Below are 129,885 nucleotides of genomic sequence, written 5' to 3' on the forward strand. Positions count from 1 at the left end.
AATGAACAAGAGTTAACATTGAAATACATCGCCAGCTCAGTCATTTCCAGCCGAGGACTGCAGTTTCGTGCTTATTAGCACTCATCAGCCCCGGCATAGGAAAGTGACTGAGCTGAAGATGGAAACCCTCTTAACGAAACCAAAAGTACCAAACAAACTGGTAGCTAATGCAGAATTAGCAGTGACCAGACGAGTGACCGAAGCAATGGTTTGATTCAACTCAAACCGAACCATTGCTTCGGTCACTGCTAATTCTGCATTTGCTCCCAGTTTGTTTGGCACTCTGGGTTTCGTTAAGAGGGTTTCCATCTCCAGCTCAGTCACTTCCTATTCGGGGCTGATGAGTGCTAATAAGCACGAAACTGCAGTCCTCGGCTAGAAATGACTGAGCTGGCGATGTATTTCACGTATTTCTGCCTTAGCCCTGGCTACAGGGCGGTAACTTACTGAAGAGTTAACATTTTCCTATATCGCTGGCCGGGCCCCGTGAGAAAAACGCGTAAAACAGAGGTCGCGTATAATCGAGAGATCACTGTACTTAAATGTCTATATATATATTTTTTAAATAAACGGGCAGAATGATAATGAATGGGACAAAGGTTGAATGAGTTATTACTAAATTTCAATAAATTTGCTTCAACCTTCAAAGGCTTTTAGTGTCAACAGTGCATTTAATCATCTGAATAACTTGACAGTACTTTGGCTCTTCAAAGTGAAGAAACATTCTTTACTAAATTCATGTTTCTAAACCAAATATTTATTTAAAAAACACATTCAGTAGTGAATAAATCTTCCGATTCAAATCCACTTGTTTACTTATTTGCAAATTTTCAAATGCATAAAAAAAGGTTCAGAAATTACGGAACAGTGTTTGATTCTCAACATTAAACATGGCAGTGGATCGCATGGATCAGTTTTGCTGCCCGTATGTTGGGCACTATTGTTTTATGGTATTAGAATTCCCCTATATCTGAATTAGATCTCTATTAGAATTCCCCGCTATCACCTGACTCATATCTTTATTTTTTTTAAACCTTCAACAAATTAAGATAATTTTATACAAGTGATGTAAATGAACTCTGATGCAATTGAATTGTTTTTTGAGTAGGTGTGGCAAAATCAAGAATGTGAAAGTTCACTACTACAGAATATAAATTATAAGAAGTGTTGAAAATAATGGTAAATTCAAAATGAGTGATGTCCAAGCAGTAAAATCGCATTGCAAAAAAAGTGGCTGCTACAGAAGTGGATGCAATGAGATTTCAAAATTCAGATTTCGTTTTGAGATTGTTAACTTTCCAGTTTTATTCGTTTTCATATGCAAAATCCCTTTAATATCACTAACCATTTTTCAAAAGTTGGGGGGTTTCGCAGACCACAGCTTGAGAAGCTCTGGATTAGACTATACCAGACTGCACTGCAAGCTTACTTGACAATGCAGATATTCGGGTGAAAATTAGCTTTTCACTTAAGCAATCGGATTAAACCCACTGATACAAAAACTTGGTCACAATTTCTGTCAATCGTTATGTCTGAGAAAAAATAAGAACAAATTTTTAAAAATATTTTATTAACAATGGCTCGGAAAAGTTACCATGTTGATAGAATAACTCTTCTTTCTACAAATGACTGGTTACATTAATGTAACGTCCAAATGACTGTTTATGTAAATGCAATATATAAAAAGACACTTTCACAAAATTTTGAAAAAAATTAGGAAATAACATCAAAGCTTGATGATGTTTTGGAAAATGTTCCTTTGTTTCAAATGAAAAACAAAAAACTTAACACAATGGTAAATGAACTTCCAGCACTGCAATGCACCAGAACCTTTTACAAATAGTACAAGGTGTCTGAGAGTTCTTCTCTGGGTGCTTGATGAAGAGACTGACCAGCAAGGAAAGCCAGCTTATGAGCATACTGGCATGGAGCTGGTACTTTGATGGTGCCCTGTAAAAAAAAAGAGAAATGTTCAGAACTTTTGAGTTTGGAAAATGCTCTCAATCAAAAAAAGGTGTGGGGCTAAAAAAGAAAAGGATAAACATTACAGTTTCAGAATTAAATTATAAGTTTTTATACACAGAACAAAATTCAATTCTGTTGCCCCTTGAGGAGTGTCAACATAGCCAGGAGCCCACGCATTAGGTAAAAATTCTGAAAAAATAACAAAGAAATAAAAAAAGTCCCAACTGCTACGGGAAAATTGTACAAGGTTCTCACTCCAAAACAGTAATCAAAACAAAGCACTTTAAAACACAGTATTATTTAAAAATTTAATACAAGGGAAGGCAGCAGAAAGAGAAATAGTACATGTGTCAGCAAAAAAAAAAAAAAAAACAGAAAAGACTGGTATTTATGAGATCGCTTGAAAATGCTCGTTTAATGAATTTTTGGGAGAAATGAGAAGCAAACACTTCTTTGCAGAGTTGAAGTTTTGGCAAAAGAAAACAAATAAGCAGAAAATAGGCACAGGGAAAACTTTTTGTAGTCCCAAGAAAAAACTGAATGCAAAAAACCCATAAACTGCATGTGAACTAAACTGGTTAGTTCAGAAAATCCAACTTCTACACATGCCGAGACCATAGCATGAAACTTAAGGCCAGCCAACAAATGCGGGAAAAGCAAGCTATAGGTTTTAGCCTATAACAGGCAGCACACACCTCTCAATTTACCTCACGGTGTAACTGTAACACACATTGCTCTATCAAAGTTGCATGGACCTCATTTGCTGAGCCTGTCATTGAATCTTAGCAAAAAAGAGGAAAAACTGCCAACAATTACATAAATATAAAAGCACTTGACCATTCCTAGTTTCACCTTCAAAGACTGGTTATGAAAGATGTACAATTTGCAGGTAACTTCAGAAAGACAAGCCGATTGGGTGAAAAGTACACTTTTGGAATTTGTTAAGTATCATTGTTTAATACTGTTGAAAGCTCATCACTGTTTAAAATATTCAATTCGTGAAGCACATGTTAGGTCCTGGCATATTTCCAGAAAAATAAGTTAACTACTAACTTTTGAATACCAAGCCCCTAGAACAGAGTTTCTCAACCTTTATTGACCAGTGGACCAGCAAGATCTTAATTTGAAAAAATTGCGGATTTTTTTTTCTTAGCTTGAACGGAAAGATACTTCCTATTAATGAGCATTTCCTATAAATGGATACTGGTGAAGATAGAAATGTGCACTTATTAGTTCTTACCTGACAGTTGTAATACAAATGGGTCATTTTGTAAGACAATCTTTGAATATACTCTGGTTTCAAATTACTAGTATCTTCAATAACGTTGTACATAGTTGGACCAACAGTACCTTGGCGAACACTTTGTGATACTAGGAAAAAGTCATACCTAAAAGAAAAACGTCAAAGCTATGTGTAAAAAAGTGAACACATATTAAGGGCAAAACATGTGTTTAAAACAAAATATTAAAGGAAAAATGACACAAATGTTAATAGAAAATTATGTCTTAAAAATCAGTAAAAAATAATGTGGCACAATACATTTCTGAAAAGTACAGTAGCTGAACTTCAGAGCTTTTCTAACCAAGTGGATATTAAAAATATTTCTGAAGGATGATACTTTAGGTTTGATCGATTTACATCAGCCCAATTTAAAGCTCAATTGGAAACATTTGTAATTACTAATTAAGATGACAAACTGTCTTTAATAGCAATTATTTATAAAAGTATTGAAAAAAGGAACGATGAGGGGCAGCGAGGGAAATGAAAATAAACCACCGGAACTACCTCCCGAATCAAACAAAATTTTAAAAAATGCCTTTAATTAATCATTAATCAATGATGAAGAGGAAGAAAGTGTTTTAGAAGGACTCTTATTCTGCTGTGATAAGAGCATAAGTCTTACCTACAGTGGAGTTCAAAATGATAAATTGTTGCTTTAAGTTTTGCACCTCCATGTGTTTGATTCAGATGCAACTTCAGAATATTTTTTTAAATATTTCCCATTGACAATTGAGCTTAAAACTTTGTACTAAGGTGAAATATGTGGCAAAGAACCAACTGGTGACTGTAACTCAATTTTGATAAAAAATGCAGATACGACTGTTGCGCTTAAGCACAGCAGTACTGCTTTCTCTATCAACCTGACCTCCTTAATTTTAACTGGCAACAAATTTGATGCCAGTTAAACCGTTGCCACTTTTAGTTTCACTAACAATTAAAGAGTCAAAATCAGGTTGCACAATCAGACCCTGAAAATTACCCCTAATTCTGTGATTGAAGGGGGGGGGGGAGTGAAAATTAACTTGAGGCATTCCTTCTTTAAATTATGAGATAGATAATTTAAACAAGAAAAACCCTATATTGTTAATTAATTTCTTATTACTGATTTATTAATTATTACCTTACATACATATTTCATTACATATATTTTCAATTATTTATAAAGAAAGAATTAATTCAGACATCATTTCAAAACAGATTTCAGAACTTGAACAATTTAATTTCTTAGTAACAAGTGTGGTTGCAGTTACGTTATCAATATCTTACAAGTTGTTTTTGAAAAGTTGTACATAATCAACCAAGATTTTTTAAAATTATTTAATATTTTAATGTGAAACACTACGTAAATATGAGTAACTTTATTTTGAAACTCAATATTTGCAGCCTTAATTAAAAAGTCCCATTTCTTAATCATTTGATTTTTTTCCAATCAATGGCCAAGACTTTAAACAGTTGAGAAATTTTTTCAATACAAATATAGCAGATTGAGAAAGAAAAGCTTGATAAAAAAAAAACCATTCAATTATAAGCAAACGCTTGCATTCTGTTTAATTATTCCCCCAGAAATTTTCTAAAATTATATTATACCACTTTTGGAGAGTGATAAGCAAATAAAGCATTTTCATGTAAAAAAGTATCCCTTCGAATATGTTAAATAAAACCATGACATACAATTTTTCAATACAGTAGACTCTTGTTTTACGCGGGGGGGGGGGGGGGGGGGGGGGCTACGTTCTGTGGAAATCGAAACCGCGTAAATTGAGACCTAATAGTAGTGTTAAAATAGGGGTTAAGTTTCGTAGCTAAAAATACTTCATTCTGGTGATTACTAATTGTATAATAAGTTTAATGTGTACTTTTTTAAGCACAACATGCATAAAAAAAACAAACTAATTTCATGTTGTTTATAAAGAGCAGGCTATGAGTCTTTTGGCAGTCATTAAGAATTTTTCTCCGTAATTTTTTTGCAGAGCATTACGCATCCATGATCACTTGCGTCATTTCCATGATAAAATCTTCCTTCACTAAAAAATCAGAAAGACTATTTCAATTGTCTAGGAATAGCTCAAAATTTTCAATGTGAACGTTTTTGGTTGCTCTTCCAGTGAGTTCTGAACTGTGTGAGTTTAATAACTACTTCCGGAAAGAGCTCTGTGGAACCAATTGCATAAAATGTCTCCAGCGGTCCAAGCTCGATTATTACAACGCCAAAATGCAGTTGATTACGCGTAATCTGCAATCTTTATGAGTTTGAAAGAGGGGAAATTTTTTATCTGTTTCCATTGCTGCATTCGCGTAAAACCGTACCTCATCTGTGTGAAATAAAATAAAGGTGGCAAATGTTAAACCGCATATAATCAAATCCGTTTAAAACGAGGATCTACTGTATATCCAGTTCCATCATATGGCAAATCATTCTCAGAACTTTCCCTAAAACTTTTAAACTCACCGATCGGGTCGTGTAACAGTATTATCAATTACTGTTCCTGGAGGGGGGTTGGAATAAGAATTTCCAGCTTGAGCAAAGAATTTTGCATTCACTCTCTTATTAACCACAATAAAAGCATACCTTGTTCTAAAAAAGAAAACATGTAAGAAGTGGGTAAATATTAAGATGTTATTCAATCAGAACTTTTGAAAACAATTTACAGAAGAAAATTATGTGTTCAAAAAACAAGCAAGAAAGTTGTTTGTGCTATAGCTAAGCAGGAGAAAAATGCCTAGCAATTTTTCTCCTGTTCTACTTTTACAGTTATATGATTTATAAATAAAAAATATGCAATTAGTCTGTGCACATTCATAAGACATTTTTTTTTTGACCTAAGATTAATACATTCAATTAGGCACTTAATATGAATTAAAATTATTTCATTAATATTAATTTTATGAACATAAAATACAAGTAAAAACTGATTATATTATTTTGTTACATTAATACATCATAAAAATATACTACATAACTTTAGGTTATATTACTATGATTAATCTAATTTTTATATTGAAAATACCATAATTGAAAAAATATGTTTTCAAAATATTGGATATATATCTGCAAACTGAGGCATCCCAAAAATCAAATTTTTTTTTTAAATTTGTAGCATGAAAACGATTTTAAATTAGTCTTCATGAAAGTACAATTCAGTTGAAATATTAGCACATTTGCGTCCAAGGCAATAAGGATAAGTTTAAGTTAAGAAAAAAAACTTTTCATTTCAAGAAAATCATGTTTAAAACAAAAGCAAAAATTTAAAAAAAAAATAAAAAAATTGACATCTTGAATTCAAATTATGTTTTTCAAGTGTGTGTATGCAGGAGTGCGTGTGTGCAAGCATGTGTGTATGTCTGTGTGTGTGTATTCATGTAGGACAGAGATGCAACCTGGAGGTGCTGCAAAGGAAGGCGGGAAAAATAAAATCATAGGACAGCCCAAAACAGTTAAGTGAGAACAATAAGCAATGCGATTGCTCAAAAAAAAAAACAAAAAAAAACAGCACATTGTGAGTTATTTGAATTAGTTTGCAGTTAAAAGAAATTTCTAATTCTGCTTTGTTTTTGGATACTTAGGCATTTAAGCATAGTCACTTCATTCTTGTGAATGACCAAAAAATGGTGACTACATTTCACGTGGCTGAAAAGGCTTCCTATTAAAAGAAAAAACTATTTTCCCCGATCAATCGTCCCATCCCCATGCTTCGGAAGCAGTAAATTGTCTCCTCCCCTGTTGAGTTTGTGCATAATTCCCTATCACCTGAGGAATTTTTTTTCTTAAGAACCATTGTGGGGCAAAAATGGGGACTGCGGAAGTTATTTTAGGATCAACACTTTTATTGTCAGCCTCATTTACAACATTTTTGAGGAACCATCGATAAAAACGAAGATTAGATCTCATGGTACAAAATTCCCTGGAAAAAATTTTTTGGGGGGCAAAATTTGAAAATTTCGACTTTCCCCTCAACAATGTCATTTTCCCTGAAAATTCCAGGGTTTCTGAGCGTACGAGCCTCATGGAAAACCTCGAATTTCATGGCATGCAGGGTTAATGCATGTTAATCGAGTACATATATTTCAGCATTAATCCACAAAATTCATTCTGCGCAAATGAGAAATATGAATACCCTCTTTGTTGTCCAATAGTCTCATTGATGACTCCAACAAATTGTTTGACTTCCCATTCTCGTACATATCGTATTTGACCATCACCAACACCATCTCTGTAGAATAAGATCAACTCTGGCACTGTTTTGTTTATTTCATAGAATTTCTTAAGAGCAGCTGAAAAGAGAACATGAACATTAATTTATGCAGTTAACTACTCCTTAACAATTACAAAGTCATTTACAAACAATGTTTCACAATGCACAAAACGGCAAACCCTGCTCTTAATTAAAAAATTAAATACTATTTCAGTGGTTTAATAGTTTAACTTAGTAAAAAAATCTTGTAAATTTTTTCATTATCATTAAAATGTAACAAGTATCTCCTCTTCAGATGAATAAATGTGCTTTTTAGAGGCTCAATATATAAGTTGATCTTTCAAACATAAAACCTGAATTTCTAATCTCATTAAAATTCATTGCTAGCAATGTTTTTTTATTTCTTAAATTACAATTCAATAATTGTTGAAAATCAACAATATTTAAATTTCAATTTCTGTAAAGGATGCAAAAGGATGATGCATTACAATATTGCATGCTCCAAAAGAAATTGGAGTGGAAAAAAACCCTCTGTCGCTTCAAGAATATCTTTCATTCGAAAATGAAACTACCCAGGAAAAAATGTCAGGATAAAACCTGCATTGAACTACAGGTTTTAGGAAGGTTAATGCAGGTTTTTCAAAGGGAAAACTTGGATACAGGTTTAATGCAGGAACAATGCAGGTAATAAACAGGTTTTAGGAGGGTAATTTACCTTTGCATAAAACAACACAGGTATTTGACAGGTAGATGCAGTCACTGGAGAATAATTTGAACTTAGAAAATTTCCTACTGACATCAGTACAGGTTTTTCGAAGGAGAATTAAAAGCAGGTTTTATGCAGGGAAAGTTCTAGTAATGTACAGCTTTTTACATGGGCGCCCATATGCAAAATTTGAAGAAGGGGGGGGGGGTCATATTTTCGTTGTGGTTTTGCAAGATATTTTCCACATGGGAACTGCGTTTTCAGTTGATTAGAGCAATTAAAATTTGACATTTTTAATAACTTATTCATTAACGGCTGGAGAAGAAATGATTTTACTTTTAGAGTACTAAAAGCAAAAAAGTTCTCATTTCTAAAGGAGAAGGGGGGGGGGGGGGGCTTGAGCCCCCTATTCCGCCTCATATGGGCACCCATGGTTTTTTAAATCTATGATGATTGCAATTCAACGTTCTAAAAAATATTACAGGTATTTGAGGAGTGAAATCAACCATTTTCGAAAGACTTTATAGTTTTCTACTGACAAACAAAACAGCAGGCCCGTCATTTAAGGGCATTAAGCCCCCCCCCCCCCCCCGGCTTTCAAAAACTAATGTGAGGGTGATTTTTGCTGTTTTTTTTCCTCCCAGTATAACTTACACTGTTCTCGTCAGCCTATAAAACTCGAAAGGGAGAGCTTGCAATGCAGGTGTTACGCATCAGTTTTTCAGACAATTTTCTTTAATATAGTTTTACTTTTAGATTGGGTTTCCATTTCAAATGAGCTATTTTTGAATTGTTATCATCTGATTTTTTTCCCTTTTGAATAAATATATTTATTCAAAACCGTAGTTTCAAAAATTGCTCCCCCCCCCCCCCCACCGCTTCTCTCCACGAAGAGCGAGCGGTACTCAGAACATTCAAGTGAAAAAAAAAAATCAGTTTTCTATCCTGCCGGTAAAGTAAAAAAAAATATTTTTTGTAAAAAATGCTTTTTTTAAGCAAGGGGGTCCTCCCCCCAGAGCACAAGAACACTCCCTTGTAAAACTACTGAACTTCCGAAGAAGCGAGATCCCCCAAGGAAGCGAAAAAATTGTCGAAAGAATCCCTTCTGAAAATTTTAATGGCGGAAAGGTCCCCCCCCCCCCCCGCCCCGGATACACCCAGCTCAAAAAAAAATCAATATTAAAAGAGACTTTAATGACTTTTTGCTGACAAACTTCTGTGGATCCTCACAGAATTTTTGAAAAACGAAAAACATTCATCATTTGAGCACAAAAGACATAATATTATAAGTTTTTCATGCTTTTTAAAAATAGATACTTTGTTCACCATGCAATCAGATATTGCGCGTGCGCACAATGTAAAAGGCGGGAGGTTTCTACGATGCTTGTTCACGAAAAAGTGGCAACAGCCAAAAGCCACGCCATCGCCATGTTGATTGTTTGTTTACGGAATTGTATTTTCAGCTCTTTGCTCTTGTTAGTTAAATAAGTATTATGTGTATTAATCTTTTATCTTCCCCGCGAATATTAGTTTATTATTTAGTTCCGGAAGTCAGTAGCACTTCACTAAACTAATATTCAAAAACAGTTGACCATTAAAAATTCTCTTTAGTACTAGATCTCTTAGCGATTCGTACAGTACTATGCGATTTTGATCTTACTCAGCAGGCTGGATCTCACAAGGGATTCGTACAAAATGCATTGCCAGAATGTATTCGATGCATCTTTTTTTTTTTGCGTTTATCTTTAATCATGATCTCAAAATTTTTTTATAATCTTTCTGTAGCTAAATTATAAAAGCTCCCATTTTGTCGTGACAAAATAGAAACTTATTGTCGTATTAAATTGACAAAAGGAATTGTTTGAATTCCTTTTAGTATTGATTATCATCCAAAAATTAGCTCAACATCAAGTTTAATAAAAGACCTGCTTAAAACTTTCAAGCCGAAGACTTTTTTGATAACTTTTTATTAAAATACGTGAGAAAAAGAATTAATCGAGGTAAAATTTAGTTAAATTTATTTACTTTTAATTAATGAATTGTTGATTGTATATTAATTATTAATTAATTTTGTTTTATTATGATTATTTCTTGTGTGTACAATATTGTTGATTGCCTATCAAATTTATCAATATACCTGTCTAATTATCAACAGAGCTGAAAAACCCACTTCCGTATACACACAATCAGTTATTTCTAATATTCCACGGTAGGAAAAAGTTGTATTCAGTTTTGGGTTTTTAGTGAGTCTTCCCTCTCGATTTATATATGTCTCAAACAAAAAAAAAGTGAATTAAATTTTATTATTTAAAAAAAAACCGAATAAAAGGGGATTAAAGGTTTAAGGGAGTGGCCGCTAGGGCTGGGCCATGTATCGTAAAAACCAGTGTACATCCTATATCGTTTAACCGGTTTAGAATTTTCCTCTAAACCTACGCATCAATACCTCACCAACCTACGAATCCAAGCACGAATGTACAGACACAGGGCTTCAATTGTTGCCATTTTAATCTTAATTGTTTCAAAACACTTGTTGAAGCTGTGGCATCCCAATGGGAGGTCCAGGTCACTAACAAAACTATACCAAAAACTGCACATTAAAATTATTATTATGATTTTTTTAAAATTAATAATTATGTTTAGATACATGTTTGTGCTCATGCTCGTATTTTATCATTTGATAAAATTCAGAACCTCATTCGACAAATTAAGATTTTTTTTTGATCAACTTAAGTTTCTTTTTTTTTTTTTTGAATGACACAAATAAGACTAGAGACGTACCGTGTAGCAGTTTCACCGAATATTCAGCCGAGTACCGAGTTCCAATTATGTTTTAAGAAGAACCATCGACACATACGTGACGAATTTTGAAATCATTGCAATAGTAGTATAGACTTCCATGTCTAAATAATTTTTTACAACTACTTGGTATTCGATGAGTGCCTGATCAAAATTTGGCCGAGTACCGAGTACTCGGTACGTCTCTAAATAAGACAAAACAAGCTTTAAAAGCAAAATTGAAGTCAGGCGGAAAAAAGTCTCTTTTTTTTTCAAAGAAGCAGCTAGTTGAAGTAAAAAACTATATATATATAGCACATCATCTAAAAATATAAAACAGTTCAGAAATTTTCTTCAGAGTCTGAAATCAAAATTTATAGAATGAAGGACCACTTGCTAAGGTAATTTTGTGTGTCAATAATTTCAGATATGTTTTGGACAAGAATTAAAGTTTGACAATTATGTCAAAAAGAGGTTTTTGACACGACAGTAAAACCCGCGGTCACACACACAAAACCGGATAAAAACCATCACCTGTCAAAAACTTGCCAACCCTGTGGATTGTGATAGAAAATTTTCATGAAAAATCATACGTTGTCTTGAAATCTTTGTTTCCCCACCTCTCTTAAGTGTGCAACAATAATAAAAATATTGTTTTCAATGTTTCAAATTGATTAAAAGGTAAGTGAAGTAGTTTTTTTATGTTTCATTTGCTTTTATTTCAGAAAGTATAAATTATATTATTTGCAATACTCTCAACCACTTTGATGTCAAAAACTGATTTAAACTTGAAAACTAAAAACTGCTAAGTTGATGCTGAGAAAATTGGGCAAACTTTATGTGTAAATTATTTTTTCAGCACGTTTTCATTTAATTATATTTAATATATAACATTAATTGCATTAAATATATATGCTTCAATAATAACTTCAATTATTGCTAATAACTTTAATAAAAGAAGTTCAAGTCATCATAGACCACATCAGCATTTTATGATTGCTTGATCCATCCTAAGTTGAAATGACATGACATCTTTAGTAATAATACATCTGAAAGTCGCTCTGTTATCATAACGAGGAACATGGGCCAGCCAATTGGAGAGAGATTCACCATACATTTTTTGTAAATATACAGGCGAGCCAAAAGACCTTTTAATTTTCTACTAAGGGCAAAGCCGTGTGGGTACCACTAATTTAAAATAAAGTAGGTAGCACTTGAAGGGTAATGAGGTGTCATATCAAATCATTACAGAAAAATAGAATATTTTGCCTCTCTCACATTTTATGAGGAGATAATTTTTCTTTCCTTCTTAACTTCAGTAAAAACTGATCATTACAAATAATGCAATCTTGATGGAAATATGCAACTTAGTTTTCTTACATCTTATGAGACATACAACATCAACCTTACTATAACAAAACATTTGATTATTGTAACAAAAAAAAACTTCTAATGCTAAGTGTTCATAAATATTTAAAGTCAATAAACAGCTATTTTTTAAAAAATTATCCTTATGATAAAAAAATAATATTCAGTCAACTCATAATAACTTGAAGTCCCAAAAGACCAGCTAAAATGTACGAGTTATTGGTAGTTTGAGCTATGGGGAAATTTCCACAAGAGTTTGGGAAACAATGAAAATTTCGAGATAAAGGAATATTCAAGTTATCAAAATTTGACTATACTTAATAAGTTAACGATGATTAATAATAATACAGTAGCCCCTCGTTATATCACTCTTGTCGAGAGAATATAAAAAAATGCCATATAACCGAGACCATTAAGAACAGTGATCTCTTTAACCTTCAAGTAACTCATATGTGCATCTAAAATTTTTCGGGCCTGTTCCTATATTAAGCTGATTTTCAGAATAAAAGATAGTTGTCTTACCAAATACTTAGAAAACAAATTAAAAACGTCTAAAGTTTTTTTTAATTGTTTTTTTTTCTGGTGAAATAAGAAATCAAATTAATATTTCAATTTAATCATAATTAAGAATTCCAATTCATATCTTGAATATTTTACATGCCCTGCCGGTCATGTTTGTCTGAAAAATAGATGCCCAAATAAAAATTTTACATGTTCGTTTTTTATTGAAAATAACAAAAATATTTAAATTTGTTATGTAGCATTAATCAGACAAAAAATTTAACTGATTTATTATATCTGAAACAAGAATTATTTCAATATTAAACAGAAATAGAAGTTTAAATAAATAGTACATAATAAGTTGCCAGTAAAATTACCAATAATCAATAAAAAAAATTATAATAATTATATGCCAAGCCGGGCATATAAGGGTTAATTGTCCAATCAGAATTTTTATAAGCCCCAGGTATGTTGGGCAATATAATTTTTGAGCCCTGCTAGATACATTTAAGGATTTTAAATTGAAATGAATTTACTTTACACCTAAGACACAAATACATGAACTTCTTTAAATTGACCTGAAATAAAGATACAAATAATATGGTTAAAAATTTTCACCACAGTTATTTGGTATTCAGCCAGATATTCAGTTAGAATTTTGACCAAATATTCAGTTTTTAGCAAAATTTGGTACTCAATGCATCTTAATTTAATTGCTATTATTTCTTAAATTGTATAAATCTTATTTACTGCTGTGAGTCATGTCACAGTTGTTAGGCAGGGACCTCAAGTTAGTAAAGCCCTGACCGCTTTGGGTTTATTCTGCCTTGGAGGTCGTAGCTAAATAATATAGATGCAAGCATGCTCTCCATATGCAGATCTATTATTCGAATAATAATCATTTAAGTTCTCGACAGGGATGCCAAAATATTGTGTTAACCGAATTTTGTGTTAACTGATTTCCACTTTTACCGGATTTTGCGTACGCACACATTTTTTTTTTTGTTCTTGTGTCTCAGAAAATATAAGAACCAAGTACCTTTGTACAAAAATGTACACCCAAACATTTATGTTTATAATTTTTAAGTAAGAAACAAGTAATTCGAAACAGAGGCAATGGCTATTGGAACCAGTTCTCTGCGATAGTGCATTTTCAAACATCTGATTTTTCCTTGATATCAAGACTGGAATTTCACTGCTGTGTTGATGGGTAAAAAAAACACTTGATCGCTTTTAGACCTTAAACCTCTACTTTGGCAGAACAAGTGTCCAGAATTAAACTTTTTTTTCACAATGAAATTTTAATTCTAGGTTTGTCAGCCATTTGTCGAAGATTTCACTGTTCATCCCAGCTTTTTTACTGTAAGCATCGTCTACAGCTAAATTTAGTACTTTCTTGAACAACGTGGTTTCCCCGATTTTCCTACACAAGGAAAGGAATTTTCTCGCTGCCAGCCATGTCGCTTGCATTCAAATGCTGATCTACCGACTTTCGAAAGTAATTTCATGTTAAAGTATGGGGATTTTCTTTTTTTCTTCAAGACCTTAAAATTTTTTTTGTCTTATGCGGGATTTCGTCTTAAATCCTCTTCATGTTAAAGGAATGGTTTAACACTAATTTGTAGCTTTGTCTGACAAGGAATGGCATTTAATTCGCGTTAAGCAAGTCTGTATTAACAGGGTTTGACTGTATAACAAGTTATAATTGTCGAAGCTTAAATAATTAAATATTTTCAGAATCACAGAGGTGTGAAGAAAATTAATTAAAATTATTAATAATGCGGTTATATTTTCATTTCGATTTTTAATTTTTCTTTTACCATATCCTATTTATACCAATAAATTTATTCAATGATTTTAACCTGCTTACGTATTAGAATTTGCCAGTTAACTAGTTTTTTGAATTTTGAAATATATTTATTTAGTTTGGACATTTTGACATTTTCTGTTTCGTAGTTTTTGCAGCAACTCCAAGATTTTGCGGATATTTTTAAAATTTTGTTTTTATTTTCTTATTCTTTTAAAATAGATATATTTTTGCAAACTTGAACAATTGTATCATAGAGACAGAAAAACGTGTTTTCTAAGAAAAATACTATTTCTTACCCTGTCTGGTGAACAATGCAGAGCAGACATTCAACAATGAAAGAAAAGTTGCTTTGTAGTTATTCAGTAAAGAAGCTATTACAACCTGTTTTCTAGGCTGCATCCAGCTTTAAAGGAACAAGCATTAGGAGTTCCAGTTCCAAGTTAGCATACTTTATTCTGAGCATAAATGTGGGTGGATGCGTCAAGACTGTTTCAAATCATTCTGTAGACTACCGAGCACTAATCATACATGAATGTTGTCGCAACCCATTGGTTCAGCCACTCTTCACTCCTTGTGTTTACAAATCTTGATGCATTTTTGCATGTGATCTATCTATAGGGTGTTTCAAACGAGGGGCTCTGTAATAAAGAAGCCGTGAATACCAGCGCTGACCCCTTTGTCTAGCGGTGTGAGAAGTCTGACTTTGAATGGGGAGATCCTAGGTTCGAATCCCGGCTTGGGCATAGATGTACTTTCTCTCTCCTGTCCTTGTGCAGGGGCGGACTGGCCCATCAGACCACGGGCCAGTGCTTCCACCTGCCTGTGCTCCCTCGAAACTGGAACTTCAGATTTTTTTGCGCTCTCAAACCTGTGGCCTTCACAGATTTTTTTTATGCCTCAAACAGCTTTTTTTTTCCTGCTTTTTCACACCTGTGCTCCTTATTTTTTATCCTTTTGCTCGCTCGGTTTTCATCCTGCGCCCTCAAACTGGTGCGCCTTTGGTTTTTTTTCTATTTCCAGCTTTCCGAACTTGTGCACCTTTTTTAATTTTTGCGCCCTTTGGGAATCAAGGTTCACACCCTCTTGGGGGATCCAGTCCGCCCCTGCCTTTGAATGCTCTGTGAAAAATAGCTCACCCGTTAAACGCGTCCTTATGGCATGTGTGTACAGCGGAAATCAGGCTTTACTCCAAATTACAGTACAGTTGGAAAAGTGAAGCAACCTACCCCAAAAGTTGCCAACCCAGCTGGCACAAGACAACAACAACTACATGTGTTTGACTTTTTCTAGACATAGAACCTGTACAGAGTCTGAACGTAAATCGAAATCTTTTCAACGCCAGTTATAATGAATTAAAAAGCCTGTACAGAGCCTTCAGGTAAATCAAAGGTGCAGGCTATTTACAGTTAATTCGGACAAAAAAACCTGAACAGAGCCTGCAGGAAAATCGAAGGCACAGGTTATTAGCAGTTATTTCGGACTAAAAAACCTGAATAGAACCTTCAGGTATCTCGAAGGCGCAGGTTATTAGCAGTTATTTCGGACTAAAAAACCTGAACGGAGCCTGCAGGTTTTGATCAGGTTTTACGTAGGGAAATCAGTCCGAAATAACTGCTAGTTTTACGAGGTTTTTTTTTGAAGGTTTTACGCTGACATTTTTTCCTGGGTATGTTTAAATAGCTAGAAGCTGTTATATTCTGAAAATCTTATTTGTTTGAAAACTCTGCAAGTGTGAGCATTAACGAAACAAACCGGGAGGTTGGCATTTCTGGGGAACTAATTCACGCTGTCTAACGTAGATAGCGGTAATAACATAAGCATTAAAAAAAGAATACTTTATGGAACGGTATAAAAGTTATGGGAAAAAGAAATTAAATGGAAAATGAGAAAAAAAAGGTAAGATTGTCCTGGACAGAATTTCATTAAAAAAACGCACAGCAATGATTCATTTCTTGAGTAGCGATTGGCTACGCAAAATGCTTATTAATTAAAAAGAATAAGCTGATAATATAAGGAGATATTTCTATCTCTTTTTTTTTTCACCAGTGACAATAACATACCAGTAAAGTTTACTTTCAAATGATCAGACAGTTCATGCCACCCTCCGGCAGAGTGGAAGGAAACTCTTGAATACCACTTAGTACAGTTCTGATTTAAACTAGCAACAAAGGCACCCGCAGAACGTCCTTTTTTTGAAGAGTCATGATAGGTGTCATAACCTATTATCATCAAAGGCACTTTGAACTGGAAAAAGAAAAATTTATAAAATCAGATAGTTGCGAGGTTTCTGAAACTTTTATTCCAAATTTCTAGAATGCAGGAGTTCCTAGTTTCTTTAATGAAAATATTTTTTAAACATAAAAGGTTTAATATCAATTAAAAGTGTGATAAAACAAGGTTGAAAAGTCAAAACCAAATGTGTGATTATTTCATTGATTTTTAAAAAGATCTTATACTCGTGAAAATCCGAACCATATGAAATTGTAAGCTCACTATGGACTTCAGTTTTTTTTTGTTCATTTCAAAACAAACATTTCAAAAATTCATCTTTGATAGCAAAGAAAGAAAAGTTTGAGTAACATACCTGCCAACATCTACTGGGAAAAAAATCCAGTAGATCATTAAAAAATCCAGTAGAGGTTAACGACAGATTTTTCATTCTTAGTTATTAAATAAAGAATTTCTTTATTATCCTTCTTAGTACAACCAAATGTTCCTTACATTTAAAACATAACCAAGAGAAATGATCAAAATTGAGGAAACTCCCGGAAAAACCAGTAGAGTTGGCAGGTATGGAGTACGGAGTAAAAATAGGCCATTTATGTGATCCACCAATAATCTATGAACATTGGTAGTCGCAAACCTACAGTTCAGGAGAAAGTATGGGGTTGGTATTCTTGCCGGGATAGTTGAAAAAACCTCGGCATAAGTTTTATTATAAATTAGTTTGTATATTGAATTAAAGTGTTAATCAAGAAACAGTGATGATACAATACACTGCTCATAATATACACAAGTCTACAGCATATTGCAACCAAGGGCACCTATATGAAAAATTTTAAGTGGGGGGGGGGGGGGGGGGGCTCAAAAATTTTCCCCATGATTTAGCAAAATATTTTATCCATGGAAAACCTATTTCCGTACAGATTAGGGATATTAAAATTTGACATTTTTAATAACTTATTCATTAATGACCGGAAAAGAAGTTTATATATATTTGCAAAGAAAAAAGCACTAAAAGCAAGGAAGTTCTCATTTGTAAGGGGGGGAGCTTGAGCACCCTCTTGCCCCACTATATGGGTGCCCTTGATTACATTTCTCAGATACGAAAAAATCTTAAATGTGTTGCAACTAAAACCGATCAAAAACTATCTGTATATCTTTTGTTCTATGAGAACAATCAATTCCTCCATACACAAGTTAACTATCAATTTCTATTAGCTGTAGTATTAGCTGTTTTACTCTCTTTCTCTTTACTTATACAGTTATATAATTCAGACCTAAAAAATATGCATTAGTCTGTGCACAGTTATCACTTTTTTTCTGAACAACATTTAATGTTTAACCAGGCACTTTTAATCTGTATAAAATTGTTACATTACTAATAATTTTATGAATATAAAATAAAAAAAGAATATTATGATACTTTGTTATATTAATGATGTATTTATACATCATAAAAATTTACTGCAATTAATACAATTTTTATATTGAAAATACCGTAGTTGAAAAAATAAATATCGAAAATATCAAAATCATATTTTTAAAATAAATCTGAATATAGTGATATATATCATGATATTTATCGACTTATATATCGGCAAACCCTGATAATCAACAATACTTTGTCTTAATGAGCATTGCGTCGTCTCAATAAACGTGTTATTAGCGCTTACAGGAATAGAAGTGATTCAATAAACAAAATAAAAGAAATTATAGGAATTTTTCGAAAAAAATATAGGAATTTTTCCAAAAATGTAGGAATTTCTCCAGAAAAATATAGGCATTTTTACACACACAGATAGAAACTTTCTGAACAAAATAGCACAGGAAGTACAGTACAGAGCCTGAAATGTAGAGTCCTCCGGACTTTGGTATGTTCAAACCATGGATTATTTTCAACTTTTGGAACATTTTATATTAAATGTTGTATTTAACATTTTTATATTACATTACCTTTACCCATCTACAAACTAAAATGAAACTGCCGAAACATACAAGTGTGAGCCATAGATCGAATGAACTTCTAATGTCGCTCAAAAAATAATCTGGTATAAAATGAAGAAAAAAGTTATGTCCTACTAAATCATTAAAAGAAACTGAAACTTGTACATGCAAGCTTTTTCTTAAACTGATGTTTTTCATGCCTAATAAGATATCCCCCCTTCTCCCACACAACTCAGAAGCATCTCAGTGAAAGATAAGTGCAAATTCGACAAGCTGCTTTAAATGAATGAGGTTTCAATACTGAAACATTAAAAAATAAAAATAAGCATTATTTTAGTCTGGAGTACTCTGCCGTTTCAAAAACTTGAACAGGTTGAAACAGGGGCATGCACGAGGGGGGAGAGGGATACCTGTTGGCCAGGGCATGAGCCTAAAGTAGGTCCAAGATGTTTCAAATGAGGGGTGAAATACGAGACACGTTTTTAAAGTAAGTACTGAAATAAAACAACTAAATGAGCCTACTTTCTTATACACCTATATTGACATACTAGCATCTGATTAATATTTTCAAAATTGTTTAAAATTGCAAATTCAAATGTAACATTTTAAGCTGATTTCTAGTAATAAAATATGCCTCGCTCATCTACAGAAATATATGCATAAAAAATGAAAAAATAAGGTAGTAGCACCTTTTAAACAAAACAGCTAAAAAATTGGTTTACATTATAAAGAAAATCATTGCTTGCTTGTTTTTCGTTTTTAAAGGGTGTTTAGTCACTTTAGATGAAGAAGGTGTTTACATCGGGAGGGAGCTTCGCTTATTCAGAGAACTGTTTTACCTTTATCATTTTTTAAAACAATATAATAGGGAAGTATTCGATTTTCTAATTTTATTTTTATATGATAGAGTAACATACATGGACATCATCTGCAAAAAAAATTTTACGATACGACTAATACTTTTTTTTAAAATAATTTTTTCAAGTTCACGCGCGAGTGACGTCATTTGCTTGTAAGTCCTTTGACTGACGTCACTGCCGCGCTGCGAGGCGGCGTTGTTGGCTAGGACAAAGAAGTGCTTGGCGATCTTTGGGGGAAGGCGCGGGAAAACAAGAGCCTTCTAACAGCAGCGCGCATAAAAGGCTAGTGAAAATCCTTTGCTGTCTGTAGGGTTTAATGCATTCTGCGATTGTTTTTAATTTGATTTTCTTTGTCATGGCTAGTAGAATCAATTACAAGTATTGCTTCGTTCCTGGATGCGTATCTACATCTAAAAAAACTCCTCACAAGCGATTTGTTAATGTTCCTTCCCAGCAGGATCTTCGAAAGAAGTGTTTTCAAGTGTGTTTATTAATTAAAATTTGAAAATGAAAATTTGCACTGCATTTTAATTAAAAACTATGTCAAGTGAGAAATACAGTTTGAAATATATGTTCCCAACTGTTCGTAAATAAATGTTTAATAAGCATATGAGATATTTTTTAAAAAATGCAAGTAAACAAAGGAATTTAAACCCTGCACAATCAACTTAAATAGAAAGTAATAGATGCATTACTATTTCCATTTTAATAACAGTGCAAAAACTATTAATACTTTCTTTTTAACATTCAAACTATCTTCAAATTTTAACTATTACAAATTGATAATTTAAAAATACATTTTCAGTTTATCACCAGAAGCGTTTCTATATATACAAGACCTTTCTCACATGCAAAAAGGTACTTATTTTATGAAATGAACACCATTTTCAAATTTATTATTTTTATCAAAAGAGCAAAAAAATATATTTTTCCTTTTTTTGCTAAGTTGCACAAAAACTCAAGGATAATTAACATGTATTAATGGATTTAAAACAATTTTCCACAAAAAAAAAAGCAGATCAACTTTTATTGCCAACAAAGCGAAAAATTTTCATGCAGAAACTGCTCTAAAACTTAGTACTGGAATCACTTGCAGTAGGGTTGTTACAAAATGCGCGCCTCATTAAAAGCCGCCAAGTAAGAACTGGAATAGCGCTCGTACATTGTAATTTATATATTCAGATAAAAAAAACCATCGACACACAAATGGAAATGATCAATCTTGATAAGGGAAACTAATGCGAATAATATGAACTGCAAACATAGACGGATATGTGCGTACAATTTTAAAGAATAACAATGGTGAAACTTTGTTGTTTCACTCCCCGTACTTCTAGGACATTAAATCTCTCGTCCTTTCGAAAAAAGTCAAACACCATGAATGACTTTACTTGAGGAAGGTTATTGGATTGACCTTTCGTGAATCCTAGCTCCATGATGGAAAAAATGCTGGTTAAAGGCTTTAAAAAGACTGAAAACGACAGTGCTATTCACCTCCTGGTAGGCGCAACACGGCATGGAAATGGAGCTCTGATCGGAACAGGGAAATGACGTCAGTTGCTGACGTTTTAGGCCACACCTCTTTTTTGCGCATCGCTCTTTAAAAAATTCATAAAAAATCAATCGTTGGTTTTAAAAATCCGGCCATGGTGAATTTTTGTGTTTTGTAAGCCTGTCAACAATGTGCAATAGTTAAAATTGGAATATTTGATAGGTTGATACTTCCCTATTGCGATTGTTTGTTCAGGGCTCATAGCAAGTGGGAAAAAATATATACGAGTTTAAAAGGAAAAATATAGGAGTTTGATAGCAAAATATATACGAGTTTAAAATGAAAAATATAGGAGTTTAAAAGGAAAAATATAAGAATTTTGAAGAAAAAATATAGAGGAATTTCGAAAAAGTGTAGCATCAAATATGTTTGGAGCACTGTATAAAAACAGAGCACCAGTATCAATATAATTCTATTTTGCATGAGTCACAGATGTGAGAGCAAATGAATTTTTGTACCCACCGTCGCTAAAATGAATCACGTTTAAGACAATTTTAATTCAATTATAAAAAAAACGCATGCACAATTTTACTTAACATTGAATTCTACATACAATTTCAGAGAACTTACGAGGTATCATCAAAAGTATACCTCACACCCAAAATATCCATTCTCTGATTATTTTAAGAATTTAATTACAAAACAGTATGAAAAAGCAAATACAAAATTTGGATTTTAACTTATGTGCTTCGAAAAATGCATCTCTTTTTGGTTGCTAAAACTAGGTAATAATTAATTTAAACATTCTTTTTTCAATGTCATCAATCTACCCGTAGTCTTCGGCATTGGTACCTCATTGTTTCAATGCTAACACTAATGATGAAAAGTCCCATCCACTCCATGTCTCGAGACAATCTTTACAAAAAGTGTGCAACACTCTGCCTTTCCTTTGTTTCACTATTTACAGAAAAAAAACTTATTTTACTAAACAAAGTCAAAGAAAAAAGACTGCTCTAATGCATCATGTTTGTCGGAGAGAGAGAGAGAAATGGTCAGTCTCATACACTTGTTTCATTTAAGCGGCCGATTCAAATATTCTGCAATTTTTGAATGTTAAAACTGGATTTCACTTCTTTTTTGAGTAATTGATTCATTAAAGTGGTTGATTCAATTACCCGTCGCTCACTCTAATGACATTATCCATAACTTACAGTTAATGTGTGTGTATATATATGTATACACATGTATCAAGTTTAAATTTGACCTAATCTGCCAAAACGAAACGGGTGTTAGAAGAGCCCAAGTGGAGTATAGAACTATCCATTATCCTCTGCAATTTGTAACCGTAACCGAGTAGATAGAAAAAAATGAGCCAAAAAAAAAATTGAGATGAGGACGGTTTTCTGAGATTTTGGAAAATCTACACACAAAATGGAAAAATATTGGAATGTTTTTCCATGGATATATATTTGAAAAAAAAAAAAAAAAAGACAAAATCCTATAAAATCACACTTATTTCATAGAGATAGTTACATTTTTTCAGCAAGCTACAAGCTTTGAAACATTTGAAGTACTCAAAGTTGAATTGGTACCAAAATCTGTATAGGGCATTTTCAAAAACAATCGTTTGAGCTATAATCGGTCATTTGAACTAAATGTAAGAATATATGTGACAAAATTAAAAGCTTTAAAAATCTTTACAGCAGTACACTTAAAGCTAACATGTTATACTATTAAAATTCCAAAGTAAACATAGGCGGATATAGGACTGAGTTCCTGGGGGGGCAGGATTTTTTTTTCAGCAACATTTTAAATTGCCTCCCCCCCCCCCCCGATTTTGGTCTGTTTTTCTGCAATGCATAAGGGCATGCTTTACTTTTTTCGTGCATAGTTTTCATTAATGTGTGTTTTCATATTGTCCTTTTTTGAACTGAACTTTTTTGAACAGAGAGGTGACTGGTATCAAGAGAGTGACGAAAGGCTCCCTTTTAAGTGGGATATAGAATATCTCTAATTTTAGGGGGTCTGGGGGTTTCTCCCCCGGAGGAAATTTTGTAAAATGGATATAAAATTCTGTATTTTGAAGCCTTTCAAGGGTTAATTGAATAGACAAAAATTTCAGGAAAAAAAAAACAAATAATTTTTAAAAAAAAGTTTTACGATTTAAATGTGCTTTGTGACGTAAGTTAATACTTAAAAAGAATTCAGTACAGATTTAGAAAATATGTAACATGAGAGTAACATACTACTTATTAGAACAATTCATAATTTATACATTTGAGTTTCAAAGAAGTGTCTAGTTATTTTCAGGGTTTGGTTGGTTAGATTGGGTGTTTTGGCACAAAAGCCCTAGTAGGCTAAACTGCGCCAATTCTTTTCAAGGATTTTTGAACATTTGATAATTCAAGGCACCTCATTTGCATTTTCCAGTCTCTGAAATTGAGTACTAGATTATACAGTTGCACAGTATTATTCAAACTTTGTAAAAAAAACAGCTATTTGAAGTTTAAAAGAAAAAATAAATTATAGAATTCTCTCATTACAACAACCTTTTTTTTAAATTATTAGCAGTGCAGAAAACGAAAAGGAATAGAGGTAGTGTATAATTTTTTTCTGGGCTAAACAGATTAACTTTATGCAGCAGAAGCAAGATAAAAGCAATCAATACAAAAGAATTTCCAAAATACTGCATTCAGGATTAAATAAATAGCAGGATATGAAACACGTGAGTCACAAAAAGTTATCTCAAGTAATATGTTACAAACGTAAGAACCATGATTGTTACACTTTTGATGCAGGATGTAGCAAGGAGCTAAATTTGATATATTTTGGCATTCTTCCCCCCACCATTTGTTAGAAATTTTAAAATTTAAGGTTTGTAGCCCCATGTTTCCAAACATTCAAGGTTTTCAAGCACCTGAAAATGAAATTAATTTTTTCAAGCACTTTCCATTTTTTTAAGGTACAAATAATGTAATTTTTTGCAAGTTACGGACCCACTTCAAAGCAGTGGCCCAAAGCTATAGCTTGTTTATCTTATAGGCAAATCCGGTCATGTAATTCACTCTTACCTGCAGATTTTTGTAATTTTTACGAAAATTCGTCAGTTTTTACGGTTAAAGGATTTTATAATTTTACCAAACTGAACGTGTGAATCCAGAAGGTTCTTCAAAATCTTTCGTCTGTAACAACACAAAATATCTAGTTTTTGAAATCAAGCAAATTGAAAATAAACATTCTGAAAAGAAAGAAAACAAATCATAACGAGTAGATTGTTTTGTTAGCGCAAATGGGGGAGGGGGGTTCCCTTTGTTTTAGGTTCTAATTTAAAAATAATCGTCAATTATTATAAGTGTTGCAGCTGAATGCATAGCTCGTTTAGCCTATATTTTCATTTACATACTTGCCCAAATGGTTTTCAGTCCAAAATAGTTAATTTAGGCATATTTTCAGCACCCCAGTGACAGCTGTACTATTATTATTTAATGTTCTTTTTGTTTTCTTTTCTCCCATCAGAAAAGGACATTCGCTATTCTCTTCATTTTCATTGAACTATTCAAAAAAGAAATAATAATTTTTTTGTTTCAAGATTTTGGAAGATGTGTTATTACCTTTTAAAGTCCTCTCAAAACTGGGGGGCCTTGCCTCCTATGCCCCCCCTTTCCTATAAACCTACCCATGTCCTTCTGGACTCCAGTCAAAAAGGAAAAATAATAATGACTTTTTAAAAAATTTTTGGAAAATGTGTTGTTACTACATAAAGTACTCCCAAAACTAGGGGGGCATTGCCCCCCTCTGCCCCCCCATAAATCCGCCCATGAAAGTAAACTCATAAAAAGAAAAAGAATTAATTGAAAACAAGTTAAAAGTTGCAAGTAAAGCCATCTATATTTTGTATGTTTCATAAAAATAATCAAACAGGAGTGTAAAACATGTGGCAACATGAAAGATGCAAGAGTGCAAAGTGCAGAGGAGAAATTAGAAAAAAAATGGATCAAAGATTTTTGCATTTTTGGGTAGCATTTAGCATCCGACAAAAAAAATATAGGAGTTAGTGAGAAAATATAGGAGAATATCTGACAAATTGTGAAAATATAGGAGGACAATGAGCCCTGTTTGTTCTGTTTCATATGGCGGACGTTACAGCGGGATTTCCCGTTTGTTCTAGATGGGTAGTTAGTTTTTTACACTTAATATCTGAGGACGCTGTTTATCCTTTGAGTATGGTTGAAGGAACAAGTCATCAGGTACGGGAGAAAAAATAATTAATGAACAATTGCTCAGTGAACATTAGATAAATCAAGTTTTTATAAATACTATATGCACTCTGACACCAAGCAGCTTAAGATTTTTTCACTTATTTTTTGCAACAAAACTTTCCAAACACTTAATAGTTGATATCATAGAATATTGTGCTTAAGCTTTTAGGACTTTAATTTTGAAAAAAAAATTCCAAGGGAGTGTTCAAGAACCCCTTACCGTAAAAATATTTAAAGTTTGTTGACAATTACATTTTTGAAACTGCAATTTCAAACGACGAGGAATCACTATTTTTCGAAAAAGAAAAAAAAAATTAAGATAGTGAGTCCTGGAGCTCCATCCCTTACCCTAAAATCACTAAATATGGCCCAAAACTGTGTTTTCAGGCTTCAACTTCTGCAATTTTCCGCAGAGTCCCCCTGTACCGTTCTTTCCACATACATCACCACTATCTAAAATTGCATTTTTTAAACTACAAGTTTCAAAATTGATCATCAATTTGAATGATTTGATGATGAGCAAATCAAAATCAAAAATTGATTAAGTTTTTTTCCTACTATGCCCCCCCCCCTCCCCACTTTAAAAATTATTTTCTATTTGCGCCACTGTTGTGTTATATGTACGTGTGTGCATGTATCGTCACAAGATTACTTTTTTATTCAAAAAATGTCTTCCCATTGTTCCACAGATATTATTATCCGTTTTAAATTACAGCTCATGTATTTTTAAATGAAAATGCGACAAGTTATCAATAACTTAGTTTTTTCTTTCTTTCTCTGCATAAAAATTCTGAATCTCGGCTATGTTTACCGGCAGTTTCATATGCTGAAAGGTACACCCGCATGTAAATCACTAAGGATTTTTTAAAACTTTGTTTTCTAAATTTATTTTTATCATTCTTTTTTTAAATTTAGCTTATCTATTTTTATTTTATTTATTTTAAAGTGAATACAGAGATATATTTTCATTTTTGTTAGAGTTAATTTATAATTTTTACATATTTCTCTGATCACAATATTTTTGCACTTTTGTAATTTGGTCTTGTTTAAAATAAAGTAAATTTTACTCATTCAAAATTATTTATTAAAAGAGTAAAAATAACATTACTAATAAAAATATTAGATTAATATTGCTTTAAAATTTATTTGGAAAAGCCAGGGGTGAAAAGGCCTCCCTTGCAGTCCCTTATCAGTGCTGCAAGGGAGACTTACTGCAGCGCCGGAAAGCGTACTGGACATAAACGTGAGATTAATAATTTGTGATATATTTTGTAGTTTTTCCTTATTTGATTAACTAAATTTTATGTTTGAGTCAGGAGGAAAAGTGCACCATCCCACCGGCAATCATGGACATAAAACATGAGCTTAATATCTTTCGTGATTTAGTTTTAATTTTATTAACTTATCACAAAAAAAATTTAAGAGAATTTTAAATTAAAATTTTTTTAAAAATCAAAAACAGAGGGGGGAGGGGGGCAGGTGTACCCATGATCTGGTCCCCTCACTTTTTCAAGGCACGAGCCACCACTGGCACCATGTTATAACAAATGCTGGAATATCACAGGAGCAATGTCGGGAGCGGTATATTTTTGTGCAATAAATTTCTTAGCTCTATCTGTACTAGTTCTTTTTTTGTTTCAAAACAGTACAGTAGTTCAAACAGCATGTAAGTACATAGGTGTAAACAATATGGAGGATGCCTGTAAAAGTCATTTTTGAGGAGCTCCAAAATTTCTGTACACACCTCTGGGTTGAAACACCTAAACCCTTTGAGATTCAAAAACTTTCTGCATGCTTTCTTAAACATATTAAGAGGAACAAACACACGAAGTTTCATCAAAACCCGAGACTGAGTGTTAATTCTATTTTCTTGGTTGATTATGCCTAATGAAAATCAACCTAAGAAATAAAAACTATTAAAATCTATGTAAATAAAGGTACAATATAGAATAGGCTGACTTAAGGTAGCTATGTTACTATACTAATCTACTTCAAAAATAATTGAAACCTTCACAGAAAGGGTTGAAATCTGGAAACAAAGCATGTAATTTTCAGTCTTTGGTGCTGGCATGTTTCTAAAAAATACGTTTTCCAGCGGAAATCATGGCGTTTGAAGATCAAGGCTGGAAAAATAGGAGCTTCAAGGAAGCAGGGACTAAAAAATATAGGAATGTTTTTCGGACTTATAGGAATATATACAAATATAGGAATACTTCTATGCCTGCGCTTAGTGCTACGTACAATTCTACATTTCTTATTTGAAGTTTAAAAAAATTAGCTACAGTATTATTTTCTTAAACGCTGTCATGGCTGAATTTTCAGCGACTTCTTAGCAATTTATAGCTGCAAAAATAACAGTATATATTTACTGGAATGGTCATGGCCCATGGTTCTCCACCCAATTTACAATTCATCTGAACTGCAACTTTTGTAGCAACTGACATCAACATTGGCTTCTTGCTTAAAGTTCTTGCAACAATGACTTGACTAGCAACTGAAACAAAAGTTTATTAGTACACTGCTGAACAACAAAATGAAAAAGAGATAGAAATAACAGTCAACAGTTAAGAAACAATTTTAATATTGTCATACTAAACAAGGAGCTTTGTTTCTATAAATTAGTTGGAGATAGCTTGATACAAAAGGAATTAACAATGTTTTGCCACAAAGAGAAAACACAGCCCTTAAGGAATATTCATTGGGGGCAGGGATACCAAGGGGTGCAAATCTTTGTATTTAAGCTCAGGCTTTGTACAGTCAAAAGTTGAGGAAATTATCAGAAAAAGTGGAATGTGCATAAACTGTCTATTTTCCACATGTATGATAAAAAATGATGCATCAGGTCAAGCTAGGAAAGTGCATCTATTGAGGCTCAGGGAAGAACAATCTTTTATAAAATGAAATCGATGAATTATGAAAGGGTAGCAAAAAAAAAATCTAGTGAAAAACGAGAGAAATTGATACTTAAAAGTAGAACCGGGAGAGAAATTTGTTAGGTGCGACAGTTGGTATGCCTGTAATGTACTAACAGAAAGGGTCTTAAATAGTGATGTGCCGGATCGTTAAAAATGTAGATCCGCGGATACGGATCTTAAAATGTTTTTACCCAATTCAACTATCCAAGTGTAAAATTTATTACGGAAGGTATTCCAGTCAGAATAATGGCACTGTTTCTTCAAAAAATGTCACCTACGGCGAAAATATAGTTAAGACTATGATTTACTCTCTAAAGAAATCTCCGTAAAAATTCAGGGAAAGCTGGAAGGAATGGATCAGCGCTACATTGATAAAATAGAATGAAAAATTATTTCTAGTTTGCTCGGTAGATGTAGGATACAGAAGCAAGAGTGGTAAAGTTGCTACTAGATAGGCTAGAAATAATTTTTCGCATTTGATTTCAGCATAAATGCAGTGCTGACCCATTCCACCCAACTTACTCCGACTGACGATGTAACCAAAGATATAACAGAGCCAGGAACACAAACAGTAAATAGAGTATTTCTTCTCACTTATTTTGAAGGATGCTGAGAAAAACCAAAATGAAGAATAACAGAAACTCCAAATCAATAACAAACTAATATTAAATTGAACATTATAAAAAAGAACCTCATATGCAGACGAATTTCCCGGGTCAGAGCACACATTGTTAATAAATATGAACTGACAGCAAATAGAAAGTTTAAATCATTGAGCTTTTTCTCCTTATCTTCCGACTATGAAATCACTACCAATCGCGCATATAAAGGCTTAGAATTGCATTTAAAATTTACTTTACAAGATTAGAGTAGGTCCTACTGTATAACTTGGAAGTTCCAAACTAATATCAAACGCAGAAAACTTCATTCTTTCAATTAGGGCCAATATTTAATGTACGGGTAGGTTTTTACTACCCTAATTTTGAAAAACATTAAGTCGGTTTTTAATTAATATCTCCGGTAATTAAAGTCTACAAAATCGAGGCCAAGCTAAGAACACTTTCGATAAAGTCGGTTTTTGAACAAAAAAAGAACTATCCAAATCGGTTCATCTGTTTAAAAGCTACGATGGCACAAATTGACACACAGATACACACTTTTAAAACTTATTACCCCTTCCTTTTCACGACGGAGTGTACTAATTGGCTTCTGAAATGATACCTTATAATTTATATAGGGAATAAAACCAATTTAAACGGAATTTAAGTCTTTTATTCAAATATTTAAAAATTTTTAGAATATCCGTTTAAGATCTAAGCGTTAAGATCTTTTTAGCCATCCGTTTAAGATCCGTCAAAAAGTAACGGATACAGATCTTTATTTTCCCTCGGATACGGATACCCGGAACATCAGTCTTAAAGCAATGTTGCTTTTAGACATAAATTCTATGAAATTCTATTTAGAATTATTAGTATTCAAATCCAGCAACAAATGAACAAGTACACCCTTGTGCAATTAATTAAAACAAACTTGAAAAATCGAGAAAACCGAAAAGAAATGATATTTTAAATTTATATAAAATCAGAAGTTTTTAATTCAAAATATGAGGTCCGACTTTTTACTAACATTCGGACACGATTAGGTGTGGAATCCACAATTTTTTACAATATTTTCTGTTTTTGTCCTTCTCCCAAACATGAATTAGAGCAGTTTTTGGCTTCTTTGTTGAACAGTTCTTGTTCAATAGACGATTCTTGCCTATATCCCAAAGATTTTCAATTGGCTTGATATCAGGAAAGTTTGCAAACTATTCAGATGTCTCAATTTGGTTTTCAGACATTTTCTTGATCGTTTTGGAAGGATGGAAACGATCTAAATCCTGATGTAAAATCCCTGTTTGGGTATCGTTTTTTCAACTCTGGTAAAGTCTTTTTTCCCAGAATGGTTATATATTGCTCAAAATGCATCATACCCTAAACATGCTGCAAAAAACCCAACCCCATCTTAACCTAATCAACCAAAATATATTCTTTTGAAGGTGTTTTACAAGTTGGATCATGTTCTTTTGCTTGGAGATCTCTGCACTTGTTAAGTTCTTTGGCCTAGGGCAATGAAATTGCTTTCGTCGCTAAATAGTACTTTCCTTCAATATTCAGCAGTTCAATTCTTATATTTTAACTTCCACAAGTAGCGCTTTTCCTTCATTCGTTAGGTCAGAAGCTGTTTCTTCATCGGCCGACAAGATGCAAAAAGGCACCTCCGAACAGTTGATGCGCTAACATTTATTCCATTATCCTTTGAATCTCTTATTAAATGCTGTGCTAGTCTTTCGAGGGTCTTTTTTGCTATGAATAAGTAGGGGGGAAAAAAAGATGGGTTTTGGTGTTAATTTCGATTTTCGGCCATATTTCCCTCTCTGCTTTCTCAACTGACGTATAGCTGCAGCTTTCATCTTCAGAAATTCCTGCACATGCGCTCCCAGAACTCCCCTGATTGGTGCAAATTGATTTCAGGTAAAGGATTTATTCATCCCATAAATATTTTTAAATTTTAATTTAATTGGTAAAAAATACTTGGAATGACTTTAAAATTAATGGAAAAAATATTGGTTCAATTAATTTGCACAAGGGTGTATACTGCATATATGCATACAATTCTTGCTATGAGAAAATTAAGTCCAGGGTTAGTGTTTACGCGCTATAGCGGGTTTTTTTTATGTAAATTTGCAGGAAAGGGAGCCAACTTCCAGGAAAAATCCCGTCCCCGAGACCCAGAAAACTCAAAAGAAAACAAGAAAAAAACATGTTTGTTTTAAATGTTAAAATATGTTGAATAATTACTTTTCTTAGCTTTATTAGTCATATTTTACAACATTGTATAAACTGAGAATGTAATCAAACACTTACGTGCGTTATCGAGGTAGGTATGTTTCTTCAAAGCATCATATCTTTCTTTCTTGTTATTTGGAACAATAAAACAAACTAATTGAGCTCCACTGCGCACATTTTCTCGATATGCTTGAAGGAAATTGTTTATTCTGTCCACTTGAATAACAACACTACAGTGAAAGATAAAGAAATTAGGCAAAATATGGTGTTACACATCATATTTCAGTATGAAAAAAGGTTATATATTTGGTCAGTGATGTTGATTTTTTTTTAAAATGCCAACTAAGCCATGATCTTATTTCAAATTAAAAATATCGCCTAGAGCAACATTAGCATATCGTATTCTCAGGTTTTATATTACATGCTCTTGGAAGCAATGTTTAGTTACTTATTACCTGAGACATACCAAGTACTTGGTTAACTACTCTGTATTCAACCAACTCTGCCAATTTACCGAGTACTCTTTACTCTGCCAATACAGAGTAGCTGTAAAAATTGAATATTGCTGAAGACAGATTTTAACAATTAATAAAAAGTGTAAGCATATAATATACTGCAATCATTTACAATTCAAATTTACAAGTCAAATTTAAATTTTGAGAACAATGAAAGTTTGTTATGCTTCAATGGAGTAAATCTTTTATTTTAATGTCCTACAAGTTAATAAAACTTATTTATTAAAGATGGAGGAAAAAAGGAGTATAGAAAAGATAAAATTTTTTAATTATTAAATGGATTTTCACAACAAACAAATATTACAAGAAATATAAAAAATACCTTCGCTTAAAAAATAAAAACATATATAACAATGTTAAAAGCAAAAATGTGCATTATGCATTGTATGAATACTGCAAATACCAATATTTATTAGGCTTTTTTCTCTTGTCTCGAGGATAATAGTGTCAAACATAAAAACCTTTTTATTAACATAAGAACCATTCAAAGGAAAGCATGAGATATTTATTCATGGATAATTACTCTCGGTAAGTGCTTCACATAGCTTCTCAATCGAAATTTCACCAACTGCCTTGCCCAAGAAGAAAGTTTTGAGATGCCTTATTGTGATGCAACATTGGCTTTCAGACCAATATTTTGTTGTTCGTTGCAGTTCTTTTTTGTCTTTGACATTGGTAGTTTCATCAAAGCTCAAAGCATAATAGGATAAACATGCTTCTTTTAACATACATTCCCGAAAATAAGGAGCAAGTTCATCTGTAGAAGGGATAGAAAGACTGGTTCTGCTCATAGGGTGCAATTGCAAGCGTTAAAAAAATTCCGATTTCCCGATATCATAGCTATTTTTCTTAAACAACAAGGTGGGGGGCATATTTAAGGCTATTTTTTAAATTAATTTCACTGTTAAATCTTTGAAAAGTATCTGAATGGTAGCTTTAATTATTTAAAAAAAAAAATTCCTAAGACGCATTTCAAAAAAGGTGAGAAAGGTGACAAAAGTTACAAAAGGTGACCGACTCCTCGGCCTGATACTACTATTGCAATGAATTAAAAATTCATGTGCGTGTCGGTGGTTCTTCTTAAAACATAATTGGTACTCTGCCCAAGTGCTATTCTGTATTTCTCTACTAATTACTCCTACTTAGTGATTTGGATCTGGTCAATATATTTTGGGTATTTAACCAAAGCCAGGGTATTTTGAAATATGCTTAAAGGGGGAATAGGCGATATGTATTTATCTGAATAAGAAATAACTGGCTAAGTTGACATTCATATATATAATGCATATTTTATTTTTAATTAAGGGACTTTTAAAGTGCAGTAATCGGGGAAATATGAGAAGAGGTTGATATACTGAAAAGAAGTTATTAAAGACCATGGTCCTGAAATTCTTTTTAATTCAAGTGATAATGTGGGAAGTATGAGAGCCTTAAACTCAATCCACTAAAAAAAATAAAGGTTTGCCTTTTGGAACCAATAACCAGCTGAATGATCTGCAAATTCATACCCAGAAGGCAGAAAAAGAAGTTTAAGAAACTTTTTTAAAATTGAGCATATTTATTACTCAGAAAGGATTGATTTTTGATTGTAGTATTTTATGAAAAATCCATAATCTTGTATGCCCAGTATGCTACTGTATATGCCATTCACTTTTCTTTTGAATATATCTGATCTGTATAATTAATAAATTTGTAAAAAAAGGATCAGTATGTATAATTCTGTGCAATAACTTTTTGGCATATACTCTGTATTTACCCTTAAAAATAAATACCTGGGCATTTTGACATCACTAGAACTCCTACTTAGTTGGAGGGAGGGTGAACAATTATATTGCTCAGAAAAATACCTTTGAAATATTGTGGAAGTTTTTTTATTCCTCAGTACAGAAGAAAACCTACCAACAATGACTCTATGATTTATTTTTCATCCAAATTAAAAACCCATATTAACATTAAAGTAAAGAAAAATGTGTATTAACTTTGGGAGGAAAACAAAAAAATATAAAAACTTAACATTCATAATGTATACTTACACTTGAGGTGGTGAAATTCTCATCCCCATTGGTGGACCTACTTTATATAAGTTGGACAAGAAATCATTTGCTTTAGGTTCATCAAATTTGGTACAAATAAGAACCCAATTCTCTAAGTTAACTGAAGAGTACATGGGTTTACCACGCATTTCTCTAGTGAAATCACCAGATTTTTGATCGTAAGATGCCTGTTGAATAGAAGAAATAGCATTATTCACAAAATAACTAAAAATTCTCAATCATGTTTGCTTTATGACTACTAAAACATATCATCGATCAAATTCCCTTATGATCAGGATTTTTACTAGTTAAAACTCTAATTAATCCACATTTCTAAGCATCATACAAGTTGACAAATTCACCAAAAGCACAATTGTTACATCTATAGAGTACATTCAGCTTTGAGTAACTTGAAATCTTTAAACATAAATGCAGGGGTGGCGACAGGAACAGGAAGAAAAAGTAGCCTGACTTTTCCCTGATTAAGTTCACCAAATTTCCCTGATTTACCTTACCAATGATGATGGTTTCCTTTCTTTGCCCTACCTGAAAAGCTTTGAATATTAAATAAAATGCAGTGTTTAAAACGGTTTAAGCTGTTTTGTTACTGCAAGAGTAACAAGTGATAGTTAAAGTATAGAAGTAATGTAGTTTTGGTTACTTAAAAAATACTGCACCGTATGCAGGTAAAAGGCAGTATCTGCAGATATTAGTTTGAGATATTTGAAGAAATGTGTGGTTTATTCCGTACTAACAACGGGAAAATGTCGCGTCTCTTTTTCGGCGAAAACCAAATAAGCGAGCCCTTACAATAAAGGCAACATACCATAGATGACAAAAATGCAAAAATAAAAAAGAAAACTGTGCAGTTTCTGCCCTTTACCTGCACACGGCAGAATAGACATATGTGAAACAAATTGAAATCTTCCAACAACCAGTCATATTGAGCTATTCTCTAATCAAAAACTTAGCTTTTAATGAATGAATACAGTATTTTAACTATTAAAAAATAATAAAAATATTTACTTATGTGCACAACTCTATTTCAAATGATTTCATTAGTTGTCGGAAAAAAAAAAACTTAGATTACTTTAGTTACAAACAACATTAAAATGCAAAACCAGTTATTAATTTCAAAATATGTATATGGTTTTAAAATAAAAGAGTTTTAAAGTCTGAAAAAAAAGAACCCTTCGAATAATCTGAAGTAACAGGGAATAATAACATGGTAACAAAAAAAAATTTGATTTTGAGACAAAATTAATTTTAGCAATTAAATTTAAAATTCCAAGTGATAACTTTAAAGATTTTTTAGCATTAATTTAAAAAACAAAAATCCTTTCTTGAAATCATGATATAACAGTATGCTAATTACTTCAAAGCAATGAGTAAAAGCATGGGAGCAAAGTCATTAATGACGGCTTCCTCTTTGCCTGCAGGGTTGTTTATTTTACATAGCATGGAATGCGTGAAGGAAAATTCTAGCTAGGTAAAATAAAGAACTTTACAGACACAGAATCAATCTTAGGAAGCTCATCCTAAGATTGAATACTTTGACCTTGAGGAAAAAAGATGCACAAATATTCAGCACTGTATGATCGGACCTCCTTAATTTTGCTTTTTTAAAACAAATAATTGGCGGAAGTTTCGTAGGGAATCAAAGTACTTCATTTTGCGAGGGAAAAAATTTTTTTTTTTCTTCATTTGATCAATTTTCCCTGATTTTTCGTTATTTTTTCAAAATTCCCTGATATTTCCCCGAGTGATAAAGTTCCCTGACTTTTCCCTGATCTGTCGCCACCCTGTAAATGTTTATTCATTTTGAAATTATGCAAAATGTAGCTGTCATGTTTTAAAGAACAAGTTTCAGAAGGGCTGAATCTTTTCTTAAAGTTATTTTGAAAATTTCCAAAAACAGACTTTACCAACTAAATTCTGTAAATGCTGATTAGTTTTTAAAATACTGAATTTTACAGACCAGATTTATGCCCTGGATTGCACCTCAAGGATTATATCGAAGTTCATTGCCTAATTAAAAAAAGAAAAAAGTCGGCCTTTAATTTCCCATTTGAAAAAGAAAATAATGTCATACAGAATGTACTTCTGTTTCAGGTAAGTATCATCTTTTTAAAGTATATTCCTTCAAATACCTATCATTTTAACCCTAGCGTCAATGACCAAACCTTTCCCTTACTCTCAATAACCGGGTACCCATTTTGAATTTCGCAGAAAAAGAGCAGAAAAAAATTCCGACACCTCTTCTACTTAATTAGAACTTTTTCTTCCAGCCTCATCTTGGGAAATGTGTGTATCTTGTTTTCACCAAAAAATGGCTTATTGTTTTTCCAGAGTTTTATGTTTACATTTCACGCTAAATGGTCTGTAGGAAAAAGGAGTTTCTCTAGTTTTTTTTGTTAACCTTAACACTTTGATATTTCATAGTGAATTCGTAGTATTTTATTTATACCAGTGATGTTCAATTTACGCCCCCCCCCCCAACCACATGGGGCCAGCGAAGCTCACACATGTGGCCCGTTGTATCGAAAATCATTATCTGTAATATTTATCCTTACTATCATTTGCTCAACTTTTGCTGCCATGGCGTCTAACATAAGTAGGTATAATAAAAAAATATAAAAAAAACGTTGTATACACCAACTGAAATATTATTGTGTATATCTCAAAGAGACATGAAGTTCCTAATTCGGTATCAATGACAATGTAATATATTTGTACATCAACAAAAAGAAGCCGTAATATTGTTTTCCACTTCAATTCATAACAAAAACAAGGAGCAACCAAAAGTCACAACTATTTTGTTTTATAACAAAACAAAATCTTGTATTGACAGGATTCATCATCGATAATTTCGTAGCATTTGATTGAATGTTGATGAACAATGGGTGCAGTGCCCATTGAAATTATGAGTATACTTAATTTCATTTAAAATCGTAATTGCGTCTAAGATCTGCAGTGCGACTCATATGTAATTTTTTAAGTTGTGAAAAAAATTTTTTTGGGTATGGGACGTGAGTTCAATACTTTGGTTTTACACCAAGAAAAAGGGAAAAAATTGTAAAATGACCTTTATCAAAGAAAGGTTAGGGTTTTTTTTAGATGGGGAGGCATTGTACTTGCTTGAGAAACCCAATTTGCTACAAATGTTCATGCTTTCGAACTATACACTTCTCTAACCCTTCAGAAGAATATTAATGCTTAATACAGTGCTGTTTCCCCTATCAAATATAAATAATTGCTATGAACTGCCAAAAACTGAATAAATTAAGGGGTGCGATATCGAAAGGGGGGGTGATGAGGGGAAAGCGGTGGCCATATTTTAATATAGGCATAACTTTAAATACTAAAAAACTCCCCACAAAAATGTTTCTGAAAACACTGTTACAACTTTCTTTAGTTCAGATTCATGTAAATAACAAGGATTAAAAGCAATTTTACCAAGACTTGGTTAAAAGGGTAAAAATTTAAGATAAAAGTCACAAAAAGGTACCCAGGCATTGAGGCTGGGGTTAATTTGGTTTAATCTTTAAAACAGGAAAACCAAATAAAAGAATTTAGACAAAATAGAAAAAAAAAATTTGTTGCTTAGTGTGAAATAACATAAAACAAATTGAAGCAAAAAGATTGAAATCTCTAACATATCAAGATATTTTCAGCAAAGCATAAGCTCTAGCTTAAAAATAGGCTTAAATAATATTCTTTTTATAGACTAAATTTGAAGCTCCTTTCATTAAAAAACCCAAAATACTGATGCTTTTGGAGGAAAATCAGAATTTCGGAGTTAAGAAATAAAATTCTTAAAAAGTGTATCAACCATGTTCACATAGATGTTGAAAAAAAAAAACGAAACAGTAGAATAAAAAAAAGCAGTTATCAACAAAAGAAAAGCAGGCTTTAAGTGCTAGTCTGTTAAAAGAATGTACAGTGAATCAATAAAAATGAAAAATCCTCAAGTTGAAGGTTGGGTTCTTAAGCTTGAAGCGCATCTTATTTATGATTTACATATAATAAGAGTTGATTAAACAAGGGAGCAGTTGGACGAAAGACCGAAAATTTTAAAATAAAGCAGGCATGCCCAAAATTTCATTTTTAAGCCAAATAAAAAATTTATCTTCACACTTAAAAATTAAACAATTTCCAACAAAAAATACTCCAAAACAGAAACTAAAATTACACTGGAGAACTGCTTAAGAAATAAAATTAATATTTAATTTGTCTCTGTAATAGCGAACTATACTTTTAAGCGGCAAGGTGCTGGTAGATGCGGGGATGTCCATATTAATGAGAAATACTGTATTAAATAAGACAACCGACCACACATCATGTTTATTCCATCGTTTATTGCGATCTTAATAAGAAAAACACAGAATGAAAGATTCATGATTTAAAAATAGCCAGCAGATAAGAGAATCGTCTGCTCGTCATTATTCATTATAATGCAAGGCTAAACTTAAGCAGTGGAATTTCATTTGACGCTAAATACATAATATTGTCTATTATTAGGTAATAAATAGCTGTTCATTATTATAACCATACAAATGACAAGAAAGATCATTTATTTGGATTCTCTCCATATTTAGCTCATTTTACAGATTACTTATTACTTTAAATTTTTATTTTGTTCGTCTCAAGTTTTTCCAAAAAGACAGAAATCCCTTAAGACTGACAACATTCACTTGATATAATTTAGAAACAAAATATACTTGCCTTTCCACCTCTCATAATGATATCTTCAGGAGGAACAACTCGTCCTTGAAATCTAACTAAGTTATCATCAAATTTAAGACCCCATGCTTTCATATCACTAGCAACATTTTCATTTCTAAAAAAAAATCCAATAATGAGTCTCTATTAAAATGAATAAACTAATAAAAACCTATATAAGCAGACATAAGAATGGTAATGCACTCATGAGTACACATAAGCTGGGCCATTCACAAAAATTAAAAATCTAGGAATTTTACAGTAACTGCAGAATTTGGACAGGGGTCACTGGATTTTGATAGTCTAAAAAGAAATTTAATATTTTTCCAAAAAAAAAAAAAGATTAGTATTTTGATGAATTAAGGACATACAGTAAACTCCTGATTATCCTCAGGCAGCTTACCCAAGTTTAAAAAGATTCTTAGGTGATGAGTAACTGAATGCAGATAAATGCATGTTTTAATTTAACAAGTGCTACATCTATTTCTAGACATTCCTATTCATTTCTTCCCCCTCCCTTCTAACGACATCAAACCTTCCATGGTCACCGAAACCAGACTACCTGAAACCAGATTTTGACAACACTTTTGCTACTACACCACTTACTGAATTTTAGATCTGCACGACCTACGTGCCTAATCGAGTGACCCAAACAGTCTTGTTAAAAAAACGCTCCCCTTCCAATACATTTTTGGTGCACATGATTCTAGCTTCATCTGTTTGCACCATTTGCTCTCTTATGTGTGTTATCCATTTGCAATAATGAAAGATCCTTTTTCAGACTTTACATACACTTATACAGCTATCTTATAGCAGACTTGCCAACATTGTAACAAGCTAGTCAGGAGCAAATGCCAAATGCTTCAGGAGCAAATTGCTAATTTATAAAATAAATCTATACGTATATTAGAGTAATATCATTTTTAAATTCAAGTATATTTTATATGTCAGGGATGAGAGTGGTCAGAGAGCAAAAAGGAGGAAATCGAAAAAAATTTCGCAAAAGGGGTGATATCCAAAACCCCATCAAAATAGAAAGCCATGGATATTCCCTGGAAGCCATGATATTCAAAAATTGAACAAAAAATGGCTAATTTTCCAGTTTTGAAGGTAATACGTATTTAATTAAGTATACGTAACAATTTTGTACAATTTGCTGCATTGTACCATTTTTTGCAAGAGTGTTTATTCCTAAATAAATCTGCATTTTGAAAAAGAAGCAACAAATTCTAAACCCTGAGTCCTTGAACAAAGTGTTGGGGGTCAGAGGTCAATCTTGGCTACATCACACAATAGTATCAACATTTCATTTTTTTTAGAGAAAAATACATTTTTTTCATTAAAAAAATAGTGTTAAACAAGCGAGATTATTAATTTAAAAATTAAGTTTGTTTGTAAAGTAGAAATTTACAGAGAAAAATCTAAAATTTCTTTATGTGGTCCGACATACTTTTCATAGTAAGAATTGAAAATAAATATATGTAGATAAACGATTGGTTATCTTTTTCCTTGCATCGGAACCCAAAAATTTTTTTTTAATTTCCAAATAAGATTTCAGAATCAAAAGAACTTGCAGCTACCTCATTTAATCATGAAATCTCAAAACATTTAACAGGCTGTAAAGCCTAAACCATTTGAGATTCACCATACATATTTTACACTTTCATACATAGACAAAAAAAGTAACCATGCCAAGTTTCAATAAATTCGAGACTGTAGGTGCTAAGCCATGTTTATTGACTTTTGCGATTTTTCTAAAATAAATTAAAGAAATAAAAATATTACTTAAACGATGAATAAAATAAACAGATATAAGGTAGCATATAGCAAAAAACCACCCACATTAAAAATAATTGAAATACTTGCAGGATGCAAAAAGATTGAAATCTCAAACGAGGCATGCAACTTCCGGCACAGCACATGTTTGACGTCGTTGGCATGATTCCAAAACATACGTTTTTGGCAGATATAGCGGAGGATGAAGATTCGAGGGGGGAAAATTAAAATAAATCGAGGTCCAAAAATTTATAAAAAATCTTCTTTTTTGATTTGAGAAAAATAAGCCGGAAAAATCTCATCCCTGATATGTACATGAACTTTTTTCATAGTAAAACCTCAATTTTACACAGATCATAAAACTTATAAAATCAAAAAAGGCATTCAAAAAATTAAAACGTATGTGCATTGGTAATTGTCATGAAATGCATTGGGATTTTCCTTATTGATAAAGGATTCAACACCCTTGTGCTCACCAAGCATAACTGATGCATTATCAGCAGAAAACTAAACACAATGTCCATTGCACATCACGTTTTTGAAGTTTTTCATTAAACAGAAGACAAATATTTTCTGCTATGCTACCTTTCTCTAACTTTGGAAGAGAAAACAATGTCTTGAATTTTGCCGGTATTCTTTTCAAAATACCCAATAAAGATCGGATTTAACTTCTGGTTACTTTTCGATATTTCCATCTAGAGAGTCTTCCATCTTTGGCAAAAAACTAAAATTATTTCCATCTTTTTTGTACGAGCATACCAATATTTTGAAGCTATAACCAAATCTGGAAACTTGTCAGAAGAGCGGGCCGACATTATCCGCTGCAGATTATGCTCTACTAAAAATATCGCAAATAACGATTCAGCTTTGATGTCCATATTTTCTTTGGAAGCAGAGTTTCTTAATGTACTTGATCAGGGGTGGAAAATCAAAACTACCCCCACGATGCACGGGGAGCAAGAGGTATGGGCGCACACACTGAACAAATAATACTAGGTTAAAACTATGTTCTTACGAGGATTGGGGGGGGGGGGGGGACAATGAAGTCTATGTACACTAATGATACATACGTAACCAGAATGAACCTCTGACACAAAAATTAAAATATTTTATTTCTTATACAGCAGGGTCCCGCTCCCGTGCGATAACGCTCTCCAATACCCGAAAATTACTTTGCAATCTTACTTGATTCTCAAAGCTAAACGAACTTTGGCGAACTGAAATTGTTTCAACAGGTGTCAAGAGTAAGATTTTCAGAGCATTCGCGGAGGAAAAAAAGAGATTTTAGAGATTTAAACACGGAAATAGATACTTTAGAGACACTCAAAAGAAAAAGAGACAAATAGCGAGAAAAGAGACTAGTTCCAAAGATTACTGTTTATTTAAATTCTTAAAATTTCATTAGTAGACATGAATTATTTTTTCTTATCGCCTGCATGTATTTACACAAATGAGAGTTCAAAATAATGAAATGATCAACTTTAATGCAATAAATGTTTATTTTTACCTGAAGACAAAGGATGTATAACACTAATTTTTGACAAAACCCAACCTTTACCAAAGTATGCAATTCTAGCCTACCTAAATCCTGTTTCAAAGTATCGGGGTTCAAAAAATTGTGAATTTAGGTAGTTAAAGACTTACTGATTAACACGACGAATGAAAGTGTTCAAATTTCTCACACGAGTGGCAGGATCAAGTTTAGTATGATTCGCAAGCTCCTTCATGAGTTGGAAGTTGTTTCTCATTGAATCCGTGAGCCCTATAGGGAAAAAATACATGTAACTACACTGAATTATAGAATTTTTTAACATGGCTTATTAATTATATAGAAGGAAAACTTACCTGCAGAAAAAGAAACCACAAATAGCAATTTATCTTAAAGCAAAAGCACATTGAAACAATCAGATTGAAGAATGCTGCCTAAGAGTAATCAGGAAACTTACCACCTTCTTTCTCTAACACATTATACAATGAAACTTGTGTATAACAATACTGTCTATAACAAACTTATGTTCACAGAAAATATTTTTATAGACAGCAAAATCTCAGCATAAATAATCAAACTGTCTATTACGATAACCTGTCTATAACAATATTTTTTTAGGTCCCAAAAGTATCGTTGTAGACAGGTTTTACTGTATATTACAGGTTTACATTAAGGTGGGTCATAGTCATATGGTAAAAAAAGTGATTTCCATCGGGCAGGGCAAGAAAAAAAAGAGCCAAATGACGTTTTAAGGTTACATGTAAAATTTCATTTAATTAGGAGTTCACTTTTTGCCTTTGGATTCAGTTTGAAAAACCCGTATTTAAGTAAAAAGTCTATTTTCATAAAAAAAACTGAAAAAGAGAATTGCAAATACAACACAACAATACAATTACATACAACTTAAGGTTATCCTAGTATTAATCATTTATTTACAAAAATGTTTATGATAGTCATTATTTTTCAAAATTAAAAATAGTCATCTTAGAATAGCTTGGAAGTCCTTACTATCCAATAAAAGCGTAAGGGTTTTGTTAGAAACGATTTACAGTTTGTGTATATATTCCTTTTATCATTTTACTTTCAGGAAATGTATTGTTTTTATACGTAAATTGACATTTGTTATCTTATTAAAATGTATAGAGATTAATGTAGTACATGAATATAAAAGCCAAGAAAGACCAGCTTTTTTGCAGCCCTGAAAGGGGATACTATCTAAATTGCATCAAAACACTACTAGAAGCAATCACTTATCCAAAATTTAGTCAATTTCATATTTTTTAGAGAAAAATATCTTTTATCAGATCTGCCAACCTTGAAAAATGAAAAATCCTGCAATTTGCATGAGAAAATCGAGCAACTATTCCAACGGGTACTAAAAAATTGTGATCAACATATTACAACAAAATTGCATTGAATACTAAGGAAACAAATTCTGTAATATTTACCGGAGTTAATTTATTGAGACATCCCTAATATGATTGAATACATTCCATTGATTGTTGTTCTTACTTTAAGATATATTTTATTAACATCTTGATTAATAATAATAATAGTTATGCTAGAATAATATTTTATATACATATTTAAATAATTCTTTAATTTTTATTTAATGCATTTGCAATGCATAATTTGGCTCTTCTCAAAAATTCAGAGTTAAATTTCTGATCACAGCAGTGACTCCTTTGATTTGATTATCAGTAAATTTTCTATAGTTTCTCTTGACATACTAGATCTAAATTTTGTGCAGACTTTAGCTACATAGCTGAAAATCCTTTCAAACTCAGCATTGCTATGCGGAATAGTATCATGAGCATGATTTTTGATAAATGTAGAAATTTAAGAGCACCAACATCTTTAAGATCAGATATTAAACACCATTGAGTGTCGGCTCTTTCTTCTTCTAAGATTTCTTTAAGAATGTCTTCAAGCTGAAGATTACAAAATTCAGCCTGAAGTGTATCTAAAGCTTCATCCTCGTTAGGAGTATCAATAGCTTTTAAGCAGATACATGGAAACTTATCTACAAAAAACGTACATTAGAAAATGATGCTGTTTCTACTTGATTTAAATTTGTTACTTCAGCATTTATAAATATTTCATCATCAATTGGAAATTTTTGAATGATGTAGTCACATGATGACACATAAAATTCTCTAACACTTGAGAAAAATTTAATCTTATTTGATGGAGCCAAACCAGGAACTATTTTTTCTGTGCTTCTTTCTACCAATGAAAATGTCTTCATCACGACGGATATGAGAAATAACATCTCCCTTTCCTTTACGGGCTGTGGAAAAATCTCAACAGCACAAAGAGCAAAACGCAAACTGTTGACCTTTTCTTGATTCTATTATGAATGGATGATCAAGACTGTAAGACTTGTTAAAGATAGAATAATATTTTCTTCTAGACATCGTCAAGTTCCACCAAAATCATAACATCCAAAAGAACTCCAAGTTTTGCCAAATGATATTTTTTCTGAATCAGATAAAATTTGCTAAATAAGGAATTTTTTGAAGCTCATACTGGCCTCCTGTTACCTTCCATCAGTGCACACCTGGTTGCAACATGTTTCACCTGCTATAACATTGTGTGCGTGAAGACTTAAGACCAGTTTTTACTCAAGTGCAGAAACTGGAAGGAGATAAAATTGCAGAAGCAGAAAGCAACCTAGCAAAGCATTGTCAAGAAGAAGTAATGAACTGTCAAGTCAAGTTTGAATGTGTGGATAACTTGTATAATTTTTAACCGACTTCAAAAGAAAGTTATGATTTCGTCATGCGGTTTTTATGTGTGTTTTCCGATTATTCCAAAAATACAGGACCGATTTGAAAAATTCTTTTTTTTGTTTGGAAGGGTACACTTCCCAGATGGTCCCATTGTAATTTGGTCTGGATCTGAAAAGGGGGTGGCGGATTTCACACGCTGTGGATACGTCCAGCTTACGTCAGCGGGTGGATTACGTCACAGGTCACGTGGTGTTTCCATGACCTGTGTATTTTCTCAGCAGAGGTTTGGCCTTCGTCTTGAACGAAAATTCTCGTGGTATATGGATGATTAATTATCGCCGCCTGTTACTTTTTACTTATAGGTGTTACCAATGTTTTACTATATAGCAAAGCAGTAAATTAAGCAGATTTTGCTACTTTAATAGCTGAATCAATTACCTCAATACTATTTTTATCTGACGTTAATACGTATCCGAGTAGGTTTAGTTTTAAAGATTAATTCCGCATATAGTTAAATTAGTGTTTAATTCAGTATCAGTGGATTGTCATTTACGTTAGGTAGTTGTTTATAGGAGGCTCCGACTTCAAAAGGTTATTAAAAATTAAGAGCTCGTATATAATTAGTTAGGTATTTAAAATAATTCATCGTATAGTAATTTAAATCAGTGTATTTTATAATTCGGTGTTTAGTTTAGTTGATTTTTATACTGGAAATTTAAAATAAATTTCATTTCTAGGTGTGGGTAGGAAAAAGTATGTAAGCGTAATCGGTTTTTAGTTCCTTTGTGTTTTTCAGGGATGAAAACAGCCCAAAGTCAAAAAAGAAGAAAAATTGCGAGACTTAAAATTTGAATATATATATGTTTTTTACATTAAGTGAAATTATATCAATACTATACTGTCTTTCAAATATTAATAGATAAATGTTTTTTTTTACTAGTAGAAATGCTAACAAATGAATAAATAAAATAAGCTTGCATTTATTTAAGATTTTAACAGACATATCAATTCTATTTAGCACTTCCATTTTCCCCATAGCCCACAAATCAGGTGAAATTAAAACTTTATAATGTGACATATAATGCTATAAAACTTCCATATAATTAAACACTTAATACAAGCTGAATCATTGGACACCATGATTACAAAATGACATTATCAGTGTAGCTAAACTTTTTGTGGAGCAGCTAGGTATATTCTATAAAAATCATTAAAAAACTAAACCCAATTCAAAACATTTTGAGCTTTGATGGTCATTTTAAGCACTAGCATAAAAATGATTATTTTTAAATTGATAAAAAAGTTTTAAACACTATGTCATGATTTAAGATAAGCATCTTTAATTTGCTATATTTACATGTCTGTTATAATAAAATAGCACATTATAATTAAGATAAATATGAATGTATTAAGATCTTTGGTAAGCCTGATAAGCATTAAAACTAGATTTGAAGAAAGATGCTGGGTTAAATTAACTCCGATGGAATAGAATAAACATATTTGAATGGGCGTGGCGTAAGAAGGGTTGAAAATATTAGTCAACAAAAAGGTATTAATGTCTAAACAGTAGAATGGCATAGCAGAAAAAAATGAGAGAGTGTAACAGAAGCAGATTCAATCGGATTTCAAAAGCTACATCTGACGATTGCACCCACCATCACTCTCCAGCATTTCTCCCTCCATTCCTATTTCACCCTCTTCAACACAGCAAAAAGTTCCTTGCTTCTTTCTTCTCAAGAAAGAATGTATGCCTCAGCAAGAATCCTGATGGGAAGGTCGGGGCAGAAGGGAGGTGAGGGGGTATTTGCGCGATTGCTAGAAAGTGATTGTGAAATGGGCGTGGCAAAACATAAGCGTACAAGTCTTCAGCATAAAACAAAATCCATACAAGGGTTGAAAATAATAGTCCACAAAAAGTTATAAAAGTTTAAGTGATAGGATGGTCTATGTCCATTCTCGAGTCTCCCCCCCCCCCCAATCACAAAACGAAGCTCCTTCCTTCTTTCTACCTTAGAAAGAACACTTGAGTCAGCAAAAATCTTGACGGGAAGAACGCGGTCGCTGGAAAATGCTCTGCGCCCAGGAAATGAAAAAAATACAAAAAGCGGAAAATCGCGGATTCGTGTAAGATTTTCATCCCTGGTATTTTGAAGTCTTTATTTAAAAGTAATTTTATGTAATCTACTCATTGTACATCACATTAAATGGATTTCATTTTTCTAATGTTGTACTATCAACATGATTATGACACATTTGACTTTCAATTGATGGCATTTAATTTTTGGCCAATCCGAGCAGCATTCAAGTTTAAATTATGCATAATCTCAGTGTTGTGCCAACATGAAACTTGGCACAAATAAAAAAAAAAAAATAGTGTATGCCAAATATCTTTGAACTTTTTGAAATTTTTTTATTATGCATTCATTTTACAGTCCAAACACTTAAGCGTCCAAAAATGTGTCATCACAGCAAATAAAAGCTTAGATATACTAATAATTTTTGTTAAGAGAGTGCAATGGTATATACTAACACATTATTTTGATACTTTTAAGTTATACTATAATGGTTTTCAAAGATTTGGGGAGGTAAGGGGCAGGGCTCCCTACATATACCACCATGTAAATAAATATATAAAAAATGAATTGGTGCATCATAAGTAGTAAAACCATCCAAAGGGAAATTAAGCTAAAGAAAACTGGAATTATTCAGCTACAAATAAATGTGTCAAATTTTTAACATGAACATGGGGAGGCTTCTACAAGCGTAACTCTAGTAAAGTTGCTTTTTCCTTGAATATGAGACAGGTTTTGCAAAAAATCAATCTCAAGCAGGACATGCAATTTTCGGCATTGCACGTGTTAGACGTTGTTGGTATGTTTCCCAAACATACGTTTGAGGGACCAAAAATTAAGGCAAAGTGAGGACTGAAAAATGTCAAAAAGAGGAGGAAAAGTTTTAAAAAATTTAAAAAAAAGCACAAAAAAAAATGTTTTCGATGTTCTTTTTCTGGATTAGAGTGTGTGGGCAATGAGTGTAGAAAAAACTGCAGGGCCCAAGCCAGACTTATTTTCTGCAAATAATTATTTTGCCTAACTCGCCCTTGAATTAAGAATTAATTTAAATTCAAATATGAAAACAGCAAGAAAAAAATGCTAAAAAACGATCTTTTTTTTACTACAACATAGTTTGTGCTTAATTTTCACCAACTGAAGAAAACTGCCAAAACCATTTTTTTTTTTCACACGTGTGCTTTAAAATGCTTTTGGAGAAAGGTTTCAACAGAAATAAACTGGAATTCTTTTAAACAATTCCTTAATTTTTTTTTAAACGTTGGCAGTTTGACCAGGGATAGAAGTGACATTTGCCAACAAAAATATAGGAAAATATAGGAATTTCCTGAAAAAAATATAGGAATTCGATGGAAAATATAGGAATTTTCTGCAAACAATATAGGAATTTTTCAAAATAATATAGGAATATTTTGAAAAAAAAAAGGAAATACAGGAATTTCAATAACAAAGCTCGCCAGTATGACATTTTTTTTTCAAAATGCAATACTACTATTCGATTAAAAACATGTAATTACACTACCTGACATAAGTGCAATACATACGCATAAATAAGTCTAAAAATACACACAAAATCAATTTTACAAACAGTAAAAGAGCGTAAAACTGTAATTTGTACTAAACATTTTAAGGCATACTTCTTTAAAAATAAAAAAAATAGACTAAACTTTTTGTAGATGAACACAAATCTTTCTTAAAATAGTTGTGTCACTAATCTAATTTTTAATGAAAGATTTTGCATGATCCGATACTGCGATGGGCAAGCTGTGCAGTAGAATGAAATTCGTGAAGTTCTGTTCTAATTTATGTTATCACTTGACAATGCAGTAAAAGCCAAACTTAAAGTTTTATAAGTTGTTGAAACATGTGCTATGCTGAAATCAAAGTCACATGTCACAGTAATATCAGGGGTCAATCCAGGTTTCATTTTTTAAGTCCCCGTTATGCGAAAAATCAAAATATTTTTTGTGAATTTTCTTTATTTTTGTGAAAAAGAAATTATTGTGAATTTCCTTTTCTTTTCTAGAAAAAAGTGTTCAGGTAAAAATTTAAATGTATGCAAATTAAAAATTTAAATGTATACTGTGTTTTTTTTTCAGAAAAATCTCTGATATGATACTTTTTGACCATTTTTCCCCCCTGAAAATCCTGACTTTTCAGTACCAAATTCGATCATAGTTGAAATCCACGATTTCCCATGACTTTGAAGGACACCCAGTAAAATATATATTTGATTTAGAAATATTTGACACCCAGTAAAATATATATTTGATTTAGAAATATTTGGTCATTAAAGCAAAATAATCCAGACCTAAAAAACTTGGTGGCCACCACTGTCCCAAAGTTTTAAAGTACAAAAAGTGAGGGGGGGGGGGTTAGTTTTTACTACTTTCATAAAAAAAAATTAATAAATAGAACCTTGCACTTGTTTACAAAAACATGCATTTTGGAAAATTTAAGTTAAAATAGGTTTTTAAATTACTTCAAAATAAATAAATGAGAAGTCGTTAGGAAACTGCATTTTAGTAATCAAAACCGTTTCTTTAAGTTCATACCAAAGCCTCCAAATCAATGAGGATCGAATGCAATTGTGCAGATAAAATTTCACTTTTCTAGAAACTAATGCAGGGCTCCCAACACATTTTAGTTTTAGAAAAGGGTAAAAGAGGACCAATTTCAATCAAAAAGAGGACTAAAGAGGACCAGTTAGGATTAAAAAGAGGATCTTGAGAGGACCATTCATTTAAACACAAGGAAGCATCAAAAGGCAAATTAGCTGCCTGCTGCTAAATCCCTGAAAATAATTTGTTAATTAACCATAATACTGATTTTTAATGATACAATTCCTTTATCACCTTCTGCACAACTGATCTTTTTATCCATTGAATAATATTATTTACACAAACATTTGGATGGGAGGGGGGGAGGCACTTAGCGCAGCACTTAAGGCAGCCTCCATAGAACTAAATGGGCGTAATGATACATTTTGAATTGAACCAGGGATGCTGGTAGTCTCACTGAAGGATAGATGAAGCTGTGCTTCATCTTTCTATATTTTAAAATTATTTTTGTGTTTTTCTGTATTGTAATGCTTCTTTAATAGCATTTATATCCCTTCTCCACCGATATGAATCCATCACACACCAAACAGATCTACTGTATTGAAAGTTTCCCTAAAAAGGTCTGAAATTCTCAATCACAAAGAGAAGCAGATCACATGAGGCATAGTTTTGCAATTTTCATATTCAAAGTATATTTTCAAGAATCATAAAGCTTACATTAAAAAAAATAATCCATGATTGCAGGGCCATGAGTGCTTTGAACTTTTATGGGGGGGGGGGAACAAATTCCCCCTTTAGCAGGCATCATGCCGCCTGCCTTGTCTAGTGGTCAGAGAAGTCTGACTGCGATAGGAAGGTCCGGGTTCGAATCCCGGCTCGGGCATGGACGTACTTTCTCTCTCCTGTCCTTGTCCCCTATAAAGGGGTCCTTATGGCATGTGTGTACTGTAGAAGTCGGACTTCACACCAAATTACTCTACAGTTGGAAAAGTGAAGCAGTGCACCTCAAATTGCCAGCCTACTTGGCACACGACAACAACAGCAGCAGGCATCATGACAATGAAATGATGTACAAATTCAACTTCATATAATTACATAATTCAACTTTGTTTCATATACAGACGCTACTTTAAAATGTTATGTGCTCAATTGTTTAAATTTAATACCCCTCCCCCTCCCACACAAAAAAACAGTAATAACCGAAAATAAGCTAATGATAATCAAAATTATGTTTGGAAAACTAAATAAGCTTGAATTAAACAACACAAAAAATATTAATTTTTAGTTATTTAAGTAAAAATTTAATCGAGTTAATCTGACGTAGCATGTCAAAATAACTTCTAATTGCCATAAATATAAAAATATTTATAAGATGCAAAACGATTGAAAGCTCAGAGAAGCAAATTTTCACGAACCAAGTTCAATGTTGGCATGCTTCCCATAAAATAAATTTATTTATTTTCTACTAAATTAGACCTAAAACATGCTAATCTAAGTTGGAATATGGGAAAATAACATTCGATTGGGCAAAATATTTTAATATTTACATGATTCAAAAAGATTGAAATTTCAAACATTAAAAGCAATTTTCCGCGAAGTCCGAGTAAGTTCAATGTTACCATGGTTTCCAAAATAATTCCTACGTTAATTATTGAAATTAAATGAAAAATAAGCTAATCTAAAGTAGTATATGTCAAAATAACTTCCAATTGTCAAAAACATCTAAATGTTTACAAGATGCAAAAGGATTGAAATTATTTTCCGCGAAGTCCAAATAAGCTCAATGTTGTTATTGTTTTCAAAATATTTCCTTCGTTAATTATTGAAATTAAACGAAAAATAAGCTAAACTAAGGTAGCATATGTCAAAATAACTTCCAATTGTGGAAAACATCAAAATATTTACAAGATGCAAAAGGATTGAAATTTCCAACGCGAGAAGCATTTTTCCGCGAAATCCGATTAAGTTCAATGTTGCCATGGCTTCCAAAATAATTCATTCGTTAATTATTGAAATTAAACGAAAAATAAGCTAATCTATAGTAGCATATGTCAAAATAACTTCCAATTGTCAAAAACATCAAAATGTTTACAAGGTGCAAAAGGATTGAAACTATTTTCCGCGAATTCCGAATAAGCTCAATGTTGTTATGGTTTTCAAAATATTTCCTTCGTTAATTATTGAAATTAAAGGAAAAATAAGCTAAACTAAGGTAGCATATGTCAAAATAACTTCCAATTGTGGAAAACATCAAAATATTTACAAGATGCAAAAGGATTGAAATTTCCAACGCGAGAAGCATTTTTCCGCGAAATCCGAGTAAGTTCAATGTTGCCATGGCTTCCAAAATAATTCCTTCATTAATTATTGAAATTAAACGAAAAATAAGCTAATCTATAAAAACATATGTCAAAATAACTTCCAATTGTCAAAACATCAAAATGTTCACAAGATGCAAAAGGATTGAAATTTCAAACGCGAGATGCAATTTTCCGTGAAGTCCGAATAAGCTCAATGTTATTGTTATGGTTTCCAAAATATTTCATTGGTTAACTATTGAAATTAAACGAAAAATAAGCCAATCTATAGAAACATACGTCAAAATAACTTCAAATTGCCAAAAACATCAAAATGTTCACAAGATGCAAAAGGATTGAAATTTCAAACGCGAGATGCAATTTTCTGCGAAGTCCGAATAAGCTCAATGTTATTGTTATGGTTTCCAAAATATTTCCTTCGTTAATTATTAAAATCAAACGAAAAATAATCTAAACTAAAGTAGCATATACTAAAATAACTTCTAATTGTGGAAAACATCAACATATTTACAAGATGCAAAAGGATTGAAATTTCAAAAGCGAGAAGCATTTTTCCGCGTCCGAGCCGAGTAAGTTCAATGTTGCCATGGTTTCCAAAATAATTCCGTCATTAATTATTGAAATTAAACGAAAAATAAGCTAAGCTAAGGTAAGCACATGTCAAAATCACTTTGGATTGTAAAAAGAATCAAAATATTAACAAGATGCAAAAGGATTGAAACCTCAAACACGAAAGCAATTTTTCGCGATAAATCATATCGAATATATATGTTCAGAAAATTGCACTAATGAAATTTTTTAAAAGAATTACAAGCACAATCCAAACAATAAATAAATTCAAGCAATAAAGAAACTTTTTATACTTTTTCAAGGCTTTCAAACACTAGAAAATGTGTGTGTGACCTCCCCCCCCCCCCCCCCAAGAACTTTTCAAGGTTTTTCATGGGCGTACGAACTTTGTTTGACACGCGCTGCGGCGGCGTGCTTGGGAGAACAGTAACTTTTAACGAAATGAAAAACTTTTAAAATCTGATATTTAAGTAAAAACAATATAAAAGCGAACTAATCAGACCATAATGTTAAAAGTCTGAAGCGGACTTTACCATAAAACACGGACTTTGGCGGGAAAAGCGAACCATTTAGGAGCCCTGCACAGTAGGAAAGATAAAATGGCGGCTGCACGTGGATCGCGGAAAAGGCGGTAGCCAAAAGTCGAGGGGAAAAGTAAAAAAAAAAAAAAAAAGGAATCGGAAACTGAAAATATAGGAAAATATAGGAATTATAGGAATTATAGGAACTTTTTCAGAAATATAGGAAAATATAGGAATATAGGAACGCTGCGATGCCTGAGTTTGACAAAAAATTTCTGCAGTGCCAAAAATTTTCCAAGAACGTAATTTGCACACTCGTCTATATTATGCAAGACTGGTCTAAGCCTAAATTTGCATCCAAAAATGTAACTTAATAAGAATATTATCTAAAAAAGGTAACAATTTCTCACCTGTCATGCAGCATAATTCGGGAATAAGATATATCTTCTTTGACTCCACTGCACCTTTTTGAACCTCACGTTCTTTTGAAGTACAAAACAAAAGTGGTTGCTTTTTGTCTCTTATCTCTATATCATATTGCTAAAATAAAACAATACATAAAGAAATTACTAAAACAAAATAAATAACTTATTTTATTTTTATTCATACAACACTTTTAGAGGCCTTTTCAAAATTATGTATTTTTTTTCCAAAATTATCAAACAAAACTAAAACCATAAAATATTGAATTACTTATTTTAATACACAAGCATATTCAATAAATTTCACTTGCATAGTAAAAAGTATGGAACTTTAATTGTTGTTCAAGAATCACAAAAGAATCAGAGTTACATTTCTAAGATACGAAATAAGGTTATGATGAGTGGGCAATAAGTAGATTGCACCCAACTTAATTTAATTGAAAAGCTTTCTGCAAACAAATTATTTTGCAAAATTCATTCTAGAATAAATAATTTAATTTATATTCAAATATGAAAGAAAAATTCAAAGCCTTAAAATCACATGAAAGTTTTTTGCAATAATATATAATTTGTTTATTTTTCACCAACTGAAGAGGCTGCCTCATCCACCATTTCTTGCCCAATATCAATCACATCATCATTGTTTTCATTTTATAGTGAATAAGTTCATTTAGATCTGAAACTACTCCCTAGTTGTTAACTAAGATAACACATTAGCTAACTGCTTTTTACTTGAACATTTTATGAAGATATTTGAATTAAAGAAATCAACAAAAACTACTCATTTAAAATTAAGCATTTCTGCAAAAACTAAATACATATTAACAATTGTTTTGACAAAAAAAGACAGGGTGAAAATAAGAATGGTTGACAAAAAAAAATATTTGGAAGAATCAGAAACCGTAGGCTTTTTTCTTAAATTAAAGTTGGAAGTTTAAAAAAAATTTCTGCTGAGCCAAAAATTTACTGCGAGTGTAATCTACACAAAACACCTACCCTTAAGTGATCTAACAAATGTTTACTTTTGATGAATATATTTTAACTTTTTCTAGTTTTTATGCAATAATTGTTAATTTCAAGGCTGCATGACTAAATACCTCAACAAAAGGCAACTTTTCCACCCTATTGCATACTCTGGAGTAATTTTGCTTCCAGCAATCTAGTCCATACTTAAAAGCATTATTAAATGTACGATATTATTCCATAATGTTACTTATTTCGACGAAAAAAAAATTGTGAATTTCTTAACAGAACCTTGCACATTCTAAAAGAGAATTACTTAACAAGTATTTAGAAAAACATGTATTTAGTAAAAATTAAGTTTCGAATTCCAATAGCTTTTGAATGAGAAGTGCAGAAAACTACATTTCATTCAGTTCTAGTTCACAAGCAAGATCCCATCTTGCAAATGACCAAACATCACGACTACAAAATTAAGGGTACTAAATTATTGAATTTGTTGTGCAAAAATATTCATAAGTCATTAAAAGTCACCAAGGAATTATTTGAAATAAAATCAGTCTTAGCACATTAGCATCAAAAGAAATGAGGAAAAAATATTCTGAAGATAAATTTGGAAGGGAATTTTTATTTCTTAAAAAAAAAGAGTTATTCCAAACAGAAAAAGAAATAACAGCAGATTGATTTATTTTAAAAAGTTTGCGAAGCAATAAGTTTACAATTCGGTTTTTGAAAGATTTTTCTATCTCAAGAACGACTAAAAATGACTACTACACTAATTATAAAGATCTAGATTTTAACTAGTAGCACGCAAATGAGTAAAAAATAAAATATTCGTGAAACTACAATTCAGCAGAAATATTGTAGTCTAAGCACATTAGCGTCCAAAGCAATGAGGATAAGATGAAATTAAGTTTTCATTTCTGAAGAAAACTAAATTAAAAATAAAAAAACAAAACAATTTGCAGTTTAATAAACATCTAACTCTGCTGTGTTTTTAAGGGATGAGAGCAGTCAGAGAGCAAAGCTTAATTCATTTGAGCCTCCAAATACATTTTGTACATTTTCTTATACACACAAAAAAAAAAAAGACTGCAGGAGGCTGATAATCTTTTTACTTCTTCTCTTAAAGGTAAATTTAAAAAATTAAAATGTTATTGAAATAATTTAGAAAACCAGATATGAAGTAGCATTATAGTAAAAGCCTTCTTACCTTAAATGATTGAATTATTTGCAGGGTGCAAAAATGATTGAAATCTGTAACAACGCACGAGTTTTCGGCTGTTATTTGATTTCAGCAAAGCACAAGAATTAACAGCAGTCATCTTAATTGCATTTTTTTGAAGAAAAGCATATTAGAAAAATGGCAGATACAAACTACAAACAACATAAGCGATTGTGCAGTATACAGAAGATAACGATTATTGATGGCCGCCAAGCAGCGAAAGTTCGCCAAGTGTAAAAATGCCCAAGAACTGAACAGTTAAGTTTCCATAAACCAGCCGTACTCGTGCAAATCTAATCTTTAGAATTTTATCACAGTATGTAATAGTTCACAGTCCTTCACATTTCGCGCAAGTTTGTTACAGAAAGCTTCATGTTGTGTTTATTAACTAACAAGTGTTGTTTGCAGCAAACATTGTAGTTTATGTGATATAATTAAATTGTTCCCAGTAAAAGTGTTTGTCCAATTTCTACACGAAGGAATATCCAAAGACCATAGTTCAAATGATTTCATTGCCCCGCGACTTTTGGACAGCGTAGAAGGTTAAATGTATGGTAAGAATCTTTGAATTTAGAAACTTACTTTGACATGCAACACCAAGAGGTAACTAGAGTTGGCAAGATATTGCTCAATTTCGACATTGGTGAACATTTAGCGACAGTAAAAAAATCAGATCACCCAGTCCCCCCCCCCCCCCCGAATTCGCACTAATGGGACAATGTCTTTACTCTGCATAAAAGGAGTGTCCGTTGGGAGCAGTTTTACTGTTTAATGAAAATGTGCATTATAAAATTCAAAACACTTCGAAAAATATTACAGAAACTTTTGTACCCGTTTATAGTATGTTTCATATTCCAGCGGCCCTTCTTTTGATTCGAAAGTCTTAGTTGGATTCAGATTCCAATCTATGTCTTCAATTCTGTAAGTCCTGTTGTTGTACCTGATGAAAAGAAGTATTAAAGAACGAAATAAGAAAACAATGCATACGCATTTCCTATTTACTAGAGCAGAAACTTGTAACAAATGATAACTGGTTTTAAATATTTCTATAACAGATTGAATAAACACAAAACAAGGATCATGACACTTTATCATTTGACAATCCCCAAACTTCGAGTCTTAATAATATTATTCTTCCTTTATGTGGATTAATGAGATCATTTTAAATGGTTTATCAAGGGAAGTAGTTATAGCATTTAAAGTTCTATTATTTGTAACATAAAACCATTTTTGACTTTTATAATTAGTCAAACATTGATATCTTGAACCTCGTCTAGAATCCCCTGCATTTTCCATGAAAAAAATCTTTCAAACAAACCCTTGATATGTCAAATTTTTGCCAAGAAGCAAGTTTCTAATTTAGTTTTTCTTGGGGGGAAAATACAGCAGGTAAATATTTTCAAAAATAAAAAAATTCTTGTCTAATTTGAGCTTTGAATTATCTTTTAAGACCTGAAAACATGGAAGATTTAAAATCTTATTCCAACTGACGTAAGAGTTACTTAAAGCCTACAGTAGCGAATTGTCCTTATTTAAAGGAACAATTTTAAGAGCACGAAAAGCCTAAATTACTTTACTTGGTGACAAAAGAGCAACATTAGCCAGAGTTTCCAACAAAACCGAACAAAAGCAAATCTTTATCGATACACATTATTTTGAAAGCTTCACTTTGCCAGAGGAAAATCTTACGATTATATTATTTCTAATTTTTGATCTAAATTGAAGTTTAATTGTTTTACTTAGTTCGATCTTATGAATGACCAAATATGGCGACTATGTTTCTAGCTGAAATGCTGAAGCATCCATCGCTTTTCCGGTGAAAAAACGAACTCCGAACATTCTTTTTGCCAAGTTGTATTTCTTTCTTTTATTAATTTTTTCTTTCTTTGTTTTTTTGGTAAAATTATCTGCAAGACACGTTTTGCAACTTCTGCTACCAGGATGTTTTCATAGAAAATGTTATGCATTTTACATTTAATTTTTCATCTCATTACAACGGGATCTTTATTTTGCATTCTTATTCCTTTTTAAATAATTTTTTTTCTCTACGAGAGGGTATGGTTAGCTTTGTTTTGGATTTAATACTGTTTTCAATTAAATTATTCTTACCACTCTAGGGAGTTTTGTTTTGTACTTTTTTCTTTGATTTGCTACAAGCTAAGTGCGCTTCTTTAAAAGGCATTATTTTACATCGGAGAGGGGGAAGAGATATTGACATTTATTCAAAGGAATTTATTCAATTATTCAATTTCCAGGGGTGCAAGTGACTAAGTGTGGTTTGGGAGCAGCTTGGGAGCAGGAAAAATTCCATTTGGGAGCAACAGAATCGTGTTTGGGAGCAGGCTCGAATAATACACATAATACCTCTCATAAGCACACATTTATGGTAATTTAAATATTTTCATTTTAACTAAGCATTAACATTCTAAATTTCAATAGCTATAGTTTTAAAATACTAAAAGATGTTATTGCAATAGGTGAAAAGCAAAATGCTTCGCAGTTCGATACTTCAATTTTAGGAAAAATAATATTGAAATTGCAACATTTGTTCAAACTTGGAACAAAATTATTAGGGTTGAATAAAATTAAAAAGACTAGTTAACACACAAAAAAAGGATTTTAATTGATTAGCAATATTCCATACGCATGTTTTTCAGACATTCAAATTATAACCATAATAAAATGAAACATTTCTAGAAAAAGAGCTCAGATTGCAAAGTTATTACAAAAATGGAAACAGAATATAAAACAAAAGTACTACTTTTTGAGTTTTTTAGGCGGATTCATTGCAAGTTGCTTTCGAACATTTTCCAACTCTGCTAAATTTGCAGTAATTCTAGATTTAGCTTCGGTTAAAAGAATTTGTCCACCTTCTATTATAGACATATCTTTTTTTTCTACCCCATCCTGAATATTTTTTTCTGCACTGGCCAACAGTTCTTGTGAAGCTTTTAATTTCTGTTTAATTTTATTCTCAGCTTCTTGCAGTTCTGTGACCGAGTTCTCAGTTTCACGACAGCGTTTCTCACCTTCATTTTCTTTCTGAACTCTTGTTGTGTAGTTTTTGTAAGCTGCACGTGCGGCTTTGATAATGTCCCTATTAACTTTAAATTTTTCTATTCCGCCTATCCTAGTGATATGAGAATTAATTTGCCTCAAACCATTTACACTATAGCAATTTAAAGTTCCTCTGTTGTCAAGAAGCTTTTTGTTCGTGCTAAAGCCTCTTTCAATATCTGCACTACCATGAGGCACACATAAAAAAGCTTGGAAAAGCTTCGTTACAAAAGGGTATTTTTTATTACCCAAATTGTCTTTTTTATCAAAAAACTTTTTCCAATATACATCAATTGGTATGTAATTATTGCTATTGCTTGACTCTAAGAATCTGGATACTTGACTCTTCTTCAGGTTCAGCTTGAATACGTATCCACTCATCTTTTAACAAAGAAACCTCTTCAGGCTTTACAATTGAAGTATTTGAAGCCAAGTATTTTATAGACAGAATGGATGTCTCTTCCATTTTCATTACTGGATGTAAAACTTGCAAATGGTACAATAACCTGTTGTCAAGTGGCAGGGTTTTAAGCAATTTCTTTGTGCACGCTAGATAAAAAGATCTGGCACCCAGATAAAATGATTTCTTTTCTGTATCAGATAATGATGCCATTGCCTTTTGGGTGTCCAAACCGATGTCGATCGCTGAAGCAGTCTTCCAATATTCAGCTTTGCTGACATCTAATACCTTCAAGTCGGTTCCTGGCAAATTCTGGAAGAACGAATTAGTCAGAAAGCGCCCTAATAAGGTCTTCACTAAAGATACCATCTCATCGTACAGAATATGGATAAGAGGGGCTTCTGTCTGGAAAAGACCCACAAACCTATTGAGAATGTCTGAAACATTTCTCAAAAAGAGGGCTTTTGGTAATAGCGATTTGTCATGTAAAGCTTGTTTAATTCGCTTACAGCGAGCTCCATCTCTACTCTTTGAGCTTAGACCTTTTCGAAAGAAAGTGTTGATCAACTCAAACATATCAATGAAGCGGATCAGTGATGTCTCTAAAGTAAGCCAACGACTACTAACATGTCGAACAAGAACTCTGTCCGCCACACTTAACTGCTCTTGCAGCTCTTTCAGATCGGCACTTTTGGCAGACGAATGTTAAAAAAAATAATACAAGTCAACAATTAATAGTTCTACATCGCCCCCAAATACAGTTAAAGCTTTTGAAAAGCTGTTGTGGACCTTGTGAAGATTACAAGTCGAAACATCCAATATTTGAGGAATTTGGGCCTTCACTTTTGCGACCAAACTTTTCATCACATTCGGGCCATCACTAAAAAAACATAGCAGCTTTTCATTTGGTAATTGATCAAAAACTTCCCTTACGCACTGAAACATAACATCGGCAGTTCCGTGGCCTATATGGAAACTTTGCAAGTGCTGCGCAATTACTCGTTCACTTATATTGCTGTAAAAACGAACAAAAACATCCATCTGCTGCAAGCGTTTCTCTGGTAAAGGTGTTTCATCTACTATAATGGAATAGTACGATCCAGAGCTTCTAATCTCATTTAAAAGTTGGTCTTTAAAATAAGGACCGAGACCATCTGAAATTAAATAAGAAGCTTTGGTTCTGGAGCAAGTAAAGTCCTTAGCTATCTTAGAATCCGTAAACATTTGAGGAAACAGCATTGTGGCTGTGTCAGAAAAGGTATATGGTATGCCTTTATCAGCTAAGGAAACAACAAACTGTATTTCAGCAGCTGAAACTTTTTCACTGTGACTCATTTCACACTCTATTCCTCTTGAATTAGTGTAGTTGATTCTTGTTTGCGTTGTTTTTTTCAGTACACCATCCTTGTCACGGTGCTTTTCGCGCTCAGTAACATGCCGAGCGGTTTTTGAATGTCGTTTGACTGCTGCAGATCCATGATGTTTGCAGGAAATTGCGACATTGCAAAATGTACAAATGGCCTCATCAGGTTTGTAACCGCTCACACACCATATTGATATTAAATCTCCATTCATGTCACATTCTTTTAATACATCTGGATTGAATTTACTGCTTCGTCCACCATCTGAAAAAAAAATTCATGAGTTTTGATGCGAAAACACTATTTAAAAAAAAATTTAATTGCGCAGTGAAAAAAAAAAGTCACTGATAGCAAACGTTCATACAACTATTCATTAACAATTATTCATTAAAAACATAAGGGGTCTGTCCAGGATTTTTCACAGGGTCCGTTTTTTCGAAAATCAAATAATTTTTTGAAAAATAATCAAAAAATTAGAATTTAATTATCTTTGCAAAAAAAAAAAAAAAAATGTAGAAGCAAACTTTCAAAATTTCAAGAAATAAGCGCAAACTGCATCATTGAAATATTTAGTTGAGTTTGTTCCTCTTTTCTGTTGAAGATATCATTTTTGAGGGTTTTCCTAGTATTTAAAACTTAACTGATAATTATTATTTTTTATTTTTTACTGTTGTTATTTAATTTGAGAGGGGAGGAAAATGCTTGCATAGTCTTTTCACAAAAGCTTTTCACATTTCTGCAAAACAGTTATGACAAAACAAACAGGAAAAATTACTTAAAACAAAACTGACTTTCATCTGCGAATGAAACAAACAAGCCTTATATTTATTTGGTAGCAGGGATACCCCTTCCTAAGAGCAAGGGCGCACCCCCCTAAATATCGCGAATGTCTCCCCCCACCCAAAAAAAGAAAAAAATACCCGTCAAAACAACCCAACTGAACAATGGCGCAGTCAATGGCCAGGTGCGCACCCTTGTTTGGCAATATTAGTAATTAATGGCTTGCAGAAGAATCGAAACTGCCGATTTTTTTGAGCAATCACGATTGCTTATTGTTCTCACTTGACTGCTTTGATGTGCTATCGTTTCATTTTCCCACCAGCACCCTCTGCTGCATCACCGTCGACCGGCTCCTCACGACGCTGCTCCTATAGCGAAAACAGTCTCCAGGTTGGCACATATCCTACACACACAGACGAACATGCCTATATACACACACACGAACGCTGACACACACAGCACTACATACCCAACACGCACACACATGCATACATACACACACGCACCCACTCACATGCGCATTCATACACACACACGCACGTGATTGCGAAAAACATAATTTGTATTCAAGATGCCAAAAATTCAAATTAATATCTATTTATTTATTTTTTTTTTGCAAAATTAACAGATCCTAGATAAACTGATACCAACAACTTAAAAAAAAAGGTTCAAAAACTATCGATTTATCGACAGAAATATGCTATATATGCCGTTGGTTTCAGATTTGCTCATTGAATAAACAATTTGTGAAAATTCGTTAACGGACCCAAATTTCCTCTGGCCAAACCCCTGAATATGCAAATTGTACTTACTTTTAGATGCCATATTTCTTCATCTACCTTATTCGAGTCGAGCACTTCCACCACACTGCTTCCTTCCACTTCGCCACTTGCCACTTTCCTTTTCCTTCCGCGCTTCCTGCTTATTGTTTGATGACTGTGACGTCACATCCACGAGCGGTCGAGCTCGGAGCAACTGTGTCCACTTTCCTTCCGCAATGTCTACCCGAGGCGCAAAATCGACTCATCCAAACCTGAATGTTTGCTCCTTTGGCCTTGGTGACGTCACTTACCGAAAGCGCGCTTTAAGACCGGACGAAATGCTACTGACTGTAACCATAGCAACCGCAGAGCACGATCGCTGACGGTTTTCCCTAGAAAACAAATAATTCGGCGCAGTCGGGCGCAATTTTGGTAAAAAATTGCGTTTGGGAGCAAGATGGCGCAAGATTCCACTTCGAGCGCAGCTCGGCGCAATTGGCGCAGCACTTGTACCCCTGAATTTCTTTTAAATTTTTAGCACAGGCATCACTATGCAAGTACAGCAATTTTATGAAGAACAAAATCCAACAGCTGAAAAAATTCCCCATTTTTGACATTTTAGCAAAAAGGATATTTGAATATTCTAACATTACTTATAACAACAACATTACTTATGTAAACAAAATCAATATACCTTGTCATGACTATAGCTCCAACTAAATCTCTGGCTACTATTTCCTTGTACTCTGGTCCGGCTTGACTTACTATGTTTTTTATTATCTCCAAAGCAGTTTCTTTTCTTACTACCTTATGAGTAGTCTCAACAGACAACATCAATTTTTCTTCTTGCTGTCTGATACTTGTTATGACACCCTGCCATATTTGCAAGCTAAAACAAATAAATACAACATTGCTATTTTCTGTCAAAAATACAAATGCATGCATCAATCAGAATAAGAACTTACTTGTACTGTTGTACATCTGACACTGCATTTTGATCAAAATAATGTCGACCTAACAGTTGAAACTTCAAATGTTGTAAATTCCTGAAAGTCAAAATGTCGAATTAGAATTTAAAAAAAAAAAATGCAATTAATGAATAATCCAAGCTAAAAAAGCAGCCAATGTCAAGATTAATAACCTATGATCCTTTGAGGTAGGGAGGGGGTCCAGGATTGAAATAAAGGTACTAAATTCCTTTGCTTACAGAAAAAAATACGGAAAACTACTGAAAACATGTATTTAGACTGCGCCCGAATCTATTTCTATGACGCCTGTATCCATGTGCATCCATGCTTACGTATGTATCATGGTTTACACAAAAACTTGGTTGCAGATGGTTTACATTTCGTATATGCAACTCACTTGGCATCAAGTTGTATCATCCTTTTTTTAAAAATTATTATTGCAATAGAATATTCAAAAGTGATGCCATAACGTTTTTGTGGCAAACCTATGTCAATTTTATGTGTAGAGTTATCTCCATATCTTGTAACTGATGATATACTTTAGGAGTTGCTTACCACTGAATGTTGATAATACGTTTTTTATCTGCTAAAAAAACTACCTATAAATGAAGCACTTCCGATGAAGAGGAACCTCTACTTTCGTGACTCAGATTTTTGAGACTACTGTATATAAAATATATTAATGCATTATAAATCATTTAACTCATAAATTATCCAAGTTTGTGTCCTCTTAACTGTCTGAAGCAAAATACAAGTTTTGTGTAATGAAATTATTAATTTCAAGTTTTTAATAGCACAAAACTTGTCCCCCTCCTTTTATTCTTATTTTGAACTTTTCCCCCACATCTGAATCTCAGAAGATAGCTCTCAACTTATTACTTACAGTTCAATGGTTATTTCCTAATGTAATAAACATTATATGTTTATATATATAGTGTAGGGTGGCCCTTAGCTATAGGGTATTTTTCGAAAGTTAAAATTTTATTGCTCCCAACCTCTTATCTTGTTCCAATGAATAATAAAGCAGGCTGTGTAAAATTTCTCTTCATTTGGACAATTTCTAGGGGTGCCGCAAACGACTTGAAGTTCAGCAAATCCTAGAAATCTCGTGCTTTTTTAACAATATTTAATTTTTCTTTACTAACACAACAGCTTTTAGAGGATAAATACATTTTATTATGACAAACAATTTCTACAGAAGCAAAACACAGCGGGAACAAGCGAATGTTCAACATTATTTTTTCCTAAGTGAGGATTTAGTAGCAGTAGGGTATCTTTTGCGATCTTCAGCAACAATTTGTAAAACAAATTGTTTTTCATTTTCATCTTTTGTAAGAATATTGTTGTATTCCTGAATTAGTTTGACCCCTCTTTCTGCAGCATCATTCACAACAATTATTTTATCAAGTTTTTCCTTTCCACTTGTGTAACCAGGGTCATCTTTCCAAGTTGAAGGGTCTTTGTTGAGAAAATCAGAACTTACAAAAAATCGGGTGAGGAAATGTTTTGTAACAGGTGTCACAAAAGATGAAAATTCGTTGTTAATAAACTTAGAAAAATTGTTTTGATGTGGAATGTATCTCTTTTGTTGGTTTTCTGCTTCTTGCGATTCTTCATCTTTATCTGCTTCCAACATAATTTGTGCCATGTTTCTCTTAACCGAGGTTGGAACATTATCATCAAATAAGGATAGAGCCATAGTTTCAGGAGCTAAGTACCAGAGATGTTTTGAAAATTTTTTGAGAGCAACAATACTGATTTCTGTATCAATATCCTGGTAATCGATCAGTTGACGCATAAATAGGAAATCGTGATATGGAGCTTTAACTGCTTCCGGGGAGAGAAACCAAGATCGAACGTAGACTCGAGCAAGAAAAATACATATTCTTCTTAAAGAGTTCTTCTCCCTTTCAGATAAGGGAAACTGATCCTGAAATAAGTAAATCTTGAGTGCATAAATGGACTTTGACATCCACCTAGCATGACTTACAGCTCCTGGCTTACGAAATGATATTCCACACTTTGGAATCCCACCAAGAAATATCATACTTAATTCCAACAGTTCTCGGTAATCATCGCGCTGTTGTTTCCGAGCTGAAAGGTGTTGATCAAGAAATTCGAGCATGGTTGCACGAATATCATGAGGTACTTCATTGCTACCAGTGGTATAATTTTTTTTGTCGAGTTTTGTCCAAGTTTCTTTAAATCTTTTGAAAAGTGGCATGTCTGGACCAGAAGTTGCACTCATTAGAGAGTCAAAACATCCCTTTAAAACTAACTCAAAAATGTGATGACGACAAGGAAGGTACAGCAGATCACGATCAAACAATTTTTCTAGATTAATACAGGCACCATTTATTCGGCCTGTGTTGCTGGCTGTTGTATCACAGCAAAGTGCTTGAATTTTATCGTTTAATCCCCACTTTTCAACTGCTTTATAAATAGCCATGGCTTGTTCTTCTCCTGATGAGGATGGGATTTCAGGAACTCCCAACATTTGCTCCTTGCCTTGGAAAGTTACTATTATTGCCAGTCTGTCAGTTTTTTCGACTCCTGCAAGTGTTGGGAGCAATTTTCCATCCCAGTGTAAGACAAGCTCTTGGCAATCATTTAAATTAAATTTTTTCTGAATTTCCGCATGTCTTTCTTCTCTAAATTTCTTTCGGAGGCGTTGAAGAGAAGTTCGATTAATGATCAGGTCTTTAGTATCAAGTCCAAATGCTTCTGCAGCAGCTACCAGTATGTAAGTAAATTCCATTTCTATCTGTGATTTTACATCTATCAAAAACTTCAGATAGACGAGGAGTAAAAAAAATGCAATGTACCTCTAGTTTCTGCGTAAGTCGTACTGTCCGTACTCTCAAGTGTGTCTATATCAGTTTCTGGTAATTGTTTATCAATGACAGAAGAAGGGCTGCTACTGTCATCAAAACCGTCACTGCTTGGGTTGCTTGAAACTATATCATAAGATGTGTCGACTAATTGTCGTTCCATTTCTTCATAAGTTCGTTTCTTTCGGGCAACTTCTGTTCTGTTTTTCTTTGATTTCCTTTCTTCTTTTTGTGTTAATTTTAGGTCAACACCAACCATGGAGCCCGGTCTTCCTTTTTGGCGCTGAAGAATTAGAAATTTCCTATCTTCTTCAATTTTGATGTCTTCTAAAGCATTTGCATGAGCAATATCGAAGAGATCGTCCATAATTTCTTCAAAAGAATCTCTTCTCATTTTTCCTTTCCCTGAAGTTCTCGAAAAACTTTTCTGCAAATGTTTCCATTCATCATGGAGTTTGACTAACTTGTCAACGCAGTGATCCGTTCTTTTAGTGGGAATTCTTGCCTTTTGCCAAAAAACAGATACTTCTTGAATCACTAATGTTGCACTTTCTTTTTTTGTCATATTTACAACTTTTATACTGTAAAAAAAGACTCTCAAGACTTGTCTATTCGATGGTAGCTTTGCTCCAACAATTTGATTAGAAATGTTGCCAACAAGATCAATGTAGAAATCTTTTCTCAACTTGTTTAATGAGCTACCGGAAGACGTTGATGCCATTTTGCAAGTCGGAGTTGATAATGACACGAAAGTCAGGCGCAAGTTACCAGCAGCACTCTTGGGGGCTAAGGCCCCTAGGGGCTCTATTGTGGGCAGCTGCTCCCACGCTCACCCAAGGTCGTCTCTCACCCCCGCTTGACTTTTGACCTCTGACCAAATGTGGGGTCTTCTTCGGAAGGGGATGGTGGGAAACGGTTAAGGGGGATGGGAGATATACTGGACAGAGAGAGGACTGATGTTCGCCTAAAAGATGTTTCAATTGGAACTCGTATTTTGTACAATTCATCAAATTTTCTTCTAAATAGATGTAGATCATATGTATTGTGACTCTATTTAAAACTTGGGATTAAAAAGCAGCAGTCTTTATCATATCAAAGCAGCAAACTACCGTAAAAATGAAACATGTTCTCGGCTCGACAATTGATTTTTTTCATGTATTGGAATAATAAACGATGGAATGGTAATGATGGTAATGAACAAAGACAAGGTTATACTTAGTTAGAAAATAATCAAACGAAGCACATAATAAAAATTGAGTTAATTTAAGTTCATCCAATCATTTGGGAAAAAAAAATAGGATTTGATTAATAATACAAACATTATATTTACTATCATGGTGCTAATCCTGATATATATGATAATACTCAAATTATATTTTTAATTAGTTTAAAAATTACTCATAAAATTAAGTGTGACTACAAAAATAACTCAATTAAAAAGTTGACAGGGAAATTTTCATAAGATTGATGTAGAAACAATTGCAGTAGCAAGAACGCGTCATGAGTAGTGAATGGTGTCTTGGTCAAAAAGCTTTGATACCACAAAAGACGTCAGAGGAAAAAGGGGGAAAGACATAGAAAGTCTCTGAAAAACCAGTTAGAGCAAAATAACACCTGTAAGAAGATATAGGTACGTCAAAAGTGTAAATATGCGAGATGCTTTATTTTTTTAACTTGAAAAGATTTGAAAAATTCCTTTTTTGGAGAAAATTTGATAATTTCATGCTTGTTGCGGCACCCCTTAAACTTTTCCGATTGAGCTAATATTTTGAACACATCATTTTTTTGTCCATTGGAATAAAATAGGGGGTTGGGAGCTAACTTTTTCGAAAGTTGAAAAATAAGGGCCACCCTAATATAGTGCATAACAGTGGACTATAATACGAGAAATATAGAGGCAGAAAGCAAAAAGAAATCCCCTCCCCCACAAAAAAAATCCACAAAATCATAGGGGAAAGGGATGATGTTCAAAACTGCCCCAGGAAGCCATGATATTCAAAAATTCAACAAAAAATCGTAATTTACCAGTTTTAAAGCTAATATGAATGTTTTCCCATACATAAAGGGTATGCTTGAAATAATTGAGTAGTAATTAATACATGGCACATACTGTTTGAAATCAAAGTAATAATTTTTCAGAATAAAAAAACCTGCAGCTACTCATGAAATTGCAAAAATTTTAAGTTTAGTTTGTAAAGCCTAAATCATTTGAGTCACCATAAATATTTTGCACTTTTAAAAAGTTCATTAAAATCAAAGACCGTGAGAGTCCAATATTTGATTTAATTTTGCATTTCACAAATAAATTTAAGAAATAAATTATCAAAATAATGAATGAAACCAGTATATATAAGATAGTGTATGGTAAAAAAACCACCACAAAAATGATTGAAATATTTACAGGATGCATAAAGATTGAAATTTCAATCAAGACACGCAATCTTCAGCAAAGCAAGTGTTCGATGTCGTTGGCAAGTTTCCGAAATATATGCTTTTGCCAGCGATCTTAGAAGAAACTGGGACCAAAAATTAGGAAAAATTGGAATATCTCCAAAAATTTTAACAGGATCGTCCTGAGGCCTGAAAGAGGCAAAAAAGGAAAAGGGGTAAAGGCTTTAAACATCAACAGAGAAGGCCGAAATTTTGAGCAGTCAAAATCGTTTTTTCTATGTCCTGGTGAAAACCAGTTTTGCCCTGTATAACCCCAACCCTGCCACTAAATAGATTTAATTGCACCTGCTACACAAAAGTTTTGGAACTAAAAAACTTTTGTTTAAAAATTCAGACAAGAATTACACCACTGTAAAAGAGCTTATTTCCAAGAAAACGGAATCGGCTGCTCTGAAAATTGTCAGTGCGCTGAAAAATGAGATTATGACAGGTTCAGGGGAAAATACAACATCGCAAATGTATGACAATTTTTATTTCACCACTAAAAAAAATTACAAAATGCATAGTGAGCTAGCTCAAACATAGCAAAAAAATTTCAATTCATTTCTACTGTTGCCAACCTTGGAGAAACAATTTGAGGAGCATCTGTGACAATGTTGAGGAGATTTTAAATTTTGCAAAGCAGTTCAATATTTTGTTTTAAAATCAATACTAAATCATTAAGCACGAGTATAAGAATAATTTCCAAATTTATAAAACAGCTTTAAGCACTAATTCAGGGTGGCGACAGGAACTGTGAAAAAAAGTTCCCTGACTTTTCCCTGATTTCCCTGATTAAGTTCACCAAATTTTCCTGATTTACGTTACCAATGATAATGGTTTTCTTTCTTTGCTCTACTTGAAATCCATTGTATGTTTGTATAAAATGCAGTATTTTAAAAGTTTTAAGTTGAATAAAGTTGTTGAACTAAAGATATATTTTAAAAAGATGCAACTTTTTTTAATAAAATGGTTAAAAAAAAACATATCAAGTCAATTTGGGGGGGGGGGGGGAACCTACAAAACAGTATACTAAATTTTTCAACATGGAAAGATTATAGAAAAATTAAAAAAAAAAAAAACTTTATTTCCAGAAACCACTTAGCATAAGAATTTTAAGAAACTATTAAAATTACTCTTAAAAACATGTGTATTTATGGTAGAACTAAAAAGTAATTGAAATTATTTTGAACTAAGTTTTCACACAGTATAATAATTGTTGCAAGAATAACAAGTAATAGTGAAAAAATAGAAGTAATGTAGTTATTCTTATATAACTAATTGACATATTTATGCAAAACAGATGAAACCATTTGACATCCATTCATAGGGAGCTTTTCTCTAATCAAGAACATAGGTTTTAATGAATGAATACAGCATTTTAACAATAAAAAAAAAGTAAAGATATTTACACAAGTACACAAGTTAACTCTATTCAAATGATTTCAGTATGTAACGAAAAAAATCTTAGATTACTTTTGTAACAAATAACTGTGAAATGCAAGAAAAAAAAGAAAAAAAAAGCATAATTTTAAAATACATAAAAGAATACAACTTGGTTATAAAATTAAAGAATCACTGAGGTCGGAAGAAAAGAAAACCTATATAATCTGTGGTCACAACAAATAGTATAACGGCAAAAAACAAAGATTTTTTTTTATTGAAAGTTCAATTTTAGCAATTAAATTAAAAACGAAAAGAAACGAGACAACGGAATAAAGGCAAAGGAGCTAAGGAATTAATGAAAGCTTCCTCTTTGCCTGTGTGGTTGTTTATTTTACGTAGCATTGAAAGCGTAAAAGGAAATTTCAAGCTAGGTAAAATAAACAGCCTAACAGACACAGAAGCAATCTTAGGAAGTTCATCCTGTGGTTAATAAGTAATATTCAATACTTTGACATTGAGGAAAAAAGATGCACAAATATGCGGCAGTGTATAATCGCACCTCATTAATTTTACTTTTTTTATTTATTTTTTTTTTTTTGAACAGATAATTGGCGGAAAATGCGTAGGGAATTAGAGTACTTAATTTTGTAAGGAGAAAAAAAAATTTCTTCATAAAATCAATTTTCCCTGATTTTTTGTTATTTTTTCAAAATTTCCTGATATTTCCCTGACTTTTCCCTGATTTATAAAGTTCCCTGACTTTTCCCTGATCTCCCTGATCTGTCGCCACCCTGTAATTCAATCTTTGAGTATAAGCATCTTTAATTTTCTACATTTACATGTTTGCAATAAAATAGCAAAATTTAAGCTTGAAAACTTTTGTCGGGGAAATGCGGAGCAAAAGAACTCCTTTACAGAGTCACAGAGTTTCGCAGAGCATTTGGTAACTGCATTTCTGAAATTAAGATGAATAATTTGATTTTAGCTTAGTTTTTAATTATAAGGCATGTGCTTGGTAGAATTCATAAAAGCATCCTTTCATTAGAATTTCATTATTTCAAGTTGAAACAGAATTTATAACTTCATTAAACATCAATAACAAATCTTCAAATATTTTAAAATTTTAACCAAGAGGAAAAACCTTACAGAACTGCTGAATGTTCTACTTCAACATGCATTTTGTTATGCTTGGATTCAAGTTTCAACAATAATAGGAGCAGTTAGAACATAAAGGACATAAAAAACACTTTTGATAAAACATACCTCCTCATTTGTGTATTGAATAATCTACCCAATTCAGGGTGGTTAGGAGCGAGTTCAGCGACACGCTTTACTGTTATACGAATGTTCTCACCGTCCGTTCTTCGTTGAGAAAAGAATTCAGCACCCTAAAAATATACATTTCAATATATTATATGCATTTTATTAAATGAAACTAGCCCAAAATTTTATGACTGATCCTCAGGCATGAAAATAACACCAATTATAAGAAAAGTTTTAAAACATTCATTCATGCAAAAAAAAAAAAAAAAAATGCAGTTAAAATTTATATATACTGAATGTATTAAATTTGAAAAAATTTCACTTCTACATAATTTGCTTTTTGAGATAGCTAAAAACCATGTTGAACTGGACAACAAATAATTTCATATTTTATGCATTTGTTTCGTAAATTAAAGCTACTAAATGTTCATGACATCTCTGATCGAAAATAAAGAAAAAGCAGAATTTATGTACAAGGACAACTAAAAAATTTAAATTGTCCCCTCTATACTCGACTGCAAGCTTACTTGACCATAGAGAAATGAGCTGCGGCCAAGCCAAGGAAATTGTTCCTAGTGCCTTGTCTGATATTTGGGTGAAATTACGCTCTTTAGAAATCTGATTAGTTAAATGCATGCATAGGTAACCAAATATTGATAAAAAGATTTTAAAGAACATTAGTTGCTATTTAATACAATATGCAACATGACTTATTTTGCAAAAATTTTCATTTTTAAAAATTTAAATTTAAAATTTCTAAGAAAACAATGATTTTTTTTATTACCAAATATTTATATTTTATCTTTATTTGTGCAAAATTTCAAGTTGGGATCTCAATGGGCTCGAATTATGAATTTTTGAACTTAAGAAATAATGATATTTTTCAGATTCTATTTAGTTAAATATGGTATTCTCTTTCTGGTGGTGGTCAAATGAGTAGTAAGTAACCATGACTATGCTTGAAATGAACTGGCATGAACTTTTAGATTTGGTCTACCACAGAGCCCCCCAATTTTAACATTACATTGAATTTTAGTTCATGGGGGAAAAATTCAAATATGAAAATGAATATTCATATAGTTTTCTCAATAGTTATCTTAAAAGTGTAATAACCTGAATGTTTCCCTTCTTTGAAAAGATATTTCCTTTTTCAACCTCTCAAAAGTCAAGTTGGGAGTAAAAATTAATTTTTTAGAAGCTCAAGTCCAATTTGTAATGCATCAAACTACATATCAACTTACTGTATTGTGCAAACTTTTATGAAACAAATGCTGATGTTATATGATGCACCGTATAGTATTTACGAATAGTTTAATTAGGAGCATATTATGCGACATCCGTAAATTTTACAGATAATTTGTAAAAGTTGGCAAGTCTGGGATATAGTAAATTAGAATTTTATACATTATGTATTATCAACGATTAATATCCGGTTCCCAGAGAACCCAGTAACAAATAGCCAATTGTAAATTTTAATAAAATGGATAATCTAAAATTTTTACTAAACATTATATTACAAGGAGACTACAGGGGTCAGTCAAAAACCTTAACAGAAACATGTCATATTTTACTGGGGGTGTACTTGCACAATTGCTTGAAAATAGCTTGTAACTTAAGAGAATAATGCAAAGCAAAATTAACTTATCTGAACAGTTACTTGTAGATAAAGTATGCAAAATGTAGAATAGTTGACAAAACGTGCTAATGCAAAAAATCAATTATTCAAAAATAACTGATGCAGGAGTCCGAGTGGCAATTTAAAAATTTTTAGGAGTTTTAGGACAACGTAAATTCTATTTATAAGCTTGATTTTTGTAGTGGGTGACTAAACATTTCAAATTCAATCTTGAAAACTACAATAGAATGCATTCAATCTTTCATTTTTTAACCCATAATGAAGGCACATAATGAATTCGGCACACAACGAAGTAGAAATATTTCAGCTTACGATTTGAATCTGGGTTTGAATTTAAAGGGAAATCTTCCAATGAATTTGAGGGATGACTAAAGGGATGGACTGATTTAAAAAAAAAAATTTTGAAAGGAGAGTTGAACGAGAGTGTTCTTAGCTAGGTTGCGTCTTTGGATGACATTAACGAAGATATTAGATTGAAACCTCAGAAAGGAGTTTGCGATTTTTGCAGTGGAAAAAAATATTTAAAAATGTAGTACCAAAATAGTTTTTTTCTACGTCTGATAGAATGGGTTTGGAACTTTAATGTTATAGAATTTGACACTAACCGAATTCATTGCTGGCCAACAAGGAAATTAAATGCAATGATTTAAAATTTTTAACTGTTGCCAGTTTCTCTTATTTGTTACTAAATAAAATACTTGGCATTTATTTTTAATTGTATGAGGCTTTTAAAAGGGTTTCAGGGTCTAGCAAGATCATTTTATCCTAAAATATAGGCGTATAACCATGAAAAGTTGCATTTTTAGGTTGATCTTTATTTTCCGTTAGAGTATGGAATAAAATAATGAAAATTTTAAGAATATTAGGACAACTCCTACTCCTGCTGATGAAGACCGACAAATCTTAAGTCATTGACAAGGACAAAACTGCAGTGTGCCTTAAGTAGCCCTGGCTGAGGGATATTAACTTACTCCTTACTATAGTTAATTGTTTCAATGGGAACACTTATGTTAACAAAAACCAATTTGAGATTTTACTTACCTCACCAAGCTGTGTTACAGTTTTGAGATCAGACATGCCATCGAAAATGTAACAGTCTCCGAACTTTTCTTTATGTTCTCGCATAAATGACCTTCTCATGCGCGAGCTCTCTACTACGGGAGAAAACTCACAATGGTACTGAAAGACACACCAAGTAGGTTTCGACAACACTTCAAAAAAGTTAGCGTAGAGCGCTATTCCAGTACCAGATGATCCTGAAAAATAAGAGTATTGAATATATCTACAAAATTACAATATTCTACACTAAATCTTTCCTGAATTCCTTTAAAATAAATATGAAATCAATTCCATAGCTGCCAACCTCAAGATACAAAAAATAGGAGCACTTAAGGAAAAAAATAGGAGCACTGAAGGCTAAAATAGGAGCATGAAATCGTGGGCTGCGCTAAACCTTCCTTCTGTAACATAAATTTCCATAAATTCTAAGCACTTATAAAATGCTTTTCTAAATTTTCATGTTAGATTTTCAACAAAACTACAACCAAGTTTAAAACAAAATTATTTTACATTAAAAAAGCAACATTACATAGATACATATTGAAAAGTTTAAAAAAAACATGATTACTGTTTGATTTAATAAAACTGCAATCCTTTTTAAAAAATATGCTTTTATACATATCCTACATGCATAAGAACATATTAAAGATTTAAAAAAAAACAATTATTTCTTATACTTGGAAGTAAAGCAACTTCATAGTAAAGGTCAAGACTCTGAAATTTTGAAAGTGGCCAGTGGCACTCGACTCCAAAAACTTAGTGGCCACCAATGTCATTAAGTTTTGAAATATAAACTGGAGTGGGGGAGGCAGTTTTTACAACTTCCCTTAAAAAAAAATAGATGAATAGGATTTAAAGAGAGATATTCAATACTTTTTTTGCACATGGAAGTTAAAATAGGTTTCTGATTTATTTAAAAAAATAAAAAAATAAATAAATGAATGAGAAGTCAGCAGGAACCTTCAATTTAGATGAAATAGTTTCAGTTTATAGCAAAGCCTACAAGGCAATAAGAATCAAATAGATAAAATTTCCCCTTCAAGAAAATTATTTAAAAAAAAACATAACTTTTTGCCTTCTGTTATTTTTAATAGTTTGTATTGAGACAAACAACTAATTCTGTTTTCGGGAACTTAGGCTATTAATAGTCTTGTCTACTTCATGTTGCAAATGACAAAACATGGCAACAACGCGAAAAAGTCAAGACAATAGATTTTTGTGTTTGTTGCATTAAAAGTAATTATAAATAATTAATGAGCCTTAAAAAAACTAAAATTTAGACGAAATAACGAGTTTTTAGCACATTAGAGTCTAAACCCCAATGAGGATAGAATAATATTCTGAAGAAAAAATTTTGCATTTTTCAAGAAAAAAATTTTGAATTTTCCGAAAAAAAAGCCTATTTTGCATTATTTTCAAAAGTTTGCATTCCAATAAACAACTAATTCCAATTATGAAAACTTGGCCACTTAAGAGTCTTGTGTACTAAAATCTCGCAAATGACCAAATATGGCGACTAAGTCAAAAATTCAGATATAAAATTTTGAATTTATAGCATGAAAATAATTCAAAAATAAAAAATTCCCATGAAACTACAATTTAATTGCGAATTTTTAGCACATTCGTGTCCAAAGCAATAAGGATAAAATGAAATTTTAAATGGTATAACTGTTTTCATATTTCTCAATAAAATTATTTAAAATAACCAAAAAAAAAAACATTTTGCAGCACATTTTGCTTATTTTCATTAGTTTGCAGTTAAAAGAAACACCCAATTCTACTTTGTCTTTGAAAACGAAGGCGCTTAAGTATCGTCTGCTAACTTCCATCTTGTGAATGACCAAACATGGCGGCTACGTTTTACACGTAGCTGAAATGCTCGATGAAAAAACGACGATCTCCAATCGGCGCTCCCCCTCAGTGTTTATCCTGACACTAAGCTTCCAAAGCATCAAATTGTCTTCTCTTTTGTTGAGTTTGCGCACAATTCCTGCCTTCGAGGATAGGGAAATTTCTTCTTTTTCCTCAAAAATCGAAAAGTGTACAAGCAAAGTCCGGGAAAAACAGAGCACTTGGCAGCTATGCAATTCAAATCAGGATACCTTTGATCTATTTCGATATTCTTTTAATACAGAGGAAACTGCTGTACCCATGGACTGTTGTACCTAGGAACGTTGGTCGGGAAATTCCAGGTATCGTTGAGAGAGATTCTAAAACGTGTTCAACGTGTCACAGTCCTCCAGTACCCCAGGAAGTTTCAACACCAACAAACGAACACTTAAAATTCTATCGGGCCATTCCATGGAAAACTAATTTTGTCCCGCATGTGACACTTCATATATTTCATAAATAATAATTTAAAAGAATGATGAACAAAACTTTGTTGCTAAAGAAATCACAAACGCATGGGTGACTTCTTAAGCAAAAACTTTCTTCAAAAATTTTTTTATGAAATATAGGAACCGTCACGTGCAGGACAAAATGACCATTTTTAATGCAATGGGCATATACATATTTTTTTCAATGGTTTAAATAATTATTTCTAAACTAATGATAAATCAGGGGTCTGGCCAGAGGATATTTGGGTCCGTTAACGGACCCTTCACAAGAATCCGATCAACCAAAACAGACCTTTCACAAAATCCCGATCAAACAAAACAGACCCTTCACAAAATTCTGATAAACAAGATGGGATGTCACAAATTGTTTATTGAAAGAGCAAATTTGAAAGCAAAATAATGCATATTTCTGTGTATAAACCGATCATTTTTGGAACCTTTTTTAAGTCAAATTAGAGGGATCAGCTTATACAAAATCGGCTAATTTTGAAAAAAAAAAAAAAAAAGAAAAAATCAGCACTCTTGTGTCGTGCAAGTGATAAATAATTGCCGTGCAAGCGATAAATATTTGCCGATAAATAATTGCCACAAGCGATAAATAATTGCTACTGCCAAATAAATATAATGGTTGTTTTATCACAGTTAATTAGCAGCGATGTTGTTCTTAACTTTTCTGAAAAGGCATTGGTAAGCACTTCTCTCCCCCCCCCCCCGCTCATGATTTAATAAACAATAATATATAATATATATCTGCGAAATGAAAGAACTGCAAAGGGATAGTAAGGGTGAGGAAAAAATATGATCGCTTCAAATAGGGTTACCAACTTCATAACTATCACCACTTAGCGTCTGGCGTTGAACCTTTATAATGACTTGATTAGAAAATATTCTGGTCATTTTGTCGGCTTGTCAATATTGGCTTGCCAATATTTGCGTTTTTACAGCTTGTCAATATTTGTGTTTTTATGGTGCGGTGCAATGTTTGTTATTTTGGGAGAAAATTATATAGATTTCGATTTTTCGATGCTAACAAGGATGATTAACTTTAAATAAACTCTTTTAATTACCGTTTTTTTTTCCTTTAGATATCTACATTTTGAAAAATGCAATCTTTTAACATCCGATATGAGAATCATATTTTGTTCTTTTTTCAAGCTAACTTCGCTTTATTAGGATTCAAATACAGTAAAACTTCGACGAGTCAAAAACTTCGACAAGCCGAAGTGGTTATTAATTCCCGTCCAACTGAATGAAGAATGCATGTTAATTATTTTCGATAAACCGAATTTCGTCGAGTCGAAATATTCGATGAGCCGAATTTTTCCCCCTGACCTTGTCAAATTTTCCATGCTAATGTAACTCTATAAGTCGAAATCGTTTTTTTTCTTCTAGTATAAACAAAAAGAAAAAAGCTCGCGCCACTGCATTGCATCAAAAGGCGTCTAGCCCTTACAGGCACGGGTCATTAAAATTTTAGAAATATAATTAAAAAACACAATGGATGGGATAAATTGGTTATCTGGACATAGATTTTACAGTCAAAAATTTTTTAAATTCACCCCCTCCAGCTGGGGGTGGTGTCCCCGTTTGTGACCACCGCCCTCCTAGAGCAGAAATTGTTTTCTGAAGTGGTTATGTTTACCTCGTATGACAATTGGAGTAATTTCAAATATTTTAAGCTCTTAAGCATTTTTACTAATTATTTCAATAATTTATGCCATTAAAAATATTTAGAACACAAAATTCAATATTTTTACTATAAAAATTCCAAGATAAAGATGAAGTAAAATTCAAGAAAGTTCATATAGATTATATAAAATTATCTAAATAAGCAACTTAAAATGTTAAAAATATTTTTGGCACATTGTTCTTGCTTTATGTGCATTCCTTTTGTGCTATAAAATATTAAATGAAAAAATACGACTGTATAATACCATTTACAGAAAAAATAATATCAAAGTTGATAATAAAAAAAGTATACAACTGTCTGGTAGGAAAAGCAGATCTCAAATGTGTGCAGTCATGGACCTTCAAATTCACCTGTTCTGGGTCAAGAACCCAAAATAAATATACAAAAGCCCATTGTAAACTATTCGTTTGGTCCTCCTTTTCTGAAATGTATCAAATTACATCTTTCACCCACAATAGTGAGATCAATGCTCTAGACGGGCGGTGTCCACATTTGGGGACACCTGGAAAGAAACTTTGTTTATGCATTCAAAAATGAACTCTAATCTTTTGCAAAATTATGATTGATTAGCTCAGGATTCCTGAGGGAAAATGGTTGACTAATTTAGTTTATGGTGTAAATTTTAAAATCTTGAAAAAAATATTGTATTTGAGCTTGAAAATCGATTTATTTTAAATAAGAAATTAAGCCAACAAAAAGAGTCATATTTAATAGTGCTGCCATCTGTGTGCATTAAAGAGAAATAGAAGCAACTAATGCAGCGATTTTTGGAGTTTTAAAGAAAAAACTTTTTTTAAAGAAATTTTTAAAATTGGTGTCCTTTTTTGTGATCACCGCGCCGGAAAGGGCTAGACCAAGTAGATCTAATAAATAGGAATTCGATATTTTGTAAGTAACCTTGTAAATGTTTTATCTTTTTTTCCTAAAGGTATTGTTTGCTTCATTTTTTTTCTCAAAAAGAAAAACCTGCACAGGGGGAAACCAAAGCTCTGATGGGACAGAAAAAAATAGAGAAAGGGGGGGGGGGCGGTACATTTAGGACTGAAATATCCACTTTTGGGGAAAAAAGGTCAGGCGGGGACTGTTGTCTCGACAGAAGGGATTCTTTCTCGAATTGGCGTTTTGTTCTACAAAGCTGTAAGGTCGTTCTAAATTTGCTGTGTTTCTTTATGTGTTAAAGAAAGCCTGTGATTGAGGGGCTGTCTCGCTTATCCCTCAAAGTTTAGACCTTAAAAAAATGGCTAAGAGAAAACTTAAAATTTTAAATTTGTAAGAAAAAGTTGAGCTGATCAAAGAAGTCGATTTAGGCATAGCAAAAAAGAAGGACATTGCATTGAAGTTTGGTGTGCCTCCAAGTACGCTTTCAACAATTAAAAAAACCGAAATGTCTACCTCCAAGCAGTTGCTGAAGAAAAATTTAATGCAAAAAGAAAACGCCTTAAGGATGGAAGGTATCCAGAGCTTGAAGAGGCCTTAGTAAAGTGGATGCTAGTAGCAAGAGAGAAAAATGTTCCGTTATCTGGACCAATCATACGTGAAAAAGCAGAAACTTTCACAAAAAATATCGGCATTTCAAATTTTGAAGCTAGCGCAGGTTGGCTAGACAAATTTAAAACTTGACACAACATTGTGTACCGAACCATTTGTGGCGAAAGCGCAGTAGTGGATGAAAAAATTTGCAAAGAATGGAAAGAAGTATGTATTAAAAACTATTCTAATGGAGTACAATGAAAATGATATTTTTAATGCAGATGAGATGGGACTTTTTTTCAAATGTCTTCCTGACAAAACTTTTACTATAAAAGGTGACACATGTTCGGGTGGAAAGCGGAGCAAAGAACGCATAACTGTTATGGTAACAAGCAATATGTCAGGCACGGAGAAGCTGCCTTTGCTTGTTATCGGTAAGGCTAAGAAGCCGAGACTTAACAGCGTCAAGTCTTTGCTAGTCGATTACACAAGCAATAGTAAAGCCTGGATGTCTTCAGGTGTTCAATTCTTGGCTTAATTAATTAGATAATAAATTTATCTCAGCTGGAAGAAAAATTGTAATATTTATTGATAATTGCCCTGCACATCCCAGGGCAGCGGCAAATAACGTAACTGCAATTAAATTGGAATTTCTTCCTCCGAACACAACTTTTATCATGCAGCCTATGGATCAGGGCATCATAAAAAATTTAAAGGTTCACTACAGAAAACGTGTTGTATTTAAAATTCTACAGTGTCTGGAAGAGAATTCGGTTCCTTGCATTACTCTGCTCGACAGTCTCCGGGAACTGCGGAAAGCATGGAGTGATGTTACACAACAGACAATTGTTAACTGTTTTAAAAAGGCTGGTTTTGTAAAAGATACATCTTGTTTGGAGCTAGATAATGAATACGAAGACGAAAATATGGACGATATAAATTTTCAAAGTGAGTGGAGCGTTTTACAAAATAAAATGAACATTCCTACCGACAGAGATTTTATGGATTTTGTGTCAGTTGATGATGCAGTTTTAGTGACTGAATACCCGACAGATGAAGAAATTTTATCAAGCATAAAGGAAAAAAGCGAAAAAGATTCTGGTGATGAAGAGGTAGAAGTATTTGAGCCAGTGATAAAATTACCTTCGATTCAAGATGCAAAACAAGCAGCAGATATATTGCGCGTTTTTGTAGAATCGCGTCCGAATGTTCCAGACTCTCTTTGACGCATTAAAAGTATCCGAAGATTATTTAGTGAAAGAACAAATATCCGCGCAAAAGCAATGTTTGATTGCAGATTTTTTAAAAAAATGATACCTATGTCTTTTTTGGTAAGTTAAAAAGTTGTTCATTATGCATACAAATTTAAATTTGTTTTTCAACCTACATAAATTCTTTAATTTTTACAATTATATGTTAATTATGTCATGTATGTATATAGTATCACTGGTACATTGTTTTATCACTTTTTTGAGCATGTTATAAATTTTTTGAGTTTCAGTGATATCATTTTCTTTTTCTTCTATAGTTTTGGTTTTGTTTTCGATTAGTCGAATTTTCGATAACTCGAATTTTTTTCGCGTTCCCTGCAACTTCGAGTTATCAAAGTTTTACTGTAAATGAAAAGTCTCTTTATTTCTGTTAGAACTCTCATTTCAAGTTTTTAAAGCAAAATTCCATTTTCTGTTATGAGTCAAAAATTAAAATGCTGAATAGATGGTTTATTTTATTTTATTATTATTTTTTTTTGGGGGGGGGGGGGGTCAACTGTTTCCACATATATTAATGATATGTTATCATAGGACTCTAAAATGCAATTTTAAAATTATTTTATCAAAAATATTTCTTTTACAAGCCGTTTTTATACTTTTGATGCCTTCACTTTGAGAATTGCGATCTCTTTGCATTTAACGAAAGTTTAGTTTTAAATGAAATTCTATGCTTTTTAAGAGTGTCTTGGGTCAAAAAGTTGAATGCTGAACCCTATTCTGAATTTTGTTTTATTTATTTATATTTTTGTTACAATTATTTTAAATATTGTACAGAAATATATCTAGTATAAAATTTAACATAATGCAGAATGGTAGATAAATATTGATACTTGAAAGAGCGATGCTCTCCCCCCCCCCCCCCCCCGCCAAATATCAGAAAAAAAATCCAGAATGATTTTCTCGCCATAGAAGAGGAAAACACTCAACTTTAAGTTTAATTGATGCAGTTTGTGCCATCTCTAAATTCTAAAATTTCGTTTTTTACAAAAAAAAATTTTTTTTTTTTTTGTGAAATTGTTTGATCTTTCACAAAAAACGGACCCTGTGAAAAATCCTGGACAGACCCATGTAAATGTTTCCTTTACACAGGAGCCATTGCTTTTAAAATCTACAATTTGTTTCGTCATAGCTGTATTAATAGAGCAAAAATATTAGATTATTCATAAGCAAGTTACCAGAGGTTGACTTTGGATGTCCCGCGCGTGACGCATGTAAATAAATTTTATTTTAAATAACAAAATTGCTTAATAAAAATATAAGTGTCAGGAGTATCTTTGTATCAAATGTAGATTAAAATATTGAAGAAATGTTAATGAAATTTAAGCGTATTTTTGTCCCGCACGTGACGGTGGAATGGCCCCATCATTTTTTTCGATTTTAGTTGGATCCAAGTTGAAAAAATATTAACAATTTTTTTTTTCTGTTTCGTTTCAGATTTTTATAATGTTGTGAAACTGTGGTCCTGTCAATGTTACTGGTTTGACAAACCAAAATGGCATACCTTTGTACCCAAAGACACATTACCATTTATACTTCAGGGTTCATACTAAATTTGGATAAAACAATTCCATGACTTCATACAAATGTTCATACCTTGTTATAAGTAGATAACAAATAGGAAAATTAAACTATTTTTGTCTTTACCAAGTAAATTTATATTAAATAAAAATAGTGAATGGAATATAATAATGCTTAAATGTCTAACATTTTTTTTATAAACAGGCAGAATGATAATGATTGGGACAAGTGTTGAATGAATCATTACTAAGTTTCAATAAATTTGCTCCAAAAGTCGCGTTTTAGTGTCAACAGAGCATTTAATTTTCCATGTAACTTCACAGTATTTTGGTTCTTTAAAATAAAGCCATATTCTTTAAATTCGCATTTCTTTCTAAATCAGAAATTCTTTTTAAAAAAACAAATCCGTGTGAATGAATCTTCCGATTCAAATGTACTTGTTTACCATTTTCAAATTCATATAAATTATAGCTTCAGAAATTCCAGAATGAAATGTTGGATTTGCAAAAAATGCAATGTTAGGTCATTTTGGTAACGTTCAGGGAAAGGAGAGGTTCAGGGATTCTCTAACATCCATTTTTTTTCAAACTGATAGTCGCAAAATCACAATATTGGGAGACCTTCAAAAATATTAGAGAAAGGGGAGCTCTGGACTCTCCTCGAAACTGAAGCTTTAAGAAAGAAATTGTAATCTTTCATAACGTTTATATGCTTTTTGAATGCATTATGGAAGGGATGGAGTTCAGGAACTCCTTTGTCAATATTTCGAAACTGAAGTTTCAAAGTCACAATTTAGACGATGATGGGAAGGGTATGGGCGACAATGATAAACTGGCACCATAGCCCCCTCCCTTCCCCCCAGTCTTCATTTCAAAAAGAATTTTTATAAGATAGCAGGCAGCGAAATTAGCCACAAAAAACACCACTTCAATGAAGTAGATACATTTTTTTAAACGAGGTACACTTTCCAATATTCATTTGATCAAAAAAGCAATAGGGGAACTGAATCCTCACCCCAGGGAGGGCCCCCAAATCACATCCCCCTAATATAGCCTTAAGTATTTTAGCATCGAAAAATTTTCAGAAGAGAATTCCCGAATCCCTTCTTCCGAATTCACTAAATATCCTAAATTTGAGTTTTAAGGCTTCAGTTTCTAATTCTTTTTTTTCTTGAAACAGTACTGCCCTTATCTATATACATGACTTATAACCGCCTACAAGTTTTAAAACTTTAATTTTCGGAAGCTTTTTGAAAAGCTTCCTACTCCCTTCCCCTTTAAATCATCCAAAGAGAGTCCAAAACAAAGCTCTTAAAATTTCAGAAACTGAAATATTTTGGGCTGGGCGGCGGAATACACCCCCCCCCCCCCGTGTTTATTAAAGGCAGTGTAAATTTGTGTTTAAGATTTTTTTTTTATTGAAAGAGAAACTCCCCTCCCCACATCTCCAAAGACAACCCCAAAGTTTTAAGACTAATTTCGAAAATGTTTCGAGAAAGACTCTTAAATTCCCCTACTCTTAACTCACTCAAAAACAGCCAAAAAAAGCATTTCAATACTGCAGCATTTTGTTTCAAATAGGTTTACAGCAGTTTTTTTGTTCCAATTCAATAAATAAATAATCACTAACCACTACTTATAAAATCTCTGGATTATAAAATCAGCAGCTTTTTAAAATGAATGTGGAAGAACCAAATCATTACATTACCAAACCATGTTAAAACCGTACTTTAATAAAATCAATCTCGCCGTTACATAAAATAAAGCTTTTAGCTAGCATCTGCTTCTAAAAGCTTTTATCTTTACTGGAACTAACCATATAAAGCATTGAAACCAAATTTTAAAAAAATCCGAGATTCTCTGAGGCACACCAAAAAAGGAAAGTCGCGACTTTCGAAATCAGTAAAAGTAAAACAAGCAAGTAACACCCCTGGCTAGAGATGAGCGTGAGATTCAGAGACTTCAGATGACGTCATTTGATAAACGCAGAAGACAACTTGCATTCGATGGCCGCTCACTCAACAAAGTGTGTAGAAACAAATTGCACAACTGAACTTTAGTTGAACAACACTATGGCCAGAAACACGATAGGAAACAAAATGGCGTTTAGACGAGACTTGCAGAAAATGCGTCTGACAGTCGAACAGTCGAAGGGGGATAGAAAGACTGGTTCTGCTCATAGGGTGCAATTGCAAGCAATAAAAAAAAATTCCTGGATTTTCCGGTAGCATAGCTATTTTTCTTAAACAAGGTGGGGGGGGGGGGGGCATATTTTAATGCTACTTTTTTAATTAATTTCACTGTTAAAGCTATCATTCAGATACTTTTCAAGGTTTAATTATTAAAAAAATAATCCTAGGACATTTCAAGAAAGGTGACAAAAGTTGCAAAAGGTGACTAAAAGTAACCAAATTTTCAAAAGGTGACTAAAGGTGAGAAAGGTGACCGACTCCTCGGCCTGGGCAGTGTATAGTCGCACCCTCATTAATTTTACTGCTTTTTTTTGACCTAAAATGCAAGGGGAATTAAGATTACTTAGTGGGGAATTAAGATTACTTAATTTTGTAAAGAAAAAAAAAAAATTCATAAAATAAATCTTTCCTGATTTGTTATTTTTTTTTAAATTCCCTGACTTTTCCCTGGTTACTCAAGTTCCCTGATCTGTCGCAACCCTGTTCAAATTAAATTTGTATTCTTATATACATTAAGAATACTGAAAATTACACCGACTTTAATTTTTGTTTTAAAAAGATTTTTTTTTAATTCTTAGCTTTAAAAGCAGATGAAGAATTAAAAAAATTAAATGCTCATTTTTTTTTACAATTTAGCATTTTTACAAAAAATAAATAAAGTCATTCTAATCCAGAATTAAAATAACTACCAACCATTGAAATTATGCAAAGGTTTGAAGGATGCGTAAGGACTGAAATTTCAAACAAACTAAGCAATTTTTGACAAAGTCACTTTCAATGTTGGCATGTTTCCGAAAGAACAAGTTTTAACCTATAAAACGTAAGAATGAAGGCTATTAAAATACTATTAAGACCACACGTACTTTGCAAAAAATACTGGTAATGCATGGCTTGATTTTTTCGAAAAGACGCAAAATAAAATGTAATATTACAGGGTCCATTATGAAAGTAATGAGCATTCACTGGCAAAATATATTTATTAATTATAATTTGTACAAATGTTCAATATTCTTCAAAATACATTTCTCCTGCATCAATACACTTGCAGAGACGTGTTTGCCATGCCTGAAAGGCACCATAGGCGTCGGAACCGGGGGAGCTTGAGCTCCCCCAGGAATATTTCAGACCGGCTTAGCCCCCCCGGAAAAATTCTTGCACTGCTGCTTTTTGCCGTACAGTGGCAAAAAGCAGCAGTGCTTTTTGCCCCAAACCTGATTTCAAAAATGTGATCTGCCTTTTTTGGGAATTTCGGAATTTCTACCCAATGAACAACAAATGCAGTGCAGATGGAGTGGTCAGTGCACTTGAATTCACCTTCACTTTTTTTTTCACTGTTTAGACACTCTTGATTGCCGAAATGCGGGAAAGTGGACTCTACTCCGCGGCCTGCGAAAATTTGTACCAGTCAGAGGCGTAGCATAACCGAACATTTGGGGGGAGGGGGGGCACCAGAGCCATCACCAAGAAGGGCTTTGCTACCCCCCACCCTGTTTTTCTGAAATGACGTCACCAATTTCATATTGGCAATGAAAAAAAAAAGCAGAAAGGAAACCTTTACGATCTTAAGAACATGTAATAGAAATGATAAATGAACAAATAGAATAAAAGTGTCAAAAAGAATTTTTCTGCAAAATTTGAAACAAAATGCAATCTCTGAATATTATTTAGGAACATCCAAGGAAGGTTATGCATCATGATTTACCTCTGAGGAGCGCTGAAACGTACGTTTCGAGCATATTTTAACGAAAAGAAAGTATTCACTGTTTAGTACAAATCTATGATAAGCGTCAGTCAAGTAAAAAATGAATACGTAAATAAACATAACTTCATAGGGGCTGCCGGTATTTTAAAATTTTTTTTTTTTTCTTTCTTTTTTTTTTGTGTAAAAATATCATCATGAAAATAGTGATTAAGTAGAGAAAAATATATGTGCCACCAAAATACATTTTAATTAGAGAAAAAGTTGAAACAAAGTAAGGCGAGATTTAAAAATGTCATGACTAGTCACACCACTGCTAGTGTGCTAGTTCTAAGTGTTTAAATACAAAAGGCGAAATTAAACAAAAATTTTATAGCGATGTTCTGGAGACATGACATCTAAAACAAAAGAAAGTGTAAAAACTAAGATAAGTCTGAACTACCAAAAAATTCAAAATGTTATTTTTTTTTTTTTTTTTTTGACGGAAGCCTCAAACGCTTGTATTTTAAACAAATAAAAATATAAGACTAGAAATTGAAAATTTCATTATGAAAAAACCAAACCACTCAAATAATTTTGGAAATGAATAGCAGCTGAGAGCGAAGACACATTGGCTTGGTTGGATAAAGCAGCGTGCTAATGAGGGAAAGGGTGGGAGTTCAAATCTGGGCCGAAAAGTATCGTTTTAATGGGTTTTTGTTTCCACTAATATGCAAAATTCTAAGCTGTATATCTGTTGTTAAAATCAAGAAACAAAACATCGATTTTAAGAGGGTAAATCGAAGTTTGACTTTGCAGAAGGATAAATTTCAATTTATTTTGCTGCTTTACTACGCATTGCTTTGGTCTATAGCATCTCGAGGTTGCATTGAAATCAGAAAATTCTTCCTTTGAACTCTAATACTTCGCGTGGGTCAACTAGTCATCTAAAATTGCGTTTCTGAAATTTCACTATTGGAAAATTGCTGAAGATGGATCCCGAACCTCTTCTCCAGTAACATAGCCAACTATCACCTAAAACTGCGTTTTGACAACTAACTTCGAAAATTTTATTAATGAGTTTCAGCCCCCCTCCCCTCCCTCCACCTTCGCCAATATAATTTAAAATAATCTTAAATTTCGTTTAAGACCTTACCTTTCAAATAATTACTGGGGTAAAGCACCCGAAAACTCACCCCTAACATCATTAAAAGTCAAATAAAATTGTTTTTGGAGCTTCAATTTGGAAAATTTTCCAGTCTTCATAACGATATCAAAGATGGCACACAGCTGCGTTTCTTAGATTGTTCATTTTGGACAAATTTCTGGGAGGGGGGCCCCGGATTTCTCCTCTAATTAACATCTCCGAATAATGTCTAAAACTGCGTTTTCAAAGCAACAATTTTGAAAAAATTTCCAGGAAGAACCCTAAAATACCAACCTCCTTAACGTAATTAGAGAAAAAATATAAAATTTTTCAAGTTTCATTTTTGAAAAATGCTGAGGAAAACGCTCCCAGGCCACTTTTCCACCCTAGCATTAACAAAGATCATCTAGAATACATTTTTAAGACCACACAAATTAGAAAAAAAATCCTATTTTTGATTTTTGAGCTAATTTCTTTATAATTCTAGAACAAAAGATTAAGTGTCTAGCAAGCTGGGAGTGATGAGTCAGTTTGGCATTTAAATATGAATAGCATGGGTGCTCCAGACATAACTAAAAAAGATTGCTAAGGTTGTTTGTACTTGTTCAAATAATTTCAACTTTCCAAAAACTTAGCTCATTTTAAGTTATCTGACCCCTCAGATTATACTTTACGAAGTTACAGTTATTCTTGTTTTTTTCTTTCTAAATTACGATTTTTTTCGTCACTTACAGATATATTTTCATGACAAAATTGTTACTTTTCATCTACTATTGCAGAAAAAACCCCCAATAATATTATTATATTAATATTTTATAGTTTCTATCAAAGACGTTTACAAAAACTTATCTGAACAATATAATATATAACGAACACTTCATTTTAACACATTTCCAACATTCTGTTTCTCCGCCCTCCTGTTTCATCTATTCGCCTTTTTCTAGTTCTCAGAAAATAAGAAATTCTTATAAATGCTACACTGTCGAAGCTTCCCCTTTCCTCCGAAATTATTACAGAGCACCTCAAATTTTGTTTTCAAGGCTCCAATTCCCTGAAAATTGCCGGAAGAGAGTCCCTGGATACCTAGCCCTCCAATAACATGGGAGGTTATGTAATGTTCCGTTTTTGGGATTTCAATTTAAAAAAATTGCTGGGCCCCTAACGCCAACGAATATGAACCACAGTCGCGTGTTTTAGCGACTACAATTTCGAAAAAATTAACGAGAAGGAACCTCTGAACCTTTTCTGATAACATCATTGAAAAACGCTCTCTAGTAGGACTTCAAGTTTAAAAGTTTCCAAAGTAGAGCCCTAATAGTACAATCTTTTCCTCTGACATCATTGAAGGTTGTCTACAATTATGTTTAAGACTTCAAAATCAAAATATTGGGCGGGAGATGTAAATCGATTCGAAAAATCGATCGACAATCCTTCGAGTCATATTTTCACTAAAGTCAACAAATATAGTATACAATCGCGTTTTTAAGACATTAATTTCGAAAAAATTTCAGGGAAAGTATTCAAACCTTTTCTCCCCTTAACATTACCAAAGATCGCCTAAAAATTCGTTTTTAGAACAAGAATTCTGAAAATTTTCCGGGGGGGGAGGATCCCCAAAACTCCTATATTTCTACGTGCTCATCATCGAGTACTGACTGACCATCTTTCAAAACCAGAAGCTCTATCACCTCATTCTCTCCAGAAACAATTGATACAAGATAATAAAAGAATTTTGAAAAAAAAATAGAACCGACTTCAAAATTGCTCTAAAAAGTGAAAAATAATTTTATTCTTTAAACACCTTCGATAATACTTTTAAACATAATTTTTGAAGTTGGCGCAAAAACATCATTCACAGCCATAACTCAACTACAAGTATAAATTTAACCAGGTCCAGTTTCTTCATTACCACATGCATTACGCATTGATGACAGCATATTTGAGTAACGATATAAATGTTTCGTTCCTAAGTTTGGATGATTTTTTGATAAAAATATGAACGAAGCATGGTTACAATGGATTTTACTTTTTGTTTTTGCGCCAACTTCAAAAATTATGTTTAAAAGTATTATCGAAGGTGTTTAAAGAATAAAATTATTTTTCACTTTTTAGAGCAATTTTGAAGTCGGTTCTATTTTTTTTTCAAAATTCTTTTATTTCATTCTTTTTAGTGTAAATGTAGATATTTCAGTAAAAGTAAGAAGTTACCTAGTAAGAAGTGCGGCTCTATATCACTGTATTGCTTTAGAAAAGCCTTTATTCAAAATTATCATTACAATTACTATTAATGTTACAGTTATATGGCACCAAACTTTTATAACAATGAGTTTCATATTGTCGCGTAGATGAAGATAGTGAAGACAATGTGAAAGCCAATTGAAGCGAATACTCGTAAGTCTCAACTCGAGATCTTTATTCAGAACCACGAATGAACGTTACATCTCCTTATATACAACTTGAAAAAGTGCTGGAACTTTCCAAACTTGAAAAGATACAGAAATTAACAGAACATTCGAGAAAATACGGGAAACAGTAGAAACAAAATTTTAGTAAAATTCACTTTGTCATAGTCGGGATTTGAACCCGGGTTGCTCGTGTGGGAGACGAGAATTCTACCACTGAGCCACCGTTATCCACGGATGAAAAGAGCGAACTTCGCTACAATATGATTTTAATCATTTAATAGGGAAATTTACTGTTTTTTGCCCATAACTTTTTATCTAAAGAACAAATATGGTCAAACAAAGTAATGGGAACTAAGTTGAGCCACCCTCTATCCATTAAAAAAAGAATTATCAAAATCGGTTCACTAGGTGAGACGCTATGAGTGGACAAACAAAAAAAAACATACATACGGTATGAACTGATAACCGCCTCCTTTTTGAAGTCGGTTAAAAAAGAGATGGAAGCTTCGAAGCTAATTTCATATGTGGAAAAGAAATTTAAAGTCCCCCCCCCACCAATTATTTAAAGGGGCCACTGCTTCTGCCCCTTACATAGCAGACACTTCTCATGTGTCCCAGCTCCCCCTACTTCTACAAAGTTCCTACGCCTCTGAAAGGCACCCTGAAACTCCTCGACGGGAATGCCTTTCAGGAACGTTGTAACATGGTGTTGGATGTTTTCCACGGTTTCCCAATGTTTTCCTTTCATCTCTCTCTTGAGTCACGGAAACAAAAAGAAGTCACATGGAGCTAAGTCGAGACTGTAAGGGGGGGGGGGGGGTGAGGGATCACCAGGATGTTGCTCCGGACCAGGAAGTTGGTAATGATGAAGGCTGAGGTTGGTAATGATCCCAGACTGATCTTGAAATGCGATTGTTCTTGAAGGCTTCTTGCAGCATCTGGAATGTTTCGATTGCATTTTTTCCAAGCCTAACGCAAAACTTGATGGCGTATCGTTGTTTAATCGAACGCTCCATTGCGTTATGTTACAAAAGTTGAAAACACACTTCAAGCGGAGGCACGTATCTCCGCTCACACTGCTCAAACTCCGCGAACGACCGTATGCATTGAAAGGGCATATGCCCCACCACATTTCCCAGCTGGTTTTACCGTGCTGCCATCTATCATTGCGTCACAATAACATTATGCTCGTTACTTTCATAATGGACCCTGTATATCAGAGCTTCATAATTTATGCATATTTTAAATATTTTTTGTATCCTTATTACATTTAGTACTTTAAAATGAGCTTGAATTTTCTTCTCAACTATCAGGAAAATTCGCTTATCTGCAATGGGTCAATTACAGCACTTCCAGGGCCCGATTACCGCACAGGTCTACTAGGCCTGGGCAACCCTCTTCCTAAGGTGCCCCAAATTACTTAAAGAATTATGCATAGCATTACAACTATACAAAAAATACACACATTTAAAATAATAGCCTTCAGGAGGCCTCAAAATTATTGTGGGCCTTGGGCCCCACTTTTAGTTAGTCGGGCTTAGCGCACTTCAACACTTTTACGCAACGGTTTACCTATCAGATCAAAAATTACGAGGGATTCCCTGACATTTCCAGATTTTATTTAATTTTTTATTATACACTTTTTAGTGAATTTTCCTTGATTTACTTATTATGATTATAAGATGCAACCTTGTCATTTCATTAGGATATTTTGTTTCGATTTTGCAACCTTGTCATTTCATTGGTATAGTTTGTTTCTATCGTGAGGTTTATTAAGTAACTTGGGGTGGCCTAAACTACTGATAATTAGTCCCTCTAGGGACCTAACTCTGCTTAAAGCTACATGTGCTTGACCTTCGGCAAAAATGCGCCAACTTAAGTCAACCACAGCACAGCTATATAAACGTGCCTGCATAACTCATGATGATGCAAGATCGGAAAGGTCGTCGATCAAACCTTTCTCGCAAAACTAAAAAAAACCCTCAAAAAGTACATATTGCGAAACTCAGTCCCTTGAATCAAGGCAAAAACAAATGCAACATGCGAGATGAAAATCTAATTATAAACTTTCTTTTGTTGCTTATTACACGGATTTATTTTGATAAGGACTACAATCTGAGTGTCGTGCCTTTGTTACGCATAATGTATTTTTTATTACAGTACAGAATACATATAAACAACATGAATTTGCATCAGAAAGAGGGGAAAGTACATCCGGAGCGAGGGTGTTTTGACCCATCGCCTTAAGTGGGAGAAGCAATCGCTTAGACCACTCGGCCAATGAGACCCTTATTAGTCGACTTAGTCAACAAAAAATTTCAGGCAGCGAAAACTACCTGCATTTGTCGCACGCAGGTAGCATGCAACACCCAACGTGCGCCGATCTCAAACTGACAAAATATGGCAACTGGTTGTTGATATGGTGAATTTCGACTACTGTCATGTGTTTAGTGAGACACCCAAGGTTAAGACAAATCAATTGATGAAAGAATTACCAAAATTGGCCAAGTCGTTCAGCCTGCAGGACGCCTAATAGGAACAGACATACATACTTATAAACACATTACCCTCATTTGCGCTGCATATGCAGTCGGGTAAAAAATAAATATTCGCTGCACCTACAGATTTTGTGTTCCATAAATATTCGTTGAAAATGCATTTTTTTTAAATGCAGAAACAAGTTTTTCAAATTTAAGACATTAAATGAACTACAAATTTAAAACTATAATATTGTATGAAATTCACTGCTAACATACAAGTACAGCTTCGGCTAACACTAAATATTGTTGAAACAATGTTAAACTTAATTTTTGTTTCGCTCCACCATTCAATCTATACATATTTCTTATCCCTCTAATAAAAATTCACTCCTGTTATTGACACCAAACTAGCATGTTGTGTCTGTCACTCTGCTTTAGATAAATAATCTTGACAGGTTATGGGTCTTCGCACGAGCTTACAACTGCGTGTAAGAAATCTTTAAAGTTGCTCATGATATAAGAGAAGCAATATTTCTTTTCTACTTACGAGGCAACGATCGTCGCGGGAAGTTTTTTGCCTTTTCGTAGTTCGGCGGGAAAACAGTGTCAGTACGCCGCCATCTTGGAAGAATGGATTTCAGCCGCCAGATCAAGCCTCTTTCCGGTGAAGCAGATTGGCCGATGTGGAAACGGGAAAATATGATCTGCTAGATTATCATGAAGGTGCAACTGAAGTTATAGATGGAAAATTGGAAAAACCAGAAGCCATTAATGCCACGGCACAGGAGTCAGAGAGGAAGCAGTATAAAGAACGCTGCGATTTATATCGAAAAGCGAACAGTTACGCTAAATCTATGATCGCAAGCACGGTAACCGATGTTGTATATCAGAAGATTATGGATAAAGAAACAGCTTATGAAGCTTGGGAGTCCTTAAAACAACAGTTTGAAGCCAGTTCAAAAGACCAGTTGTTTAAGATATGCACAGAGTTTTTTGCTTTCAGTTGGATCCAAGGTGATGTTTCTACACATATAGCAGAATTAAGAAGTCTCTGAAATGACCTAAATAACGGCCTTAAAGCTAGAAATGAGAGTAAGTTGCCTGATTTAATGCTAGTCTGTAAAATCTTGCATATTTTGCCAAGTCAGTTTGAAACTTTTCAATCTAGTTGGATGCTATTAGCAAAAGATGACAACAAATCTTTTGAAGAATTAACAGTACAGTTATGCATGTTTGAAAGAAATTTTACAAAAGCTGAAGATAGCAAAGTAGTTCAGGAAGCATTAGTAGCAGCAAAGCCTAGTAAGTTTAAAACAAGAAAAGGAGATTTCTGCAATTACTGTAAATGCAGGAGCCACTGGGTAAAGGACTGCAGAAAATGGATTTCTGACGGAAAACCTGCAAAGAACCAATCCAAAGATCCAGTATCGGCAAACATAGCACCGATGTCCATTTGTGAGGAAGCCTGTGCAGCAGAGACTAGTTCAACAGCATACTGGATTGACAATGGAGCAACTAAACATGTCAAACTGTTCCAGGTACTTTATTGATTTTATGAAATTTAATACTCCTTGCGGTATTAGAGCTGCTGGAAATAAAACATTAGAAGCATTAGGGAAAGGTACTATCAAGATAAAAACTACAGTAAATGGAAAATGTCAAGAAGTTTTTCTAAAAGATGTGGTACGTTCCACAAATTAGTCTGAATTTATTTTCTGTACTCGCTGCACAAGACAGAAATCAGGAAAGTACATTTTTGTCTACCCCCACAGAGTGCTGGTTAAAACTCCACAAAGAAGCAGTGCTTTATGGATCTCGGCACATCAATGGTACTTTATTTAAAGCAGATATTGAGCCCATCTTACCTGAAAAGGCAATAGAAGTGCATACTGCTGAAGTGGACAGCTCCTTATTACAGCTATATCACGAGAGATGGGGTCACCAAGACAAGCGTCATGTTAGAAGCATTCTCGAAAAAGAATTAGGCATTAGTGTAAACCTAGACAAAGAACTTTGCGAGCCTTGTGTTTATCGCAAAGCACACAGATTATCCTTTGGCACTAGAAAAAAGGTCTCTGAGCCAGGTGAGCTTATTACGGCTGATGTTTGTGGACCTTTTGAAGAGTCGTTTCAGAAGAAAAGGTATCTTGTGCTCTTCAAAGATAGTTTTACATATTTTCGATATGGCTATGTTGTGAAAGAGAAATCTGAAGTCAAACAGGTACTGGAACAAATGCTTACACACGCTAAAGTACTAGGACACTCTATAAAAGAATTTCTGAGTGATAACGGTGGCGAGTTCGACAACGAGGATATCCGAAAAATTTTACGTTCCAGAGGCATCACCCAACGGCTAACAGCACCATTCACTCCTGAACAAAATGGTCACAGTGAGCGTGAATTTCGCACGATCGTTGAAATGGCCAGAAAATTCAGGTATGCAAACTCAGAAGCAGACTTTCCTCCCGCAATATAGGCTGAATTAGTAAGTTCTGCTATTTACGTACTTAATAGGACAGGCAAGTCCTCAATAGAAGATGCAAGTCCTCATGAGCTTTGGCTGAAAAGAAAACCACGGCTGAGACACCTAAGAGTTATAGGATCCACATGTTACGCTCATATTCCTAAACAAAAACGGAAGAAAATTGATAGGAAAGCCATCAAAGGCTATCTAGTCGGTTACAATGGAGATGAACCAGGGGTCTGTCCAGGATTTTTCACAGGGTCCGTTTTTTGTGAAAAATAAAATAATTTTGTGAAAAGTGAATTATTTTTGTGAAAAATAAAATAATTTCGCAAAAAAAAAAAAGCAAAATTTTTTTTTTGTTAAATCGAAATTTTAGAATTTAGAGCAAGCACAAACTACATCATTTAAACTTAAAGTAGAGAGTTTTCCTCTTTTATGTTGAGAATATCATTCTGGGGTGTTTTTCTAGTATTTAGCGGGGGGGGGGGGGGGCGGCATCGCTAACTCAAGTAGCAATATTTATCTACCATTCTACATTATGTTAAATTATACTAGAAATATTTCTGTACAGCATTTAAAATAATTGCAACAAAAAAAATAATAAATAAAATTCAGACGAGGGGGTTCAGCATTTAACTTTTTGACCCAGGACGCTCTTAAAGTTGCACAGAATTTCGTTTAAAACTTATAAATTCCGTGATTTTAACAAAAATAAAAATAGATTTTATTTGTTTACTTCTTAACAAAGCGTACTAAACATCAAAAATTCAAAAAATCGGAATCCCATAGCGGATGCAAAGAGATCGCAATTCTCAAAGTGAAGGCATCAAAGGTATAAAAACGGCTTGTAAAAGAAATATTTTTGATAAAATTATTTTTAAATTGCATTTTAGAGTCCTATGATAAACATATCATTAATATCTGTGAACACAGCTAAAGCAAAAATAAAATTAAACCATTGATTCAGCATTTTAATTTTTGAGTCATAAAAGAATATGGAATTTTGCTTTAAAAACTTGAAGTGCGTGTTCTAACAAAAATAGACTTTTCATTTATTTGCATCCTAATAAAACGAAGTTAGCTTGAAAAATGAACAAAATACGATTCTTATATCGGATGTTAAAAGATTACATTTTTAAAAATGTAGACATCTCAAGAAAAAAAAAGGCAAGTAAAAGTTTATTTAAAGTTAATCATCCTTGTTAGCATCGAAAAATCAAACCCATATAATTTTCTCCCAAAATAACAGTTGAACATCGCACCGCACCATAGAAACGCAAATATTGACAAGCTGGTAAAATGAGAATATTTTCTAATCAAGTCATTATAAAGGTTTAACGCCAGACGCTAAATGGCGATAATTTTAAAGATAGTAACCCTATCTGAAGCGATCACATTTTTTTCCCCACCCTTACTATCCCTTTGCAGTTCTAAGTTCATTTCGCTGATATATATTATTATTGTTTATTAAATCATTAGTGGGGGAGAAAAGTGCTTACCAAACCCCTTTTCAGAAAAGTTTACAACAACACCGCTGCTAATTAGCTGTGATAAAACAAAATTATTTGAAACCAAACTTATTTCCAGCTGTTAATTTCTTTCCAAGAAGCAAACAACAAGCATTATATTTATTTGGCAGTAGCAATTTATCGCTTGCAGGAGCATCACAAGAGTGCCGATTTTTTTTTCTTTGCAAAATTGGCAGATTTTGTATAAGCTGATCCCTCTAATTTGACTTTAAGAAAGGTTCCAAAAATTATCGGTTTAATAGGTTTAATATGCGTTACTTTGCTTTCAGATTTGCTCCTTCAGAAAACAATTTGTGAAAGATCCGATCCTGTTTATCAGAATTTTGTGAAGGGTCCGTTTTGGTTGATCGGGATTTTGTGAAAGGTCCGTTTTGTTTGATAGGGATTTTGTGAAAGGTCCGTTTTGGTTGATAGGATTTTTGTGAAGGGTCCGTTAACGGACCCAAATATCCTCTGGCCAGACCCCTGTGAACGCTACAGAATATATATCAAAAGAGATCATTGTGTGATTCTATCGAGAGATGTGATCTTTCATGAGAAAGCGAGTAACTGTAATGAAAACTTAGAGCTATTGCAAGACGGAAAAGAGTTCAACCAGGGAAAGAATCCTGAGAAACAAGTTGAAATTAAGGAATTTTCTAAGCAAGATGTTGGAAATCATGAAACTGACAGTGAAGAAGATGCGGTTGAGTCTATCCCTGAGAGGCAATTAAGAGACCGCTCACAGCTGCAAAAACCTAAGCGCTTTGAAGACCACATGATGGAAGCTGAATCATATGGATATGAAAATCCAAATACCTATGCAGAAGCAATTAATTCCAAAGATAGTGGGAACTGGAAGAAGGCAATGCATGATGAAATGCACTTGCTTGAAGAAAACAGCACATGGGAGCTGACGAATTTACCAAAGGAAGCAAAAGTAATACCCTGTAAATGGGTATGTAGGTTGAAGACAAATCCAGATAGAAGCATCAACAAATATAAAGCTAGACTCGTTGTGAAAGGTTTCACTCAACGTCAAGGAGTTGATTACAACGAAACATTTAGCCCTGTAGCAAAGTTGGCAACAATACGTGCAGTACTAAGCATGGCAGCTGAAGAGAAAATGCATTTGACACAATTTGATGTTTCAACAGCATTTTTGTATGGAAACCTAGAAGAAACGATTTTTATGCAGCAACCAGAAGGGTTTGAAGACGGCACAGAGGAAGTCTTCAAACTTAAGCGTAGCTTGTACAGCTTGAAACAATCACCACGTTGCTGGAATAAATGTTTCGGACAGTTCCTTACAGATCTGAACTTCAAAGCAAGCGAAGCTGACCCATGCTTGTACATCAGGGAAAGCAAGAAGGGCAAATTGCTCATAGTTTTATATGTAGATGATGGCCTAGTTGCAGCAACTAACCAAGAAGATGCTGAAACATTCTTACGAAAATTAAAAGAAAAATTCAAGATCTCAGAGGAGAAGTGTCCTGCTTTTTAGGCCTGGAGATCAATCGCAATAATGAATATTCAATTACGGTTAGTCAGAAGGGATACACAAGAATCCTTCAGCGTTTTGGATTTGAAAATTGCAAACCTGTCGCTACACCAATGTTGAAAGACTCTGGATTACAAGAATCTAGTACAATGATTGATTTTCCATACAGACAGGCTGTTGGTGCTCTAATGTACCTCATGGTAGGAACCAGGCCAGATTTATCCTACAGTGTAGGATTTCTGTCAAGATCCCTTGAAAACCCATCTGCAGAAGATATAGTAAGAGTAAAAAGAGTGTTTCACTACTTAGATGCTACAGTAAACTATGGAATTACATAACGTGAAACTGTTAAGAAGGTTGTGCTTCTGTTGTTATAGTGACTCAGACTATGGAGGATGGACTATAACAGGCAAATCAACTTCCGGATATGTAATGATTTATGCTGGAGGAGCTATCTCTTGGCGTAGTCAAAGACAAGCCGTTGTTGCTACCTCAACCACTGAAGCTGAAATAATAGCGGCATCAGAAGCAGCCAAAGAAGTGATTTGGCTCCGCAGACTCTTCCAAGGTATTGTCAACCTAAGGGAAGTGCCAACACTTCAAGTAGACAATAGTGCAGCTGTAAAGCTTTCACACAACCCAGAGTACCATCGACGGACAAAACACATTGAAATAAGACATTTCTTTGTACAGGAAAAGGTCCTTGAAGGAAAGCTAAATGTTCAACAGGTGTCGACTGAAAAGCAAGTGTCAGATATCCTGACAAAGCCTTTGATGAAGTTGAGACTATTAACATTATGTGAACAAATGGGACTGTTTTAAAAGTAAACAAAAACTTTTTAACAAGGAAAAGTGTTGAAACAATGTTAAACTTAGTTTTTGCTTCGCTCCACCAGATCGCGCCACCATTCAATCTGTACATATTTCTTATCCCTCTAATAAAAATTCACTCCTGTTATTGATACCAAACTAGCATGTTGTGTCTGTCACTCTGCTTTAGATAAATAATCTTGACAAATATATGAATGATTTAGCACTGATTATCAAAGTATACACTTAAGAAATATTAAAAGAGCTTATTTTTTGCCGCTTCTTCGTATGTGACTAATTTTAATCTTAATTCTATGTTGCTGCAACACTTTCTTCCAGCAAAGCACAGATGACAAGGCAAAGACCACATTTGAGTTAGTAAACAAGACGAAATAATGAAGAAGCTCTGATGGGTTGAATCTTGTCCGGTACTGCAAAAATTGGATAACCTTGCCCCCAGATGTCTCAAAAATACTGTCTGGAATTCTGGTGCGTTCACAGTAAGTTCATGTTTCACTCTCGGAAAATTGCTTCGGAAACGCAAAGTTCCGACAACGGAACGCTACCGACTCTGAACAAATTATGTATAGATGGAAGTAACCGCTTTAGAAAAAGTAATATTTTCATGCCCTAGGAAAAAAATAGAGAATCATTGCAATGATTCTCTATTTTGTGTGTATGACTATCTACGATACACGAAATCACCCTCCTTCCCTCCCTGGGACGACCCTGTTGGGCAATATGCAACTGAATAGCGTTTTGAGTGGCAAGGCAAAAATCAAGAATGTTCAAGTTTGCTACTACAGAATATAAAATATATGAAGTGTTGAAAACAAAGCAAAACTCAAAATGAGTGGTGTCCAAGCAATAAAATCGCATAGCAAAAAGTGGCTACTACAGAAGTGGATGTAACGAGATTTCAAAATTCAGATTCATTAACGAATTGAGGTTTGGTGTCAATCAACTTTCCAGTTTTAATTGCTTTTATGCACAATACTGTTGAATCACTCAAGATTTCTACTGCTCTTGCAGCTATTATTTTTTTCCTCTTATTCTTTTCTCGCATATTCTATCTATTTACTCTTTTCCTGGACAATTTTCCATGACTTTAAATAAATTTCCATGACTTTTAATGAAAATTATAATTTTCCATAACTTTTCCAGGTCTGAAATTTGCTCATTTTTTTCCCTTATGACTTTCCAGGATTTCCATGACCCATACAGACCCTGATACTTCTCTTTCAAACTGCTTTTACCATGCAATTCTACTAAAATCTATTTACATATTATACAGAATAGGTTTTCTAACTACAAAAATATTTACCTCTCTTGTCCTGACAATGGGCGGGACGTGTATTATCATCACCTCCATCCATGCCTCTTCGGCTGCGTCCTCTACCTCCCATCTCTGAGCTCACTGCAGCAGCAGCCATGGCTTCCGTTATCGCTTCGACACGTTCAGGACCCACAGGATCGACGCGCGGTGCACCCCTGTGTGTTCTACGCCCACCAGCTCCATTAGGCCCAGGATGTCCAGCAGCCTATACAAAAAAAAGTTTAGATTTTTTTTTATTCAAGGAAAACTTATTAGTTCAATATTTTTTTACTAACAAGATGTACGAAATAACTTAGCACTCAAACTGAATAAAATGAAATCATGAACTAAATTGCTATATAGAATAGATTGAAATAGAGTGCACAAAAAGTTAAGACACTTAAAAATCAGAAAAGCGACTAATTATTTTCAAATTAGTGGTTTGCACCCATTACTTCACAGGTTCAAGAACTTTTACGAGAGCATACAAAGGATAAAAAGATAAAAAGTAATTTACATAGACTGCTGTATTGTAACAGTAAGAAAATCAAAAGTATTACAGTGATGATACAGCAAGATAAACACCGTTAGTGGCCAGTGCTTCAGAGTGCTTACTTAAAAGTTTATTTTTTGAATATAATTCTAGGTCTCCTAATGGATTAACATGTGCAGGAAGCACGTTTCGCGCCTCTTGCGTAAAAATACGTGAATCTTGCATAAAATACAGCAATATGTTATACAGAAATGCATAGTGTATAATAATGTACCAACCTTTTTTGCAGATTTTTTTTATCAGCAGAAATTTTAAACTGCCAATTTAAAATAAAACTTTTTTCCAGAGCTCTGCTACTTTTCTAATGATTTATCCTTTAATTTTTATTTTCCTTTAATTCCTCTCTAATGTTCAGAGTAGTGTTCCATATAAACCTCCATATCAAGAAAAGTTTCATCGTATGAAAAGGGTCCACAAGCCGGGATCCAATTTAAGCAAGTTATAATTAAAGTTTAAACACTATGTAAGTGCTTTATAATTATATAAGTGTACACAATGTACAAAAGAACTGTATTAACCTATGTACTTTCAGAATATACTTATTTTTATAATCAAGGATGAAAACAGCCCAAAGTCAAAAAAAAAAACTTATGTAGCTTAAAATTTAGTTTTTTTTAAATTTTACATGAAATTATACAAATATATTGACACTACGCTATCTTAAATATTAATAGAAAAAATTTTGTGAAAAGCCGTCGTTAAACAGAGAAAGTTAAAAGAGAACATCGTTAAATAGAGCGACGTTAAACAGAGCCAACTGTATATATATATAAGAAAGGTTGAAAATAATAGTCTACAAAAAGGTATTAATGTCTAAGCAGTAGAATGGCATAGCAGATAAAAATGAGACTGTTAAAGAAGCCGATGCAGTCTGATTTCAAAAGCTTCAAAAGCTACATCTAATGATTGCATGATCACTCTCCTGCGTCCCCCCCCCCCAACAGCAATTTACTTCTTTCTATCCAAGAACGAAAGATTGCCTTAGCAAATTTCCTGATGGGAAGGTCGGGGGGGGGGGGAAGGAGGGGGGGGGGGTATTTGTGCAGCTTGAAAGTTGGAAAAATAGTTTTTTCACTTTTTTATAGGTTTTTTCACTCACTTTTTTTTCCGTACTAAATATCGCTTTTATCTTGACATACAATTATGTTCACTACCAAATACATACACTAACGATAGAAAACTAAAGGTCAGAATTAAGCAAGAAACAACCAGACTATTGAATTGTGTCGGATTTGTCTTGTCGGATGTCTTTTCATCCATAAGCTCATTATTTTTTGCATTGAAAAAGGCGTTCCCTGTAACGCCGAAACACGTGTCTGCTGTAATTTTCAAATTTGTGCTTCTACTTACGTTGTTTGTTCTGACTTTACTATTCAGCACAAAGGTATTTATTTATCTTATTATTGAATTGTTATTTATTTCTTATCTCTAAGCCATTTCAATTATGGCCTAAATAATGAGTGAATTTAGGTCAGTCATGCTTAGCAACCTAAAGAAAGGTCATAACATGCTAAAGGATGTTCCCAGTGGGCCCACCTAAAAAACTTAAGCGGATTTTCTCAAGCTTGATAAACTGGCAAAAATAATTTATTCAAGAAATAAAATTAAACAATTTAATAAATTTCAAAATAAGAACTAGGGCAAAAAGCAATACCGGAGCTGCTCTTTCTTGAACTGGTTCGCCTCCAGGTCTCCTAGTTGCCTGGTCACCAGCAGCTTGTTGTCCCCGAGCTCTTCCTCTAGCTTTACCCCTAGCACGACCAGATCCTTCATCAGCCATTTTTTCTGCAAAAAAAACTAATTAGATCGTTACAGCAACATGAAAAAGTATTTTTATGAACAAAAGAGAAAATAAAGTTAAATTCAATAGAGTTAAGACAAAAAGTTATATTTTTACTAGAGACGTACCGAGCACTCGGTAACTACTCGGTACTCGGCCAATACCGAGTAGTTGCAAAAAATTGAATATTGTCCAAGACAGATACTAAAATTTATTTTAAAAAAAAGTGCAAGCATTATATTCTGCTAACATTTAGAATTAAAATTCATACGTCAAATTTAAATTTTGAGAATAATGAAGTTTATAATGCTTCAATGTCCCCAAAATTAATAAAACTTATTCTCTAAAAAATATGCAAAAAAGGTAATAGAAAATATGGAATTTTTTATATTAAAAATGGATTTTTGCTACAAACAAAAATTAGTTATAAAATATAAAAATACCTTTGCTTAAAAAAGAAAAGGAAAAGTGTTCCTGCACATTTGTTGTGTTAAAATTGTTTGGCGGACTATAAAACTATATTTGATTGGTATATACAGTGAAACCCCTCAAAGACTAACATCCCTCTTATGCTGACAATTTTTAATTCCCCAGTTCCAATGCAAATAACATTAAACCCCTGTGCTGCGGACACCTCTATTGCGGACAAAAAAATTGTCCTGTTAGTGTCCACATTAGAGGGATTTTACTAGAATTTTTTTTAATTCCAACTTGATTAATCATACCTTTTATTTACTTATTTTTAAAAATAATTTTTTTGTAAAATTTTTGACACAAACAAAATTGTTTATATATTGCATAATTGAGTTTCAACAGGAATTTTAGTTTTAAAAACTATTATATGGACAAGGAGGTCTATACTACTATTCCAATAAGTTCAAAATTCATCACATGTGTGTCGGTGATTCTTCTTAAAACATAATTGGTACTTGGTAACTCAGCCGAGTAGTAAAAAGCCGAGTACTCGGTAACTCGGTACTCGGCCAAGTAGTGAAAGGCCGAGTACTCGGCCTAAGTGCTACTAGGTACGTCTTTAATTTTTACTGGTACTGTGATCATTATTGGAAAATGAACATCATTTCTACATCTGTAGAGTTCATAAATGCATTTAATAAAAGCCAAAAAACAACCAATTTTTTATATTTACAATCATGTCTATGAATATTTACAATAATCAAAATTGCTTTAACAGAACTAAAACTAATGTACAGGGTGGCGACAGGAACTGTGAAAAAAAGTTCCCTGACTTTTCCCTGATTAAGTTCACCAAATTTCCCTGATTTACGTTACCAATGATAATGGTTTTCTTTCTTTGCTCTACTTGAAATCCATTGTATGTTTGTATAAAATGCAGTATTTTAAACGTTTTAAGTTGTGTTAAGTTGTTGAACTAAAGATATATTTTAAAAAGATGCTACTTTTTTAATAAAATGGTTAAAAAAACATATCAAGTCAATTTTTTTTTGGGGAGGGGGGAACCCTACAAAACAGTAGCATATTAAATTTTTCTACATAGAAAGATTATAGGAAATTTAAAAAAAAACCTTACTTCCAGAAACCACTTAGCATAAGAATTTTAAGAAGCTATTAAAATTACTCTTAAAAACATATGTGTATTGATGACAACTAAAAAATAATTGAAATCATTTTGAACTAAGTTTTCAAACAGTATAATAATTGTTGCAAGTGAAAGAATAAAAGTAATGTAGTTATTCTTATACAACTAATTGACATATTTATGCAAAACAGATGCAACCATTTGACATCCATTCATAGGGAGCTTTTCTCTAATCAAGAACATAGGTTTTAATGAATGAATACAGCATTTTAACAATAAAAAAATAAAGATATTTACTTAAGTACACAAATTAACTCTATTTCAAATGATTTCAGTATGTAACGAAAACAAATCTTAGATTGCTTTTGTAACAAACTTTGAAATGCAAAAAAAAAAAAAAAAAGCAATCGGTTAATTTCAAAATATATAAAAGAAGAATACAACTTGGTTATAAAATTAAAGAATCACTTAAGTCTGAAGAAAAGAAAACCTTTACAATCTGCGACGACAACAAATAGTATAACGGCAAAAAACGAAGTTTTTCTTATTGAAAGTTCAATTTTAGCAATTAAATTTAAAACACGAAGTAATAACTTTTAAGCTTTTATAGAATTAATTCAAAAACCAAAGATTTCTTCTTGAAATCATGATTACAGTACGCTAATTGCTTCGAGACAATGGAATAAAGGCAAAGGAGCTAAGGCATTAATGAAGGCTTCCTCTTTGCCTATATGGTTGTTTATTTTACGTAGCATTGAAAGCGTAAAATGAAATTTCAAGCTAGGTAAAATAAACAACCTAACAAACACAGAAGCAATCTTAGGAAGTTCATCCTGTGGTTAATAAGTAAGATTCAATACTTTGACGTTAAGGGAAAAAGATGCCCAAATATGCGGCAGTCTATAATCGCACCTCATTAATTTTACTTTTTTTTTTTTTGAACAGATAATTGGCGGAAAATGCGTAGGGAATTAGAGTACTTAATTTTGTAAAGCAAAAAAAATTTTTTTTTCTTCATAAAATCAATTTTCCCTGATTTTTTGTTATTTTTTCAAAATTCCCTGATATTTCCCTGACTTTTCCCTGATTAATAAAGTTCCCTGACTTTTCCCTGATCTCCCTGATCTGTCGCCACCCTGATGTACCCTACTCTCACTCAGTGGTGCACCCAGGATTTTTTCTTGGGAGCAGGGTTGTCCCATTTTGTCCACCCCAAAAAAAACCATCCCGGAAAAAATGTCATTTTGTCCACTTAATCAGCAAACTGAAAGTTTTGAGTTAAAAATTAGTTTTTAAAGCTTGGGGTTTCAAAACATTAAAAATCACATTTAATAAAAAAAACTACTTGATATTAATGAAAGAAATGTTGGCATGAAGTGAAATCCGTTCTTGCAATACAAATACAAGTGTGATGATCAGCAACAGTCTGACTAGGCTGTTCACCTAGTCTATTTTTTAGTACCCAATGAAGATTAATGGCCCTTTTAAAGCTTTCTACCCTCTTGCCTATTACAGCCTCTTGTGCACTGTTCCGAGTACCCACAACCCTACTCAAGTAGTAATTTTTCTTAACTTGTATGGCATTAACATATCCATAAAATATGCCAAGTACATAAATATTTTACTATGGAGTGACATCAATAAAAACTCAAATATAACAGATATAAAATATTTTTACTATATAAATCTGTTTTGTATATATATCTCCAAGCATTTCATTTGACTTTCCCCCCATGGAGTTTATTTTCTACTATTGTATATAATAGTCTAATCATGCTCAATAGTTTATTCATTGTTAAAATTTTATTACTTTTCAGTAAATTATGATCTAAAATTCACGGCACAATGAGTAATTATTTTTTTTATAGATTTATGAAATTCTAAAGCTAATGATTGATTCTATTTTAATTAAATGATTAATTCATAATAGAAAATGTATTAGAATGATATAATATTATAACACCATAACAATAAATGTACGTATAATCAGATTATTTTTCATTTCGTCCAGTTTCTTTCGGAGTCGCGGATTTTATTTACAGAAAAGTGGACAAAATAGTAATGCCTTTGAGGGGCTAGAATTTTCGTAAGGAACTCTCATTCTTGAAATGAGGGACATATTTAGAGACCGCACCTTCTGTTGCGATTTTTAGACCGTTTCGTTTTTGTTCGTGCTGAGCCCATTGTATCAGACGGAAATTGTGCCCAAAAAAGTAATGTTTGTTAGAAAAAGGACAACCTGTAACCAAAATAATTAAGCATTCCGAAGACAAAACAATGTTCTTTTTCGAAAAGTTAAAAAAATTGATGAAACCAAAACCGATGGAAATATATCCAGAGTTCTTGTTTCAGACTCCAAAAGGTCTTCATTCGCCTCCAATTTTTCGACAATTGAATAGTCCAAATTATATTCATAAAATTTTAAAGAACATTTTTGCCGCATATTTTACTATTATTTAGTGAAGTTTATTGTATTTTTCTGCATACAAGATGGATGTGTGTCTTGTCTAGTATTATGCTAATGTTTAATCAATAGCTGAATGTATTATGTTCATAAAACATTTAATTTTTATTACATTTTCATAATATTTTCTTTTTGTATCATGTTGGCTGGTGATACTGGTCTTAACAGGTTATAATATTACTTATTTAATAACTCAATATTTAAATGGCCGATTTTGTGCTTTTGTCGACACCTAACGAGACCTAAGTTCAAGATAATATTGTTGTACGTGAGACTACATTCCTTGAGCGTGACTCCCCCCCCCCCCCACCTCCTAAAATGAAATCTTGTATCTGCCCCTGGTTATAATGCTTAGATAAGACACAATTTTGTTTCATGCTTACAAGGTTTCCATCATCATGTGCGTTTTTAATGTAAAATACATTGAACAATAAACATTTTTTTTAAACTATATTAGCCATGGCATACAAGAAAAACTAAATATTTATTTTGTTCTTAACTTTTGATCTCTGACTAAATTCTGGAATAAAAATATAAGAAAATCTGTTACACACAGAAAGAAGGATCTATGTAGTTTTGCCTGTTGAAGTTAAATATAATGCAGTGTTAAATTTAGAGCAATATGTTCTAAAAACGCAAAATTTATAAAAATGAAATTAAAAAATCATTCGACTCAAATCAATTTTAATCTAATTTTAATAGAAATTTGAAATAAGCTGATTTAAATTGAAGAACCCTGAAGAATTTTCTGAAAAGTCTGTTTTGGTTGATTGTATTTTTGTGAAGAATTAATAAACAAACCTAAATTTCTTCAGGCTAGACTCATGTATGGTTTCATGAAGATTTTTTATTTTTCAATTATTTTTACACTACTAGAAAATCTAGATCTTAATGATTTGCATAGTCTTCATTTATATCCAAGATGGAAGTAGACAAGACAAAATGCATAAGTTTTCTAAAAGGGAATTAGAAATTTGCTATGTAAACTAGTGAAAATAACTCAAAATTTACCTTTTTTATAACTTATTTTCTTGAAAAATCCATATTTTTTATCCTTTAAATTAACATATTATCCTCATTGCTTTAGATCAGCTGTTCCTCAACCTTTTTCTCTTTGCGAACCCCTTGGAACAGGCAAAAAAGTTCGCGAACCCCCTGATGTTGAAAATAGTAACATGTAAGAAACAATAAAAAAACAGCATGTTTGCTTTCCATTTTTTGCAGCATTTGATTGCAATAAACAAAAATATAATTGTAAAATATCATTAAGTGCAAACATTAATAAAAAGTTAAAACTACATCTACAAGAAAAATTATAAACAAGAAGTTTTATAAACCAACTATTTTTTTAAGCATACTTTAAATTGGGGAAAAAATCCTTAATGCGATATTTGTGGCTGTTTGACGGAACAAAGAAACTGAAAGTTTGGTTCAATGTCTGACAGTTTGAGTCTTAAATCAGGCTCTGCATTCAATCTGCTTCGGTATTTATCTTTGAGATATTTGCTTTACGCAATTCAGTAAATAATATAATTATTATTCAGTAAAACTTTAGATTCCAGAATAAAAAACACACTTCACCTATAAATAAAAGCAACACGGTAACATAAACTAGCATAGGAAGAATATAATTTTGAAGCAATTCAAAAAAATTCACCATCCCTTGCAAAGCACCGTCTTAAAACAAAAATAGAAATGTAGTGTTACAGAATTTACCGCCCCTAGCAAAGTGCCGCCCGGGACGAGTGCTCCCTTTGCCCCCCCCCCACGCTACGCCACTCTTGAGCACCATCCCGATTGGGGAGATTATGGCCCCCCTGCCTAAGTTTTCCCGTTTACAGGAGTCAAGCTGGCTGTTCGGCTGTAATTCATAAGTAAATATATGTGGGATCTCCCAGATCAGTCATTTCGAATTTTTCACGGGAGGGGCAGGGGACAAAGAGAGCATTCGCCCAACTGTAAACACGCAAAGTTTTCAGAAACGGGGTGTTATAGGGATAGGGGGAGGGGAATTGACACCCTTTCCTGACCGGTTTGGGCTTTCCGTAAGGCATTTAAACAACAAATTTGCATTATGCTAAATTTAATTGATGAATAAACACCATTAAATTTTTAAATATGCATTAATATAACATAAACTTAAGTAAATTAATAGAACGATTGATAATTTATTTCTCTTTCGTGAAAAAATAGTGATGCCAAAGAAAAAAAGTCCAAAATTGTTAACACTCTAAACAATTATACTCCAGGAGTGGTTAGGCAGTCGCACACCCAGGAGTACGCAGCCCCCCTCCTTCCCTACTGCCTACCTTCTCTCGCATTGACCCTGATGTTCTAAAATGTACGCTCTGGTAATAACTTTGTGAGAAAAGGATAAAAACAAAAAGACAGATACGTGCAAATCTTAAATTTTTAGAATTAAATTTCCTGTATCAGTGCAGATACTTCAAGTAAAAATAAAATATATTTTAAATTATTCCTGCAAAAAAATTTCCTTCTCTCCTTCCGCCCTTCGCTGGAGGCGGAGAGTTTTGAAGAAACAATAATAAAAGCCATCCGTTGGCCACATAATAAAAGAGTTCTTAGTTCTGTGCTATGCACCGCAGGCAATACTCTTTTTGCCACACCAGAACGAGAGAAACGAGTCTTCTGAAAGCAAACACTAGTAGCGGTTATCTCGCACTCCCCTCTTCCTCCCCTCCCTCCCATCGTGTTCCTTTCCCTCCATGCCCGCTCCAACCCGTTATCCATGTCCAATGTCCACTACTACAATGTAACGACTCCAACAATTGGCTCTTCCGGATCTGTAAGAGCTACAAACTTATTACATCCTCTCTGATTGGTCCTTGCGGATCGATCCGGACCTGTTGCCATCCAAAAAATCTGTTTCGCCGATCTTCGATCCGGATCGATCCTCGGACCCGTTGCCACCCAAAAAATCTGCTCGGACCTGTGGATCGATCCGCGGACCCGTTGCCGTCCAAAAAAATCTGTCCGGATCTGCCGATCTTTTTCTCGGACCTGTGGATCGATCAATCTTTTCTCGGATACGTATCCGCGGATCCGTATCCGAGTCCAACGACACATCTCTAGTTGTGGGAAGGAGTAGGGTCTTCTGGGAAGGGAGAGAGCTTTGTTTCATTCCTTCCCATCCTTGATCTTCTGAGAAACAACAATGAGAGAGGGAATAGGACATTTTCCTAACATTTCAGCCCTTTATGTCCGTTTTTCATCTGCACGTGGAAATTAGGCTTAGCTAAATTTAGCGCATTGCTAGTGATTCTGTAGCAATCTTTTCACATCTGTTTCTGGAAAGTTAACTTTCTGATTGTTTCCTAAGAAGAACATAGTAAAAAGCTTACTGGGCTAAAATGCAAGGGTATTTTTAAAATATCTTGGATTTTTAACCTCCATCCCCAGCCCCTCTAAAAGGCCATTTGAAATGGAAACATCGCATTGACAGGGCGTTCATTCAATTATTTCCTTTTTGCTAAGTATTTTTATTATCTTTGTATACGCGCGCGATTCATATAACAGATTATTTAAAACACTTATTGACATAATAAAAAGCATACTTTTGACATACTTGTGCTTTTTTCTAACAAAAATAATCTTGCACTGTTTCTTTTCTTTTTATAAATATTATACAATTGCTTTTAAAAAAAATCACACAATTAAAATGCCGAAATATTAAATTTTCACAAAAATTGTCTGAGATAAAAAATCTTAGCTTGGCCCAAGCTGCTTATTCATTGCATTTAGGAGCGCATACATCTGCCAACACATTTGTGTTATGAATTTGAACTCCAAGACTAGGAAATAAAGCTGAAATAAAGTCTTTTTAGTTTTGCAACTTGCTATCACTGCATTTTTGAAGCACTGGCACACAGTATTTTAAGTTAATTATTCTATTTGAAGTGTAATATATTTAAAAAAGGAGAATTACACTCATCAAAATTTTGATGTCTACTAAAATACTTAATGGCACAATGCACATTACTAGGCAGTTTCTTTGTTAGGAAGGGGATATCAGTAATTAAATACTGTTCTTCTTAAATTGAAATTCAAAGGCTTTTGAAATGCCTAGAATTTTTTTTAACTCTTATAGGTAGTTAAAATTATGGCCTAAAAAGTCTTGAAAAACACCCAAAGCCAAGTTTCAGTATTAGCTAAATGTTCCTATGGAGTGTGGAAAATGTGCTTAGCTTAGTTGGCATTTGTGTGTGTAGGGGAGGAGGGGGGAGCTAACTTTATTCTGAAGACAAGTGCGTTTTCTGGATGAAATCATATTCAATACTAAAGTGACGGCGATCAAGGGGGGGGGGGGGGGTCATGGTGCAGACTAGACTGTTTGAGTTTTTGCAAGGTGTTTTAAGTGTTATTTCTCTTAATTTTTTTGTAGGGGGGGCATTCAGTACTTTTTGAGTGGTGCCTCATTGGTCTTGGGTGGGGGGGGGGACACCACGTTGAAATAGTGCCCTTTTTAAAAAAGATGCCCCTTTCAAAAGCCAGCACCTTGCCCTTTTTTTTTCTAGAGTGAACACTATTTCTAGTATAATTTAACATAATGTAGAATGGAGATAAATATTGCTACTTGAGGGAGCGATGCCTCCCCCTGCCAAATACTAGAAAAACACACCAGAATGATATTCTCAACATAGAAGAGGAAAACAGTCTACTTTAAGTTTAAATGATGCAGTTTGTACCCGCTCTAAATTCTAAAATTTCGATTTAACAATTTTTTTTGCAAAATTATGATTTTTCACAAAAAACGGACCCTGCGAAAAATCCTGGACAGACCCCTGGTAATAGACGCCGATCGACCACAGGTTCAAACTACTGAATTTAATTTCTCTGTGGCCTGAAGCTATTTTCACTGGTCTATGCTAAGAGGGACCACCAACGATTTTAAACGTAGGTAACAGAAAAATTTTAATTGCCAGATCAACAGGCAGTAATGATAATTGTTGCTGGAGAATTTAAGATGAAAACTTTCAGTTCATACCATTGGGTTCAATCATAATTAGGTTCATGCTAATACAAAATCAAAACTACTCGGCCTACTCTGCCAATATGCCGAGTACTCTGCCAAATTTTGATCAGTACTCTGCCAATACTGAGTAGTTGCAAAAAATTTAATATTGTCGAAGACATTAAAATTAATACAAAAGTGCACCACACGCGTTTTGACATTATAAGGAATTCCTTTTTCAATGCACAAAATGCAAGTTCGTGGATTTAAAATAATCCGCCAAAAGTCAGATTTCTTATTCGAAGGTCTTTACATTCCTTAGCTCACATTTTATGCACTGAAAAAAAAAGTCTCTAATAATGCAGAAACACGTATCTGCAGTGTTCCTTCACATTTGTTTTATTTGCTTTTAAATTGTTTATGTTTGGCAGATAAGAACTACTTAATAGATTGGTATAATTTAATTCCAACTTGATTAATCATACCTTTTATTTATTTTAATTTTAAAAATAATTTTTCTGTAAAATTTTTGACACATTAAAATTTTTTAAATAATACGTAATGAAATTTCAGCAGGAACTTAGTTTTAAAAACTATTATATAGACAAGGAGATCAATACTACTATTCCATTAAGTTCAAAATTCATCACATATGTCGGTAGTTCTTCTAAAAACATAATTGGTTCTTGATAACTCAACCGAGTGGCGAAAGACCGAATACTTGGTCGAATAGTGAAAGGCCGAGGACTATGCCAGTGCTACTTGGTACGTCTTTACTGCTTATTTATGGTTACAATGGAGAAATACATACAGTATGGTTTTGCCTGTAGAATTTTTATCCTTTATCAAACTTGAAGCACAAAGTCAGTTTCACACAAAAAATATCGAGTTTTAGAGAAAGTTTAACAAGGCTAATTGGTTACAGCAGTCAAGAACGTCAATTTAAGACATTCAATGGGAATAGAAAAAAATTCTAATGGAAGTTTTAAGTCAAGGAAGACAAGCTTTTATTTAGCACTAGCGGCCGTCCCAACACTGTTTGGGGTTTTAAAAAAACTATGTTAAAAAAATATCATGCTATAACTTTACTCTAAAGTTTAATAGTAAGCAACATTTTGTCGCATTTTTATGAGGTATTTGTTTGAGGTTTAATTTTTTTAGGAGGAAAATACCCTGATATTTTTCAAATTTACAAAAATTGTGCTTTTTTGATTGCAATTAACTCAAAACAGCTCATCACTAGGGAAAAAACTTTTATATATAATGGTACCTGGCTATGTGTAAAACATCATCAAAAAGCAGCTTGGAATCGCTTGTTTTCTAGAAAATATTTTTTTAAAGCTCATTTTATGCTTTTTCTCACACGTGAAACGTGTCCAGTATGCAGATTAGATCTGCTACAACTTAAAGGATGTAGTAAGAATGCATGTGTGTATAGAGAAGAAAAAGACTAGCAATACTTTTTCTGATTTTTAAATTCATAAACTTTCAGTATACTATATGTTACATTTTTTTCGGGGAGTGGCTTTTAGGGGGAAATAACGCAGGTTAAACTTGCGTGGAAACGGATAAAATCCATACTTTGCGACCCCTTATCTGAAGAAAGCAACCCCCAACCAAAATAACTATGAAGTCGTCATGACTAGATACAGTCCAACCAATAAATATAAACATAACCGTGAGGTGGTGTTTATGTAAAGAGCGAAAGCGCACTGAAATGAGACTTTTAGAATTTTTCTAAAAAAGCGCTGCAAAACCTCAAACTTTGGGAATTTTTTAACGAGCGAAAAATTTTTTTTGGAAGGCTAAAAAGTTCAGAATGTTCACTTCGCATTACCTTCTTTGACACAAAAAAATTAGAAAAATCAAAAAGGGTCACTGCCACACCTTGTCTGAACTTCAAAATAATGGCTCTTAACAATGCAGGCTATTATAATTTTCAAAATTAAATTAGGCACAGAACACAGAAGCTTTCGAAAACACGCAAAAACTGAACAGTTCATTCGATGCAAATGTCAAATTTATTACAGATGTCTCCAAAACCATTGCAAACAAGAGCACATGTAGTAGCTAAAATTAGAACACAATGCGAATTCAAAATATTTTCTTTCCTTATCAATTGGAAAAAAAAAGGTTCTTTCCGATTTAAAAAAAAAAAGGAAAAACTGTAGCAAAAACGTTATGAATAAAACATGAGAGTTTCATTTCGCCAACTTGACTGCATTTGAATTGTCGTTCCAAATTCGTATCCTATATCTTTCAATAATTTTAAAAAAAAAATGTTTCATAAACCAGAACAGCTTTTTTACAATGATAACTTAAAACGGTAAACACTAAAATTTAGCGTTTTCTTAAACAAAATTAAAAATAGAATAAATAGAACGGCAACGTGCAGTGTTGATAAAAAAACAAAACAAAATGGAGGAATACTAAGAACCAAAGCGAGCTGCTCATTTAGTCCCGCGCTTTGAAATAGAATAAAGAAAACTTTCGAGAAAAATTGTAATGTTTAGTACAAATACTAAAATCATTTACCTGCTTTAACACATCAACTAAAATCCAAAAAAGCTTCGAAAAAACAATTACAAAACAAAACTCGACGCACACGCGTAAACTACAACATTTCAACAAAGCTAACACTACCAGAACTGAATGCTGTGGTGGACGAAAAGTGCATGTGGAGCATTGTTAAAAAACAGGTTTGGAACTTGTCCTCCATATCGATAGTTAAAGTTGAAGTGTAGTGTCTTCAAACTATGATCTTCTTGAGCATTATTTAAATTGTTTGGTAATTTTTCAATGCAAAAAAACGAAATGAGATAAACTACAATGATATTCAAAAATGCTAAGCTGTGATGGAGAAATTAAATTTTTGATAGACGTGATTAACTTTTCCCTTGAATGGTAGAATCTTTCTCTATGAAAGAAATGGGAATGTATTGGTATCCAAAGTGCTCTCTTGCATTTGAACGACACAAAAACGGCCAGGAAAATTTAGGGCCGGATTCAAGTGAAACACACACAATCGCAAAAAAGACAATCGCAATCGCCGAGATTTGCAATCGCTGTTGGCAGTCGAATTCAAGTGAAACAATTTGGACAATCGCAAGTGAGAAGTCGGGGTAGGAGCTACTGGTCGATGATAATCGCATGTACTTGGAGCGATTAACTGATGTCAACCAATGAGAGAATTAGGTTTGTGCTCCCTGGGTTTGAGATGGTTAAAATCGTGATGCAATATTTGTTTTGATGTTGAATTCATGTTCGCTCGCGTAATGGATATGTTCCGTGCTATTTTTTTTTTTTTTTTCAACTTTCAGTTCTACAGTTAGAAAAGAAAGCAAACTGGATAAAAAATGTTGCCGTTTAAGAAATGCTTTATATGTTCCACATGCATATTGTATTTGTTTTGAATAAAACGCATGATGTTTAAAGGAAAATTACGATTTGATAATCATCCGATGAGAATGAATTTGATGAGGATCAAAGATTTTCAAATAATCTTCTCACAACGACAATTGAATAATACTTAGAGAATTTTGAATTTAAACTGCCTATTGTAATATCTGTTTGATTTGAACATGTTTGTTTCCCTACGTTGAATACATTTGCACAAGTAGTAAGTAAAAATATGTTTACTTATGAAGCAAAATGAGAGTTTTTGTTAATAGTTTGGGTTATGTACAAGTTTAAATTCAAAAGTTGGAGCCAATTTCTAGAATAGTTACAAATAATCACATTGATAAGATACATCGAGTTTTGAAATGCTGATACACATTGTGCAGAGATAAGTTCTTTTTACTTCAACTAAACACATTTTTACTGTATTTTACTTATTTTAGTTCATCTAGATCATAATAGGTCTCTTTGATTTCGTTTAAACAGGTGTGATTGCAGTATATCTTCTTTGTTATTAAGGGAAGTCAGTTGTTTTTCCATCAGTAAAATGTAAACTAATTTCTTGTTACCCTGAAATAAGTGTAGCTTCAAAAAAGAAATTTTATTCAAATACAAAATTATAAAACTAATTACACCTACATGTACTGTAATACGAACAATGAAAGAACACAGTATGACCAAGGCCGGGCCCGAATCTATCAATTTTGAGGCCCCTGTCAAAAATCAGCACGGCGGCTAACTGCCTACTAAATTTCTATGCAACTAAGGGCCGGGGGGCACTTTCAGTGGCATGCCCCCCTCCCCACACACACTGCAGGGTCTGCGAGTATGTAGATCCGGGGCTGACCAAGGCCGCACAGAGGGTAGGAAAGCAGGGGCAGGGACGTCCAAAGAGACTGACCATGTTATCTTTCCTTTTATTAAAAAAGACAGGAATGTGTTAGTATTTTAAATTAAATCTGTACTAATAATAAAGCTGAAAGTCTCTCTGTCTGGATCTCTATGACTCGCATAGCACCTAGACCATTTGACCAATTTTCATGAAATTTAGCATGAGGGTGTGCACCTCGAAGCGATTTTTAAAAAATTCAATTTTGTTCTTTTTCTATTCCAATTTTCAGAAAATTTCTCCGAACAAATTATCACAATGTGGAATAGTAAATTACGAAATCATTATAACGCGGAACTGTAACATGGGCAAGCGAATTGGAGAGAAATTCACCATACATTATTTAAATATAAAGGCGAACCAAATGATCTTTTAATTTTCTACTATAGGCAAAGCCGTGTGGGTACCACTAGTACTGAATAAAAGTAAAAAGAATACATTTTAATGCAGCTAAAGCTCAGTTTAGAGCTCGCTGTCATGTCTTCACTCCCACCCGGCGGGGGATGCCCTGCTCATCCTTCTCTTTGGACAGCCATGTGCCAGGCAAAAACTTTGAAGCTGGCTCACAAGGGGCCTGCTAGCCCTGGAAATGGACACAAAGGGTTGTTTTTGGGCATTGTAGCATAACGAGAAATTTTTTATATGGAGGTGAAGGTTTACTTATAACCGGGCTTGCAGTGTCAGGCCAATTTTAGGTTAGGAGATACAAGTTGGAAGCTTTGAAATTCTAGGAATTTGGAATCTTTTTCCCTCTAGACTATAGCTGTTTCAGGGATACGGAGTAATAGTGGAAATTGGTTTGCTTTTGGGGTAAAAGCAGGGCAGCTGAGAGCCAAGGCGAACCTGTTGTTAGTTTGGTCCCCAGCCCCCACTCTCCTCACAAAACTCTGAGCTGTGACCCCTAGTTTTCGACTAGGCTGCAATGGTCTCTCGTTGGCCCTGCGTAAACAAGTCTGAGATTTAAAAATTCAAATGCATTGCTGTAATACAATTTTCCCATCACTGCCGCACGTAAAGGCATACATTGGCCTTAAACCAGCCATATGTACTTCATGTAGTATTACAGAGCTACATGCTGTATAACCCACCACATGTCAACCGCACCATGCTGCGGACACTCACTGGTGAGATAAATTTACTTTGTCTACCAGTTTGTTGGCGTTCTCAGCTCCAATGAGTTGATATCTGCCTCCAGCTCGGTTGTTCACACTATTCCAGACTGATGAGTTCTAACAAGAACCAAACTGCAGTCTTTGGATGTGATAAACAGACTGTCTGGTACAATTGCAGGTTATTCTCTTGTACATCAAGTGCCGGATCCAGGGCGAAGGAAGCATGTTGTAATATAACTAGATGCAAAACTCAGCTGCAGCCACCGACTGTGCAAATTTTGAAGTAAATGGGCAAAAACATAGCCATCGAGGATACAATGCTGTTTCCATCCTATCAGAGGTTACGGCAGAAGTTGTTTCTGCACATCTTGTCAGGGGCGGATCCAGACTATGGATTTGGGAGGGGAACTTTTCTAGCAAGTATGTTTATGGGGGTGGGGGAGTTATATGAAATTACTCATTGAAAAATAACCACAAATATTGAGTTTTACAACATATCTACTGCTTCTTAATGCCTCTTATGAAAAAAATGTATTCATTACAAATTCTAAAAGTACAATTCTTAAATAATTAGTTTAAAAAGTTTGTTCATTTTTCTATTTGTATGTGCTTAAAGGAAATAATATTTGCACCAGTGGTTCAACCACAAAAGTTTTATAGAGGGTGCACTTTTAAAATTTTCACCATCTGATAGGGCGGTTGTTGAAAAAAAATGTTGAAATTTTAGTCTTAAGGACGCAGTTTTAGACAGCCTCTGGTGATGTTACGAAAAAGAAAGGTTTGGGGGCCACCTGCGGAAATTAAAGTTTTAAAAACGCAATTATAGGCGATATTTATTGACGGTAGGGTCAGAAATGAGATTTTTTTGGGGGGCTGCCTCCGTTTTTTTGTAAAATAGATTTAAATCGAAAATCCCTCCGCTAAATTTTCTGAAATTGAATTTCCAAAAACGCAGTTACAGACTAACTTTGACAATACATCGAGCAGTACGGTTCTGGGGCTTTTCCCAAAAAATGTTTCGAAATTGAAGTCCTAGAAAACGAAGTTTTTGAGCGATATTCGGTAATAAAGGATTTAAACGCTTTCCCCATTAAATTTTTCAAAACCTTAATTTTTTAATGTTCAGAATTTCTACAGGAGCATTCGGACCCTTGTCTGGAAATTTTTCGTTATCGACATCTTAAAAAAATGACTGTAGACCATATTTGGTAACGTCAGGGGTTTGGCAATTTTTCAAAATTGAAGCTCCAAAAAAGCAATTTTAAACGATTCTCGATGTTATTAGAATGCGAGGTGTTAGGTAGTTCTCCCCTTTAAAATTTTCAAAATTGAAGTCCTGAAAACAAGATTTGAGACGCGCTTTAAAGGTATTGGCAGAGGAAGCGGACTTCCGACATTATGAAGACTTTCTTATTTTTCGACCGACTAAAAAAGGCGACTGTTTCCAAGGTACGTTCTATTGTTCTCTTCAATTATAGGAAATGTTTTACAAAAACATTCTACTCGGCCTTCTGGGGGGATCACGGATCCTGTCGCCCTGTGTCCCCCCCCCCCCCTCCAGCCTCCACCTCTAATTGCGCCACTGAATTGCAGTAGCTTTAAATATAATGATCAATCCTTCACCAAATAAATGCAAAAAACAGTTTAAACAGGTTTGTCTTTATTTATTTATTTATTTTTATGCAGGGAAGAGGGGAACATTCCCCAGTTCTCCTCTTTAGATCCGCTTTTGCAATTATCTCCTATCTTTTTCTTGCGCCTTTCTTATAGTTCAAGTTTTGAAAAATGGAATTATTTTCCCGTACTCTCTTTTGAAAATTTTTAGGTACACTTGGGATTTTGGAGGGGGAACGTTCCCCCAGTTCCCCTCCCGTGGATCCGCGCCTGAATCTTGTTCGAGCACTTGCCTATTTCCTAAAAAGGTCTAAATTACCTACGGAACCATTTCTTGTAGTGTATCTGGTTAATACAGTCGAATTTGCTTATAACGAGCCCTGTTTTAACGAGAACTTGGATTTAGCGAGGGAATCAAAAAGCTTTGGCTGGCCTATAAGAGCGTAACTCACCTTATCGAGCAAACCCCGCTTTAAGCGAGCAATATTTTTTGTCAGTCATAAAATTTCTGTCAATTTCCACTGCAGAAAACATTATTCTATTTCTCGAAAAATTTCATTAACATTTTAAATTAAAAAAAAAAGACATAAATCCTGAGAAAAAGTGACACAGCCTTTTTAAAAAAAATTTTTGGAGTTTAGGAGGATTTAGAAATTGTTGAAGCGAATGTTAAATCATTTCCGAGATATACTTCCAAGGATATTGTAGCTCTAAGCCTTAAGCCTTGGACATACTGTCAGACCGGCTTAATCGAATATCGTCGGTTCCAAGAAATATTATTTCATTAAGCGGGGAAATTTTATTTATCTTTTTAAATTTACAACTTGTCTTAAAACATAATAATAAAAAACAAGTTTTTAAGGGAAATAATTAGTGTTATTTCTTAAGTTTTAGAAATAAGCTAAATAAACAACAAAATAATTTCTTATATAAACAAGTATATTACAAGCACGTATGAAAAATTATGAAAAGTAGCTTACAACTTCAGTAATGAAATCTTTATTTTTGGCACTTTTTTTTTCAGAACAACATTGTTTTTTGAAAAATTCCATAATAGGCGATTGCTCGCTCAAGATCTTCTGGGAACACTTTCTGACACCCTTTTCCCCCTCCTTGTCTACCGTATCTTACTTTAAATATTTGTCAATTTATCATCGTCTAAATTGTGTACAATATTTATTTGTGTTATTTAATCAGGTTATCGACTGCACTATTTTTCTTAATGTAAAGATAGTTGGCAATAAATATTACTTTATAGTTTAACCTCGATGCTTTCTTGCAACCGACTCAACCAGTTAACCGATCATGTGCTTTAATCAACCAATCAACAGCTTAAAATGGTAACCGAAAGATGATAGAACGTTACGGTTAGTAACCCGTTACTCACCGGTCGACCGGTGAGGTTCGTCGAATGCAAACAATAAGTGTTCATACTTAATTTTTTTCTAATGAATTCAAAACGTTTCTCATCAAAATTGTTTGTGAAAGCTGATTAATATTTTTCGATTATCCAGGGAAATTATTCGACTAAGCGGGGATCTTTAGTATTGCATCTATGGGGAAATATTCGATTCCAGGAGGTTTTATTCGTATAAACGGGTTATTCGTTTATCCGTTACCCGATTAAGCGGGGCTTACAGTATTCAATAGTTTCTAAAGTGCAGAAAAAAGTTAAACTATTTTAAGCCGCAGATGCCATTGGCGATGTTCTTCATATCATGAAATCCTTGAAAAAATAACAAGAAAGAGAGAAATAAGACAGTTCAAAGAAAATAGCTAACTTTGGTGTTATATTGAAATATAAAAATAACTCAGTATGTATAAATTTTCATGATTTTTTCCACAAACCCTTTTTTTTTACGAGCACTCTGGTATATATAACAAGCAAATGCTGCAGTCTCTTTGCGCTTGTTTTTAGTGAGTTGGACTGTACTACATATATGGGAGCAAGCCCTTGCTACAGGTGGCAACTTCTGAAAGGCGGCAAAATTCACCATAATTATTTTCTTCAAATTTGTTCAAACTTGATATAAAACCTTGAAGGTAGACGGGTAAGGACTAGTGATGGGCATAATCGAATCACTTGAGAACTCTTATTGTCACGAATTCTTGGTTATTGATTGACTCAGCTGGAGTTCTCGATTTCAAAAGATCTGGTTTATCAATCGCTCAAGTACTCGATTTGGAAAGATATTGATTATCAAAAGGTCTCCATAATGCCCATCACTAGTGAGGGCATCAGTTTCAACATTTGCCACAGACATATAAAAATTACAGAAAAATTAAACATCTGGCACTGCTCGCTTTTCACTATCACCCCCCCCTCCCAAACCAGTATTGAACAACTGAATTCGAAATTTGCCCCCCTTGTCCGACTACGTTTTGCATATGCACCTTTGTGAAGTATTGCCATTATTTTTTTCCTCATTGGAAAAAAAAAAAACAACAGGATTTGAATCTTCATTTATTTACAGCGAAATGTTTCTGCCAATTACTTTTTTTTTTTTTCATGGATATGCAGTACATATATGTTACTGCAAAACACCAAAATTAAAGAATGTCGACTTTTACCGACGATTCACCAGAAATATTAAGTATATCACCGATGCCTTTGGTATGTGTATGTTGATATGCACCGACTAGTGTCGACATTTACCAGTTTTCAGACTTTCACAATTTACCTTTTGATGGGAGTACAATACATGTGATAGTAGGAACTTATGCCGGGGCCATGTAGCTAAGTTTGATGCATTTTGTTATTGTACCATAATGCGCAAGTAAATGCAATTTTAGCAAATAATTGAAAAATACTAGCCTAGAATTGAGATTTTATATTAGTAAGATAGTGAACATTAAACAAATTTACTCACTTTCAACAATCCCTTTTCTTTTCCTTTCTCAACTAGTATAGTACTAACTAGTAAAATTACAACAATGAAGAGAATTTAATTATAATTCCTCATCACAGTCGTAATTCAACTTGTATTGTTGTTCAGCCGGAAAAAAATTCCGTTGATTTCTTCGAAACGACGAAGTAGTATAATGACTATGCAGAATATTATGCCATCAAGTATTAAGTCATAATTAAAATAAGTACTGCATTTGTGGATGAAAACAATGTTAAATTGAAGAAGTATCGCATATTTTAAGTAAATAAAACCAATTTTACTTCCAATGTAAAATGAAGGCTACTGCAAAAATGCTATGGTAAACAAAAAAAACGAGTCTTGCATTGAGTGCCAATTTAGAATTGAAAATTTTCAACAATAACATTCCATTAATTCTAAAATCAACTTTGCATTCAAAACAGGACGCCATTGATGTTTTTCTGCACTTGCGAGAGATTTTCCAGACTTACAAGAGCTCGAGAGCAATTGCAAATTTTTGCGAGGGAATCGGGACTGAAGACAATCGCAATGTTACACTTGAATTCAAATTGGGGAAATAGCGATCGCATCGGTGCAATTGCGATCGGCCGTGTTTCACTTGAATCCCTGTGTAAAAACAAATAAAAACACATCTTATCCTAATACGTTTCTTACCTTCCATACGCAAATGGAACATAATCTCTGCCAAATCACTTGTTGACCGCGCAATTTCTAATGTGAAATACCGACTTGGAAAATATTACGTAAGAATGAGTTTGACCCCCCCCCCCCCCCCAAAGGTACGTAGAGGCTTTTCGAAAAAACCCCCTCCCCCTCGGGACCCTTACATATTTAATGAATGGCCCCTTATAGTCTACTATTTTCATTGAAGATAAATTAGCATAAGGTAATTTAATATTCTTCAAAAAATAAATGAACACCCTTGTAACAATTAACACTTATTACAGAATTTGTCTTTTGCGCAGAAATAAGTTCAATCTGAAAAACGGGGCTTTTAAACTGAGAAATCAGCATGCAATCGCTGATTTAAAACAGGTCTGATTGAGGAGCATAACGTACGCCTCGAGCGCAGCGCCATCTGGATTTTCCCTCAGATCTGACCTCACTTTTTCCCCATCGATCGGCACACTACTCTTTCTAGGCACTATAATTCAAAACTCACTGTCGCTAAAACAATGTTTAAATTTTAAACACAAATTCATTAATTTAGAGTTTGACTTTGAATTTTAGGGCTTGTTGACACAAAACAGTCAAATGTCATAATGTAGATCCCGAAAATTAATTAAGAAATTTTCCACGTTCGCTCGAAGCAAATGTTTGTTTACACTTGAAATTTGAATTAGAAAACAGCACGAACGCCCTCTGGCTTCTGGAAGAAGCGAAAAATATCGTTGTCATTCCTAAAAAAAAAATGAAAAAATATGAAACCCTATTTCGAACGTAGAATAAGTTATTTTTCGAAATTTCTTGTTTAGAGAGGAGTGACTATCCAATATAAATGGGTACAAGTAAAAAAAAAAAGAAATTACAATGACGTACGACGATATCGTGAAAATAACCAATCCTATATCGCTGCGTCATCGGGTCACGATATAAAATGATGTCTAATCCGACAGAGCGTGCGCCATTGACAAAATCGTCAGCGTCATTGTAACGATAACGCAAGCGTCATTGTGCAGTCATCGTTTGCGATATCTGCCTATATCGTTTACGCGTCATTGTAAAGATAACGTAAGCGTCATCGCGTCGCGATTAGAGAAGTGCGTGAAATTTCAAATATTTGAATTTTTTTTATTAAAACTGAATTATTTTTGATTTATTCCATTTTATTCATAAAATAACTGTACAGTTTTGAAATTTGACTATTATAAGCAATTTTGTAAAATGCCGTTTCGTGTGATATCGTGCCGATGACGAGCTATACAGTAGAAACGATATACGATATCGGGTAGATGAAACGATATACGGCAATGACGTACAGATGACGCTAAGATATCGGGTGCTACTAGGGATTGGCCCAAACAAAATATATATGTATAACTGGTAATAATACTTTGAAACAAAGTTATAAGTATTCAAAAATTAAATTAAAAGAACACTAGATGTGTAAAAAGGTTTCCACAGCTTGGAAATATGAATAGTTATAAAATTATCGTGTGAGGAAAAATGGGAATAGTTCCAAAATCTAGGCCGAAGTTTAGGGTGCTTCTTTTCCCCTTCAAATTTTTATCAAAAACAGTGATCTTCATAGCAGCGCGTTTTTGAAGGGCCGTAACAACTTCTCTCCTTACCTTAACTTCAACATACACTCCTGTTTGTGAAAATTGCAGCACCGCGAAGGACTTACGCGAGTGAGCTGAAAATTGCAGGAAATGTAAGTAGGGCAATGATATGCAAATGATTAGAATTGCAGACCGGTAGCGCAATCGAACGAATATAAATAAACATCTGTAGCGAGGCGCGTATGATTATCGGTGGTTATATGCTAGAGTAAATGCTAACTGAATCTTTACTATGCCTCTTCGATGAAAGAAAGTGAAATTTGAGCAAATTTCGGAGTTTTGAACGGGGCAGAATCGTCGGCCTTCGTGAAGCTGAATTGTCTTATCGTGCAGTAGCCGCTCGTGTGCAGCGTAACAGCAGCACAATCACGCGTGTTTGGAAGCAGTGGACGGACGAGGGTCGGACAGCTCGGAAATCCGGGAGTGGACCCCGAAATGTGACATCAGCTCGCGATGACAGACACCTGGTGCGTATGGCGCTGACGGACCGCACAGCTTCTTCTAGACAGTTGGCAGCACAGTGGTCAACAGCTACAGGTGTTTCATTGTGTGCTTCATAAATTCGGAGACGGCTCCCTAATAGCAAAATTTCGTGAATCAATCTTGACAGATCTTGACATTATACTGACGGCGCCAATATTGACGTGTTTCATACTGCATAAAGCTTGCATAAAGATTAAAAAGCAATATTACAATAACAACACGTATGCAACATTGCATTCATTTTAAAATATCAATATTGATATTACCTTACAATACAACATTGCATACATATTGACGCCGTCAAGATGTATTGATTTCATGCTGTCGCCGTCAGGTAATTAGTACACAATAGAACAGGTGGACCTTCGTTGACACTTGCGCATGCGCACAGTTCTTTCTACCCAGCGTCCCTCGACGATTTCAGTCGGTTCAGAGGAGCCTGCACGTGGCGTTGTCGTTGCGTTCTTTAGGCTTCGTTAAGTTGGTTGCTTAGTTATTTGTGTGGAATAGTATTGTTTTAGGAATAACTTATGAATGATTGATAACTGCATTTGTTTATTAATATAGTACTAAACAGGTCATATCGCAGACGATGTGCGATCAATGTTAGAAATGGCCGAAAATAACTTTTTTCGTCCCTAGACTTTGAAACGAAGGACATGAAGCCCAGAATTTCGTATTATCACTTCAATCTCATGAGTAAGATTAATTTTATTCAATGGTTATTTATTGTTATTCTTTAAGATAAATTCATGTGTTTTGTCCATGGGATATTTTCAATGCTGACATCCATTTGGAAATGTACTTTATTGTATTTATTTACTTATTTATTATTTTGCTTTCTTTACTCTTAAACGTGTTATAAAAACTTCCGCAATTATTCCTAACTAGGCATTTTATGTCTTTATAATACAATTAGAAGCATGAATTTAAAAAATAAGTCAAGTATTACGCAAAACTAAGAAACTTTCATTTTTTAAATTAAATTGCGAGTATGATTAATACCTTTATATGAATTTCCGATCAGATGTCAGCTTTAAGGAAATATTCTTAAGCTAGAAAACTATCTTGAAGAATAACAGAAATAATTACAGAATGAAATTTAATTCTCGAGTTTCAAGTGAAAATAATACAAATAAATAAATAGATAAAACACCTTGCAAACGTGCTGATTTTCATACTGTCATGTCAATGTATCCTGACATTTTCCTGTCATATCAATACGTATGCAATATTACAAAAGCAAGATCATCTTGCCTAGACCTTGATTTCATGCTGTCATGACAACATCTTGATATTATCCTGTCATATCAATACGTATGCAAGATTACAAAAGCAAGATCATCTTGCCTAGACCTTGATTTCATGCTGTCATGACAACATCTTGATATTATCCTGTCATATCAATATGTATGCAATATTACAAAAGCAGCCTACCTTGATATTTTCCTGATATTATGTTGCATACACCTTGTCAGCCAATATTGTGGCAGCCTGCTGACAGCATAAAGGGAGTAACATAACAACATTGAGGCAGCATTAATGCAAGATGATTTTTCTTGCATGTCAACCTTTATGCAATACTGAGGCAAGATATTTTGCTTACTGGGCTGCTGCGACGTGGGCTGCGCGCAAGGATTCCTTTATACAGGATTCCTCTCACGCAAAACCATCGCCGCCTGCGGCTAGAATGGGCCAATGTGCGTAAGAGTTGGCGTGCTGATTGGCAGTAGGTCGTCTTTTCTGACGAATCCCGCTTCAATTTATGGCGCCGTGATGGCCGAATTCGTGTCAGGCGCTATGCCGGTGAACGGCACATTCCCGGAGTGCATCATCGAACGCCACAGTGGACGAACATCCGGAGTTATGGTCTGGGGAGCCATAGCATATCATGGACGATCACAATTGCTACAAATTGTGGGCAATTTGAACAGTACCAAGGACATAAACGAAGTTTCACAGCCGCAAGCTATTCCTTTCCTGCAAGGATTGCCAGGGGCTGTATTCTAGCAGGATAATGCCCGTCCACATGCCGCCAGGACAGTCAAATCCTACTTTGATTCGCAGCAGGTACAGCTTCTTCCTTGGACTGCATATTCCCGGATATGTCACCGATTGAACATGTGTGGGATTTCGTTGGGCGGCGTCTCGCTCGTGATCCTCGTCCTGTTGCTTCGACAGACCGAACTTTGGTTGCACATACAAACAATATGGAATACTTTTTCCGCAGGCAGATATTCAAACTTTGTTTCACTCCATGCCGAGTCGTGTAGCAGCTCTTATTGCGGCGCGTGGTGGCCACACAAAATAATAATTTCTATTTCTTTTTATTGTCTGTTCAGTTTGAAAATGTAATCATTTATTTGTACCATTACCACTCAGCTGTGTATTAAATTTCATTCAACTTCCTTCATGGCGGGTGCAATTTTCACAAACAGGAGTGTATATTGGAAATGTACCTTTCAGGCATTGGGAAACCATAACAACTTTCATGAAGTTCTTCACTATTCCCAACAGAATAAGCGTGGGTGGAAACAGAAATCAGTGGATCTACTAGAGGCTCATTTTGGGCATTTTCTTTTACCAGAATTTTCATTTCTGAAAAGTCCATTTGGGTTTTATGTAGTGAGATTTCTATCTCAACCACAGGTCAATGTTCAGAAGACAGGCCAGTCCCATGGGGGGTGGGGTCTTCTGCCAGGAAAAAATAGCTTTAGTGAGATTTCACTACCCCAGTTGGCTTTGTATCTTTGAAACTAGAGCTAACTTTTTATTGTGATTTTCGTGTTCGGCGAAAAAAATACTATGGAAATAGATATTTTTGAGCCGGATGCATTTTTGGTGTTGGGTAGTGTTATTGAATAGGTATAATGTACATCTGTAAATCAGTAAAACATTTTTAAATAAGCAAACGAGTGACTTCGAAATTTTCATTTTTAAGGCAGGAAATGGCGAAGCTGAAAGGTTTATTACAAAACACTGGAAATGACCTATTACAAACAGGAACCTATGTTCCAAGTAAGTAATTAAATGCCCATTAATTTTACTAACATTCATTTAAACTTATGTACTGATATATGCTCATATAATTGAACAGCTTAGTGGAGCACTATACTGTGTGACAAATAAGTGAATGGAGAAAAATCAGCTTCCAAACTTTTGTTTGCTCTTTTTATTTCAAGCAGCGACCGTTACATTAGTACTGCATTAAAGTATTGATACTATAAGGAAATTGTTATTGAACATTTTGAATTTCCAACTGTTACTTTTGTCAGTATTTAAAAGTATTCTTAAATTAGGTTGGATCATACTTGATCATTAAAAATAGCTTTAATTCGAAGGCTATATATATATAAAGTTGTAGTAAAAAAAACATGTTGCTTAAAGAAAGCAGCATGTTTTCCCAACAAAAAAATTTATTTCTGTAGAAATGCCAGTTAATTTCCTTCCCTTTAATCTTAAAAAAATAAGAATATATCTTTAAAAGTAGATGGATATAAACCATTTATATTTGAAGATTGAACCAGTGAGGTAAAAAAATGTAATGAGTGAAGCGGTAATGAAAGTTACTTCTATTTACAATCATGTAAAGAGTCAGAAAATATATCTAAACATTTTAGTTTTCGGATTAGGTTACAATCTAACGTTTATAAAAAAAAATAATCATAAAACAAATTCAAGAAGAATCATTTCAAGAGCAAGCATAAATCCAGATATGTTGCTCCCTTTTAGCCCATCTTTCAACTTGAGTACTTAATAATGATGTTCAAAGACAATAATGGGAAAAGAAAAAAAGAAAATGAGTTGAGAGATGTTCAGCTGTTAAAATGATTAAATGCCCTTTCTTTTAATGAATTAAATGAGGATGGTCAAACATGTGAAAGACCTTTAAACATAATCAAGTATGTTCTATCTGGCATGCTATGGCTTATGTAAAATTGAAAAGGTGTAAATAAATAATTAGTTTTTTAGTGAAAACAAAACTGCACTTACTTAACTTTATCTAATTGTGGTTTCAAACCTTATTTTTACATAGGATTCAGAGTTATTCAGTCAACTAGGAGGACAACTTGGACTATGGCTTGGTGTTTCTCTGGTAGCTTTGTTTGAATGCATAGAAAATATTTCTCACTTATACATCATTGTATCAAGAAAACTGAATGGAAAGTTAAGAATGTTCACTGCACAAATTACCAGAAAGAAGCATTTGAAAGAATAACCAGTGTCTAAAGAAAACAAACTGCAACACTTGTTTCTTGTCTTCTTCCAACATGCCGAGTTATCAACTTACAATGTAACGTATTTATTTTTGATTCATTGTCATCAATATAGAACTACTTTTATGCATAAAATTAAGAAAAAGCAATATTCTTCTCTAATTTATTTCAAAATGTTTGATCAGTTCAACAAATTTTGATTCAATATATTTTTAAGCCATTAAATACCCAGTAAGCAAAATATCTTGCCTCAGTATTGCATAAAGGTTGACATGCAAGAAAAATCATCTTGCATTAATACTGCCTCAATGTTGTTATGTTACTCCCTTTTATGCTGTCAGCAGGCTGCCACAATATTGACTGACAAGGTGTATGCAGCATAATATCAGGAAAATATCAAGGTAGGCTTCTTTTGTAACATTGCATACGTATTGATATGACAGGATAATATCAAGATGTTGTCATGACAGCATGAAATCAAGGTCTAGGCAAGAGATCTTGCCTTTTGTAATCTTGCATACGTATTGATAATGACAGGATAATATCAAGGATGTTGTCATGACAGCATGAAATCAAGGTCTAGGCAAGATGATCTTGCTTTTGTAATATTGCATACGTATTGGTATGACAGGAAAATATCAGGATACATGGACATGACAGTATGAAATCCAGCACGTTTGCAAGGTGTTTATCCATTTATTTATTTGTATTATTTTCACTTCAAACTCGAGAATTAAATTTCATTCTTTAATTATTTCTGTTATTCTTCAAGATAGTTTTCTAGTCTGAGAATATTTTCTTAAAGCTGACATCTGATCGGAAATTCATATAAAAATATTAATAGTACTCGCAATTTAATTTAAAAAAATGAAAGTTTCTTCCTTTTTTGCGTAATACTTGACTTATTTTTTAAATTCTTGCTTCTAATTGTATTATAAAGACATAAAATGCCTATTTAGAAATAACTGCGGAAGTTTTTGTAGCACATTTAAGAGTAAAGGTAGCAAAATAATAAATAAATACAATAAAGTACATTTTCAAATGGATGTCAGCATTGAAAATATCCCATGGACAAAACATATGAATTTATCTCAAAGAATAACATAAATAACCATTGAATAAAATTAATCTTACTTGTGAGATTGAAGTGATAATACGAAATTCTGGACTTCATGTCCTTTGTATTTTCGGCCATTTCTAACATTGATCGCACATCGTCTGCGATATGACTTGTTTAGTACTATATTAATAAACAAATGCAATATCAGTTATTCATAAGTTATTCCTAAAACAATACTATTCCACACTAATAACTAAGCAACCAACTTAACGAAGCCTAAAAAATGCAAAGGCCACGTGCAACTCCTCTGAACCGACTGAATCAATGTGCCAGCAATGCGAGGGACGCTGGGTAGAAAGAACTGTGCGCATGCGCAAGTATCAACGAAGGTCCACCTGCTCTATTGTGTACTAATTACCTTGACGGCGACAGCATGAAATCAATATCATCTTGACGGCATCAACATGTATGCAATGTTGTTATTTTAAGGTAATATCAATATTGATATTTTAAGATGAATGCAATGTTGCATACGTGTTGTTATAGTAATATTGCTTTTTAATCTTTATGCAAGCTTTATGCAGTATGAAACACGTCAATATTGACGCCGTCAGTATAATATCAAGATCTGTCAAGGTTGATGCAAGAAATTTTGCTAGTAGGGTATAATACAGATTTTACCCAAAATTTTGATGAAATTAATGACTTGCCAGGAGAAGGAAATTCAAGCATTGTCAATGTAAGCACGAATGACCAACATGCAAGTACGAAAGCAAAATTATACTTAGGAGCCTCAGCGCAAAGCATTGAGGGCCTTCATGAACATAAAACTGAAATTGAATTGACTGCCAAAAATTATTAAAACCAATTTAGAGGCAATTAATCTACATTTCATAATGTAATTTGCTAGAGTGAAAATAGATCTCATAAATTAAAATAAATGAGGAACAAAACTTTTTGGAACATAATTAGAGGAAAAAAGGCATTTGAATAATACCATTCCTCCTATGCAAATAAAAGTAATAAATTCATGTGTCATGAATTCAGTTTATAAATGTGCATGGGAGAGTAAAAAAAGAAAAAAAAAGTAATAATCAAAATAACAATTTATTTCTCACAGCAAATTCATGATATGGCACAGCCACCAGCATTCTTAAGCACAAATAAAACAAACTTCTGCATATGAATAAAAAAATATGAACATGAAACACTTATCATAATGAACAATACATCAATAACACTGGAACATATCTTGGGGGTTGGGCTGCAAACATTTTTGAAGAGGAGAAACTTTCATGAAAAAACAGTAATTTACATGCAACATACAAGTTAGTTTGTTCCTTAAATAAAAAAATCACTAAGATAAATATAACTACTATACTTCGTATCTATACTGGGCACTTTTATACATTACCACACAGTTCTTTTTAAGCAATCGTATGTAATATTTAACACTAAAAAGCATGATGATTAAAACACAAGACTACTAAAGTATATGAGCAACTTGCTTTGATTTATCATATACATGTTCTGATTAAACCCCGAACAATACTTAGATTTTTTTTTTTTTAGTTTACCATTAGTCCTAGATGCATACTTCCAATTTGCAAAAATATTCAAAATAAGATGCAATCTTAAGATTTGAAAAGTCTGAAGCGAAAAGAAAAATTTAGTGAAACCATACAAAATGTAACTACTTATAAGGTTCCCAAATCCCCGCATTGCATTCAGGGAAATCAAAAGCATGAAAAAACAACACTAAGACAAAAAAGTAAACATTAGTACAACCAATATTCACTGAAATATAAATGCGGTGTTTTGTGACTTACACCATTTTACACTCACAGTCAATAAC

The 129,885-nt window shown here is 33.4% G+C and overlaps 1 protein-coding gene across 1 annotated transcript; it reads right to left on the reverse strand.

Moving 5' to 3' along the window:
- Positions 1-1,553: 1,553 nt before the first annotated feature.
- On the reverse strand, positions 1,554-112,794 carry LOC129220325 (piwi-like protein 1). The gene is made up of 19 exons (XM_054854725.1): positions 112,622-112,794; positions 100,967-101,097; positions 98,769-98,985; positions 72,952-73,166; positions 70,275-70,399; positions 62,362-62,442; positions 62,091-62,285; positions 55,869-55,977; positions 52,841-52,970; positions 41,815-41,932; positions 38,398-38,512; positions 33,673-33,860; positions 31,203-31,354; positions 27,751-27,875; positions 16,664-16,847; positions 7,363-7,519; positions 5,697-5,822; positions 3,206-3,353; positions 1,554-1,950 (listed from the first exon to the last, which is right to left on the reverse strand). The coding sequence occupies exons 2-19, from the start codon at positions 101,090-101,092 to the stop codon at positions 1,834-1,836; spliced, it is 2,628 nt and encodes an 875-aa protein (XP_054710700.1). The 5' UTR covers positions 101,093-101,097; positions 112,622-112,794; the 3' UTR covers positions 1,554-1,833.
- Positions 112,795-129,885: the final 17,091 nt, after the last annotated feature.

Source organism: Uloborus diversus, chromosome 4 (genome assembly GCF_026930045.1).
Source record: "Uloborus diversus isolate 005 chromosome 4, Udiv.v.3.1, whole genome shotgun sequence".
Lineage (NCBI taxonomy): Eukaryota > Metazoa > Arthropoda > Arachnida > Araneae > Uloboridae > Uloborus > Uloborus diversus.

Bases quoted from the DNA above. Each gene is read 5' to 3' on its own strand.
- LOC129220325 (XM_054854725.1), bottom strand. From the start codon at position 101,092: ATGGCTGATGAAGGATCTGGTCGTGCTAGGGGTAAAGCTAGAGGAAGA. The intron at 62,286-62,361 runs GTAAGTTCTTAT...TATTTGTTTTAG, and splicing joins TCAGATGTACAACAGTACAA to CTTGCAAATATGGCAGGGTG. The intron at 16,848-27,750 runs GTAAATATATAC...TTCTTTTTCCAG, and splicing joins CATGGGCCATGACCATTCCA to TTCAAAGTGCCTTTGATGAT.